Source organism: Lemur catta, chromosome 8 (genome assembly GCF_020740605.2).
Source record: "Lemur catta isolate mLemCat1 chromosome 8, mLemCat1.pri, whole genome shotgun sequence".
Taxonomy (NCBI): Eukaryota; Metazoa; Chordata; class Mammalia; order Primates; family Lemuridae; genus Lemur; species Lemur catta.
This window is the reverse complement of record NC_059135.1, coordinates 66,258,621-66,402,799: the sequence shown is the minus strand read 5'-3', so window position 1 is coordinate 66,402,799 and position 144,179 is coordinate 66,258,621. Positions and strand designations below refer to the sequence as shown.

General features: G+C 37.4%; 3 protein-coding genes across 3 annotated transcripts; 1 reads left to right on the top strand and 2 right to left on the bottom strand.

The window, feature by feature from the left end:
• Nucleotides 1-62,487: 62,487 nt before the first annotated feature.
• Nucleotides 62,488-63,465, bottom strand: LOC123643296 (mesoderm-specific transcript homolog protein-like). The gene is given in 1 exon segment (XM_045558757.1): nucleotides 62,488-63,465. A coding segment is annotated over 1 exon segment (978 nt).
• A 17,449-nt stretch (nucleotides 63,466-80,914) lies between these two features.
• GALNT5 (polypeptide N-acetylgalactosaminyltransferase 5) lies at nucleotides 80,915-127,388 on the top strand. Its single transcript, XM_045560310.1, has 10 exons — nucleotides 80,915-82,891; nucleotides 98,276-98,442; nucleotides 100,079-100,198; nucleotides 111,601-111,736; nucleotides 113,072-113,191; nucleotides 115,227-115,344; nucleotides 116,264-116,587; nucleotides 121,377-121,457; nucleotides 124,163-124,324; nucleotides 127,195-127,388. The coding sequence occupies exons 1-10, from the start codon at nucleotides 81,438-81,440 to the stop codon at nucleotides 127,333-127,335; spliced, it is 2,823 nt and encodes a 940-aa protein (XP_045416266.1). The 5' UTR covers nucleotides 80,915-81,437; the 3' UTR covers nucleotides 127,336-127,388.
• Nucleotides 127,389-134,912: 7,524 nt separating this feature from the next.
• On the bottom strand, nucleotides 134,913-141,966 carry ERMN (ermin). Its single transcript, XM_045560309.1, has 3 exons — nucleotides 140,997-141,966; nucleotides 140,245-140,337; nucleotides 134,913-136,703 (listed from the first exon to the last, which is right to left on the bottom strand). The coding sequence occupies exons 1-3, from the start codon at nucleotides 141,235-141,237 to the stop codon at nucleotides 136,177-136,179; spliced, it is 861 nt and encodes a 286-aa protein (XP_045416265.1). The 5' UTR covers nucleotides 141,238-141,966; the 3' UTR covers nucleotides 134,913-136,176.
• Between the last annotated feature and the right edge of the window lie 2,213 nt (nucleotides 141,967-144,179).

Below are 144,179 nucleotides of genomic sequence, written 5' to 3'. Positions count from 1 at the left end.
CATCATTTCACTGATAATATCATCAGTGACCTTCTGGCCAAAACCAAAAACTAGTAGATACTTTTAATTCTTTTCCCATTTTATCTCCATTTTTTAAAAAAGCCAAATTCTCTTTTCCCATAATGTCACGTTCTCTTAGTTTTTCTTATGCTTCTTTGGTTCCTCTGTCTTTGCATCCTCTCTAGACTCTTCTCTCCCCTCTTCGCTCCTGCTCCTTCTCCTTCTCCCTCCCTACAGGTGGATGGTTTTCCTCCAGGGCTCCAGGACCATGGCTCCAAGTCCTGTTGGGCAGCCCCTCCCATAGTGGCACCATCCTCCACCAGGAAGACCCACTGTGGCTTAACTTCCACTAAGTAGACTCGTGTCTTGGGCTCTGTTCCATCACCTCCTAGTTTTATCCTTCCAGCTCTGTAGAGGCAGCAGCTTTCTGGTGTGGCCAATCTCTAGGTTACCTCCCCTCTGTCCTCAACTTGCCTTTTGCATATGTAACTGATTCCTTGTATTAAAATTTTTTTCCATTTAAAATACCTAGGGTAGTTTCTGATTTTCTAATTGCTTTATAACTGAAAAAAAGGATAAATCAATTTGAGTAACACTGATGGATTAGTGGAAACAGATTACATTAAAAGAAGTAGTAGTTTCAGTGTTCTGCAGTAAACAAACCACACCTAGATCCTTTAGTTCATTTTAAGGGTGATATTTTAAAATAATGTTCAGAGTAGGATTGACTATGATGACCCTGGGTATGAAAATTTCACTACATGATGCAAAATAAAAGGATTTGGGCCTGTAGCTATAAGATTCATCTTGACTATTGAAAGTGCAGTCACACTGAAGAAGAAATAGACACATTTTGTGTGGGTCTATCGTGAATGATGAGGAGGGTCACATTATGAATGAACACAAAAGAAGAATCATCCAACAAACAAGAATGACTAGACTATATCATGAAGTTTGAGTTGTCATCCACTGAAAATGGCCAAGCAAAGGCTACAGGTTCATTTTCAAGGGAGTTCTGTACTAGGATGAAGGTGGAAGGGATGATATATAAAATCTTTTCCAAATTGAGAAGTGCATGGCTTACCAAGGAAGGTCTCTGCAACCAGACCAGCTGTAGGAGCAGAATGAGAATACAGTATTCCTTAATCAGGAAGTTCTAAAATTTTCCCAATTTAAAGATACTTATGTAAGCCAAAAAACTCCAGGCCATCCACCCGTTTCCAAAGTGCCTCAGAGTTGGCAATTTACATTTACAAGAAGACTAAGATATGGTTCATTTTATGTCATGTTCCTTTCGAAAAAGGCTCTGTTGATTTGTAGTATGTTATTTGAATGGAAGTGATCAAGAAGGCTGCTATTTCAATAGGACTGATACTTGCCCATCTGGGTAGATCCATATCACAACAGTTCTCTGATAGACATATTTTGATGTAAAACCTAAATGTTGTTTTACCTCTACAGATTTTTTTTCACCTCGCTTTCTCCTTGATTTTATCCCAAGTATTTTGAAAATGTTCCAATTTTGACATCAATCCAATTGCTGAGAACTCTAGCATAAAATGAAGAAAGACACATGAAAAGAACATCATTAACCATATAAGCACATTCATGACACATTTATAAGGCAATCAGAGAAAACAGGCATATGTACCCAAGATATACAATCTTACACATGTAACAATCTATCTGATAAAGGAATAAATCTTTCATGGGTCAATGCTGGTCAACTAATTGAATACACAAATATTTTTTAATGGTAACTAGAATTCAGATGCCATCTAATTGCTATGTTTTCCATGATTGAAACTTTAAAAAAATTCCTTATGTATCAATTGCAATGAACATAGCTATTTACAACTATTTTTCTTTCTCCTTTCTAAATGTCTTTCTTCTTTGGCCCCAGTAAAAATATTTCTCTCTACTGCATGATAATGCTGCACCATAAAACTACCCCAAAATTTGATGTCTCAAAACAGTAAGCTTTTATTCAGTTTACAAGCCTTCAAATCAGAAAATCAGGTTAAAATCTGCTGGCCTAGTCTTAGGTGTGTTCACTTGCATATCTCATGGTTAGCTGGCTATAGTCACAGCAGTGACTAGGTCATGTGTCTCTCATCGTTCAACAAGCTAGCTTAAGTATGTTCTCATGGCAAAAGTTAAAAAGAGAAAATTAAACCTACAACTGTTTTCTCAAGAGAGATCACATAAATTGTTGAAGACCACTATGCTAATAAGTGGTAGAACCGACATTTTTAAACTGAACAGCTGAAGTCCCAAGTGTGCACATAAAACCTTTTGTTCTATGCTGCTTCCCAGGGCAAGAATAGAAGAGAGTTTATTTGTCTTGGAAGGAGCGTCCAGAGGTCAGAGAAGAATAATTTGGAAAATATATCCATTTTGTTAGGAGATAACAAATAAAGCTCAAACTTCAGTCAAACCACAAATGTTTATTTCTCCTTCTGTCATATGTTGGTTATGAGTTGTCCAGGCACTCACTTCCCTGCGAGTGAGCTCATGAAGCAGCCACGATGTGGAATATTGCTCACCAATGTTACAGAGGATCAATTTGTACTTGCAATGAATTATTTGTCCCCAGAACTGATACACGCCACTTCTCATATCTCATTGGTCATAAACAGTCATGTGGCCAACAGCAAAGGGATCAGGAAGTGGAAACATGCTATGTACCATGCTACTGGTCAAAGCAAGTCACATGGCCAATTGCAGAGACAGTGAAGGGTAAAACCAAAGGACATGGGTACAGCATGCCTGGATAAATTGGGCCCATTCATGCCACATGAAGCAAATAAAGAAAACACCCCTAAGTACATAAGTTAATGCAATTAAACATGTATAATAACCTAGTAAAGGGATAAATCCTGTTGTCTGTGCTGATCACTAGGCTAAATGATTTTATTTAGCAATAAATTAAAAGCTTAGATGCCACCTCTTTACAATATTTTCCTTGATTGAAACTTTAAAATATTCCATATTTATCATTTGCTGATGAACTTAGTTTTTTATGTTTACTCTACTTGATTTCTTTATGGTAAGAGTCTTTTCACGTTCAGCCCAATGAATAAATAAAAGTGCAAACCCCTTCCTGGTATGCTGTTGGTTTTGCTAGAGAGTTTCTGTTCTTGAATCAAGGTGCTGACTGTTTATTTCCATGAGTGAAAAAAGCAAAATTTAAACATACCAAATTGCCTAGTGTCCATGGTTGGATCTTTGACAAACATAATGCAGCAATTTAAACATGGCTGTGGAAATGATTATGGCTGATTGCACACAGAGACTTATTCATTATCACCTCATGCTTCTGGTTCTTTCTTCACCTTCCACCCCTTGGAAATGAGAGCTCACCATTATGTGGCCATATCTAAAAGAATTAGTAGTCACAAACTTCACCCTCTTTACCAAATAAGTTTTATTTAAGTAAGTTTGAAGAATAATTTTTTTTAATTTAAGAATAAACAGTCCAAACATCTTTTTTCTATCAAACCATAATTTTATTTAAGGTTTACCTAATCCTGTGCTTCCTCAAACTTTTGAAACAATTGAATAGGTTATATTACTGAAAGTAAGTAAATGTTATTAAAGTTGTTTTTCCTTCATAGAGGCTCTTTAGAGAAGATGCTATCTTAGTAGATATAAACCAAAAGACTATTTTATATGATATTTCACTTTATTTATTTTTTTACTTTTATTTTACTGGATTCCAAAAGATACATGTACATTGGCATGAATGTGACTTGTCTCATTATAAATACATATCCGAGCAAAATGAGCACAACTTAAAACAACAAAAAGTGTATAAAACTTCAGTCTTCTGGAAAATGCTTTAAAGATATGATGGATTTTTCCATTTATAGCAGCCTTATTAACATTGTCCTTTCCACATCTGCTATTCATTTGCACTACCTCCCGACAATTCAGTGAACAAAGGTGCCAGAATGTTGCTACTAGTAATTGTCAAGTATCTTCCTCCTTTGCTTCTAAGTAAAAGATATTTAATATATAAAAAGGGTTCTGAGTTTCAAGTGGAGCCATATTCAGATTCTCAGCCATAGGTCCTTGGTTTTGGTGAACCTATTTTGTGAAACCACAGTGCACTGATAGCTAGAGGAATTGACGTGTAGGAGGAATATGGCATAGTGTTTAGTTTGTACTCTAGGATCAGCTAAACCGAGGAAACCAGGATCAGTTCAACTTGGGCCTCACAGAGACTGCTGTGAAAACTTGGCAACTTCTCTAAGCCCTAGTTTTCTCATCTGTTTATAATTCTTTATAACTACAGCTATGACATAAATGTCCCAGGGAAGCCTACTTACTGAAAAAAAAAAAAAAGTAGAAAATCATTCTATAAAGAACAGTATTCTGTGACATAAATTCCCAATCTCTTTTTATAAATATAGAGTGTTGCACTTTGAATTTCCCTAAAACGAGGCACACCTATATTTCTAGAATAAACAACCACAGAACTTCCTTAGTTCAGGGGCGGAAAATATAAAGGTAATGGTGTTTTTGTCCCACTGGCACAGATGCTTTAAGCTTTAAAACAACCTCCTACTTCTTAATCCCTCTCTCCATATTCTTGCCAAGCTCTCTGGAAATCTGCGTTTTGGACCCCCTCCAATACCACATCTCATCCATATGCCTGCCACAGAGGAAGATATTCCGCAGGCTCTTTCCTTCACTCTATGAATGATTCATGTGTTAAGATCTTAAATACTCACTGAACGAAGGACCTAATGGCTTGAAAACCTGATCTGACGTCAAGGAAATGTGCTGTTTTAGGGACACGTTTCTAAGGCTGGTTGTTTATCCTTGCTCAATCCAGAATCAGAAAGCCCTCTATTAAGCAAGCAGACAACATGACGGTATCCCCTTTCTGAGAATCTTTTCTCAGACTCACATTTCTAAAGAGCACTTCAGCTCCGGTGTCAAAATGGGGAAATAGGCTTTTGTTGACAACAGTATATTTTAAGTCTGTAGCAGGAAAAATAAGTGGAAGGTTAATTTTATTTTTTTTCCCAAGAAAAATAAGCCATATTAAAAAAAAAAAATAGCTTTCACCACCTATAGCAGGATCACAAAACAAATGGCTAAAATTAGTGGGAACAGTCAAGCCAGAGAGTATAGGTCCAGTCTAAAAGGGTACAGGCCTTCCTTAGCTACAGTTCAATGATTTGCAAGTAAGCACATGGAACCAAAATTGCCAGAACTTCCAGAAATTCAATAGAAGCCATAAACCTTCATTCTTATGTGAAACCTCTCAATTTTAAACATTGGCATTTAATTCAGAAAAATGTAAACATTTTATAAACCAAACACATCTGTAGGCCAGATCGGCCTATACTGCCAAATCTGCAACTTTTGGCCCATAGTTCTACTTCCAATTATCTCATTTGAAAGTTTTTTACATACTTTGGAGTAAAGTCAAATGAAGCTCAGATCCCCTAAAAAGTCAGTAAAACCCTGTCACAAGACTATAAAATGTCAAGAAAGTGATATCAGTTTATGAAACAGGGTAAGAGTAGAAACAGACAGTTATGAGTTAAAGTCGTGGCTCAACCATTTCCTAGCTGTGGGAACTAGAAGATGTTACCTGAATTCTCTGAACTTTAGTTTGTGAAATGGTGACAATAATATTGCCTTCATGTGGTTGTATTTAGGAAGATAATATGCAGTTTAAATGATTTACATAATTGTAAGAACTTAAATGGTGAATATTTATAATAGTATAATTTTCAGGATCATTTTAATAATAAACCTATATAGATTATTGAGGAAACTAGTAATATTAACTTATATTTATTGAGTCCTTATTATAAAACACACACAGTTCCTGTTCTAATACTTTTAATCATTAAAACAGTCCTATGAAGTAGGTTCTGTTATCATATTAACACCACTTTGTTACATATATGGAAACTGAGGCCCAGTATGGCTGAGTACTTAGTCAAGATTACACAAATAATAACAGATGGGGAGAGACCAGGAAGGATTTAAACAAAGGCTTTCTAACTACAGCATCTGACCTGTTTACCGTTACACCAAATCAAAAAGTATGTTTTATTCAAATTAATCTTTGAGTGTATTCCAAGCTGTAAAGGTCTGGAGATTAATAAAGGCATTTCAACAAAGGAAATGTACTCCCTTTTGACTGCAAAAGACCACCCCAAGAAATTTAGGATAAACGTTTCTTTTTTTAAATTGGAAGAAAAATCCAGATTTACTCTGAATACTGCATGGTAATCTTTGGAAGGTGGATAAATATCCCTTCTTTTTGTGTGTTTATATGACTTTAAATCTCTTAACTTGATGTAAATTGAATCACTCTTTTTATGAGTAATTTGTAATTAATTAATAATAATTATTTGATAATACTTATGCATAATTAGTTCTATTTAGAAAAACACACAGGTCTGCAAAAAGCATAGATTATATGTTTACTGAAGGCAGATAAAAAATGTCTCCTTCACTTAGAAAACCACATAATTTATCATTCAGAAAGATTTGGGCAGACTAGCTAGCTTCCATTTTCTCTTTCTTTCTACCAGAAGCTCAATTTTGTTCAGCTTCCCACCCTTTCCTATTATGATAGGAAAGACGAGTTCATCCCCAGTTGCAGAGACGGGTCCTGGTTCATCCACAGATGGAGCGCTCCTGGTGTCTCCTACTGGCTTAGGGACAGATGTGCCGCCTGAGTCAGCCCAATCTGACTAAACGGAAAGACTTGCGTTCTGTGGTTCCGTGCTCGACATAAAAGATTTATCTCTCTGGCTTCTGCTGGCTCTGAACAAGAAGACCTGCCTACTTGACATGAGGAGCCACATCCCCTTGTAACACCAAAGCCAGACTCAGGATAAGGCCAATACTTAAGACTGCAGGGCGGAAGTTCAGAAAGAACAGAGGTTTTGTCATGAAAGTGTTGAATCACTTAGAGTCTAGCGAACATCGTGGTTGTTAGTTTTGTGAGATGGTAAACCCCCATATTATCATCAGGACTTTTTGTTACTTGTAGTCAAAACCACTCTACCTCATAAATTGTAGTTATCACATACTACATGGTTGCTAAATATTTGTAGAATTTAAAATCATGCAGTGTATTTGTTTGTTCTCTCTGCCTATAGGAAAACAAAGCACTCAGATCCTATGGCTATAGTCCAGCTACCACTACCTTCTTTGAGATCAGATATAGTTGTAGTATCTAAAGAGAGCCTAAATAGCCTTTGCAAAGTTATCCTACTAATTTCAACCTTAGCCAGTGAAGGAACGTTTCCCACCATTAAAACTGATATACCAGAATTATAGCTGATATCTCCTTGTCCTTGGAGGAAAAAATATTTATTTCCATTAATTAGTAAATTCCATGGGGTCAGAAATCATTTTTGCAAATATTTGTCAAATGCAATTAATGCTTTCTCTCTCCCCTTCAATTGAGAACAGAAACCAGGTAAATTTTCTTAATCACATGCAAAATAAAGGAAAGAGATATCAAACTAGAATTGTATTATTGATTATATTTTAGTTTAATCAGTGGCTGTCAGTCCTAGCAGAACAACAGAATTACCTGCAGAGCTTTTAAAGAATTTCTATACCTCATCCCCATCGCTAGAAATTTATTTTTCATTGGTCTGAGATGGGACTGAGATATAAGTAGCTGATTAAAGTTTTCAGGTGATGTTAATTGCAGCCCATACTATGACACAGTAGTATAAACTAAGTAAAGAGAAACTTCAAAGCTAAATTATTCTTATCCTTTAGACAAACCATCAGCAGTGTTTCCATGTCAGCATAACACATTTCTACTCTCTGCGTATATTTTTCAAAAGCCTCAAATAGTTCTTGGCATAACAGGATCACTTCCAAACAATTAGTTATACCATCAGAGATACTGAGTGGTTATTTAAACATCAATTTTTTTTTTCAAATTTGATAGCGTAGAAAAAAATGCAGAGCAGATTTCATGAAGAGTTTTCTTGTCTACAACTATGTGAGTCATTAAAAGAAATGCTTTGCTCAGATTCCTGACGAGAGCTTAAGAAAACACTTTCAGTGCAAATAAATTACTCAAGAAAGTTGAAGTCCAGATTGGCTTTAGAGATCATCTTCTCCAATATTTCTCAAAGTGGGGTCTTCAGCCCATCTATATTAGGTGCTAATTAAAATTAAGATTCCTGGGCACACCCCTGATCTACTAAATCAGAACCTCTGGGATGCAGCCCAAGAATAACATTTCAAACAAGACCACAGATGGTTCTAATGTACACTAATGAACTCTGACTAAACATTGAGAATCACAAAAAAGTTCCATCCAGATTCCCTATTCAAAAAATTCTTAAAATTTTCCGTTTTTTTTTTTAATTTTACATTCTCCCTTTTGACCCATTGAGATGCTTACACCTGATTAATTTTTTAAAATCCCTAGTCTTCCCATAATCTCTGATGCTAGTTTGGCAGGGGTTTGGATCACTTACTCTTTGGGATATCCTCCGTGTTTAATCACATTTACTATATTGGGACAGTAATGCACAAATATTTTTGGATTAGTCCCTCAGGAAGGCAGCTATTTCAAGAAAAGAAGACACGCAAAAATTCAGACCTTAAAGGTCTACAGTTGTTTCTTTGAAATATAAAATATACACACAGGCTTTCAAAAAGCATTAAAAACTTGTCAAAGTCCTTACCATGTTAAGATATACTCTTCCAAAATGATCACTAGCCTTGACACTCTTTGATTTATAAAGCATTAATTAAAGCATTCCATAACACCCAAGAAGTAGATGTTAGTTTTCGATTGGTGACACGACTTTCTCCAAATCACATAGCCTGTGTGTAGCAGAGGTGGGGATCCAGACGTTTATGCTCCCTAAGGGCTACTCCACTTAAAAGTATTTTCCCTCTAATCTTTTGTCCCGCTGCCAAGGGATTCATTCTGTTTCCACTCTGAAAGCCTTTCCCTCCCCTCAGTACCGTATAAATGACTCTATGGAGATTTATTACTTTTCATCAAAGGGTGCTTGTTACAACAGGGATGTTTCCTGAATAGCAAAGATAAGGGCGCATCTCTGGACCCAGCAGATCACTGGTGGCCCCCTTAAGACTCACTCTTTTCTGTCACTGTTGCCCCTTCACCAGAGACCAGCTTTTGAACCCTATTGTCAGGAACTCCACCCCCATATAATTGTGTGGTTCAGCCATTGTGCCCCATATAAGGCACCAGCCAAGAGGGCACCAGAGTAGCGTGAAATCTGGGTCAGTCTCCTCTCAGCCATCCTTGAGTCAACCTAGATGCAGACGCCTTTTCATAGTTGGTATGCCCAGTACAGGGCACCTTTTCAGAATTTGTCCCCTTGGAGAAAGCATTTTCCCTAATTTGTATTAAGGCACTGTAGATGCCTGCCAAGGTCCTGCCTATAAGCATACCAGGAGGGAAAAAAAAAAAATCCTAGTTCTTTGCAAGATTAAGTTTTGTTTTGTTTTTCCAGGGATAATTCTATAGTTTTTGCAGAACTGGAAGTCTGCAAAGTAACATCCACTTCTTTATTGCCCAGTCCAAGCTTATGATACAATTGCTCCTTCATTCACTAGATCTCATAAAAACAATAATGGAATCAGCCTTCACCCAACTTCAGGCAGCCACAAAACTCTGGGATTTGCAGCTATCGCTGCAAGTCAGTGAGTGTTGAAAGAGCCTTGGATGAGAACAAGGAGTAAAGAATTTACATAAGAATAGGAAACTCCGGGGGGCTGTGTTTCTCAGACCTTAGTGTTGCATAAAACTCACCTGGGCGGCTTGCAGAAAATGCTGATTCCTGGTCCCACCCCAGATACTCTGATTTGGATCTGAGGAGGGCCAGCTTCATCTTGAGAATTCTATGTAGGGTAGGGCTGAGGGGAGGCCATCTGGTTGGAAGAGGAAGCTGGGAGGTTTGCCATGAGGCTATGTTTGCAAAGCAAGCACACTCTTTTTAACTTGGTTGTGTATGTTACAGATCAATATCAATATTAAAGTTTCCTAAACTTTTATTCACACTTTATATAAAAATGATTAAATTGGCCATATTAAAAGTGATGTTTTTATTTGGGAATGGAGGGAGCTGATGGAGATCGGTGTGGCTACTCCCCTTGGCACCACCACTGAGTAGAACCTGGTCATCTGCTGTTTTAGCCATCACCATAGAAAAGCTTAGTAGTTTACTTACTCAGCCATTCAACAAAATACTTACTGAGTTACCAGTATGTGCCAGCATTGTTCTAAGTACGTTCTTGGGATAGAGTAATAACAATAATAATAACAGGCAAAAATCATTCCCCAAGGATTGTATATATTCTAGTCAGGGGAAGCAGGCAATAAAAAATAAATATAATATATAAGAAAATTATAAAATGTTAAAAGTTGCTTTTCATAAAATATGATCTTGGGAAACAACACATGCCCTAATGAGACACCTCCATGATATATATTTAGATTGTTACCAGGGCATTTCCCTAGGAGGCCAACTCACTAGAGCTGAGACGAGCCAGACGTGCCTCTCTCTAGACTTAAAAATGACAAATGCCATGCTTGTGAGGGTTTCGAGGGAGAAATGTGTATGTGTGCATATAGGTTTCAGTTTAAACACCTTGTGGACTACTGTAAGATCTTACATATAATATGGCTTTAGACTCTAAATCCTATATTTTTTACACCTGCAGTCCCCAACCCCTAGTCTGCAGACCGCTACTGATCCACAGCCTGTTAGGGACCAGGCCACAGAGTTCCACTGCCACCCGCACCCTCCACCCCTATCAGTGGAAAAATTATTTTCCACGAAACTGGTACCTGGTGCCAAAAACGCTGGGGACTGCTGCTTTACACCATACAATGCTGCCTTTCCCAGTAGTTAAACAAGCCTATTGGAATCTATGAAGGGACAATTGTGAATTGAAGCAGTTCCGTGCCTAAATGTTTATACAGTCAACAAACACATATATAAATAAATATAAGTATAAAAATAGCTCGATAATTCCTTTCTTATACATAGGAAGATGTACTATTCATTTAGAAAAGTAAGCAGAGATGAAATGTCTTTATACTAATTCCCTTAATTTAATCACACCAAATGTCAGGACAATGTCATTTAAAATCTTTTAATGATTTTAAAACAAATGGTCTCTGTAGCAGGAAAATAGTTGAACTAACATTGCTAACATTAATTTAATTTCTTTGGAATTGAAATATTAAATGAACCCATTCTATCCCATTTCCTTTTCAAATAGTGTTAGGAAATACCTGAGGACCTCTCAGCAAAAATCTAATAGGAGCTTTCAGTTAGTTCATCAGTTCAGAAGAACTATAATTGTATGTGAATTTAGTCTTTGGTAAATGCTATTTGATACATAGAAGAGAGTCTATTATCGCTATGTGTGTTTCTCTACAACCTTCCTTTGTGAAGATTCCAGGCCCAATTTATCAACACCAGAAACTTACTTAGCATGGTTGCGTATTCTATATATATTTTTTCCAACGTTAATGTGAGTCATCATAGCATATCTCCTTAACCATATGTGCTAGAGCTAAGGACAGACAGTTATTTTAATATTCCTGGCCTAGAATCCTTCCCACAACAAACACATTTGATGCTCATACATGGTCCCTCTCTTGCCGACACTCACGCCTGTCAAAATGGCACGGTGCCTACTCAACATATGGACTGCTAGCTTTTCTCACTGGGGCACAGTTGCCAAAGAAAGATGGGTTAAGCTGGGCACCCTGCGTAGCAAAGCAGGTGACAGCTCTCCCGTCCTCCATCATGTGGCTGTAAATCCTCTAGCCACATGCCACTCTCTACCCTATCTTTTGCAGGAAAAGGAAAAGGAGAGAGATCTTTAACAGTATTCCTTCTACTTTCAGACAGTTTCTACTTAGTGCCTTTGCTCTCACTAGCTTTTATTCATGGTAAGGAAATCTATCCTCTGCCAAAAACACACTAAAATTTAAAAATCACTTGGAAGCACACAGTTGAAAGAAAAGTTGATAGCCAGCAAAGGCATTAAGTATATGTGCGTGCATGCACGTAGGTGCACACACATTCACACACGCACACACACACACACGAAATACGTGTTGTTTCCACTCTAGCTTCTCATTTTCCACCTAGAATAGACCAGAGCTGGGCAGCTACAGCAGCACTAAGTGTTGAAGATAGAACTTAGTGATTGTTTTAAGTTTTGCACAAATAGAGCTGTTTCATTACGTTAATCCAGTGAATCATTTCCTTTCTAACCAGGCTACATCCTGTTTGGCTTGCAATTTTTATTTTAAAATTTCCCAATCAATTTTTATTTGTTCAAATGAGTTTGCTTTGGCAATAACAGAAAAGTATCAAGTTTTCCCAAACAAAGGCTTTGCCTTCATGTTTTTGTGTCTTCGTCATTCTACAGGAAACCCAAATAAGGTGTTTGGTCTGAGTCTGACTTCTGAGTCCAGAGACTACAGGGATTCTGCCACTAACTTTACCAAACAAATCCATCTGAACTAAAATACATCAAATTTAAATTGTGCCCTGGGATCAGAGGCCATGGATTAGCCAATTATTAATTACTGATGCCTATTCTGTGCCAGGCACTTTCAGAGCAATTCTTTCACTGCATTATGACCACACCTCTGCAATGTAGGACTTGGCATTATTTTCATTTTAGAGATGTTATAGAAATCTCATCTATAATTTCTACATGGAAGCTAGTTGGCACTGTCCTTTATAATAAAAGTAGCTAACATTCATTGAAATCTTACCATGCACTGTTCTACAAACCTTACTCATATCAGCTCATTTGCAAAGTCATGAAGGAATCCCTATTAATACCCATAAATTAAAGATGTAGAAAAGGAGGCACTGAGAAGGTAACTGATTTATCCAAGGTCACAACTGGTACATGGTGATAACCAGAATTCAAACCTCGATAGTCTTTCTCTAAAGCTCTTGTCCACTGCTCTGGCTATGTTAGGTAATCCTTACATACATTCTCCATCAATACTTTAATCCTGTGCCTTATTAATATCTTAAGGGCTAAGATCAGTGCTTGATTTCTTTAAATCTCTACCTTCATCATGCTGTTGCTCTGATTGGAGTCTTCTATAGCTCCCCATTTCCAAAAGAATAAAATAAGATTCTCATCTGGCATTGGAGACTCAATATATTCTGGCCTCTATCAAATCTTCCTACATGACTCTTCCAATTTGGTCATGTATACTCTACTCTTGACTGTGTTTACACATTTACTCATGTATTAATATTGTGTTTTGTTTTGTTCCTAGTCCAAGATGTCCCTGCTATTTCTCCCTATCCATGCAAAGCCTACCCTTCAAGCCCACCTCAGGTTCCACTTCTACCCTGAGTATCTCTTCTGTCTGCTTCATCCCACAGCAATTTCTCCAACCACCAAATGTCTAGAGTACTTGCTCATGTGCCACTTGTTCAGAATGCAATACTGTCATTGCAATGCTTGTTCAGAATGTTGAGCACATGCCATATACTGTTTTCAGATGTACATTTGTAATCTTCCTAATTAGCACAAGAACTGTTTGAAAAGATGGATCATGTCTTGTATTTTCATGGTATGTCATAGTATCCACCATATTTGTTGAATGAGCCCTGTCTTGATCAGTCCCCAATTATTTCTTTTTTTCTATCACTATATCTCTATGTTTTGTACTCCTTGTGAATGACTCTTCTTAAGAGATCGGGTTCCATAACGCCCCAGTTACAAAGTTGGATGTGATCGCTTTACAAAAGGTTGCCTTCTAACTAGTACCAACTATTTTCATCATTCTGAAAGGTCAGTATCAATGTGAAGAAAAAAGAATTTCATTTCAATAATAGACCTCTCAAAGATGAATTCTTACCAAATGTCATGTTTTACAAAAGAGTGAAGGTTGTTTTAATTTCTTAATAGTTTTAGTTACGTATGCCAGGAAATGGAAGGCCATTATTAAAACATATTTCATTTTTTAAGCATCATAGTATCTATTTGCATGAATAAATGTTACCAAAAATGGAAACTTGTATTATCCTAAGCAGACAAGGTTGTAGATTTGATGTTCAATTTTTAATAGTCAATTGTTACTTATAATTAATCTAAAAGTTCATTTAGCCACATATATGAGCAAATGTTAGTGATATTACCAGAATAGTTTTTCTGCAATCCTGCCAAGAGTCAAAAAAATTGACTAGTTGGCTTCTCAAGGCTGTTTCAACTCTTTGATTCTAGGAATCCAGGATTCTTTGCCTGTCTACCCCCTCTGGTTAAAGGCAACCACTTTGGTCTCCTTCTCTCTCATGCATTTTGGAAGGTCTCCAAGTGTAAAATGGTACAACATATGTAGCCTGCAAGCAGGGCAGGCATAAGAAACACCATAAGGATACACTAAAGCAAACTTCAAGCTGTGGAATGCTGGGACACAATCATAGGCAACACACCAACTTGGCATCAAACAATCAGAGAATGAGGTGGCTCTTTTCGAGCAAAAGCATCATACTGGCTAAGGCAAAGAAGACCACAGAGATAGAAATATTGTACCCAGCAGTTAATGCCGCTAGCCAAGAATGATCTTCAGAGTTACTCAGTACAGAAAGGACTGATGGTCATGCTGTCTTCCCATTTGTATTCACGTTCCAGAAACTATTGCCTCCAAAGCAGCCTCTTTGACTGTAACTACATATCCACACATGCTAAATGAAACCTGTTGTCTCGTTCCAACCCTTTTCAGCCCTAGTCAATACCTACTCATCCTTAAGAATGCATTTCAAAGCTCAACCCCTCAGCAAAGCCTTGCCTGACTACCCCTAGGAAGAGTTAACAGCTTCTTCTTCTGCACCCTCTCAGTATTTTACGGCATTTATATCATCTGTTATATTTATTTACTTATGGGCCTATTGTCCTGGATATACTACTATAAGCTCTTCAGAGCAGAGACCATGTCATTTTTATTCACTATCGTATCCCAAGTGATCACTACAGTAAACTACACTTAGAAGGTACTGCATAAATGTTTGTTGAGTGAATAAATGAAACTACCTATTTCCATCATTCATTTATTCATTTAATAACAATTTATCCAGTGCCTCCTTATGTACCTTGTTTTAGACACTTGAGATTCAGCAGCAAACAGCAGACAATCACTCTTTCATCATAGAATTACATTATATTATGAAGATACAGAAAATAAACATGAAAAATAAAGTATTCTTGATATTCCATCATGATAAATGGTAAGGAGAAAAATAAAGCAAAGAAAGGGGATAGGTAATCTTTGAGGAAAGTTATAATCTTAAATAGGGTGGTTCAAGGTGGCCTCACAGTGAATATGTCATTTAGGTAAAAATCTGAGGAGATGAGGGAGGACCATAAAAATATCAGAGAAAAGAAGAGTGCAGAGAAAAGCACAAGTGCAAAGGCCCTGGGGCAGGAAAGTGTTTGAAGGCATTCAATGTCTACAAATAGTTCCCAATATTTTGCCCAGAATGTGGAAAAACAATATACAATGATTTGATATAGGAGACTGAATAAAACAAGTAAAACATTGGAGTAATTTACAATAAAGGCTCAAGGAATTTTGAAATTGACTGTAAATATATAAAGTAATATAATTCCAAAGCATTCTCTATCAACTCAGTAAAATCCAAATTCTATATTGTCCTGGTAAAAGTTACGATTTCTGTCCGGGCTGATATTTTCATTCATAACTGGGGAAATTCCTTTAGACTCAGTCAGACCAAATCAAGAAATCCTTGTTTTCTTTTCAAATTGCCCTACGTTTTGGACCAGCCTTTCATATGGTTTTGCAAATAAGTCTTTTCTAGTTCATGGGCTTTTCCTAATTCCTGATTCATGAAGGAATTTCCCTTCCTCTTTCCCAACCGCGATAACTCTTTGACCTCATTCTCATGTGCCCTATTTTTGACCCCAACACGCAAATCTTAGGGCCTGCCTATTTCTCTACCACCATGGCCAGTGCTCTTGACAGACAGCCAGAGGTGCCTGAGAAATCAATCCCATGGTTTTGGAAATTCTCTGCTGCTCTCACTGACCCAGCCATCCCCAAAGACTGAAGCAGTCAGTCAGTCATAGTAGGGGACGATTGCCCCTTCTTAAACTTTCCTCCTTACTGTTTCCATATTCTACTCTTTTAAGCTGCTATCTCTGAGGCACATCTACAATTTCATCTATAAAGTTCACAGGAAGATAGTAAATTTCACTTTACAAAAAATAATTTTCCTATGAATTGAGGGGTGTGAAAGGAGATTTTTGTTTTGGTTTGGTTTGGGGTTGTTTGTTTGGTTGGTTTTTTTGCTCACTGCAGCCTCAAACTCCTGGGCTCAAGGGATCCTCCCACCTCAGCCTCCCAAATTGCTAGGACTACATGAGCACCACCACACCTGGCTAATTTTTCTATCTTTTGTAGAAATGGGGTCTTGCTTATGTTACCCAGGCTTGGTCTTGAACTCCTGGCCTCAAGTGATCCTCTTGCCTCAACCTCCCAAATTGTTGGGATTATAGGCATGAGCCACCATGCCCAACCAGAATTTTTTTTTAATACTATAATCATACGAGGGCAAGGGGCTTAACCTAGTGTCATTCTGTAAATATGTACATTTTCCCTGGGAGAGAAGCCATAGTTTTTATCAAATTTTCAAGAGAATCAACTATATTTGTAAAAAATATTTAAAAGAAAAAAGGTTTCTTAAAAACATTAATTTGTATGGCAAAAATAAAAAAAACTTTTGAAATAATATTTGGGCATGGAAGGCAATGTATACCTGAACAAAGTGTAGGTAATATTCAAAAAGTGATCATCATCAACATTATCTTAACAGGTTGGTCATTGTTCTGTGTCAATTAAAATGTCTGAAAATGCCAACTGGAGAAATAAATACACATTCTCATTCTTGAATATGTATTTCTTAGTGAAAGATTATCTAAAGAAGACAATTTGGGGCATATGAAATTCACATGGAAGGCTACAACTAATGACAAATAGTAATCTTACCATATTATTAAAAAATGCCTATACACATGCACAGGGATGAAAGTATATACTTCAATTGTGGAAATCATAAATACTGAAAGTACAAAAGTAGTACCAAAGGAATTGTTCCAGAGCACTGAGGCTTGTGGACCTATTTTCTCTTCCTACTTTTGCCTTAGGCTCTTTCCATGATACTTAGGAAGATGTGTTAGTCTATCTCCATTTTTTCCCCATAAAGTCACAGTTAACCACTTGTGTATGCTATTTACTTTTTAGTCTATTCAGAGAAAATTTTTAATCTCATGCCAATTTTTCATTACTAGTCAAGATATTCTGTTCACTACCAAACAAGTACCCTCTAGGAGATGCAAATTATTTTCAATATTATCTCAAGGACTTCCAAGTGAAGTCAAAAAATCATTCAGCAAGTCATATATGTTCTAAAGACAGATACAAAATAATTTATATTTTTGTCGTGGTAACAATTTCATTAATGTTCTCTGCTAGAATATGGCAGCAGTTGGCAAAGGTGGTACATGAACCCCAGGTGTTGTACAAGATAGCCAATTAGGTTTGCAAAGAAAATAATCAGCCTTGTATTTATATTTACATTGACTTTGTTACAGCATGCTCTTTGTTTACTATACTTTGTATCTATGTCACAATGTAATATAAACTATACTATTTTATAATATATTAGATACTAGTTTGCACTGGTCTACATAAATACACTAGTTTTTAATATACTGTATTATTATTACTACTACTATACTATTACTACATTGTTAACATACTATATACTATATTTATAACATGAAATATACAGAATAGTTTTATTGCATGTAGTCTATTAAATATTAATAGTTTGAAGGGTAAATCCATGCTCAAAAGATCCATTACCAATGGGGTTTATGATTAAAATCAGTTTGGAGACCACTTGTGCTGTAGTGTGATGCTTAAGGATTCATTCAACATGACACAAGTAAAATTCAAAATGTAAAGAAGCACATTGGGTAAGGAAAGTGGTTGTTGCATTCACTGTTGACACCTATGAAGTGGAATTTTAACATAGTATGTTGGAAGGTGGTTAACAGAGAGGATTTTGCTGGCTAGCATATGGGTGGAGGATATTTCTGTAAGAAGAATATGGAACACTTGAAAGAGTGTCGAGAGAGGAGAAATAGCAGGGATCTGTGCACATTTCCAAAGCACCTTGTTGGGCTGGCTGTCTTCGGAAGTGTGCAATTAAAAGCTACAAGTTTCCAGTGATCAATGTAAACTAGATTTTGATTTGGGTTGAGAAAGCAAGCATAAAGAAATTATGCATATCAAAAAGAGTACATAGGTCACAGTGCCCATAGTTCTTAAAGATAAGGGAGCAACAACAACAAAAAACCACCACATTAGCACACCAGTGATATCTCCACGAAACTCCATTTGCCATACACTGACCATGAAATCAAGAACTGAAAGGCCAGACACAGTGGCTCATGCCTGTAATCCTAGCACTCTGGGAGGCCAAGGCAGGAAGATTGCCTGAGGTCAGGAGTTTGAGATCAGCCTGAGCAAGAGCAAGACCTTGTCTCTACAAAAAATAGAAAAATTGGCCGGGCATGGTGGTGCCTGTAGTCCCAGTTCTTCCAGAGGCTGAGGCAGGAGGACGGCTTGAGCCCAAGAGTTTGAGGTTGCAATGAACTGTGACGATGCCATTGTGCTGTAGCTCTGGCAGGCCCTGAAAGGCTTTGTACCTTGCCTGCCTCCTTTTCAGGTCTGTTCAGAAAATAAATAAGAGCAACGATTTAAAAAAAAAAAAAAGTGATGAAACTGCAAATATGATTAAATTATTCTTGAGTTGAAATAGAATGAAAGTTCCAGCTTCTGTGAGAATGGACAGTGAGGTTAGTTCAGACAAGTTTTAGCTGCAGAAGGTAATCTATCCTGTAGGCATGTGAAATATTTAGGAAACAATATAACAACTAACTATTAATACTTTCAGAGTTGTCCTATTCTCCGCAGAACATGACAGAGGAAGAAAGCATTTAGGAAGGACCTGGAGTTCCAAGGAAGACAGGTACTGCTTGAATCCTAGCACTACATGACCGTGTTCCTGTTACGCTATAATGTTCAAAAAGTACGGTATTCCAAACGGGGGCAGGATAATAATGCTCGTGAACTATCTGGAATACAAATATGGCTCAATTTTTAGAAAACATCAGATGTGGGATTTAAGAGTTCTTTAGCTTTCTTCATGTTCCTGGGATTTTTTTAAACTCTGCATTGTTGCTGAATGAGTCAGTCCACATACTCCTTGTCACCCCCCCCCACCCCCACACTCCCGCGGATGCTGGCCATGCCGCTGATGCACACTGACGCCCCCGTAGCGGTTTCCTGCTCGCCTTCACGTTTTTCCTCTCTCCTTCAGCTGTCATTCCTTCTCAGTTTATCATCATCATCGATAAAGCCTAGAGGTAGCTTGTCTGCCGTAAATACTTATCTGATAAAGAAGGGAAAAAGCCTTGTGGAACATGACTAGGTGGCCTGTCTTGTCCTATATTTGCCTGGGGAAATGTGAGAATTTGAAATCCCTATTGCTGGGGATTTCTGGTCATTTTGAAGCACCATTAAAATGATTATCAAAGCTTTAAATTCAGCAATGAAACACATGATTCTCTTAATGACAAGGTCAACTTAATTGGGTGTCTGTCCTAAGTGAAATATTGCTTATAACTTGCATCCCCCAATGTAGTTTAACATAAAAAATATAAGTTGGAAATTTTTTTAAGAAAGGTAGTGTATAGAAAATGAAACAGAGTAATATACCTTCAGATCTGAGTTTTCTAGCAGAGATTACAAGAAAATATAGCTATTCAACAATCTTTATCAATTAAACATATTTTAATTAATCCTGTGCTAGTCGGCAAATCTAATTCCTATCAGACCCAGTCCCATCTTTTAAGAAAAACTTGTTTAAAATGTGTTAACCTGATTTCTCATTTATTTTCATTATTAGTAAGGTGTTACAATCTTCCACTTCCTTTACTCACTCCCCTTGTCCTTGCTTAAAAAGAATCACAGATAATTTAAGTCTTGTGATTATGTTTACTGGTAAGAATGTTCATATGTTACCAAAGTCTCAGTCCAATGTAGGTAATACTAATTTGCAAATTTGTAATACATTTTCACTTAGTGCTAATTATTTTTTATCCTAATTATTATTTTAAATAGGAATTTTTAAAACTGACTAATGTAGAATCACATTTTCACTTATGCTTTTTCCAAAAATTGTAAATACATGACACAGCAGAAGTCCTCCCTCCTTGACCTCAGGGAAACTGAATTAAATAACACTTGGCACCAAGCTTTCAACCTGTATAATCATTATGGTAGGCCCTGTGCCAATCCCGTTTATGAACAACCCGCAGTATGCCGTATTAAGGAACAACAAGGATGGCAAGCATCCCATTGAAGAATTAATTAGCAGGCCGCCTGGACTCATCAGAATGGTAAATAATTATCCTCTGACAAACTTAGTCAGATGTTATAAGAAATTGCTGTTGGAATTGATGTCAGTGGCCACAATTCATTATTTAAAAGCTACCAGTGGCTAGATTTGAAAGATGCCCCAGTCATCAATATCAATCTTTCCTGCTGGTAGTCATTCCCAGCTGTCCTGCCCCCATACCTACCCTCTGACCCAAATTCCTGGGAAAGCCTTCCCATTCCTTCAAACTGAATCCTGGCACCAGACTTATGTGCCCAAGTAATGGCGTGATTCACGAGATTCACCTGCCTTGTTCAGCACGATTTTCATCCTGTGTATGACATCAAAACACAAGGACAGCTTTTTACCATCTATTCTAATTCTTGGCAAGGGGAGAGATTTCTTAGGCGTTGGTTGTCTTCCTCCTTTGACACTATTAACTTTGATTAGGTTAAAAATATTTGAAAACTAAATGACTACTAATTAGTTAATCTAGCAAAGTTAGCATTGGGTAAGAATTACCTGGAAATGCTCCCTCCTCCATGCTTTAAAATAGACAAGAAATGCAATTCAATACTTTGCACACAGTAGGCATCCTTAAGTTATGCAAACCATGAAATGGGTCACTTTAAATAACTTGAGAGAGGAAGGAAAAAGGTAGGTATAGTCATGAGATAGACTTCCATTTTAGAAAAAGCATTGAAAATCCAACTATGTCAGGTACTTTCTTAGCTCAGGGTCACACTGGAGCCTCATAAAGCTTAGGCATGTAACACTACTCACAATCACTCTCTCATCCTCACATCAAAACATATGATCATGAAGAGAGGAATGCAGTATACTTTCTCATGAAAATATGTCATCGCATTCATCAAAATGTATTGAACAATGTGACAGATACTCCCTTCTCAATTATGACAGGACAACGAGCATAGAAGATTTGAGAGAGAAGAGTCACCTGAATTATTTTTACCTCAGAAATATGTGCCACATAGTCCCTTTTGTCCACCCAAGCAACTAAGGATGAGGGCATTCTTCTCACTGACATGTAGCCCTAAGAAGTTTGTGCACTTTAGGCGTTACTAACCTCAGGTAGACGCAGATCACGTCAAAGTTTCCTTTATGAACTCCTCCCTAAATCATTCCTTTGTCATAGATACTTTAGTACTAGTCCCAGTCCCACAATCCACAGGAGGGCTCTCACTGTTGAACCTTCTCTTTAAAGAATTCAAGAAATAATGACACTCAAAATGATGGCAATCACACCAAAGTTAACTTAATCCTTAAGTTTGGAATTGTAGCTCTATGTTCTCCTCCACTTTTAGCTTACCAAGGGTTCCATGGTATACTACACAAGAACCACATGAGTTGATACAATTTTAATATATGACACAGTAAAACCTAACTCAACTTTCCACTCTTGGGAACAGGAAAATCAGTTGCTTAGTAGAGGTGGTCTTTAATAAAAGGTCAAACAAAATTGTTCTGAAGACCTTGGGAGGCTTTAAGTAGCTGCTTTAGACAGGGAGCTACTTATAGAAGGTGAATTTGTTGTAAAGGAGCCGCTTGCTGCCTCCACGGAAATTGGGTGACCCCACACCCAACTCGTTTGCCTTCTGCTTGACTCCCCTTTTCAGTCCAGACCCTCATTCAAACACAAAGGCTTGAAAGAAAGCTAGATGTCCAAGAATTTATCAATTTTGTGAAAACTGTAGTTTCAAAATGTAAAATAATGATTCTGCTTAAGTGGAAATAAAAAGACTATGCTTCACATAAACAGCATTCGTTCTCATGTGCTACCACTGAGAGATATCAGGCAAAAACTGTTTGGGTGAAACAAGAAACTTCTAAATGGTTTGAGGTTGAAACTTCAAGTTAGATGAAAGCATATGTAGTCCTTCCTGGGTAAAAACTCCGAATTGTTTTGTAATGGTAACTACTTTCCTGAAAGCTTCATGAACAATGTTGGGATACAATGTCTCCAAAAACTGTGTAAGGGAGGTAGATAATTATTCTTCTTTTAAACACAATTTCCCTCTGGCTTACATTTTGAAAGCAAGAGATAGTGAAACTATTAGACATTTGATACTCATGAAACTCTTTTAAGGTAATACAGTCTTAAAAAGAATTAGCAAATTAAAAAAAAAAAAAAAAGCTCTCCAATCTTTTCAATTACAGAGCCTTTGAGAAAAAGGGGGGGAAAAGCCAGCATAGAAAGGTTCTTGTTGATGAGACAAGAGTTGGATGATCCAGAGATAGTATACAAAGAACGCCTTCTTTGGCTAAGAGGTTAAATGAAAGATACTTACAGGCTCTTCAACTCCCAGATCTTAAGACTCCATGAAATCTCAGTATGGCACAAACCAAGCAGTCTTTTCAGAATGAACAGTAAAAGAATGAAATAATGGCATACATGCAAAAGAAAATAAGTAATCTTCAATATGAAACACAACACTTCTATTTTTAAAGGACTCTTTTTTTTTTCACCTTCTCTTCACTTTTAGGCCTAACTGCATTAAGAGAATTTACTGTGACTAACATTTCACTAGTTCCAGTTTTGCAGTCCTAATAAATATGATCGTATGTTGGGAATTATATAGTGACGTGCAGATGTTGGTTACTTGGAGGGACTTTCCTCAGTTATGAATAGAAATAACACTCTGACTGCCACAACCCAACCTAAAAACAGATCAAATGAATTGTACCTATGGAGTAAAAAAATGCTTTTAATTTTCACCTTCATATTAACATTTCTTACCCAAGGGTGTAGTGGGGAATGTTTTTTGAAAATGATAACAAGCGCTTTGAACTCTAATGATTCTTTTAAATTAAAGTCTTTTGTCAACCATTTTAAAGATATTTTCCACTGTCTCAATAGATATACAGAGTGCAAAAGCACCATCTTGTGGCTAAAAGAAGATAGTACTTCAGCGCAAGCCCTCATGGATCACAACTTTTTTTTTACATGTAGTTTTTATGAAATATTTGTCAAGTTTAATTCTAAGCCGTTTGTATCTTTCTCCAAAAAAAAATGACTAACTGACTTAATAAAATTTGGAATTGAATATATTTTAATACATTTATATACATCTAATTCCAAGTTAAAAGGCCAGTACACAATAATTATATCAGATTGAAATTTCTTAATCAAATTTGTAATTAAACCAGAATTTAGTTTTGATAAATATAAAATTTAGTTTTTGTGTTTTATAAGTGAAACATTGCCTATTGATCATTTTATTTTTTTCATTTATAAATTTATTTATTCAATAGAAATCTGTTCTATACTGGGCACTGTTATTTTATATCTGAAATATTTCTGGAAACATTGATTCATTTCAGGCCTGCACAGCCTTTATTTTACAGTATTGCCTTGTAATTCATCTTCTTCCATGTTTTTAATTTTTTGTTCTATGAGTATTTCAAATATTTAAAGGGTACAAGTGTTTTAGTTTACATGGATCACTTTTGTAATGCCTGAGCCTGGGCAATAAGCGTGCCCATCACCCAAATCGTGTTCATACTACTCATTAGGCAGGTTTTTACCCCTCCCATCAGCCCCTCTCCCCCTAGGTTGATTTCCACTGAGTTTTACTTCCCTCTGTGCACGTGTGTGATCATGAGTTAGTTCCAACTTAATAGTGAGTGCATGTGATGTTTATTGTTCCATTCTTGCGATACCTCACTTAGGAGAATGGTCTCCAGTTCCATACAGATTGTTGCAAAAGGTATTAATTCATCTTTTTTTATGGCTGAGTAGTACTCTATGGTATGCATATGCCACATTTTATTAATCCACTCATGAATTGATGGGCATTTGGGTTGATTCCACATCTTTGCAATTGTGAATTGTGCTGCAGATGTCTTTTTGATGAAAAGTTCTCTTTTCCTTCAGGTAAATACCCAATACTGGGATTGCTGGATCAAATGGTAGGTCTACTTTTAGTTCTTTGAGGAATCTCCATACTATTTTCCATAGAGGTTACACTCATTTGCAGTCCCACCAACAGTCAATAAGCATTCCTTTCTCTCTGCATCCACACCAGCATCAATTGTTTTGGGATTTTTTAATAAAAACCATTCTGACGGGGATAAGGTGATGTCTCATTGTGGTTTTGATTTGCATTTCCCTGATGATTAGTGATGTTGAGCATTTTTTTTGGTATTTATTGGTCTTTTGTCTGTCTTCTTTTGAGAAGCTTCTGTTGATGATTTTGCCCACTTTTTAATAGATTTTTTTTCTTGCTGATTTGCTTGAGTTCTTTATAAATTCTGGTTATCAGCTCCTCATCGGATGTGTAGCTTGTGAATATTTTCTCTCATTCTGTAGGTTGTCTGTTTGCTTTGTTGATTGTTTCCTTAGCTGTGTAGAAGCTTTTTAGTTTAATCAAATCCCATTTGTTAATTTTTGTTGTTGCCATGATTGCTATTAGGGTCTTAGTCATAAATTCTTGGCCTATGCTGCTATCCAGGAGAATTTTCCTACATTTTCTTCTAGAATTTAATGTTTTCATGCCTTAGATCTAAGTCTTTTATCCATCTTGAATTATTTTTTGTGAGTGGTGAGAGGTAGGGGTCCTGTTTCATTCTTTTGCATGTGCGTATCCCATTTTCCCGGCACCATTTACTGAATAGGTCTTCTTTTCCCCAGGGTACACTGTTTTCTATTAATACTTTGTCAAAGATAAGTTGGCTGTAGGTAGATGATTTTATATCTGGGTTCTTTGTTCTGTTCCATTGTTCTATGTCTATTTGTGTATCAATACCATGCTGTTTTGGTTACTATAGTCTGGTAGTATAGTTTGAAGTCTGGTAACATGATGCCTCTAGATTTGTTCTTTTTGCTTAAGATTGCTTTGGCTATTTGGGTTATTTTCTGTTTCCAAACAAAGCATAGTATAATTTTTTTTAGATCTGTGAAGTTTGACTTTGGCGATTTGATGGGGATTGCACTGAATTTATAAATCACTTTGAGTAGTATGGATATTATAACTCACTTTAGGTAGTATGGGCGTTAGAACTCATGATTCTGCCTATCTATAAGCATTATGCATGTTTCCCTTTATTTGTATCCTCTGTGATTTTTTTCCTCAGAGTTTCATAGTTCTTGTTGTAGAGATCTTTTACCTCCTTGGTTAAATATATTCCGAGGTATTTTATTTTCTTTGTAGTTCTTGTGAATGGTATTGAGTCTTTGATTTGATTCTCAGCTTGACTGTTATTATTATATAGAAATGCTACTGATTTATGTATTAATACATGGATTTTTGTATCCTAAGACTTTGCTAAATTTATTTATCAATTCCAGTAGTCTCATGGCAGAATCTTTGGGGTTTTCTAGATATAAGATCATATCATCAGAGAACAGTGACAGTTTAACCTCCTTTTTCCCAGTTTGGATACACTTAATATTCTTCTCTTGTCTAATTGCTCTGGCTAGGACTTCTAGCACTATGTTGAACTGAAGTGGTGACAGTGGGCATCCTTGTCTTGTTCTAGTTCTTAGGGGGAATGTTTTCAACTTTTCCCCATTCAGTCTGACGTTGGCTGTGGGTTTCTTTCTATGCCTAGTTTTTTGAGGGTATCACGAAATTGTGCTGGGTTTTGTTGAATGCTTTTTATGTATCTATTGAGATGATCATATGGTCTTTGTTTTTGCTTTTGTTTATGTGGTGAATCACATTTATTGATTTACGTGTGTTGAACCATACTTGCCTCTCTGGGATGAAGCCCACTTGGTCCTAGTGGATTATTTTTTTGGTATGCCATTGAATTAGGTTTGTTAGCATTTTATTGAGGAATTACATCTATATTTATAAGGGATATTGATCTTTAATTTTGTTTTTTGTTGTGTCCTTTCCTGGCTTTGGTATGAAGGTGGTACTGGCTTCAGAGAATAAGTTGGGGAGGATTCTCTACTTCTCAATATTATGAAATAGTTTCTGTATTATGGGTTACAGGTCTTCTTTGTAGGTCTGGTAGAATTTAGCTATGAATCCATCTGGTCCAGGGCTTCCTTTTTTTGTTGGGAGATTTTTTATTACTGTTTCTATTTCACTGTTCATTATTGGTCTGCTCAGGTGTTCTATTTCTTAATAGTTGAGTCTTGGGGGGTTGTGTGTTTCCAGGAAACACACACTATTTCCTCTATGTTCTCTAGTTTATGCATAGAGATTTATGTCACATTCATGGATGATGTTTTGTATTTCTGTGGTATCAGTTGTAATGTCATGTTTTTCATTTCTGATTGAGCTTATTGGGTCTTTTTTCTTCTGTTCTTGGTTAATCTAGCAAGAGGTCTGGTCAATTTTGTCTTTTCAAAGAACCAACTTTTTGTTTTCATAATCCTTTGTAATTTTTGTTTGTTTGTTTTTGTTTTCCAAATCATTTAGTTCTGCTCTGAACTTCATTATTTCTTTTCTTCTGCTGGCTTTAGGGTTCGTTTGTTCTTCCATTTCTAGTTCCTTGAAGTGTGACATTAGGTTGTTAATTTGTGATCTTTCTGTCTTTTTGATGTAGGCATTTAAGGCTATGAATTTTCTCCTGAGGAATACTTTTGCTGTGTCCCATAGATTTTGATAGTTTGTGTCCCCTTTGTCATTCAGTTCAAATAATTTTTTTATTTCCATTTTAATTTCACTCTTGACCCAATAATCGTTCAGAAGCAGTTGTTTAATTTCCATGACTTTGTGTAGGTTTTAGTGTTTCTCTTGTGATTGCTTTCTAGTTTTATTCCACTGTTGTCTGAGAAGGTACATGGTATGATTTTTATTTTTTTAATTTTTTGAGACCTGTTTTGTGGCCTAAAATATGATCAGTCTTAGAGAGTGTCCCATATGCTGCTGAGAAGAACATGTATTCTGCAGTTTTTGTGTAGAATGCTCTCTAAATGTCTGTTAGGTCCATTCGGTTTAGAGTTTGGTTTGAGTCCATTATTTCCTTATTTATTTTCTGTTTTGATGATTTGTTGAGCTCTGACAGTGGGCTGTTGAGGTCCCTGGCTATTACCATGGTGCTATTTATTTCTTTGTCTACCTCTAGTAAAATTTGCTTTGTGTATCTAGGAGCTCCTGTGTTGAACACATATACATTTAGGATTGTTATGTCTCCATGACAATTGAATTGTTCTCTTTACCATTATATAATGACCCTCTTTATCTTTTTTTTTTAACCTTTGTTGGTTTAATGTCAATTTTATCTGATATAATGGCTACACCTGCTCTCTTTTGATTTCCATTTGCGTAGAATGTTTTTTCCATTTTTTCATGTTGGGTCTGTATGTCTGTTGTGGTTTAAATATGTTACCTGTAGACAGCAGATACTTGGGTGATGTTTTCTCATCCATTCAGCCAGCCTATGTCTTTTTAGACAAGCATTCAATCCATTAACATTAATTGGCAATATTGGTATGTGAAATATTGGTCTGTTAATCCTGTTGGATGACCCCTTATTGCTTTGTTTTACCTCTTATTCTATTATTTTATAAGAGTTGTGAGTCTGAGGGGTTTATTAGGTGAATTTACACTGGTGGGTATCTGTTATGCTGATTTTTGCACGTGCTGTACTGAATATTTTGTGCAGGGGAGATCTGGTCATGGCAAATTCCGTCAGTGTTTGCTTGTCTGGAAAAGACTTAATTTCTTTATCAATTGTGAACTTAGTTTTGCAGGACACAAAATTCTAGGCTGGTAGTTGCTTTGTTTAAGATGATCAAAGGTATAAGGTTTCCGCTGAGAAGTCTGCAGTTAACCTGATGAGTTTTCCTTTGTAGGTTATTTGATGCTTTTGTTTTGCTGCTTGCAGAATTTTCTCCTTCATTTTGCCTTTAGCCAGGTTAGAGATGATCTATTTGCTATGAATCTTCCCAGTGTTTGAATCTTCCATCTTGTATCTGTATGTTGAATTTCTAGCAATACCAGGAAAAGTTTTCCTCAATAATGTCCTCAAATAGGTTTTCCATGCTTTTGGCTCTCTCTTCTTCTCCCTCAGGGATACCTATAATTAGCATGTTAGTTTGTTTCACAAAGTCCCATATCTCTCTCAGTGATTGTGTGGACTTTCTTTATACTCTTCCCTGCCTCCTTGAATGACTGTGTCATCTCTAGAGCCTTGTCTTCAAACTCTCAGATTCTTCCTTCACCTTGGTTTAGCCTGTTATTAAAGCTTTCTGCTGTATTTTGAAATTCCCTAAATAACTCATTCCTCTAAGTTCTATTATATCCATTTTTATGTTGTCTAGCTCTCCAGTGACTTTTTCATTTTTTTCATTGATTTCCTGAAATATTTTTTGGCTTCTTTTTGTTGGTTTCCAACTTTCTATTCAACTCCTTTAATCTTATTTGCAATCCATATTCTGAATTCCATTTCTGTCTAAATTAACAATTTTCTTGTAGGTGGAGTCCACTACTATAGCTCCATTGTATTCTCTTGGGGGTGTCGAACTATTTTGTTTTTTCATATTGTCAGGGTGCTTTTGCTGGTTTCTTCTTATCTGGCTCCTCTTTTCTCTGCTCTGGGTTATGAGGAGTGCAGAGCACCTGTTCTCCTTTGCTGGGAATTCTCTCAAACCAAGTCTAGGGGTGATGGCTGCTCAGGGCTAGGGGTGCCTGAGTGAAATGCTGGACCTCAGGGATGTTCTACCAGTCCAGCAGTAGTGGTTCAGACTCATTAGTGCAGTCTTAGGGTCCAGAAACAACTCCAGAGTCTTGGGAGTGGAGTTGCAGGCCTGGCAGGGGCCCTGGAGCTATGAAGGCACAGACTCAGACTTGGGCACAGCAAGAGCTTCAGAGCTAGCTCTGGGGATTTTGGGTGCAGAGCTTCCCATATGCGGGGATGTTCCACCAGTGTGGGGATGGCTGATATCCAGTCGCACAGGCAGAGGTTTGTCTCAGTGGCCCAGGGTCCATGTATGTGGGCCAGAGCTACTGGTTAGCCAACGAGGGCCCACTGAAGCAGTTGCCCCAGGATTCCCAAGTGTTCCCTCTGGTGTCTGGGGCTCCTCATCTGTTCAGCTCCCATGCCAGGGAGGTGGATTGTTTGACCCCCAGGCACAGGGCATGACATAGAGGAGTATCTGTTCCCTCCCTGGCCCAGCAGGGGTGATGTACAGGCTACTGCTGGAAGGCTGGGTCCTGAGCATACCTGGCTCTATGTACCAGAGCAATCAGGATGGCATTGGTTGCAGAAACCTTGGATTGGCAGGCACCAGATCTCTGCTGCACCTGCTCTCCTGTGGGATGTCTCTTCACAGACTCTGAGGTCTACAGTGGAGGAGGGAGACCCCACACAGATCAAGGTGCCTGTGACTTTTGTTTCTCTCCTAAAAAGCAGTGTCCCCACAACTTGCTTCTATCCTGCTATCTTCACTTCTTCCCAGAAGTGTGAATTGTATTGGGACCACCAGCTTCATTTCCACGATGGTGAGTGAGGCTTGTCAGAATCAGCCATGCCCTGTTTGATTGAGTTGGTAAATGCTGTGATGAGCTATAGAGTCGTTCTTCCTGTTAGCAGTTGACGCTTACAGGAAAGAGCCAATTGCAGAGATGCTCTTTTGTGCCTGTGATGAGCTCTAGTATCTCGGGTGGAGCACTTGAATGCCCCAGGCTTTGGGAGGGGCTCTGTAGTCCCCAGGGGATTGCCTGATCTCCAGCACAGCCCAGGTGGGTGAAGGGGCAAGGCTGGGCATGGTTAAGTTGTGTGAGCCTGGAGGGCTTTGCGAAGTCTCAGTAGGACTCAGAGGTCATTTTCCTGACCACTAGGTGGAGCCTCTGGGAGGAGGGTCAAGGCAGGCTTCCAGACCAAGGTTGTTGTTGGTGAGGGAGGGGCTGCAATTCCCCAACTAGCTGTCAGTAGTGAGCTCTGCCCCTCTTGCTTTAACCCTGCCCTCCGGTGTCTAGGTGCAAATAAGAATGCCTTAACGCATCGTACTTGGTTGCTATGGTGCCATGGGCTGGGATATTCCCTACCAGGGCACCCTCCCTAATCTGACAGTGTGGTTTTGAGCCTTAATAGGGCTCCGAGATCATTTTCTCAGACACTAGGGAAAGCCACTAGGAGGAGGGTCAAGGCAGGCTCTCCAGACTGGGAAGGCTATTCATGGGGAAGGGGCTGCAAGTCCCTGACTGGCTTTTGAGAGTTAGCTATGCCCCTCTTGCATTACCCCTGCCCTCTGGTGTCTGGTTGTAAATGGGTGTGCCTGAATGTGCCGCACTCAGTTGCTATGGTGCTGCAGGCTGGGATCTTCGCCGCTGGAGGACCCACCCTTGTTTGACAGTGTGGCTTTCCTGGGGGAGGGATGGGCACCTACCCAGATTGCTGCATCTCCCACCCCCACAGTATTTCCCATCAGTTCCTCCCATGTGGGCTTCCTCACCTCCCAAGTCCAACTCCCAAACTTTCCCACTATGTCCCCCAGCAACCTGCTGAAGTCTAGGGGGCGTGGAATTCAACCCGCATGTCTGACCTGCTGGCATGCATCTCAGAGAAATGCCAGTGGGCAGGAATTTCCCACATTGGGCACCCCAGGTCCACTACAGGTCCTCAAGGGGAAAGGAGTGGGCTCCATTCTCTGTGGAAACCTCAGACTGGAGGATATGCCAGCTGGGAAGAGGGGACTGCTCGCCAAATTCTTGGCTCAAACTGCTCTCCCAGTTACAGTGGGTGGGGAAGCAGTGGGGAGGGACAAGAATCTGAATGGAAGAAAGCCATCTATCCAGCCTCTTGGGTCACTCTCTTTGGAGGGGAACTCTGCACAGATGTCCAAGCTCTGGGATCACACAAGTTCTCCCCACCATTCTGTGGTCGCTGCAATGCTTGGGCTCATGGGGGTGGAAAAGCTTCCAAGTAACTTGGTAGCACACTGATCACCGAAGGAGTGTGGGAGGTAGAAAGGGATCCTCCCTACCCCTTCATTTGGCTTCGAGCCTCTCAGGCTTTGATCCCCACCAATATCTTTTTTCCTTTATTGTCTTCATTCTGTGCTTCACAATTTTTCTCTGTGAGATCCCTAGCAGGGTCTGGCATTTTCTCTCTGACCTACACCTGAGCTACCTCCCTTCTTCTCTCTCCTTTATCTGAAATCCTTCCTTCCTTCTGGGACGGTCCAGCAAATGATATCTCCAGTCAGCTATCTTGCCCCTAAAATCCCTATTGATCATTTTAGATTAGAAATGTAGTCAGTTATTTGTCCAGTAGGAAGTAATAATTTATCTTACAGAATTAACACAAATAAAATTAAGTTTTTAAGACGTCTGTTTGTATATGACCAATTTCATTCACAGGGGAATAAGGAGAGAGAATGAGGGAAGAATTATTCAAGTATTAACAGATGTGCCAACAGAATTTGAAAAAAAATTGAATATGTTATATATTAATAAAACCATAGGTTTTTTCTCTTTTTCATAATACTGAATATCATCTGTCTTTTTATATATTGCAATTTCATTATCATGTAATCATTGCTCCTGCTTTATAGATGGGATAACCAAAGTATAAAAAGAAAAAGTAACTTGACCAAGTTCACAGAACTGGGAAAAAGCTGAGCAGAATTTGACTAAGAGCTTGGGGACCTCTATTTTTTTTTAGTGGTTTCCAAATTCTAGTATAGGCATAGCTGGTCTTGCTGCACCAGGATTACTAGAACTACATTTTAAATCCCAAGACATTCTGATTTAGTAGATTGATTCTGAAGTCTGATAATCTGTATGTTTAAAAATCTGCCTGTGATTCTAGTGAAAGCCTATTTAAGCTAAAGATAATGGGCAAGATAATTCAAAAAGGAAAGACAAAATTGAACATCAGTGAATTCTCTTCATTTTAGCTTTCAGTCTTAGATTATCTCAATTCATAATCCCACTCCTTCAAAATCTACTACAAAACACACCTACTTTAAAAACATTTCCTTGTAAATCGAAATCTACTTTCCAATTTCTCCTTCACTACACATACTTAAAAGTAACAACCATGACCATCTATGTAGCAGAAATTATGCTGTATGCTCTAGATATTTTATTATGTTTAAATAATAACAAAATAACAGTATCCTTTATTCTTAATTCCACATAATCAACTAATTTTTATAGAATGCTTTTATTGACTTTTATCTCTCTCTTGTATCCATAGCCAAACTATGCAATTGAGAAGTGAGTGTAGTTTGAACATAAATGGAAGTTGATCTTTTCTTTAGATTAATAAGTAAGATAAAAGTGGAAAAAAAGAAGACACATGGTGAATGCTGCTACACTACCTGCCTCCCTAACCTGCTTGTACAATATCAATGTTCTCTTAGTTATAGCTTTATAACTAAGTTATAGCTTAAAATATCTTTCAACATAGTTATGTGTGAAGTTTCATTCTTCTCATGTAACTTGAATTTTGTATCCTGTTTCCTCTAAAATCCCCATAACATCTGATTTATTTTTAAGCATAAGTAAATTCTCAAAATTTGCCTGTGAAAAAGAAATTAAATTAAAATAAAGCACTTTTCTAAGTACTGGAGGCTCAGTGTAGATGACTCCAAGAGTTAAAAACTTTAAGAGGATCTAGTCATAGGGAGATCCAACATTTTTGTAAATTTTATCTGTAGAAGCTCAGATCTACATAAAGAAAGGGAGGGCATCAGAGAATGAATAAGTGAAGGTAAAATAAAAACTTTTATTTTATCATCTAACTTATAACAGCTTGTTTAAAATAATAGCAACCATGTATTTAATTTGCATACTTATGTATGTATATATACTTATGTATGCTTATGTATAAGTGAAATGAATGACAGCAATGATATAAGGAACAGTGGAGAAATTAGGAATATTTTATTATTATAAAGTCCTTGAATTGCCAATATATCAGTGCTATTTGAAAGTGGATTTGGGTTGGTTGTAAAAAGATATTGCAGGCAAATTCCATGGCAACTACTTAAAAAAGTAAAACAAAAAATTTAATATAATTGATATGTTGAGAAACGAGATAAAATGAAGTCATATAAATGCTCAATTAAAAACACAAAAGGCATAAAAAAGTGTAGAAGACAAAAATACAAACAAAGAACAAGGGCAACAAATAGACAACAGTTACAAATATGGTAGATACTACTCCAGCTATATCAATAAACACTTTAAATGTCAATGGGCTAAACACACCAATTAAAATATATAGATTGTCAGACCAGATAAAAAACAAGATCCAACTATATGTCGTTTTTAAGAAACCCACCTTAAATATAAAAACATAATAGATTAAAAGTAAAGGGGTGGAGAAAGATATACCGTGCTAGTACAAATCAAAAGAAAGTGGGAATAGCTGTATTAATTTCAGACTGGACAGACTTTGGAGCAAGGAAATTTTTCAGGGATAAAAAGAAGCATTAAAAATGATAAAGAACTCGATATTCCAAGAAGTTATAATAGTTCTTAATGTGTTTTCACCTAACAAGAGAGGGTCAAAACACATGAGGCAAAAACTGATAGAACTGCAAGGAGAAATAAATGAATCTACTATTATAGTTGGAGAATTCAACACCCTCTATCAGAAATGGGCAGATTCAGCAGGCAGAAAATCAGTGAGGACATAGTTGAACCCAATAACACCATATATCAACTGAATATAATTAACATCTATAGGTTACTTCATCCTACAACAACATATTACACATTTTTCTTAAGCTCATGTGGAACATTCACCAAGATAGACTACATTCTAGGTCATAAAATATATCTTAAAATTTCTTTAAATAGAAATCATATTATGTCTGCTTTCAGACCACAGTGGAATTAAACTAAAAATCAATATCAGAAAGATAGCTAGAAAATCCCTAAATATTTGGAGATTAAACAACAAACTTCTATTTTTTTCTTTTTTTTTATTTCAGAATATTACAGGGGTGCAAATATTTAGGTCACATATATTGCCTTTTCCCTGCCCATGTCATAGCTACAAGCATGTCCATCCCCCAGATAGTGTGCACTAGACCCATTAGAAGTGAATATACTCATCTCCCCCCCCCCACCTGCTTGACTCCTGATGAATGAGGCCAGGGATTGTGTGCACGTAAGTGTTGATAAGTTAGTACCAATTTGATGGTGAGTACATGTGGTACTTGCTTTTCCCATTCTAGTGATACTTCACTTAGTAGAATGAGCTGCAGCTTTGCCCAGGATAATATAAGAGGTGCTAGTTCGCCATTGTTTTTTATGGCTGAGTAGTACTCCATGGTACACATATACTACATTTTATTAATCTACTCATGTATTAATGGGCACTTGGGTTGTTTCCACATCTTTGCAATTGTGAATTGTGCTGCTATAAACATTTGAGTGCAAATGTTCTTTTTATATAATGTCTTTTTTTCCTTTGGGTAGATGCCCAGTAATGGGATTGCTGAATCAAATGGTAGTTCTACTTTCAGCTCTTTGAGGTATCTCCATGTTACTTTCCATAGAGGTTGTACTAGTTTGCAGTCCCACCAACAGTGTATGAACATTCCTATCTCTCCACATCCATGCCAACATTTGTTGTTTGGGGACTTTTTGATAAAAGCCATTCTTACTGGAGTTATTAACTCATTGTGGTTTTGATTTGCATTTCCCTGATGATTAGAGATGTTAAGCATTTTTTCATATGTTTTTTGGCCATTATTCTGTCTTCTTTTGAAAAGTCTCTGTTCATGTCTTTTGCCCACTTTTTAATAGGGTTGTTTTATTTTTTTCTTGTTGATTTGCCTGAGTTCTATATAGATTCTAGTTATCAGCCCTTTATCGGATGTGTAGCATGCGAATATTTTCTCTAATTCTGTAGGCTGTGTATTTGCTCTCATCATAGTATCCTTGGCTGCACAGAATCTTTTTAATTTTATCAGGTCCCATTTATTTATTTTTGTTGTGCTGTGATTGCCTTTGGTGACTTCTTCACATATTCTTTCCCTAGGCCGATGTCTATAAGAGTTTTTCCAACATTTTCTTCTATAATTCTAATAGTATCATGCCTTAGGTTTAAGTCAGTTATCCACTGTGAGTTGATTTTTATGAAAGGTGAGAGGTGCAGATCCTGTTTTTCTTCTATATGTGGCTATCCAATTTTCCCAGCATCATTTATTGAATAAGGATTCAACATCATACTGAAAGTTCTTGCTAATGCAATAAGAGAAAAAGTAATGAGATATAGAACTCAAGAAGGAAGAAACAAAATGGTCTTTGACATGATCATCTATGTAGAAAATCCAAAAGTATGAACAAAAAAAATCTAGAACTCATAAGCAATTAAAGCACACCTGCAGAAGACAAGGTTAATATACAATAATCAATCATTTTCCCATATGCCAGCAATGAAAAAGTATAATTTGAAATTAAGAACTTATTACCATTTATATCAGCACTCAAAAATATTTAGCTATAAATCTAGCAAAATATGTATAAGATTTATATGAGGGAAACTATAAAACTCTGATGAAAGAAGTCAAAGAACTAAATAAATGTGAAGATATTCTATGCTCATGGATAGGAAGACTCAATATCATCAAGTGGTCGGTTCTTCCCAACTTGATCTATAGATTCAACATAATCTCATTCAAAATCCCAGCAACTAATTTTGTGAATACTGATGAACTGATAGTAAAGTTTAAAGGAAGAGAACGTGGGATAGTCAACGCAATGTTGAAGGAGAAGGACAAAGTTCAAGGATTGACACCACCTGACCTCAAAACTTACTATAAAGCTACAGTAAGCAAAACAATGTGGTATTGGTAAAATTGATCATGGAACAGAACAGAGTGCCCAGAAATACCCACATGAATCTAATCAAATGATCTTTGACAAAGGAGCAAAGACAATACAATGGAACAAAGATAGTTTTTTCAATAAATGGTGAAGGAATAAATAGATACCCAAATGCAAAAAAGAAAAAATGAACTTAGACATGAACCTTATACCCTTCACAAAAAAATCACTCAAAATGGATCATACACCTAAATGTAAATTACAAAACCATAACTCTTCTAGAAGGTAACACAGGAGAAAACCTACATGACCTTGGGTATAGCAATGACTTTTTAGATACAACAGCAAAGGTGAAATTTATGAAATAAATAATTGATAAACTAGACTTCATAAAAATTAAATATTTATGCTTTGTGAAGGACAATGTCAGGATAATGAGAAGATAAGCCACAGACCAGGGGAAAATATTTGCAAAAGACAGATCTGAGAAAGGGCTGTTATCCAAAATATACACACTCTGAAAATTCAACAGAGAGAAAAGAAACAACCTGTTTAACATATGGACAAAAAGACCTGAATAGACACTTTACCAAAGAAGATAGATACATGGCAAGTGAGCATATGAAATTATGTTCAACATCACATGTTGCCTTAGTTCATTTTGTGTGGCTATAACAATAACTGAATCTGGATAATGTATAAAAAACTGAAATTTATTTTCTTACAAGTCCTGGAAGCTCACGAGATCAAGGTACTGGCATTTGGTGTTTGGTGAAGGCTTTCTTGCTACATCCTCACGTGACAGAAGGCAGAGGGGCAATTTAGCTGAATGCCCTATGAAGCCTTTTTTATAAGGGCCTTTATCCTATTAAAGAAGAAGCCCTCATGGCCTAATCACCTCTTAAATGCCCCACTTCTCAATACTGTCCCATTGGCAATGCCTGAATTTTGGAAGGAACACATTCAAACCATAGGACATGTTATTAGGGAACTGCAAATTAAAACAAAATGCCACTACACACCTATTAGAATGGCCAAAATCCAAACTACGGCAAACACCAAATACTGGCAAGAATGTGAAGCAATTGGAACTCTCATTCATTGCTGGTGGAAATGCAAAATGGTACAGTCATTTTGGAAGACAGCTTGGAAGTTTTTTACACAATTAAACATATTCTTACCATACAGTTCAACAGTCACACTTTGTTATTTACCCAAATGAATTGAAATTTATTTCTACACAAAAATCTGCACATGGAAGTTTACAGCAGCTTGATTCATAATTGCTAAAACTTTGAAGCATCCAAGAGTTCCTTGAATAGGTGAATGAATAAATAAACTGTGGTACATCCAGACAATGGAATACTATTCAGTGCTAAAAAGAAATGAGCTATCAGGCCATGAAAAGACATGGAGAAACCTTAAGTGCATATTAATAAATGAAAGAAGCCAATTTTAAAAGGTTATATACTATATGATTTCAACTATATGACTTTCGGAAAGAGCAAGACTATGGAGATAGCTAAAGATCAGTGGTTGACAGGGGTTTGGTTGAAGGGAGGTTTGAATAGGTAGAGCACAGAGGAATTTTAGGACTGTAAAACTATTCTGCATGATACTACAGTGGTGGATACATGTCATTATACAGTTATACAAACCCATAGAATGTACCACACCAACAGTGAACCCTAATGTAAACTGTGGACTTTGGGCGGTACAGGTTCATCAATTGTAAAAAATGTAGCACTCTCATGGGCAGGATGATGATAGGTGGGGAGACTATGTGGGGGGAAAGGGCTACACGGCAACTCTCTGTACTTTTTACTTAATTTTGCTGTGAACCTAAAACTTCTCTAAAAGATAAAGTTTATTAATTTTTTTAAAAAGTTACATATGAAAAAGAAAAAAATAAAAACCTCTTTATATCAACTATCTGGTTACTCTTAGTTAGAGTTCGTAAGACAAAGTCAAGATAAATGTGTTCTTTCCTGTTATTTACCAGTTGTTAGAATAATAAAATTTTTCTCTTATGCCCTCCAAAGCTTCCCTGATCTTCTTTAAATATTAACTTAAAAGATAATACTAAAAAGATATAATAAATATAGCTCATGTCCTTTCTTTGCAACCAGGCACACAAATTTTTTTAAACTCATGATCATCTTTTATTATTATATTTTTAGAGCAACTTGTCATGTGTACACAAAGCTATTGATAGGAATAGAACATTGTCGTGACACCTATATTCAAAATGCTAGTGGCACTAGCTGGTCAGGTAACTTTGAGATTGTATCTTAACCTCTCTTTATTTCACTTTCTCCATCTGTAAAATGGGCCTAACAATACCTTTTATATTACAAATAGTAGCCATATTGTATCTAAAATGTTTGGTAGTTGACAAAATATTATGTCATCAAAGAAGACTTTCCTTTATATACAAAATCATATGACAATCTACTTCATTTTCCCTGTCTTTGGAACTACAGTAATTTTTAGAACAACCTAAAGAAGGAAATGTCTATCAAATGCTTACTGATAGTTAAGAATGTTTAAATAACTTTTCCTGTTAACTCTGTTCAAGTTAAATAGCTCTTAATTGGCAAGAAATATTCTTTTGTTGTAGGCCAAATCTCACACACTTACGCTTTAAAGACAAGTAAATGATCAGAGACTGTAGATAAGGTTTTTCAACTTTGGCATTTCATTATTGGCATTTGGGACTTGATACTTCTCTGCTGTGTATGTGAGGAGGTGTCCTGTGCATTGTACAATCTTTAGCAGCACCTCAGGCCTCTACACGCTAGATATCAGTAGCAAATTGCCCACTCACACAGTTGTGATAACCAAAAATGTTCTTCAGACATTGCCAAATGTCCCTGAAGAGAGGAGAGGGGGACAAAAATCACACCCAGCTGTAAAGTAATAGTGACCTTCAGAAGTATTTAACAAATAGTGAGGTCACCTCAACTTTCTTTTTTTCAGAATAACGGTCCTCAATACTTTGAACTTTTCTTGATAGGCTTTTTATTCCTACTACAGTTATTAAGCTTTATTGTTCTGTTTTTTATTGGTACAAATGTACGGGGTACATGTGCAATTTTGTTACACATATAGAAGTCAGGGCTTTTAGGGTGCCCATCACCTAAATAACACACACTGTACCATTAACTAACTTCTCACCATCCTTCCCCCACCACCTCTTCACCCTTTCATGTCTCCATCCTATTAATATTATTCCACTCTCTGCATCCATGTGTACACATTTTTCAGCACCCACTTATGAGTGAGAACATGAGATATTTGTCTTTCTGTACCTGGCTTGTTTCATCTAAGATAATGTCCTCCAGTTCCATCCATGTTACTGCAAAAGACATAATTTCATTTTTTTATGGCTGAATGGTATTCCATTGTGTATATATACCATATTTTCTTTATCTACTCATCCACTGACGAACACTTAGGTTTGATTCCATATCTTTGCTATTGTGAATAGTACTGTGATAAACAATATGAGTACATGTATCTTTTTGATATATTGATTTCTTTTCCTTTGGGTAGATAACCAGTAGTGGGATTGCTGGATCATATGATAGCTCTATTTTTAGTTCTTTGAGAAATCTTCATACTGTTTGCCACAGAGGCTGTACTAATTTACATTCCCACCAACAGTATATGAGTTCCCTTTTTCCCACATCCTCGCCAACATCTGTTATTTTTTGTTTTATTAATAGTAGCCATTCTAACTAGGGTAAGATGGTATCTCTGGGTGGTTTTGATTTGCATTTCTCTGATGATCAGAGGTGTTGAACATTTTTTCATAAATCCGTTGGCAATTTGTACGTCTTCTTTTGAGAAATGTCTATTTGTGTCCTTTGCCCACATTTAATGGGATTGCTAGGGATTTTGTGTTGTTATTGAGTTATTTGAGTTTCTTGTATATTCTGCATATTAGTACCTCCTGACAGGCTTTTTTGGCCAGAACTGAGTTTGTGGTCTTTCTACAAAATTTCCAGTTTTCAATTATCGGAAACTACAAGTGATAAAAACCTAGGTTTAAGTTCTTTTGAACTGTTATATTCACATCTAGTTTTTTCCTTCTTCTACTATTAGTGATTTGTTGCAGTAGTAATAATAGTATGTAGAATATATAAGTTCCAATCTAATTCTTTCAGTAAACATTGAATATAATCATTAAAATTAGATTACAGTGCAAAGATCTTTCAAATAATCATTTTAAGTAGCAAATCATAAAATTTCCATGTTATATTTTGAGAAGATATCAAGGAATAATTTGAAGATCACAAAATCAATCAGTTCCCCATAATTCCCCATCAGTTCATCATAAATACGAGGAGAGTTCTCAAACAAGAGCCTTCTAGGAGCCCTAAGAATAAACACACCTTCTTTTGGTCTAGCACCTCACCTCTAAGACCCCATGAAGGTCACCGTCTATTTTCACCTCGCATGCCAAGAGTGACAAGCTTGGTCTGAATAAAAACTTGTTTTGATTAAACTTGTAGCAAGCTGTTCACCAGAATTCCTAACAAATAAGTCCTTCTGTTCACTTGTTAGAGTCGTGATCAACAAGAAGCCAAAATAAAAATGCTGTTAGTCCATTAGGTTCTTTAGTCAGTGTGTTTACCAATGGCTTAAGATGGGCACGTGACAAAAAATAAGAAGTATTTCTCCTCTAGAAGCCAATCTCTAATTTTAGGATGTGGTTATATATTTCAATGTTCATGTCAAAGATAAACCTATATGCTGTTATTCAAGGCTTTGTCATTACAAAGTGGCCATGCCCTCCCAAAAATGACTATAAGTAAAAGGAAGAAAAAGTACAGTACTAAATTCTAATATAAATTTTCTGAAGCCCAGAGATAAGACTGGAGGGGAGAAAGGAGTAACTCATGGAGAATACCATAGTCACCAGCGGCTTTGTCTGCTCCTTGGTTCCAGCTCCATTAGAATGCCCCCACATCCTTGCTCCCAGATTCGAGGTTCTGGTGACCACAGCCCCTCCTGTTGTCTCTCCAGGCCATAGGGCAGTGGCAGTTTCTTAATGTTGCCAATTTCTGGGCTGCCTTTTTAGTTTCTTAGCTTTTATTGTCACCTGCATAACCAATCCTCTGAATTAAATGCTATGTGTTGAAAAACCTTCTGTGATTTTGTTTATCTGACTGTGCCCGAACTGATAAAAATAACTGCTGTATCTTCTGCCTATAAGTTCTATAAGAGCAGAAGCGGCTGGTACATCCCAGCTGCTTAGTGGGCACGCAATAAATGTTTCTCTTGGATGAATGAAAAGAGCCTTATAATTTACTGACAAAATGGAGGCAACTTCCTTGCCAAAAATAATTCTCTATTCATATTTAAATCTTCTATTTTAGCCAGTCATTTTTTTAAACATTGCCCTTCCCTTCCCTACTATTTTTTCAAACTTCTTACTGTAAAATAAATCATAGAGAGAGAAACTCAAATAAGTGAATCTCCAAGGCAAATCCCATTGTAACTACCACCCAGGACAGGCAATCAAATTTTTCCAGCCATCGCAAAAGGCCTTCCATGTGTACCATCCCAATCATAGACTACTCCCTGCCTCCAAAGGTAACAAGTATCCCGATTTTTATAGTACTCACTTTGTTGTATTTTTATGGTTTTATTCTTGAAAGTCTGTATCTATAGAAATGATAATTTTATCTTGCTCATTTAAAAAATAAGTCTGTTCAGTCTCTTCTAATCTACAGGTCTCTTCTATCCTTTTCTTTTCCTTATAGCATAATCAGCTGAATAATCTGGCTCATTGACCTCTAGAGTTTCCCACACTTTGGATTTTGCTTATATTATACTCATGATGTATTTTAACACATCCTTCTGCAATCTGAATTTCCTTCAAATTAACCCCCAGATCCAGAAACTTGATCAGACTCAGCTCACCGCCTTTGGCAAGACCATATGTGGTGCTGTGTTCTTTAATCAGGAGATGTGTCATGTCTGGTCTTCACCTTTCTGTGATATTAACACCTGTTACTGCTCAATGCCCAGATCTACTGATTCATACCAGTTGCAACAAGTATCTACTATCTATTATAATTTTATCATTGAGGTTTCATTGATTAGCTATAATAATTTTATACAGATATTTTCCCCTTTGTCTACTATTTTGTTACCTAGTGATACAGTTTCTATAGGAAGACAGAGTAAAGATTTGAGTCTTCCTTTTTTTTTTTACCCTTGAATCTTTTTAAATTTGAAAATAAATTGGTTTACAGAAAGTAAATTTTTTATATATAACATCACTGTGAACTCATGAATTTAACATATTTTGTAGATTTCAGTCTGTTGTAACTCTTTTTCTTACTGAACTTCAAATTGCTACCTCTTCGGCCAGGGGAAGCCTCTTCACATGGGCTCCTGAGTCATTTCAGTAGCTTCTTTGCTGCATGTCATGGTGTCCCAGCCTCAAGTTGTACATTTCCTGCCCTATCCCTGGAACCAGCCAATTCTCCGAGAAGCTCTGGTTTCTTGTAATGGGAAGCAATATCTCAAGACTACAATTTGGGCATTCGGTATGCTAATGCTACTAAATTCATCATTGTTTTTTGGGACTTTCAGTTGCTAGAGCTAGAAATATAAAGAGATTTTTAAAATAAAATAAATGGCTCATAATTACATACTGATATTTCTAATTCAAATATGCACATTAAGACTACTTACCCTCATCTATATTACCTCTGAATCCTCTTTCTCAAGGATAGTAAGAATGATAGAATTAGAATGTTTCATAATTCCCTGTTTGTTTTACCCTACATTGTATACATAACAATGTGTATATTGTCTCAGAATAGCAATGCTATCATCAATTTTGATAACTAAACACCATGGCAAATATGTTTGTAAATACTCTACCCCCATTATTCCTCCATGTTGTTATGGTTATACCAAATCTATACCGTAGGATCCCATAGCCAATACATTCTGTACTCTATACTCTTATCAGTTTTGAGCCTTATTTAATATGAGTTCTACAAATAACTATATATTTAATTTTTACCACCACTTCCTATGTTAATGTATCTCTAGTCATATTGGTTGTCTAAAGCTTAATTTCTAGGGGAGTCCATAGGAAGGAATCACGGGTATAATATTACCTGAGTTCTTGCATATTGATAAGAGGTTGTATGTTCTATAATTGACTGACTAATCACTAATTGGCCCACATATTATTTACTTGAGTATTTTAAATATAATTATTTCATTTTCTTCTGGGACAAAGGACTGTTATCAAAAAATCTTATAATCTGATAACAGTCTGGTTTTCCTTCCCTTATGAATTATGTACTTTTTTGGCCTAAATATAAAAATATTGATAATTTTTTTAGAGTCTAATAATTTTACTAGAACTGATGTTGGCCATTTGAGGTTGCTATCGTCAGCTACACAGTATGTTTTCCAGTGAGTAAGGACTGACTCTTTTGGGTCTCCTTTCTCAAATGTGTTGATTCCCAGTTACCTGTGTTTCTTTCTCCTGTGCATTGAATAGCCTGATGGATTTATGGTCCATGTTCATCCACATGTAGTTTGATACCTTATCATCAAGTTTTGTGGCAAATATTGCTCACAGGTTTTTGGTTTTGATATTTAGTTGCTCTATTGTTTTACAAGCAAAATCAGAAAGATAAAAAAGCTATGCTGCCACTGCTGCCTTTGTTTTCCCCAAATTATCTGCAATTTTATTTTTAAAAACAAAACATTTTTGTTAAAGACAGATCAGTTTAAGAATAATTTAAATAAAACAAAAGTCACCCACTTTAAGTATACAGTTTAAGTATGTAGTAATATATGCAGTCATATAATCAACGTTACAATTAGCATAGAAAACATTCCTATTTGTCCTAAGAGTTTTCTAGGGTCCTTTTGCAGTTAATCCCCTCCTACCACCAGTAGTTCCTGGCAACCCCTTTCCGGAATGTGATACACATGGAATTATAAAATATGTATCATTTTGTGTCTTGCTTTTTTACTTAACATAATGCTGTTAGATTTTTTATTAATGGATTAACGGTGTTGCATTCATCAGCAATTTGTTCCTTGGGCTGCTGAATAGTATTCCATTGTATAGACATACCACAATTTATTAATCTATTCACCAACTGATGAATACTGATTTATTTCCAAGTTTGGGCTATGATGAATGAAACTGCTATGTTCACAGGCATATCTTTGCAGAGATATATGTTTGTATTTCTCTTAGTTCTTCATTTTATTCTTCTAGGCACACAATTTCTGGGTTATATGACAAATGTATGTTAACTTTATAAAAAAACTACCAAACTGTTTTCCAAAATGGCCAAATCATTTTGCATTAGCTCTGGATTCTCACCAGTTCCCCATCTTGCCAATACTTGTTATTTCCCTTGTAATTTTAGCCAAGTTAATAGGTACATAGCTGTATCTTACTTTCATTTTAATTTGCGTTTTCCTAATGAGTAATAATCTTCAGCCCCGTTCCGTGTGTTTATTTGCCAGTTGTATATTTTCTTTGATGAACTATCAAGTCTTTGCTTTTTTATGAGTTGTATGTCATATTATTGACTTGTAAGATTTTATTATGTATTCTGGATACAAGTCTTTCAAAAAATGTGTTTTGCAAATATTTTTCTTAGTCTATAGCATGAATTTTCACTCCTTAAATAGTATCTTTCAAAGAACAAATGTTTTAATTTTGAACAGTCGTACTTATCAATTTGTTTACTTTTGTGATTCATGGTTTTGTGTGTGTATGTCTTATCTAGGAAACCTCTGATGAACTTAACATAGAAAAGATCTCTTATATTTTCTTATGGAGGTTTTGGGGGTTTTTTAAAATTGGTTTGTTAGTTTTAGATCTTGCCCTTAGGCTTATAATCTATTTCAAGTTCATTTTCTTAATATGGTGTGAGATAGGTGTTGAATCTCATTTTTGGCATCTAGATTCCAGTTATTTCAATCCATATGATAAAAAGACTTTTCATTTTCCATTAAATTACTTTGGCACCTTTATCAAAAATAAGTTAACATAGATGTGTGGATCTGTTTCTTGACTCAGTTCTGTTCCATTTCTCAATATGCCTGTCCATAAATCAATACTACCCTGTTTTGTTTAGGGTATCTTTATAGTAAGTTTTGAAATCCTATAGTATGAGACTTCTAAATTTTTGTATATTTAAAATGATTTTGGTAATTTATATATTTTGAAATAAGCTTGTCAATTTCTATCAAAAAAAAAAAAACCCCACAAAAGCCTGCTGGAAGTTTGATAGATATATTAGGAGAGAATTGGCATTTTATCAATGTTGAGTCTTTTTTGATCCATAAACATAGCATTTCCCTTGTTATTTATGTCTTTATTTTTCTGGGTAATGCTTTGTGATTTTCAGTGTAATGGCCTTGCATGTATATATTTTTTATTTTATTCTTAAGTATTTGATTAGTTTTTATGCTATTATAAGTGGTATTTTTCTTATTTCAATTTCCAGTTGCTGGTTGCTATTACTAGAAATATAATTTATTTTTGTATGTTGATGTTGTATTCTTTCTACACTCATCAGCACAACATTATGTCTATTTCCTCTTTTAGTCTTTTAATATATTAAAATAACATCAATTGCTGTTTAAATCTTCAACCAAGCTTGTATTCCTTGGATAAACCTAGATTAGTAATTATATACTACTCTTTTTCTATATTGCTAGATTTGATTTACTAATACTTTGTTAAGCATTTTTGTGTATGTTTATAAGAAATATTGGTCTGTATTATTCTTATCTTGTGATGTCTTTGCATAATTTTTGTCTCAAGATATTAAGTAATATTAACTTGATAAAATGAGTTGGGAAGTCTATTCACTCTTGTTTTTCTGAAAGAGTTTGCATAAAGTTTATATTATTTTTTCCTTAAATGTTTAGTAGAACTAATCAGTGAATCAGGCAGGCCCAGAACTTTCCTTGTTGAACGGTTTCTAATTACAAACCCTATGTTTTAATAGATACAGGACTCTTAAGGTCTATCTATTTCTTCTTGAATGAAATTGGTAGTATTTTTAAGGAATTTTTTCCTTTTTATCTATTTTTTCCCTTTGTAAAATTTATGACTATAAAATTGTTCATAATATCCCCTCATTGTCTTTGTCATATCTGTAGCATCTGTAGTAATGTAACCTCTTTCGTTTCTGACGTTGGCAATTTCTACCTTCTCTTTTTTTTCTTAGTCAGTCTCACTAAAGGCCAATCAATATTACCTTTTCAAAGAACCAGGTGGTTTTGATTTCATTAATTGGTTTTCTTTTTTTCTATTTTATTGATTTTGGTCTTATTTTTATTATTTCCTTCCTTGTGTTTATTTATTTTTAATTTACTCTTGTCTTTATAGACTCTTCAATGGAAGCTTTGATTGTTAGTTTTAGCCTGTTTTTACAAATCTTTTGTAATATAAGCATTTGATAATATATATTTGCAATTAAGCAGCTCTTCTGTTTCTTCCCCCTAAATTTAAAATGTATTTTCATTTTCATTCAGTTCAAAGTATTTTCTAATTTCCCTGTGATTTCTTGTTGACATGTGAGATATTTAAAACTATATTATTTAATTTCTAAATGTTTAGGGATTTTCCAGTTATCTTTCTGCTATTAAATTCTACTATGATTTTATTTTGGCCTAAAAATGTGTTTTGTAGGATTTCAATTCTTTAACATTTGCAGCATTTTTAATGGCACAAAATAGTCTATCTTAATTAGTGCTAACTACACTAATAAGTTCCATGTGCGTTTAAAAAGATGTGTTTTACTAGTGTTGGAAAATATTCCCTAATTACTAATGAGGCAAAAATGGTTTATAGTACTTTCTAAGTCTTCTATTTTTTTTTCTATCCACATGTGTCATGCACATTTAGGATTGCTATGTTTTCTGAAATAAATAACGCCTTTATTATTATTTAATGGCTGTTTATGTCTCTTGTAATCTTTCTTGTTTTGAAGTCTTTTTTACCTAATGCTAATATACCTACTTCAGCTTCATTTGACTAGTGTTTACATGGTACATATTTATTCATTCTTTTACTTTGAATAGATAAAAAGATATAGATATGTATCTATATCTTCATATAGTTGGATTTTGCTCTTGTTAATCCATTTGACAACAGCTAGCTCTTAATTGACGTGTTTACACAATTTACATTTTATATAGTTACCAATATGGTTGACTTTAAATCTAACTATTTGTTTTCTAAACGTGCCGTATCTTCTTTGTTCTTTTTTTTCCTGCCATCCTTTTGGGTTAAAAAAAAATTATGGTTCAATTTTATCTCCAGTATTGGCCTGTTAGATATAGCTTCTGTTTTCTTTTTTAGTGTTTTCTCTAGGTGTTACGATATACATCTTTAACTTCTTGCAATCTACATTTAAAAGTATATTATTTTGATATGTTGTTAGAACCACACGTCATTTCCTTCCACAAATTCCTTGTGCTATTGTTTTCATATGTTTTACTCTTATTTGTGTTATAATCCCCCAATGCAGTGTTACTATTTTTGCTTTAGACACTCAATTATCTTTTAAAATTATTTTTTAAAAGAAAAAGTTTCTTTTCTATTTGCCCATTTTATCATTCACAACATTCTTCAGTCTTTTGTATGGATATTTATCTTATATCACACTCCTCCCTGAAAAACTTTCTTTAACATTTCCTGTAATGAAATTAATTTCTTTCCAATGAATTTTCTCATCTTTTGTATGCTGAACAAGTCTTCTATTGTATTTTCATTATTAAAAGACTTGCTTGGTGTAAAATTACGAGTTAATAAATTTTCTTTTTCTTTCAGTATTTTAAAGATATTGATCCATTACTTTCTGCCTTTTTTAGTCTCTGATGAGAAGCCTGCTATCATTCTTATCTTTGATCTTTTATAACATATACAATATTTCTTTTTTACTCTGGATGCTTTCAAGATTTTCTCTTTATATTTGGTTTTTAGGAATTTAGCTTTGATGTGTCTAAGTGTTGTTTTTTTGAGTTTCTCCTGTTTGAAATTCTCCAGCTTCTTTGACCTGCTGTTTGTTCTCTTTCATTTAGAGTATTATTGGTAATTATCTTTTTGAGTATTTATTCTGTGCCATAATTTCTTTCTTCTCCTCATGAAACTTTAGTTATATGTATATATGCTAAATTGTTTGATATTATCCCATAGTTACTGGATACTCTATTCTGCTGCTATTGTTTCTTCACTTTTTCTCTTTATTTTTTCCAATTTGGATAATCTATATTTTCCAGTTTGGATAATCTATATCTAACTTAAAGTTTACCAATTGTTTTCACAGCTATATCGAGGCTGTTAACAAGCCATTCAGCAGAGAATTTATCAAATAAATTCTTCTTCTCCATTAACATGCTTTTTCAATTTCTAGCATTCTCATTTGATTCTTTTTTTAATCTCTATCTGCCTGCTGAAATTTTCCATCTGTTCATATATGTGTTCACCTGTTCCACTACATCCTTTATCATATTCAACATAGTTATTTAAAAGTATTTAATCTAATGTACTATGATCTGAAACACATCTTGGTTTGATTCTGTTGACTGTTTTATCTCTTGATAATGGGTCATTTTTTGTTGTCACTTTTTTATGTATTGTATAATACTAGATTGAATGCAGACGTTGTGGGTGAAAAAATATAGAGTGAAATAAATTTATAACAGGAAATGGCAACACTTCTTATGTCAGTCCATTAATGTGGAGGTTGGATCAGTCTAAGCAGTAGTTGAACTCAGTTGGATGTGGGTGTTGCTCTAATTATCTTTAGTTCACCAGAGACTTCAAATTCCTCCAGTGGTAGACTGCTACTACCTTGTGCTTAGTGTGAGGCCTAGAGTGCTGGAGAATTTTTATCAGTATTTCTGCTCCACTCTCCCCTTTCAGCAGACTCTGTATCCCCATGCCAGAAACAGGGTTCTTCTCCAGCATCTTTCCCCTTCTTCAGAGATAGAACATCTGCTTTAGCTTGTTTCTAAGTGCAAGGTTTTTGTAAGTGCCAAGAGATCTCCAGTCTCTTGCTTTAGACTTCTCAGCAAGCCTTTCTCTCTCATCATGACAGCCCAAATCTCCTTTGTTTTTCATCAGTGCAAGATCTTAGGCTTAAGTAAGTTTGCTATTCCATTCACAGTGGCAGATAGTTTTTTTCTTCTACTCATACGCCAATGGCAGTCAAACTTGTATGAAGGGTAGAGACTACTGAGGTTGCCTACCTCTCTCTTAGTGGCAACACCTTTTTTTTTTATGTGAGAAAAGGATTCAAGACAAGGCTGGACATCACACTCTTCTCTCAACAGCAACCAAACACATTGACAAGCCTGCATCACCAAAGAGTGTCCCTAGGTCTCCTATCCTGCCTCTAATCATACTCACAAGCACCTGGCTAGGGCCCATGGACAAGCGCTGGTGAGTGCTTGTAGACTTCTTTTGTATGGGGCTTCTAAGTGGTCTAAACTATCATGTTGGCTCATATTTGGCCTTTATGTCTTAAATTTTCAGTTTGCATTAGTCAGCATTCTCCAAAGAAACAAAACCAATAGGATGTGATTTATCATTAAAAATTGGCATATGTGATTATGGAAGCTGAGAAGTCCAGACCCAGGAGAGCCTATAGTATTGATCCAGACTGAGTCTGAAAGCGTGAGAAGCAGGATAGCCAATGGTATAAGTACCAGTCCAAGAAAAGGCAAGAAAAGATTGATGTCCCAGTTTGAACACAGTCAGACAGAGAGAAAGAATTCTTTCTTAGTCAGTACTTTATTCTATTTAGCCCTTTACAGATTGGATGAGACCCACTCTCACTGAGGAGGGCAATCCATTTTACTCAGTCTCCTGATTCAAATGTTAATCTCACCCAGAAACACCCTCACAAACACACAGAGAATAATGTTTAACCAAATATCTAGGCACCTCTTGGATTGGTCAATTTGACACATAAAATTAACCATTTCATAGTTGTTTTCCTTTTATCTGACTTTATAACTGCCACCTCTCTCTATTGTGCTCTGCCAAAGGCAAGTTTAGTGGGATCCGCTTCTTTTTCGAAGGGCTTGTCATCCTTTGGAATTCAGTGATACTAGTTGCTTTGCAACCTCTAAGGTATAATTTTCTAGATTATCCCTTTTTCTTGTTGTTAGAGTAGGAGCTTTCTATATCCAAAGTCGAAGCAACTTTTCCAAATAGCCTTAACATTCAGGGTAGAAAGCTTTTGAGTCAAGACATGTTCATTGAACACTTGTCAGTTTGTTTGATTTTTTTCAATGACCTCAAAGATGAGTAATGGTGTAATGTCTCTACTCTTAAGTCATTACAAATCTAATGCATGGGATAGGATGGGGTGTGTAATAAGTAATACTAACAGTTTAGTGAGAATATGTTAATAATAATTTTTTTAATACTAAGAGCTTAGGCACGTTATAATGTACAAAAGTAATTATGCTGACTTCAAATTTTTCTGAGAACCAATTCTGTCTTGCTCAATATTAAAAATAGTAGTACCACTGGGCTGATTACTCAGTTTATGATATATTTTTATCTCTAGATTTTTCACATGCATAGTCTTTGTAATGGCATTTTATCTTATACTTTTATTATTTTTAAGAATAAAATTAAGCATTTTTTATTTTTTGAAAGCATTCTTGACTCCTTTGAATTTCATTCCTAAATTCTAATGAGTTAGCATCATACTTAAAATCTTCTTTTCTTTCATGAAGAGTATTAGAGTTGAGAAGTAATATGTGATGGGCTTAAACAAGTGGTAAAAATGTACATTGTTTTCTTTGTTGAATAAAAGCATGGACATAGGAAGGTAGCTTGACAGGGATTGACTACATTTTTATACTAAAGTTTTCCTCATAGTAAACATCAAAAGTGGACCCACTTCCCACAATAAATCTTATTTATATATTACTATGTAAGAGTTTAATAAATAGCAATTGATTATTATTTAAAATTATGTTATAGATATGTAAAAATGTATTACTTTCAATTTTTTATTTTTATATTACAGAACTAATTTTTTAAAAGTTCAGGACACAAACATTTCTGTGGGATCTTGAAATATTTAAACATTTAAACATTCTTGGTACAGTGCTTATAGATGAATTATAAATAAAATGATCTTACTCCTAGCTTATTTCCCAAGCCCAAGAGTGATAGTAAAGGCAGGAAAGGTAACATAGATCAAACCACCAGTGGCAGCAGCTCCATAGTTCCTGAATCAAACAATTTATAAACTAACACTAGCAGAAAGAACCTCATTGTATGTCCTAGTAGGGGAGAGGGTAGCTGGCTGTGTCAATAATGGACCATACATGTTTATGGTTATTATTTAGATTCATATGGGTAAACAGATGATCACCCAAGGCTCAGTGGTAATATCTTTGATAAAATAGATGAAAACTGCATCATTAGAAATTTTTATGTACTGGTAGCCTAACCCTCTATTTCTGTGACAGAGTTCAAAAATGTATCCTGAAAAGCAAATATAGAAAAAACATTCCTGTGAGAAGGGACAATAAATTGTTCTAAACCTTTATACACCTCAGCATGTATATGCCATGTAATACCTCAAATTTGGAGAATTCCATTAACCAATTCCAAATATCATCAGATTTTCCCCCAATATATATGAGCCATGTTTCTTTCAAAATCTCCATGTTTCTTCAAAATTTTTGACTGTTTTTTGTCCATGCTGTGGGTGAGAGTTCCTAACTGAAATCTATAAGAATTAACCACGGCTAAGTACCTTACAAATTGAGTTCCTCTCACCCATACCCAGCAACATAGCCAGAATATACTAGCATTACAATTATTACAATTTCGATGGCTTGGAATTTTCTGGAATCTCACTAAAAAGGAAACTGTTTTATGAAATTGCTATTTCAAAAATCCAATTTCCTCTCTGAAAATCATTCACTAGGAAGCAACAACATCAAGGAAATTTTGTGGGCAGTAGCCAATTTCTCTTATCCCTCTGTTTTCCCTGTAACAGGGAGTGGAAAGATGTCAGTGCAGTTGGCCATTCCCTAACAGTAAAATTTCCCTCTCATTCTAAACAGTTCAGTAGATTCTCAGTACAGAATAAACTAATGGTTATGGGTCAGAGGCCACAGTTCTTTGCTCTTTGTCTTATCATTTTTTAAAAAAATATATGTGGTGATAATTCCCGGAATTTCAATTCCTTGAAAACAATATGACAAATTTATTTTAACTATTCTGATATAGAAAGCTAATTAAATGAGCTGGTTCAGCAACTGATCATGTTTCACTTATTTCAACCATCTGCCTCAACATTTGTTCCTATGTGTACCAGCTTTCATAGCTTCTTTCCTTTAATAGCAATTAATGAAACTGTTAATAAGCTACATATATCATACAATGTTGTAACAATTTACAAAAGGGTAGCATTATGAGACAAATTATATTTAACAATTGTAGAAAAATGACTCTGATTATCAAATGTTGTTCAACATCAACTAGGTTTTTTTTAACTTATGCTTCTCAATTAATTCTCTAATTAATTTTAGTGCACATTCTATGTATAATTTGTAATTTTAAATCCCTGGTCAGATTTTGCCACCTATTTTTACATTCTGACTGCTTACATGAGACATATATTAATGACACACAACCTCTGCGCAAATTACTGAGCCTTGCTTTTATTTTCATTCACATTCTGAAGTTCACTGTGCTTTTTCAGAACTTTTTTCAATAATTGTGCAATGAATAAAAAGACAAACTATATCACTATCCAGTCTTTGTGCTATATTCCAAGACTGTTACATGCACAAACACACATATATATATCATGATTTTAATTATGAGTTCAATTTGTAAATACCTTGAATAAAACAGTATATCAAAAAAAAATAAATGTCTTTGAAAAAATAAGTCTTATCTAATTAATTTAATCCTCTACAATAGCATTATGGATCTGGTTACTTCCATACAAATGAAAAATATAAAATATCATTTGACTTTGCCAAGAAATTGAGGTTTATTTTCCTGGTAGTTCAGAATTAAACAATAAGGAAAAATATATGAACACCTATTCAAAATATTTTAATAAATACTCAGTATTGATGAGTAAGTGCTAAAAGCCCTCATCAATACTGAGCAGCCCTCTATTTAGCCACTACTCCTTCCCAGTGCATGTGAACACACACACACTCACACATATTCAAAATCATACTATTCTCTATGGTGACCACCACGTTTTGCTTCCATATCCACAATTAAAATATTATTATAGAGGGAAAAAAATTTGGATAGCATGACATGTCTAAGATATCTTTAAAAAGCTGCAAAATGTAGATGATCCTATACATATCTTCTCCAATAAGCTGTGTGGATAACACAGACATAAGCCAGGGATTTTCAAAATGTTTTTCACTGATTTATAGTGAATGATATGTACAAGAAGACAAGTAACAGTAAAAATATATATCAAGTTTCCAAAGGAATTGAGCAAAAAGGCAATTTTGGGTCTTAATGAATCATAGAGGAGGTACATTTGTAGTTGTACTCCCATCCTACACTAAGCCATGTTAGCCCTATGACTTGGTGTATCAAGACTGGACATGATTGACGGACTGATGAAAGTCTTCTTTGGGTAGACTCACTGAAAGTCTGTTTATAAGAAAGACATATGAACCTTTTGAGAAGTAACTCATTCTAAGGGAGGGAGAAAGAACATTATTTTTGTTCAAGTTCAAAAGCTCAGCACCAGTGAAGCCAAACACAGTGGGGAATCTGCTACTCAGGTTATCTCTAGTTCATTTTCATGAATATGTGTTTTATTTTATTTCATTTCTGAAGAGATTGAAATTTAAAGAATTGTGGCAAACATCAAAGTATGACCCTTAAATTCTACAGCTCCTTGACTAGAGACATAGCTAGAGCTGCCTGTACCCAGCTCAACAAATGTCCATCAATTCTTCCTTATTCCTCACACAACTTGCAGAATATAATCATCCTTCTCTACTCCCCAAATTTAAAGCCAAACTATTAAGAACACCTATACATACATCTCATGAAATAATTGCTTTTTAGATTGTTTGACATTATCATTTATAGAGATAAACAAGTACGTATAGGTATAGTTGAGTTAGGAGCAAGAGTTCAAGAAGCACAATGTGAGGCTAAGCCATCTCAGTTTCCTTGTGTTTTGCATATTTTGCATTTTTTTAATATAACTTAGCAATTTCTATTGAAACTATTACTATGTTACTATTAGCATAGAGAGAGAATTGTGATAACCCAGAGAATAACAATAAAAACAATTCAAAAGATAAGAACCAGATTTTTGGAAGAATGATGAAAAAGGAATTAGGAGCCATAATAAAAAAAAGTTAAGCACAAAATGATACAATAGTTTAACCCCTTAAAACATACCCCAATTTTATTGTGTAAATATCTGTTATTTCAACAATGGGTACTAAATGTCTTAATTTAAATAATCAGGTTGAAAATCCCTTAAAGCAAAGAGGCAGTAGAACTGAGAAACGTTGCCTTCTTCAAGTCATAGGAGAATGATTCCACCCAGCTGTCTTAGTCTGTTTTGCTGTTGCTAAAACAGAATACCACAGACTGGGTAATTTATAAACAATGTAAGTTTATTTGGCTCATGATTCTGGAAGCTGGGAAGCCCAAGATCGAGGGGCCCATCTGGTGAGGGCCTTCTTGCTGCATTATCCCATGGTGGAAGGGCAAAAGGATGGAAGGAAACAAAAGCATGCATGCAGCAGAGAGCCAAACTCATTTTTGTAAAAAACCCACTCTCTAGAGAACTCCCCCGATAATATTAATACACTTATGAGGGCAGAGCCCTTGTGACCTAATCACCCCTTGTTGGCCCCCATCTCCCCAACACTGTTGCATTGGGGATTAAGTTTCCAACACATAAACTTCAGGGGACACATTCAAACCATAGCACCAGCCTAGGATTCACTGAAATTACTTCATCAGCAAATCACTTCAGCAGTTGTGTCCATATTAATTTCACTTATTTTTTTAAAAAATCCATAATTTATATTTTGTATATCATCCTCTAAACAACATTTACTCTTAAATCTAGTCCCTACAATACAATAAACAAAACACAAAATAATCACAATTCTGAAAGTTCTCAGTAACCAAATTCCAGAACTAAAATTATATGCCATGCCCCCATTGAAAAAAACTGTACATGAGCCAAGACAAATTCTCTTTCTTATTTAGGAAGGAAGGAGGGAAGGAAGGGAGGGAGGGAATGTGGGGGCTATGTCATGACTACATATTATGCAAGAATCATACCCGAAGCCAAAAATCTAGTTAATCTTCATTTTACTAGAGACTCTGTCAATGACGAATGGGTGAGAGAACAAGTGTGCCCAGTTCAGGGCAACATCACTGTAGACAATCCACAGTGAAGTGAATGGATTGAAAGTTACAACCCAGGACAATTTGTGTTTAAATGGGCTCAGCCCAATTGCCTTTTGAGATTTATTAGAACACATACAAGTTTTAAGTTTCAAGTCCCATTCTCTAACGTTGTTCACAATCACAATCCCTCCATTGTATGAAATAATCCACTCTTTTCTCCATTCGTGTTCTTTTGGTGTTTTTCTACCTTTTCTTCCCCCTTTCTTTCTCCTCCAAGGAGCCTATGGAGTGCTTCAAGTTAATCTTCCATCAAATTTTACTATAAAAGACATACATTAAAAGACTAAGAATTAACCCAATGAGACCACAATAAAAGGAAAAAACTAAGCAATTTTGCACAACCTGAAATAGTTAAAATAAAAAGAATGTGGCAAAAAATGGCTGCAACATATGAAAACCAAGTTTAGCTGTACAAATTTGCCCTTGCAGCCAAAAAAGGGCAAAAAGAAGAAAATGAAAATATTGGCTTCTACTGCTCTATGTCTTTAGAATCCTGAGACTAGTCCCTCCTGTGGTGAGAAGTCCAATACAAGCAGCACCAATAGTCACCACAGAGGGCCCCAAATTAGCTACCCCTCTAGGGAGAACTGATACATTCTGACTCCATTCCCCTTACCTAAAATAACCTCTCAACCTCAACCTCCATAGCCTTGGCAGTGGATGAAGATGAAGACACACACCACAAACACAAGTACCACTCACTGATTGGTAACAGGAAATCTGGTCATAAAGATTTTGTAGATAAGTGATCTAACTCTGTAGGCTTCCAATGAGTGAATGCCACAGACCGAATGCCACAGACCCTGCCCTTTCGCCGACCACCACTGCAAACATGGCCACTCAGCAGCCATATTTCTTTGTAAGGGTGGAACAGAAAAGTTCTAAGTCAGTGACTTTGCTCATTAGTAGTACACCAGTCATTTTCCAACCAAGCCTTAAAAAATTCAAATGTATTATCTTGACTACAAGGAACAAAAACTAATGTCTAGCATTATCAGGAAAATCAACTGTTTAGTATGGATTTTCTTTTCCCACATAGCTGAAGCAACTTCTTTTATTAATAACAATGTCCCTTTTTGAAAACCATCTTTTTAAGAAAGTTATTTAACCTTGAATTATGTAACCTATAATGAAAACTTCAGGATTATCATTTAGATTATTAATTACTGAGCTGTTTATGATAAAATAATTCCCTAAGAACTCACAAAGCATGTAGAGCTGCTGCTTCTGATACATTTTCCCTAATATGCTTCTCCTTTGTATAAGGAGTCTTCTGTCTTTCCTCTAAATCAACTTTTATTTCTCACTGTTGTTAATATGTTACTGCTTCTCATCTGTTCATTTACTCCATATACAGTTGTCTGGGTAAGGTTTTGAAAGTGTGCCAACCTCTTCTATGGAGTAAGCTCTGGACTGTCATTTATCATTTAGAGGGCTTTTTCATTTACTCCCTGGTTCACAATTTGGTTTTAGACTGTGGACTAAAATCTTCCTTCTGGACCCATTGAGTTTTTCCATATTGTATATGTTATTGTTGTTTTCCCAGAGTGCATCATATGCTTAAAACAGATTGACTTGCGTTACCATAAATAAGAAATAAGAACTTGCCCGGGAGTTTAATATATAGCCTAATGGCCTTGGAGAAATCCAAGCAGCCTTGAAGTGGCATTCGCATAGGCATCTTAGGTTTCCACCATAAAATGACATCTAAATAAGAAAAAAACATATCTATTTCCATCATGATTAGCTCTGGCTTTTTAAATCAGGACAACTCAAATGCATACACATACCATGGATCCTTAAAGCAGGATTTAAATATCCACCAGGATTTATGGCATTTATTATAAACCTCTTCTCATTTATTCCCAATCTAGTTCCTCATTTCATTTCTACTGAGCCCCAGTCTTCTGGATCTGTGACTCCTGACTTTATTTCTGCTTCTGTCTGGTATTTGAGCTTCAGCTTTGCCAGTAAATCTGGCTTGGCTGCTCTTCGGGTTTTTGACTCCATGGGTTACATCTGGTAGAAATCCCCCACTACAGCTCCAGGAAAATAAAAAAGCAAATGCAAACCTAGTCACAGGAGCCCACATAGTCACCCTTTACTCTCTGGAGAGTGTTTAGACTTCCAATCTCAAGGTCATTGTGTGTTAAAGAAAGTTCAACTCAAACTGATCGTTTGCATCAATAGGAGGCAAGTTATCCTATATTTTCTGGCAAAGCGAAGGACATGTGGAATGGGGAAATGGAAAAAACTTTTTTCTATTTCGCATGCATTTAACCACTTCACAGAATTAAATGTGCAGAAACTTAATCGGAAACATGTGAATAGAAAGTTAGTAATTACTTAATAAGAACATTTAACTTTTTCAAAACCATGAAAATCGCCAGCCACAATTTTCAACAACCTGCTGACTACCGCTTAAGGTAAAGCACCAGCATGTTGAGGGGGTCTTGTCCTATTGCCTTGGAAATTCTGCTGAAGTTTCAATAGTGAAAATAGTAGGCAATAAGTACATTCAACTTCTGGAAAAAGAAATACTAGATTTTCCTATGCTAGACTTAACAAAAAAGTGATAAAAAACTATCTAATGATTTTACCAGTCACAATGACCCATTTTCTGCCTATAGCAGAGTAGGTAACAAATTAGAAAGGAGGATTGACATGGATCATCAAGATAGAGAGTACTGTCCCATGCATCTCCGTTCCCCAACCTGTAAAGAAGAGAAAGGAACTGCTCCCCACCTACCAGCAAAGAAAGATTGGAGTGCCTGCCAATCAGACAGGCGTTTAACTTTCCAGCTGAAAATTTGCTAAGCTCTGGCAGTCTTCGGGAAGTTGAGCTAAGTGAGGTGATGAGATGTTTGGAGGTTTTGTACTGTGTCCCAGGGAGATTGGGAACGCATGAACAAAGAGATTGACATCTGCTTCCTGATTGGAAAAATTTGAAAGCAGCAACCTGGGTGGAGTGTCAGAGGTGGGCAGGGTGAGGAGACAGTTCAGCTGTGAGGTCAGCCTGTCCTCTCAGCAGTTGGTGTGATTAGAAAGCCCAAGTCTTTGTAGACCAAATGATTACAATTTACAGCAGCTGGGCTCAAAGCAAGTCGATGGGACTGTTTCTGAGATGGCTGCCATCTGGGTCGAGGGGCGCCAGTATAAGTGACTGAGTGGGGTTCCTCCCACCCTGAGTCAGAAAGCAAAGGGTGTCAGGCAGAGCTCATTGCTGTGTCAGAAAATGTGGGCAGGCTCTGAACAAACGGAGAGTTTGCCATATTATGACCCTAATCTCTGAGCAAAATCATCATCTGCAAGAGGCAGATGACTATTAGCCAAAGGGCTAATAAAAATTCCCAATGTTTAGCATGAATTCATGGTGGATCATGAATGATGCTAAAATTTAAGTCTTGAAAAAAAAAATCCCCGATGAACTGTGCTGCAGAAACAGGTTTATGCTTAAAATAGCACAAAATATCATGTGTTGGAGCATTCTAGCACATTTTGTACTATCAATATTCTATGCCTGATACTGCTCTAAAGGCTGAGCAGTGGAAAGGAAGGAAAATGTAAGTAAGTTCTAAGTCGTTTTTAACAATGAAATTGAAACTTGGTTTAACGTTAATAAATAGAGATATTTCAAGTAATGACTTGGCCTTTTGAAAACAGACATTGAGGGGGACTCCTAGATAGTAGTATGGTAATCTTGGAAATACTCCCAAATTGATGGACTCTTACAACTAAATGATAAAGACCCAACAGAAGTGGCCGTCCCCACCTAGCCACTGACAGCACAAAGCTTGGGATTTATGCCGTTCTCAGCGGAAATGCTACAGCTGATTGCTAAATGTGAATTTTTCCCCTCCTTTCTAAAAATAGCCCTCCTGATTTAATACAGTGAATCCACTGAATAAATACAAAGACAACCTAAATATGACATTTTTGAACAAAAATTGAAAGTAATACTCCTGAAGCTAAAGTCATATTTAGTTTCGGATATGAAAACAGGAAGATGGAGATCAAAATGTGCATTGTTTAGAAGAGGCGGATAGATTTTGAATTTAAACAAGTGATGTAATCGTGTGGTGAAATCTTTCTTTATAAACCACATGCCTTCCAATACTTTCAAAATCCACTGTTCCTTTTCTACACACAGTTCTGCCAAGTTTAGATCCTACTCAAATGTCACAATTTTGATTTCTGAAATGATCTTGTTTACATATAGCAAGTCACATCTTGTTTTCAAAATCTTTTAAGTTTGTTCAAGCTACTATGAATGACCTTTTAAAAGCAATACTTGGAATATCTAGCTGAGAAATCAACAAATAATCTTGAAATTCACCTTAGACCCAACAATTTAAAAAAAATTAAGGGGGAATAACATAGATTACATATTTTGGGTTTTTATTTTTGTTTAATTCTGGATTTAACTGAATTCAGGATCTTTTTAAAACCCCAAATATAGAGAGCTTTCTGTTCTTCATCCTGGTAAGAGAAGAGATTTTTAAAAAGAAACTCGGTATTATATAATCATATTCTCATTTTCTTTTCTTATATTTTTCATGTCTACTAAACCTATAGAGGGTTTCTATAGCATGCTTACATTTTCTGAGTCCTAGAAATCAGTTTTAAAATATTTCAATGTTAGAGAAAAATAATATCAATCACATTTTTAATACAGGAGTCAAATGCTACGTTTATATATCTAGATTCCACTCGGGCTTTTCTGGCCTTCCTGTCCTTTTAGGCTAGTAGGTATGTATGGGAGGTGAGCATGGCTCAGCTCCAGGAACAGGACAAGGCATGAGTGGACTAAAATGAGCTGCAGAATGGAAGGCTTATATGGTTTCTTTTCTCATGATCTGGCAGGGTACATTGGACAGGACTGGGGTTGGGGGTGGCTGGGTCACCCTTGGTAACTAAGGGATGGCTGTTTTTCTACTATCATGTCCAAATGACAAAGGAAAAATCAGAAAAATAAAAAAATTGCGTCTGTGAGTTACCACCTACACCTGCCTACAGATCTTCATGATGCAAATTGAGAACAAAATGCGTATGTTACTAGGCGGAGGGGGCTGTGGTTCCTAGCACAAATTCCATTGGCAGGGATGTATTTTAGTGGGTTGAATTACACCTGTCTGATAAACAACATTTGGGTTCACCACAGGGAGGACTTGGAAAGAGAGAGGCTGCTCACGAGGGATGCTGACACTTGGGAAGAAAGCACTGAGGAAACATGGCAGAACAAAATCCCGCTTAACTGTTGAGAATGGCTTCTCCAGCATGAGGTTTTGCTGGTCACTGCTGTTTTGGAAGAATTTACTCATATATTGATATTCCCAAACCAAAAAATAGACTCATTTTTTCAAATAACTATCACTATAACTGTAGTAATCTCCTTTTAAAAGACTATAAAAAACTAACTTTAGAAAATTTTAAAGCTATTTGGAACAAAATCCTCCCACAGATTCAGGCTGAAAAGTAATTTCACTTCTGAGTCTGTCTAAAATTTTGGATTAGGGTAGGTGAGTTAGTTAACACTTATCTTTTTTTTTTTTTGTCACAGTTCATTTTATTAATAGAAAATAAACACTTATTCCAGTTTAAAAGTTGTTATACTTGAAGATGCTAATAAAAATGAATTTAAAATAATCACTTAATCCTGCTTTAAACTAAGACAATGAAATGTGACTTAAAAAAAAGTATTCAGCACCACTGCTCATAGGTCTTTCAGAATTTGTTCTTAAAGCTTCCAGAACTTTCCGGTCTGTAAGGTACAGGAATTGCTGAGCTACATGAGAAGGCCTCTCTGGGACAGCCAATGGGGAGTTAAGCAATCATCATGAAAGAAATCGATGTACGTTCAGCATGGTAACTTAGACTACACAATGATTTCTCTCCCCTCAATTTAGCTCAGGAGAGACGACATGCTTCTAAAAACCGAGGTTTGAGGAGTCAGAATGTTGTGTGATTTTAGAATTGGTCTTTCCAACTGACAACAATCTCTGGCACAGATGCTATTGGTCCTTAATGTCCTGTGATTTTAGGAAATTGTGTAAATAGTTTGGATTTAGTTCAATTCAAAAATTAAACAAGTTTAATAAGGTTCACTACTTTGGCAGAATAAGGGTCTAGGTTTAGTATCCTTATAAGGTTTAGTATCCTTATAAAATACATATGTGTAGGTAAATCATAGTCTTAAAGTATACTTAGAATACTGTATTATTTAAACCAATATCTATTTTAACAAATATCTATAATTAGAAGCAGCTGATGAAACTAAATCCAAAATTATGACAAAGGAGACTCACTCTCACTTGATGCTGTGTTGCTTAGAGAACTTTTAAAAAGTTTGTGCCCTTAAAGCCATTCAAGGAGAGGGGTAAGAAGGTCCCCTCTCACTTTTTACTTGAGGATTCCAATTGGGGATGGGCCAGAAATTAGCACTTCTAAATGTTTGAGAAAAGTCCAAAGAAGTGTTAAAAAAGTCTTCTATGCAAAAGAATGTCTTTCTGCATCAGTGAGTAGCAGTGCTCATCAGAATTTCCTAATAACACAAAGACAAAAATCAAATCCATCCACTTCTGATCAGACATCAAAGGAATGGGAGGCAGACTATTATGTCAACCCCTAGTCGGAGCTCCTGCTGGCCTTTTCCTATATACCGTCCACCAATGTGAGTAAAGTGGACTTCTTTGAGAGAACAGTGTTTGATGGCCAGGACCTCTTTGGGGCATTTCTTCCTAAGTGGAATACACAACAGATAAGGGAGTAGGGGAGGGAATACAGGGCAGCTACTCTTTCCAGCTCAGAAGGAGTTGGGGAAGCCCATATATGCATTCAAGAAGCCCATGGGATCCTCTAGCTGTGGATAGTGGCTAATGTGGTCATCCAGAATCCACTCTGTGGACCGCGGCAGCGTTTTCCTGTATAGCTCCAAAAACTCTGGATAGGGATTAACAGGATCCAATGGCCTATAGATAAAATGAATGGAAATAGTTACAGAGCTAAGAGCTCCCACCCAGCGTCTTCTGAACTTCTTCCGCAGATTGATGTACTATAAGAGGCTGTGGATGACTAAGTTCCCGTCATTGTTGTGGATCGCTGCCCACATGTCCCACAGTTCGCTCTCAGAGGGCCGAGTGTACGGCCCAAAGACTGGGGTGAGAGCTCTAGAGAATACAAAGACGTTCACCAGCCGTGTGAGGATGGGTGACAGCATGCCTCCATCTTTGAGTAGCTTTTGGAGAAGGAGAGGATGGTGAGTGTCAGGAAAAACACCTCCATTTGACAGACACAGACTCATGGTAAGCCGCCCAGATCGAGTCTGCTTGTCCCTATAGAGCAGCTCCTGAGCAACACTATCTCCATAATCATGAGACAAAAGATTGATCCTACGGTTCTGGAGCCCCAGATGCCACAAAAGCGCTTCCACGATGCTGGCTTGCTCAAATATGGAGTAGTGATGTGGTCTCGGTTTGTCACTGAAGCCAAAGCCTAAGAAATCAAGGGCAATCACTCGATGAAACCTCAAGGTCAGACCTTCACAAATCTTGTACCAATCATAGCTGGATGTTGGAAAGCCGTGTAAAAGCACAACTATCTCCGGGCTTCCAACCACACCTGCAGAGTCTTGGTAGAAGATGCGCAGTCCCTTGTAGGTGAAAAATTTGCCTGAAGCCTTCCATGCGTGAAGGGCAGGGGAAAGCTGAGGGGGCGGGATGTGCAGGTATGCAGCAAGCAGGGGCACAGCCAACAGCCCCACCTGAACCCACCACTCTCGCATCCTGATTCAGGTAAGATCTGGGCTACAAGACTCGATGTTGGGGGGGAACCGGCTGCCAACACTTATCTTTGAAGTTTATTTCAGCCCCTACTGTGTATAATACATTTGAATGCAATTTATATTTTTTCAATTGACCACAATCTTGCTAAATTAACTTATAAATTATAATAACTCACCTATAGATCCCTCAGGATTTATTACATATGCAATCATATCTTCTGAAATACAATGACAATTGTATTTCTTCCTTCCCCATTCATATAGCTCCCTTTACTTGGCTGACCACATGGACACCATTAGACTCTTCAAGACAATGTTGAAATTAAGCAGTAAATTTTCAGCCACATTGTTCCATTCCCCAAATCAAAAAGCTTTCAGCATTCCCCATTAAGTATGATATTTCTGATATTTTCATATATACCCTTTATCAAATTAAGACTTTTCTTCCACTGATAGTTTGCTAAGACTTTTGATCATGAATGGAAATTGAATTCTAACCAAGCTTTTTCTGCATCTATTGAGATAACCATATGATTGGTCTCCTTTGTTAATTTATGAAACCCACTGATTTTTTAAATGATAAACCAATTTTGCATTCCTAAAATAAACCTAGTTTAATCATGATGTACCGTCTTTTTTGTATATTGCTATGTTGGGTTTGCTAATACTTTGTTTAGGGTTTTTATATCTATGTTCATGAGTTAAGATTGGCCTGTAAATTTCCTTTTTCATAAAGTCCTTATGAGGTGGTTTTAGTAGTTGCCTCCCGAAACAAGTTGAGAAATGTTGCCTCTTTATTTTCTGGTAGAATTCATCTAAATTGATGTATTCTTAAAATATTTGACAGAATTAATCAAAGATGACAAATGGCTTGGAAGTATTCTTTGTGCAAAAACTAGATTTTGTTTGTTTATTTGGTTTAGTTTGGGTTTGTTTCTTTACCTTTTGATTTCAGAATTCAATAATTTAGTAGTCAAAGACATTGATAATTCATACTCTTATTTCATATTTATATTCTTATTTATTATCTCCCTTCATATTTCTTATTTCTTCTTACATCAGTTTTGGTAATTTTTGATTTTTAAGAAATTTGTCAGTTTCATCTAAATTTAAAAATTATTTCTGTTCATAATATTCTCTAGATGCTATTTATTTCTGAAAGGTCTATAATAATATCACTTTCCATTTATTGCATTGGTTTTCTGTGCCATTTTATTTTTTTCTTGATCATTCTTATGAAATGTTTACATATTTTATTAGCTTTTTGAGTTAATTTGCCTATTAGACTTTTGGCTTGTCAATCTCTATTTTATAAGCCTTTTCTATTACATTATTTTCTGCTTCTATTTTACTATTTATTGCTTTCTACTCTCATTTGGATTAATTTTCTGTCTTTAATTTTTTGAGGGTGATGTTTACTTCATTGATTTTCAGCCATTCTTTTTTGATATATCAATTTCAAACTACAAATTTCTCTCTAAGCATGGCTTTAGCTACAGCTCACAGGTTTTGATGTGTAGTATTTATTTTATATCTCCTGTTTTTGATTATGAGTTTTATTTGACCCATAGATTACTTGGAAGTATGCTTCTTAATTTCCAAATATATGGGAGTTTTCTGGTTGTTGTTCTATGACTGGTTTCTTGCTCAAATGCATTGTAGTCTGATAACATATTCTATGTTTTCATCTTTTGAAATATTTGAAAGCTAAATTACCATTTTGGAAATTAAGAAGCAGCAAAATTGAGTGGAAAGTACAGAGTTCCCGTATATTCCTTGCACCCAAATATACACAACTGCCCCTTCTAGCAACATCCTGCACCAGGGTAGCACGTTGACTCCTCATCTTTCAATAATCATAAAATGTCATCATCTTCTCCACGGAACTTGTGAGTTCTGGTTCCAGTTCCCTGAAAACTAGTTAAAGCATGTGGAAATGCTCATATACTCAACATGTAAGATGGATCCAAATAGCCCATTCTCAGGCATTTTAGAAAAATCAAAATCACACCTGACACTTGCTGAATGTGCTTTATGCATCTGAGCTTATCTAGGCACTTGACTTGCGTAAAGTTCTTGAATCTTCAGAAGAAATGCTGAAAAATGGGTGAGTATACGTATTTTAATAAACTGTAAGATGTCTCCCTCCTCTCCATGGAATTTGTGGCATCCAGAACACACAGGTTACATGTGCCAGAGGTTCATCAACAAATGTATCCATGAAAGGCAGGGAAAAGTTTAACACTTCTCAACATTTATTCACAGAAAAATTCAATAATCACGTCATGGTGAAATCAGATGGTTCAGTCCACATTTTGCATATCTACTTGTGTTTCCCTCCAAGTGAGCCGGTCAAATGTGAAAGGGAAATTATTTAAACAGATGGGACAAAATCAATTGGAAATATTGTTCATCATACCAAAGCACACACTATTATGAAGAATCTTGACTCTGTTTTCATAAAATAAATTAAAAATCAAAAGTAAACAAATTAATGTTAGGGGTTTTTTTTTCCTAAAAGCAATTTCCATGGCATTGCAATGTTTTAACAGATTCCATTTAATCAAATGTGCCTTTTAGAACAGAATGATCATTAAAGTCTGTGAATATGACCTTGGAATGCGGCAAAATCTTGAAATGCCTTCTGCGTCAATCTGTAAAAAGATAAAATAACATTCAGTATCAGTGTAGGATTAAGAATGGTCTGTTATATGAATCACAACCTTTTCAATCTTTTCTTTAATTTCTTAAATTAAAGAAAAAAATTTTCAAAATTCCATAGTCCCCCACATATTGTAAATGTATTGGTCGTATTCACTTATTGGGCAAATACATGTGACAAAACTCCAAGGACTTAGATTTTATTATTACAACTGCATCTCTGTGTGTGGGGGTGTATGTATGTGCATTAGGAAAATGGTTGCGTATGCAGTCATGCATCACTTAATGACAGGGATACATTTTGAGAATTGTGCCTTTAGGTGATTTTGTCATTGTGCGAACATCAAAGAGTGTACTTACAGAAACCTAGATGGCGTAACCTACTACACACCGAGGCTGTATGATGTGGCCTATGGCTCCTAGGCTACAAGCCTATACAGTATGTTATTGTACTGAATACTGTAGGCAATTGTAACACAACAGTAAGTATTTGTGTATCTAAATATAGAAAAGTGCAGTAAAAATATGGTATAAAACGTTTAAAAAAAGGTACACTTGTGTAGGGCACTTACCATGAATGGAGCTCGCAGAGCTAGAATTTGCTCTGGGTGAGTCAGTGAATGACCGGTGAGTGAATGTGAGGCCCTGGGATGCCGCCGTGCACTACTGTAGACTTTAGAAACACTGTATACTGATGCTACACAAAATCTTTAAAACAATATTTTTTCTTAACCTTAATTTACTGCAACCTTTTTACTTTATAAACTTTTAAATTTTTTGATGTTTTGACACTTGTAATAACACTTAGCTTAAAACACACATTGTCCAGCTGTACAAAAATATTTTCTTTCCTCAAAATGTCCATATGTGGTGAATGACTGTGTATTTGCATATGTGAGAGGAGGAGAAAGAGAGCAAGATAGATTAATTTTATCCTGCCAATGCTTAGTGCACCAGTGTGTTCTTGGTGATATCATAGCAGCTTCACAACTTCCTGGGGTCCACACTTTTGTAAGTACTGGTTCATTATATTCTAGTTTCTTAAAAACCAGTTAAAACATATAGACATTTTCATATATTTAACACATAATATGAATTTAAGTAGCCCATTCCCAGCCATTTTAGAAAAATTAAAATCGTAGCTGACTTGTGTTGAATATGTTGTATGCGTCTGTGCTTCTCTAAGCACTTGACTTATATTAATTCATTTAATCCTCACAACAACATTGTGAGGTTAGTGCTCTTATTACCCTCCATTTTATGGATAAGAAAAAAAAAAAGCCCCAAAAGGTTAAAATACTTGTCCAAGATCACAAAGCTAAAAATGGCAGAACCAGGATCGAAACCCAGATAGCCTATGTCCGTAGCCTTCACCTGGAGCTCCTCAGCGGGTCCCTGCTGTCATTTCGGTGGTATGATACTTGATTGAATGGGACTGACCTGCACATTGCAGGACATCGTTCATTGCTTCCCTTCTCCCATTAAGTGCCAGTAGCAGCACCTAGGCATTGTGACAACCAAAAGTGGTTCCTAACTACAGCATTTTGAAACATCCACTTGGGAAAGGAGTCAGCCAGGTTAAAAATGCTGCAACTCTTATTCCCCAGGTGATATCACAGCTCACTGAGGGGTCACACACACACACACACACACACACACACGCACTTTAGTACACATATACATATTCACATGCTCATATGCCAACAAGATTCGAAGTGAAAATAAAAGTTAATTGAGTTAGTTTAACATTTTTTCCTCCTCACTCTTTTTTTTCTTCTTCCTTATTGCTTTCTTGACAAACCTTACTTTCACTCCATCCTTTATGTCTAGAAGGCACTAGCCAGGTGAAGAAAAGAAAAGGAAAAGAGAACAGAAAACACAAAAATTAAAGGCAAGGGAAAGAAGTGGGGAGAATAGAAATCAAATTGAAGGCAAAAAAAGAATTGTTATTTATAGGAATTGTTGATATAGGCGTTATCTGCTCCTAAGTCATTGAATGAAATGAAAAGGCAGCCGGAAAACCAAAACCATTATCTGACTTGCCTTGCCTCAAAACCTGCTTCTGTATTTTAGAGAGCCATTGAATTGCAGGATGGAGGTGGCCCAGCTAATGCTGTAGTCCAAACCTCCACCGAATGTTAGAATGCCCCTGACAACTTTTGTGACAGATGGCCATTCAGCCCCTGCCACATGTCATTTCCAAGAACAGGCAGATCATTAACTACTTTTAGAAGAAATCCATGTGTCTTCTGTTTAGTACTAATTGTTAGAAAATCATTCTCATTTAGAACAGAAATCTGCTATGCCTCCGTCTCCTTCTTCCCTCTGGAACCACATGGAATGAGTTAAATCCTTCTTCCACATGATATTCCTCTAAAATTTTGAAGCAGTTATTATGTTGCTCCTAAGTCTCCTCTTACCCAAAATAAGCATATGCAAAACATATGATCTGCCCTCTGAAAAGCAGTATACCTGCTAGTGTGGCCAATGTCCTCAAAAGGCCTATTTCATTTCTTCCTCAGTAGTAATTTTTTCCTTACAGAGCTCAAAGTCTGCACATCTGGTGTGCATTTGTGTGGGTGTGCTCTGTGAACTCTGCATGCACATATGTGTGTAAATATGAACTTGAACACACAAACATAAACCACACATGGAGTTGTGTGTTTATATATAAATACATAGACACATTTGTGTGCACATGTGTGAAGTATACACATTGCTCATCTTTCCTTCTCTCCCAAGTGCTCCCTCTTTGCAGGGCTCCAGTCCAGCTCCAATACATGCAAGAATTCTCCTGTTTTCAGGCTTATTTCAGCCCTCTGGAAATAAGGTGGTTGCTTTCGGTCTACTTACGTTTCTGAGCTCATTCCCGTGTCCTGTGTGCCCAGGCCTGGGTGATCAATCCTCAGCTCCCAAGGGTAAGGAAAACACTCGGGCACTCCACAACTGGAGACCGGAATATCTCTGAAAGTGTGTGATAATACAGATAAAACTGAGATCCTATGATAACTGCAAGCCTGACATTAATCTGAACCCATTTTGCTTTGCCTCTCTTAGTTTCATTTCCAATTAGGAATGGCTTCTACCTTTTCTCAGTTAGTTTATCACTTGCCCACTTCGTATCCTGCTTTCAGAGGGAAGAAACAGAAACCTTTCTTTGATATTGAGGGAAATGTCCAAAGGGTCCTGAGTTCAAGTCTTTCATTTCTCTCACTATAATTTAAGTTTCACGGTTCAGTACTTTAGCAAGCCTCTAATGGAAGGGTTGTTTCCAGGTTATGAAATGTTATTGGATCCAAAGTCATTGTCATCACTTCATCCCACAGAAAGTTATTTTGAACTTTCTCCTGGGGGCAGAAATTGAGTTGGTGGGAGGCAGGGCAGGGGGAGATATGAAACAGCATCTAGCTCGTTTTAAAAGACTTTCATTTCATCCCACTTCCTCACGGCACATGAAAAGAGCCCTCACATGCCCTCCTGGAGCCTCCGTCTGCTCCCCCCACCACACTGCTTTGTCTACTCCTTCTCGCCTCTTCCCCCCCTTTTCTTTGCTAAAATGAAAATCATAAAGAGAATGGGACATCTCCATGGTAGGAGGGATGAGAAGAGAGAGGAGAGTCAGGACAGCCCAGTATGACCTGCTCTGAGGACGGTATTGGTACAGCACCTGGGACCTGGGACACCACAGGGCAGCAGCAAATTGGCAGGAGGAGCTCCTGGAGTCGGGGCTGGGGAGTGTCAGGGTGAGGGCTGGGCACCAAGCACTCGTGTCATTCTACATGACAACTTTGTTCAGGTCAAGCCCTAAAGAGACTCACCCAGGTCTTTATTTTCTTAACTCAATCCTTGCACGTGAATCATTGAAACTTTTAAATGAATGATGTCAGAGAGCAGCTGAAGATTAATCCAGTTTCTGCAAAAAGAGACAGAGGAAAGATTTTTACATCATTGCTAATAGATTTTCAAAGAGCAAAGTCCTAACATGCCTGCAGCCATCAAAGAATTTCTCTTTCCACCAATAAAACAAAGTAGTGGTACCTTCTTCCTGCTCTAGCCGATAGAATTTCTGCTAATGCTTCAAGATATGGCAATTCCACTTTCTCCATGACATCCCCTCACCCCCCATGGTGGTCAGAAATCATTACTCTATATCTGCTTCCCCATCAACTTCTGTCACTCTGCCTTAGGAATGCTGTGGGAGTGTCCATACACCTACTTTGTTCTATTGTCACTCAGTGTGTTCTCCGCTGGATTAGAGGCGTTGGTTACAATGCCAGCAGGACTCCAAAGCTCTCTGACAGTCCTTCCTCTTGTTCCCAGTTAGCAGCATTTCTTTCTCTTCATAACGGCTGATTCCAAACTTTACCAATTATATCAACCCCCTGCCCACTGTTAAATAAAATTTATAGAAGGCCATTGATTTGGACTGAGCTCCTGAAGTAGGCCCCAACAAATCAAACCAAAATGAAGTCACTCATGCAAAAATTCCAGGCACCAAACTGAAGCTAAGTTGTTTATCTGAACTTGCAAGAAATTAGGAGAGAGACAGAGATTAGCCAAATTTCCAAACAGGTTGGTTTTAGCTTCAACGTAAGAAGTCTCCTCTGTTTTAACCCCACAAGGAAGGTAACCAGAAGTAAGCTGATGCTACCCTATCTGCTTTTTGTATTATGCTGTTTCTCTGTTCCTGCTCAAGCTACCTTATAAAAACCAACTGTTCTGTCATGCCCATCGGAGCACCTTTTCTAAATTTTTGGAGGAGATGCTGCCCCAATTCATGAATTGCTATTAGATCTTTAAATTTACTATGATTTTGTCTTTTGACACCACCCTTCCTCAGCTTTTCACTGTTTGTGATTGATCTACATTGTACTTCTCTAAGAAAATTAGAAGCCATCAGACCCAAACTCTGAACTTTCTTTTCTTCCATCTCTACTCATTCTTATCTGCCATGGAACAGGTACAATTTCAAAAAACAAACAAACAAACAAACAAAAAAACCAGTGCCCCTAGTCTTCTTCTACAATGAAATAAGTAATCTGCCTATGCTTACAAACCCATTTCCTGTCTCCTCTAGGACCTCACTCCTATCTGACAAGGCCTTATCCACCCTCTGTCTTCAATCTTACTATTATACTGCCATGCCTTGGTCTTGAAAAACATTCAGGTCCTCTCCATTCTCAAATAAAAGGCAACCTCCACAAGCTACTGACATCTCTTTTATTTCTCTGCAAAGAAGGAGCACTTGGGGGAGAAGGAAAGATGAGCAATGTGTATACTTTACACATGTGCACACAAATGTGTCTATGTATTTATATATAAACACACAACTCCATGTGTGGTTTATGTTTGTGTGTACAAGTTTGTAAGAATATTTTACAATAAATAAAAGTCTTTGCTTATGAAAAACGTTATTTATAAGAAAAAATATTCATTTATTGGTAAGATTTATTTATTAAAAAGTTGTACTACTAAAATTCTATATTTATTGAAGGCATTAGAATGTAGTGCATGCATTTTTCCCAACAAGGTGATGTTACCCTCAAGGGGGCAAAAATTGGTTTTGGGGGGCTATGAAAGTTATCAGTATCAAATGAGTCACTAATGTCAAACTCTGACAAAATGCAGCCAGGAGGCCAGGAAGGTAGAAACAACCCCATGTCCATCAACAGATGAACAGATAAATTGTGGTATACACATACACTGGAATATTATTCGGCCAAAAAAGAAACCAAGGTACAAATACATTCTACAAAGTAAATGAGTCTTGAAAACATGCTATGTGAAAGCAGCCAGACACAGAAGGTCATGTATCGTATGATTCTATTTATATTAAATATCCAGAATAGGCAAATCCATAGAGATGGAAAGCAGATTGGATTGTCAGGGGTGGGAGGAAGAGAGCATGGGGAGTAATTGCTTAACGAGTACAGGGTTTCTTGGGGTGAGGAAAATTTTTAGAACTAGATAGGGGTGTTTATTGCACAACATTATGAATATATTAAATGGCACCAAATTATTCACTTTAAAATAACTACTTTTATGCTGTATAAATTTTACCTCAATTAAAAAGGCTGCCAATGAAATCTTAGCTGGCAAATCTAAGAACTATTTTTAGAATATATTTTACTTAACTTCCTAGAAACATCTGATCTTATTGACCATCTTCCACCCTCTCCTGCCTGGAATTTTATGATGTTACTATCTTTGTCTTCCTTCTCTCTCTAATTGCTCTTTCTCCTTCTCATGCTTTTCATACACTTTCTCTACCCCCTTCACATGAGTTTCCCAGGGTTTTTCTCAGCCATTTTCTTGTGCCTTATGGACACATAGACTACCTGAGTAATCTTATGTGTACAATATCAAATAGATGCTCATTACTCCACAAGGCACTTGAGTTCTGGCTTCTTTCCTATCCAAGCCAACTTCTTATGACAATGGATATTTCTAATCAAATATTCCATTGACACCTCAAACTCAAGATGACCATAATCAAAATCATCATCATCCCCCCACCCCCACAGACTTATTTTTTATCTAGGCTTTCCTATCTCATCAAAAAACCAGTGTTTCTCAAAGTGTGGTCCCCAGATTAGTACCATCAGCCCAATGAGAGAGCTTATAAAGGCAAATTTTGCTCTTCATTCAGAAACTCAATCATCCAGAAGTATCTGGGTGATTCTGGTGCATAATGAAATTGGAGAAATATTTGGATAGAACATAGTATGCACCGTCACCCAAGCAGAAATATTGAGTTTGTTTTGGACTCCCTGACTCCCTGATCAAGAAATTCTGATTCACCAACTGCTCCAAAGCATTGAGTTTTTCTCCCTCTCTCCATGCTCATTCTTCTTATACTACCAAAGCCCTCACCATCATTCTTAGAAAGAGGTCCTCACACAGTCTCGCCCCTGAGCCTATGTTACGGTCTGAGACGTGAGAAATGACCACCTAAAGACCAAATTGAGCCAAACCAGGAGTCTTTATTAGCTGGCCAGCGACTACTCTCTGCACCGCCCAAAGGCGGCACAGAAAGCACCAGTCAGCCTTTGAAACAGAAAGTTTTTGTATTGCAAGTTTGTGGGTGGAAAATTATTAAGATTGAGCAAGCACGTGTACAAAAAGCCTTGAGTAAGCATTATATCATTTTCTTATCTTTGGTGTAACAGGATCTGGGCAGTTTGAGCTCTGGGCCGTATCTTGTTCACGCAAAACATGAGTGTTGTAATAGCTTCACGCAAAATGTGGGGGCTGTAATCATTTTACGCAGAACATGGGTGTTGTAGTCACTTAGGAATTTCTGTGTTGGGGTTCGCAAGCAGGAGCAAGCAGGTTTTACAGAAGCAGAATGGCAGATTACTGATTTTTTGGCACGAAACTCAGACTGTAACACCTAGAGCCTTGAGTCCCCTCCCCAACTTTGTCCCATGAGTGTCATGTTTTACAAATGTTTTCTTCAGAGAAGACTGTAATTGAAGCCTACAGGTCTTTGTTACAAATGTCATGCAGCTAAATTATAAGACAACAATTGAATTTAGAGATAATGTTATAGCTGAACTCTAAGTTTGTGATTGGCTTCTATTTAAATGTTTTAAAAGAACTGGTGAGTACTTTGTGCCTGGGCACAAAGAGGCAGAAGAGCACCCGGCTGAAGCTGTGCATGGAAGCCCACGATGTCCTGCTCACTCAGACAGCCCAAGGCAACAACTACACCAACCAGAAATTCTGCACTGGCCTTGCTGAGGCCCACTGGTAGAACTGCAGTTCCTTCTTAGGACCAAAGAAGAAGGGACATTTTCTGGAGATCTACAAAGATCTACAAGCTATAATAACGGCTTCATCTACTTTTTTCCTTCTTGGAGTGAAAAAAAACTGTAACACTGAACACATTTTCTTGTCTAGGAATTGTCTTTCATTTTTTTCTTATGCTTTTATAAAAACAGCTTTATTGAGGTTATACATACATATATATATTCACACACACAATGAACTGCACATTTTTAAGGCATACAATTTAATAAATTTTGACCCTCCATATGTACCTATGAAACCATTACCACAATCAAGATAATAACAGCTATCATCCCTAAAAGTTTCTTTTGCCCCAAATGATAAGAAAACAAATCCTTTAATAAATAGGCCAAAAATTTGAACAGATCCTTCACTAAAGAATGAAGATGGATGGCAATAAGCATGTAAAAAATCCACTCAAAATCATCAGTCATTAGGGAAATGTGAATTAAAATCACAAATAAATACTACTATATACTACAAGAATGACTAAAATTAAAAAGCCAAGTGGTGAAAATGGGGAGAACTAGAACCCTCACACACTGTTGGTGGGACTATCAAATAATGCAAGTACTTTGGAAACATTTCGGCAATTTCTTAAAAGTTAAACACACCTTGGGCTTATAAAGAGAAGAGGTAGCATTTATATTTGTGCTTTATGTGTACCCTAAGAGACTGTGTCTTTAATGAAGGCTCACTTTTTTAGTAGGAAATGATTCTACTTCTAGTCTTTCAACTTAACATAGAAAAATATCTCTTAAATAGACTAACATGTACAACTAAAGCTTAGATTTTATTCCATTTGTGATTAGACTGATTGAAAGTAGGGCAACGATTAGGTAGCATTCATCCTAATTGGTCTCCCAGCCTGCATCTTGCCTACTGCCAATCCACTCTTCATACAGCCACTCACTCTCCATAGAAGAACCTGAGAGAATCACACTCCAACTTTAAAAAGCTTCTATCCATTGAAAAATAAAAGTCCAAAGTCTTGATCTATGGCCTATCACAACCCAGGCCCAGCCAGCAATCTCTGCCTCATTGCTGCCCAATCCACTGTAAAATCTAGTCAAATCAAACAAATCACTGTTATTCATCCATGTTATCCTCATGTCTTCCTCCCACAACACTTTTAGCTTCTTGACACTGGCCTGAGCAATGATTTTTTAGATATGACCCCAAAAGCACAGGCCACAAATGCAGAAATAAGCAAATGAGATTGCAGCAAACTAAAAAGCTTCTGCACAGCCAGTAAAACAAACAACAGAGTGAAGAGACAACTTATGAAATGAAAGGAAATATTTGCAAACTATACATCTGAGAAGGAGTTAATATCCAAAATGTATAACCATGTTTATTGAGTTTCTACTTATTAGCAAGGAACTCAAACAGCTCAATACCAAGAAAACAGCCCAATTAAAAAATGGAAAAAGCACTTAAATAGAAATTTCTCAAAAGAAAACATACAAATGGCCAACAGGTATATGTAATATAAAACAAAAATGCTCAATATCACTAATCACCAAGGTAATGCAAATCAAAACCACAGTGAGATATAACCTCATACCTTTTAGAATGGCTATTATCAAAAAGACAAACAATAACAAGTGTTGGCAAAGATGTAGAGAAAAGGGAACTCTTGTACACCTATGGTGGGAATATAAATTAGCACAGCCATTATGGAAAACAATATGGAGATTCCTCAAAAAACAAAAATAGAATTATCATATAATCCAGCAATCATGCTTCTGGGCATATATTCAAAAGGAATGAAATCAGTATCATGAAGAGATATCTTCACTCTCATGTTCATTGCAGCACTATTCACAATAGCCCAGATATGGAATCAACGTGAGTGTCCATCAATAGATGAATGGTAAAGAAAATGCAGCACATATTATATGCAATGGAATAATATTCAGCCTTAAAAATGAAGTAAACCCTGTCATTTGTGACAATATGGATGAACCTGGAGGACATTATGCTAACTGAAATAACCCAGGCACAGAAAGACAAGTACTACATGATCTCACTCATATGTGGAATCTAAAAAAGTCACATTTGTAGAAACAGAGAATGGAATGGTGATTGATAAGGGCTGGGAGATGGGAAAATAGGGAGATATTGGCCAAAGAGTACAAAGTTTTAGTTATTCACTATCAGTAAGTTCCAGAGAGTTAATGTACAGCAAAGACTAAATAATACTGTGTTGTATACTTGAAACTTGCTAAGCATAGATCTTAAATGTTCTCACCACCTCCTAACCACACATAAAAATGTAACTATGTGAGGTGATAGATATGTCAGTTACCTTCATTGAGATAATTATTTCACAATGTATCTCAAAAATCATGTCAAACACTTTACATATATACAATTTTTATTAGTCAATTATATAAATAGCTTAGTAAAGCCAGGAAAAAAGAAATTCAGTGTGCACCTATAAACCATCATCATTCTCTATAAAATACATGTTCAAATATATTCTCCCTTTCACACCTTTCTTTATATTAAATAATTAGATGTGAGCAGTTGAGTAAATATCAGGAAAGACAACAGATATTAGTTACTCAGAATATGCTCACATAGTCAGAAAACTTTCAAATACCCTGAGAAAGTAACTCTCGATGCAAACCCGGAGAACTGGAACCAGGACTTCTAAGATTCCATATTTCCATGAGGGAGGTTTAAGGCAAGAAACAAAACCATGTTTATTCAGCTCCTACTGATTAACAATGAGGATGATGCAAAGATTTCCCATGGAGATAGAACAAGGATGCAGATTCCACCCTAATTGTATGCAGAGCTGTCCTGCTAAACAGTTTATGATCTAGTCTGGGAAAATTAAATGTTGAGGGTTAAATGAGATAATATCAAGTGACTAATCTAGTGGCAGGCACTCTGTAAATTCTCACTAAATGGTTGCTATTAATATTGTCCTGACAACAACCAAGTAGAGGGCAGATCCTCCTGCTAGTATAACTATTTTACAGAAGAAAAAAATTAATATATATTTTTAGATTTTCACTACACAGCTGGAGTCAGATTGATAAGTGAAATAACCCCCCCCAAAAGTCTCCCAAGGATGATTTCATAACTTCAAATTTTCAGACTGATGTCTTTTCCAACTAAGTATGTGCATATTCCTCTGAAACTTCACCAGCTAAAGCTACCTGCATTTCACCATCTGGAATGATAAGCCAGGCACTCTGATTGTGGAATACCTGAAATAATCAACCCACTTATATATTTAGTTTCTGGCTGGTAGCATAGAATAAATACAACTAAAATTTAAAGACAGCACCATTTACCTATATACAAAGGTCACCTGTTGGGCAATGTGTGTATTGATTTCTATTATACTAAAGGTAGAATCTCTTAAGTTTCTTGTTTTCTATTTCTTTTTATCCATACTATGTTATTGGTCTGAGACATGAAACATTAAATTTATCCAGAAAGATATGAAAAGGAGAAGAGATATATAGCTGTGGGTGACACCAGAAATTGTTACTGAGTCCCTGAAGCTCCATAGTGTTGAGTCTGTAGTTCTGCTTATAACCAACTTCTGCCATCATCACAGATTCTCATAAATTCACCAGGAGAAAAGACTGGGAGGGGGCTGGGAAGAGAAACCTACAGGAGCTCTTTCATATGAGACTTATCCATAGTCATATGGTTATTAATGGCCAAGTCAGCACTTTACACCAGGTCTAAGGAGCAATCCACTCCTCCTCTTCTGGGGATTTTGTCAATGTTTCTTTACTCTCTTTTGTACAATTCACGTCTTATTCTGAATCGTATGTCAGATAGACTGAAGACTAAGCCAGAGTTAATAAGTTGCTTTACCCATGGTAGATAAGCCAAGACTCCCCTTGAATTTTCTTAACATTGTCTCTCCTGTTGAAAGTAATTTATGTTTTGATTAGTAAGGACAAACCAAAGAGAGAGAAAGAAATCATTGTTCTTTAATTAAATGAATATGGAGGACTGAGGTTATATTTCAAGCAGTGTTTTAAAGCTGTCAAGCGTAGGATGTGGCAAATGTTGATTTTTCTAACAGGCATTTGAGTAATTCCAGCTGCCATTTGGGGTAGGAATGTGATTGGACAAAACTTGAATCTTGTAGAGTAAAATATTTTCAAAGCATTCTATTTTCATGGTTAAAACAATATTGTAATGCAAACTATCCATGATACTAAAAAAATTCTTACTTTATTTTGGAATGTGCATCATAAATAGTTGCATCATGTTTTATGCTGATGGTATTCTATTGAGGGAAGTTCTAAAATTGTTGGGGCAGAGACAACATCACCCACTTCATGTTTTAGGTATATAGTGAGCTGTACATGTACAATTATCATTGATCGAATCCATAATTAAAGGAAATAAGAGTGGCAAGAATAAAATAAAATACTCAGATATACTTCTCCCCCCATTGCCAGAACCATGTTAGTCACCAGTCTTCTATTAATATTTGCTTTTTGAGAAGAGCTGGTACATTGCCTCCCACATGCACCCCACACTCCTATCACAGCAAAGTATTAGCAATAATATTAATTGCAGTGGCTATCATTTATAGGGTACTTTCAATAAAATAAGAACTTTAAATCATTTTCTCTACTTTTCAAATTAACCTGCAGGCCGGAATATATATTTGCTCAGTAACCACATAAAATTAACCAAACCAACCGACAAGGTCATATAGCTAGCAAAGCAGTATTGTGTGACATGATATTTAAGCACATGGACTTAGTGTCACACAGTCATGTGTTCGAGGCCCACCTCCTCCAACCTTTACAGGAAGTTGCTTTATCTCTCTAAGTTTTCATTTCCTGACTACAAAAAGAGTATTGTAATTTTATCTTTCCAATCAGATTGTTGTGAAAACTGAGCAAGATATTCAATGAAAATAGCTTAGCAAAGTACTTGAGACATATTGGATGTATAGACACACACATATACGTATACACACACACACACACACACACACACACACACACTGAATAACACTAAAGCCTGTGTTTCCAGTCATTGTGATTCTCAAAAACTTGTGATTCCCCTAGGGTACCATACTTTGTCTTCACTTCTATGGTTTTGCTAATTTATCTGCCTTACATCATCCAACTAAGATTTTTTTTTCTCAGACCACAATATGAGCAAAGATAATTATTTTCTTATTCATCCTTCAAGTCTAAGAATAGCTTCCTCAAAAACCATCCATGCCTTCCAAAACAGCTATGCCCCCATAGAATCCAGGACATTATTTCTCCCATATTATTTATTATGTATTGTAACACATAGTGTGTGCCTATCTGTCTGCATCCACCAATAAACTGTGAGGTCCTCAAGGACAAGAACTATGTCCTTTTACTTAGTATCACTCAACACCCAACACATGGCCTGAGTCATGGAGCATAGTCAACGATATTGGAAGGACAGATAAATCAAGGGAGGGATGCATGAAGGCAATAGCTGAGCTACAATGCCACCATCCATGTGGAGACTCCAATCCCAGTGAGCAGGCACTGAACAGAAAGGAGAATCAGGGAATTAAGAGATGTGTTACCACAGCTGAATTTATCTGGGTTCCCTCCCTTGTGGCAAAGTACAAACTTAAAGGCCAAATGCCGTAGAAGGTAATGTATAAGTATAAAGAATTCAGAATCTCTCCTTACCCTCTCTGGCTTGAGAACCAGGGAAGCTGACAGTGTAACTCTGAGTCTGAGATGGAAGGTCTGAGAACCTGGGGCCATTAGTACAAGTCTCAGAGTCCAGAAGCCAGAGAACCTATAAGTTTTGATGTTTAGGGGCAGGAGAAGAAAGATGTCTCATCTTTAAAAGACAGAGAGAAAATTTGCCTTTCTTCTGCCTTTTCTATCTGGACCCTCCACCAATTGGATGATGCCTGACTACACTGGGTGAGGGAGGGTCTTCCCCACTCAATCCACTGATTCAAATGCCAATTTCTTCTGGAGACACCTTCACAGATGTAAAGCTTTACCAGCTCCCTGGGTATCCCTTAGCTCCGTCAAGTTGACATCTGAAATTTATCACTACATGAACAGTGTTCAAAAAAGAAAAAAAATATATATATATAAGCATTTTATTCTAAACCAGTGTTTCTCAATTTTGGCTACACATTAGAAAGACCTGGGAAGTTTATAAAAAATATAATACCAGATCAACTATCATTCCTCCTTCTTCCCCATAAATTATCCAGAATTTGGGGGAGCTTCTTCCAAGGAATTCTAATGGAAAGCCCCTGTGGGAACCACTGTTCTACCAGTCTACCAGCATCAGTCAAAATCTGGTCCAAGTCCTGATGCACTCCTCAAATTGTTACTGGTCCCTGACAAGATAAGCACTAAAACTGAGAGTATATCTTAGTCTATTGGGTTGCTATAACAAAATACCATAGACTGAATGACTTATACACAGCAGAATTTATTTCTCAAGGCTCTAGAGGCTGGGAAACCCAATATTAAGGCACCAGCAGATTCAGTGTCTGGTGAGGACCTTTTTCCTGGTTCGCAGATAGTGTCTAACTGCTATATTCTCACATGGTGCAGGGGGCCAGGGCAGCTCTCTGGGGCCTCTTTTATAAGGGCACTAATCCCATTTATGAGGGCTCCACTCTCACAATTTAATCACTTTTAAAGACCCCAAATACCTCCTAATACCATCATGTTTATGATTAGGTTTCAACATGAATTTTGGGGCAGACACAAACAAAAATTGAGGGCAAACCATAATAAAGTGTTTAGAAACTTTTACAAAGAAATATGTTGATACCCCCTCAAGGAAGGCTTGATAAGAAGGATATGCCTGGCCGCTTCTTTAAGCTGTCGTGTCATAAAGCTGAAACCTTAGGGTCGATGACAGACAGATCACTGGGCGCACCTGGGTCCAACAGGGTTAATGAGCAGGAGTGGGGTAGGTGGGGTTACAAACCAGGAACACATGCCCGCCAAGTTAGATAGCTTTCTTTCTCTTTAATTGCCCTTAAAACACACACGCTCTCACATAACACGGAAGGTGAGAGCTGAATGAAGTTTTCCGGGTGATGGCTTGAAATGTTTTCCTTATGAGAAGTGGTGTTGAGTTACAGCGTGTGCAGACGGAGAACTGGGAGGAGAGAAACAGCAGCCCCGACCCGGCCCCCACCTTTTCTGGGGCTTGTAGGAAGGGGGACATGGGCTCCCAGAGACAAGACAAGTGATATGCTGAACTGTCCAGTGGCTGGAATCGACTGCTCCTGGAACGAACGACAGCCAGTGTTTGCAGGGCTTCTCCAGGGCCAGCCAAGCAGGCACCGATGCTCTGCTGTGAAATGCCACGCAGGCAGAGACTGACAAGCCGTAGGAGCTGAGCTCTCCCCTTGGGCTGCTGTTTCCTGCTGTGTTCGGGGAGGGGGCACTTTCTGGCCACTCTGCCGCTGCTGGCGCTGCTGCTCAGCTCCCTCTCCACGCAAGGTAAGCAGGCTCGAAGGGAGGGCAGGCTGCAAGGGAAGGCTTTGTACCATGAACAGGATCCGAAAGTTTTTCCGAGGAAGTGGGCGAGTCTTGGCATTTATATTTGCAGCTTCTGTCATCTGGCTGCTCTTTGACATGGCAGCTCTCCGCCTCTCATTCAGTGAGATCAACACTCGGGTCCTCAAGGAAGACATCGTCAGGAGGGAGCAGGTAGGGTTCAGAGTTCAGCCTGAACAAGTGAAGATTTTTTACAGCAGCGTAAAAGAGATGAAGCCTCCCCTGAGGGGACATGGGAAGGGGGCATGGGGCAAAGAGAACTTTAGAAAGACTGAGGAGAGTGCGGGCAAGGTTGGGGATGACTTGGACCAAATCCAGAGGGAAAGAAAAATGCAGAACACCCCGGGAAGGGGCAAGGTTGTGCCTCTGTGGCATCCTGCACATCTGCAGACTCTCCCAGTGACTCGTACCAAGCCGAAGACAGAAGGGAGAGGCATCAAACCTGAAGCCTCCTCTCACCAGGTGACACCAAAGCAAACAACAGTTCAGGGGGCTCAGGAAATCCCATTCATACCAGCGAGAGGAACTCCCTTGGTCAAAAAATTGGTACACACAGGACCTGTCAGTATAAAACAGGAGGCCCTGAAGAGTCATAGGCTCAGCAGTGACACGTCAAAACAAGCAGCTGTAAAGGACCTACACGTAACCATTGGTCTTAGTACTAGCAGATCAAAGCAGCACTCACAGGCAGTAGCAAAGCAGAGAACACACCCTGCCAGCCCACCAGTGCCAAAATCTGGGGAAGACACAGCCTTAAATAAAACTGAGACTTGGAGCAAAGAACTAAATGCAAATAAACACAAAGCCAATAAGGGTCATCCTTTTGCCAAGTTCATTGTCAATTCAAATAGTTTAAAGAAGCAATCTATTAATGAGACACAGTTGGCAGGCTTGCCAATGGATGATGGAGCTGCAGGGACTCATGGGAAGAAACTCAGTTTCTCCGAAAGCCATGTTGTGATTATAACCAAGGAGGAGGAGCTAAAGACAGTCCCCAAAGAGGACCCCAATTCTAAAACCAAAACTATGTTTCCCAAAGTATTGGGTGAAAGCCAAGGTAAACATGTTTCCAGGAATAGAAGCCAGTCATCTTTCTCTTCACTTGCTCTACAGAGAGTAACAGTGTCTCAAACCAACCAATCTTTAGCTGGGGGGCTAGAGGCAGCAAGAACTCACCTAACTGCCAGGGGCCAGCCTGCAGAATACAATCAAAGTCACATAAAAGCCCTTTTATCTGAAGACCAAGGCATGCACCATGTGTTAAAAATGGATGTGACACTTTCTCCAAGGGACCCCAAAGCTCCAGGGCAGTTTGGACGTCCTGTAGTTGTACCCCCTGGAAAGGAGAAGGAGGCAGAAAGAAGATGGAAAGAGGGAAATTTCAATGTCTACCTTAGTGACTTGATCCCAGTGGACAGAGCCATTGAAGACACAAGGCCTGCTGGGTAAGATCCATTTCTCTTCTCTTGCCTCAACTCCAAGTATTTTGGCTCAAATGTAGAGAGGTTTTATTTCTAGATAATTTTGTGTGATTTTGAACCACCTACAAAATTAATGCAACATTATTCATTAGATGCCATTCAAATATTCTACCATCCACGCAGAGAAAAATTCTGATATCAGCAACACACTATGTTTCTTCCTATACTTATGTCTGTAAGACTTTGGACCTCAACCCTATTAGCTCATGCTCCATTTCCTTCCTTCTGTTGAAAACCTTTTAGAATGATTAGATGAGTACAATTTATAATAAAGTATATATGAGTGGTAGGACTTAAAGTTTAATTCCCTTATAACAGTAATGATGAAGTAAATTCCCAATTTTGGAACTTTTCACTATTAGCAAGTTTGTCAGGAATATATTTTGGAAAGAAGCACAGAAAAAGGATCTTCTAGGCCTCTCTGGAATCATTTCTTAACCAGTAAAATTCTGCCTAATATGAGTAATCATGACCATAGTAGCCAGGGAAGACATGGCTTTGCTCCCTAAAATTTAATGTTCTTTGTAGGTGAAGATGGTAGACATTTCAGGAGTTCAGTTACACAGGAATAATGTGGGGAAAAGTCAATCTGTCAATAACTAGCAAACACCTGCAGGAGGTAAAAGAGCATCATAATAATAATCACTTATGTATGTAGAGTTGCACCATTTACAGAGAGCCAGCATGCAAGTAGATGAACTTCGTAAGAGCACTGGAAAGGTGGCAGACCTTATGGTTCAAATTAACAAACAGATGAGGACACTCAGAAGTTATGTCACTTTCCCAAGGTACTGCAGCTCTAAATCTGCCCAGTGTGCCTTCATGAACCAGTTCTTTGAAGAATTAAATTCCTATAACTACATCACCAGAAAAAGCATCAAATCACAGATATTTGATCTGATTCAAATACAGTTGGGTTCGTGGCTCCTTTTGGTCCACTCATAAGTGAGGGTATTTTGTAGGCCTATGTTCACTATCCACTAATTGATAATGCAGCTCAAGTCTGCCTTGACATTCAACTCCCTGAAAGGAGCAATGTTTGCCTGGAAGTTGGAATTACGGAATATCAAGATTGAGACTTAGTACATGTGTTATGTAAACAATGGCCTTGTTTGGCTTCTGTAGAAAACTCTTCTGGTGATGTAGGAGCTCAGTGTTACCAGGAGGAAGGCAGATACAGATAAACCTTTATTCATAATTGTAAAAGGAGACTCTTCATTGTGACGTTGGCTGCAATGAGGCTGTTTTCAATCTCTTAGCCCTTGGCAAATAGCAACCAGCCATATGCTAACTGCCTGCTTAGACCAACCACCGTGTCACTCATGTTCCTCATCCTGGTGACACATCCTTGAGCAGAATGCAAAAATACTCAAAGATGAGAAAGCTGAGGCCCTGGGAAGTTAAAGTGTCTGTGACCATAGAGCTAATGATTGTAGAAAAATGATTCAAATTCATGCTCAAAATTATGTTGTGCTAGCTCCCATCTCTTACCAATTACCCCCCCCCCACCAAAAAAGGATCCTAAAAATTACATTAGACCAGCTCTAATCTGAAATCCTGGATATTATAGAATCACATATGCCAGCTTGGAACACAAAACACAGGGGAATGTGATAGTCATCAAAGCAGCTTCATTTTAACATGCCCTTAGTGACCCAGCAGACGGCTAGGCATCTGGGGAGGAATCAGACCCTGCACAGAAGCACAAGCTCTAGTTCCAACCAGAGAAAGGGCAAGTGTGTGGGGTCCAAAAGGGAGTAATAACGATGTTATCATCTGTGTGATTTATGGAAGGCTCGATGGCTCCCAGCACTTGTTAGTTTCTATACTTTGGTCTGTGGAAGTTAAGTGCTGCAGCCCAGGCAAGTTACAGTCGGGCTCTGGCTTCTGAAGGAGGTTGTCCCAACTGTAGCAGAAACTGACACGTGTGCTTGAGAGGATGAGTCAGAAAGCCTGTGGCCAAGCCCCTCCCTCTTATCACACAACCCACCTTGGCTAAATAAAGGTGCACTCTCGGCAAGCTGCCTGGTCCAGGCCCTGCTCTGCCATCAGGGTGGAAGAGACAATCTAGCCACTAGGAAGCCCATAGGTGGGGCCTCCCAAAGTGTTTACAGCCCTTTGGCGTCACTCTCCCTTGAAAGAGGACAAATCACTTTTTTTCTTGTACCCAAACACTCTGACTATAAATATATGCAAATTATGTATTCATATGGATAAAGGTTAGAAGAAAATACAAATGAAGAACAATTGATTCAGAAGGTTGGCAAGATTTGAAGTGAAGTTTTTTTACTTTGATTTTATTTATTTTTCAGCCTTGCTCAAAAAGTGTTTGAGATGGCTCACAAGAATACACAATAAGATTGCTAAAGATAATGAATTTTAGAAGTCAGCATAAGGGGAAAATTGTCATAAAATATAATGAGAAAATGTGTGTGTGAAAAAGAGAAAGCACACATGCTATAAGAATGCACGAGAATTGGCTAGAGTGGCAGCCAACTGCAACCTTTAAATTTCAAGTTTGAGAGAGTCTCTCCCTTACTGCCCTTGACATTCCCCAAATATCCACCATTAGAGATGAACTCACACAGTAACTGGCATATCATAACTGCTCATTTAATATAGATTGAACAAAAAAAGGATAAAAAAACATAGATTTGCTATATTCATTTAAATTCAATTCCCTCCAGTAAAGATAACTAGTCGAAAGTTAATTATCTTCTTAAGGATGGGTTAACTGGTGTACTAGGGGGAAGTTAGCATTAAGAAGCAGAGAGGACAGGCAGGATTCCCGGACAACTTCCTCTACTCCAGTTCTAAAATCAGACGCCCTTTTCCAAACCTGCTCATCCCTCCCTTCCCTCCTGAGTGCCCAGGAACCACTTCTAACATGTCGATATGCAATCGCATGGCCTTTTGTCCTTTCTGTCACCAGCATTACACTGTCCTTTGCAGTGCTGCCTGTTTCTCCCCCTTGAGGTATGACAGTAGCCCCCCCACACATGACGTTTTCTCCAAGCTGGGCCCTCAACATAAGGAAAGATAGTCTCACCCTTTTCTACACATTATGGTCATTATCATCCATTGATGTTTTTATTAGCCGGTCCCTTCCCACTGCCTCCCTCCCTCATCACCTTGCACGGCCCTCACCATTTTCTCCCAGACATTCCAATCCAATTTCTCCAAATCCAATTCTAGCCTACCTCCACCTGGGCCATGACATGGCTGTGACCTCTAAATTCCAATGACCCTTAATGTGTGCAGCACCCCTTGTTACTAAAACACTCTTTGTTGTATGTTCTTCGCTAACTGGAGCTGTGAGTGTCTGTTTTGCCTTCTTAGTGAAATTATAAGCTTCTAAAGGAAGCTCTGTCTTTAGCTTGATTTTGCACTCAGAAGTGATCACAGTGCCGTGCACTCAAAAGATACAAGTTTGCCTAATATGGATTTAAAAGGTATGTTTCTCTGAAATAATTTTCAAAAACTGATACTACTTTAAAAAATAACTGAGAGGTAGCAATTCAAATGAAACTCATAATAAGTCTTTTTATAAATGAAAAATGAGTCTCCTAATGTTTCATTTTGAATATATTAGAGTCTGGTTTAGGTGAATACATCCTGTTTAACACTATGATCTATTTATTAATCATGTTGATTCCTTATATTTTTATAGTTTTGGTTTTGAATGTTAATGTTTTGACTTTCAAGGGAGGAAAATTGCTTTGCTTACAAGAATGTTTTATGTAAGTAAAATAACTTCATTCATGCCTAGAATTTTTGCCTATAAAATGTGCTTGAAGTAAAATGCTTTTTTGACAGTCATTTTAAAGTTCCATATTTCATCTTTTTTAATAAAAAGCTAATCCTTACAGCTCTTGCTCTTAATTATTAAATTTTGTTTCCATCAGCAATAATCAACACACATACACATGCATGTGTGCACACACACACACACACACATACGCACACACACACAGGCTTTGCTAAACTATGGTCCTATCTACAGAAAATGCAGGGCAATTCTACTTGGAGAAGTCTGTCTTTTGGCCTGCAGCTAGTTAAGATGGAACTACAAAAATGAACTTATTTTAAGAGTGCACTTCCTGAATCTGAATTTAGAGAAAAATGACTCAAAGGAATTTTTGCTGCCAGCATTTAGTTTTTAAAGTGGAATGTGAATTCTGGCATGCTCATCTACCACTGCTGTGTCGTCATAATGTTACTCGATTACTTAATTTAATGCCTTTCCTTTCCTACAGAACACTGGCAAGCCCCTCAATAAAGCAATTAAAATGGGTCTTTATTCTTTTTAACCCAGAGCCAGGACTGTCAACCAACCATTTGATTCCTTCCGACACAGCTAAAGAGAGGTTTTTCTTGGCACATATAAAAAACAAAAGATAGCAGAGTGCGTTTGCCACAAACCACTCCTTATTTGAAGGGAAAGGAAAACTTTTTCAAACCTTAATTTTGGCTATAGGGGCGTCAAAAACCATAACTAATGAGTTACCAGAGGAGGAAGAAAAAGGGAAGGAGGAGGAGGAAAAACCAGAAGAGAGAAAATAAACTGATCAGGTATCCTCCCAAACTTCAAGCTTTTAAAACTTTATCAGGCTAGGGGAAATGAGAAACTTTAAAATTGAATTAAATTCAGATTTTTTGATTTTTACATGGGATGAATATTTTAATTGATGCAGTGAGAGTGCCTTTGTGACTAATAGTGACTGGAGAACATTACCTAAAATTAACTGGAGATGCTATGAGATCTCCCTGAGAAACTACCTAATCGTGGGCAGGAAAAAAAATTCTCACAAAAGGGATTTAAAGGGGTTTGCTACCCAGAAGCTGGAAAAAAAAAAAAAGTAAAAATTAAAAAATAAAATAAAAAGGTTATTTCCCGCTTTCACTCAAAAGGCAGTGGTGCCTTTTTTTTTTTTTTTTTTTTTGAGACAAGGTCTCCCTCTGTCACCCAGGCTGGAGTACAGTGGCGCTGTCATCATAGCTTATAGGAGCCTCAAACTCCTGGGCTCAAGTGATCCTCCTGGCTCAGCCTTTTAAGTAGCTCAGACTTCTGGCACGCCATCATGCCTAGCTAATTTTTAAATTTTTTGTAGAAGTAGGATCTTGGGATTTCACTATGTTATCCAAGCTGGTCTCAGACTCCTGGGCTCGAGCAGTCCTCCCACCTCAGTCTCCCAAAATGCTGGGATTACAGGCATGAGGCACCACAGCCAGCTAGTGGTGCTTTTGGAATAGTATGTGTGTGTTCATTCGTGTGCATATGTGCATGCTTTTGTGAGCTTATCTGTGGTTTATGTTAGGGCACAGTGCTCTATTTCATTGGCAAGTCATGTAAAGGAGCAGGAAATAAAAGGGAAATTTTGTTTAAAAGGTGTAGGCTAGACTGTAACATAAAAAAGATTAACTGGCCAAGAAACAATTACTGAGCCTTTGGATACTTTTATCACAATCACCCCATAACTAGGGAATAATAAACACAAAGATGATCAGAGAAGAGAGTAAAACACAACTCTGCTACTAATTCAAAGAAAACAGTTACACAGTGCCTAATTAATGTAAAACTGCGAAATGTTAAAGCAAATCAGTCACTTTTCCTCCTAAATACCGTCAAAGACCTAGAAATGCTCCTGGGAGAGAGTAATTAATCAATGTAGGAATTTAAACCTATTTATACCGCCTTTTCACACATCTAACTAACCCAGGGCCTGATTTAACCCGCAGCCTAATTTTATCAAATTTTTGCTGTAATATTGCCCTGGGTACTCTTATCCCAGAAAATAGCTTCCTGCTGGGCATTCCTGGCTGATCCATTCAGAGCAGAGCCTCTCAAGAGGGGAACTCTTGAGAGTTCTTTTTGCTCAAGGATCAGAAAAATTCAGGGCAAATGGCAATGTTTAGAAGCTCTGTTTTGTTGTTTGCTTTCAAAATAAAAGGAGTTTTTTTTTTTTTGAGAGTCCTCTGGGAAAACATCTATATTATTCCAAACTCAAGTACCTTCTAAATTGGCCCTGCTTCTAAAATGCTGGTCTCTGGAACGTGTGAGAAGTAGCAACGGGAAGAAACCGAGTGTTTACAAAGGCTTTTACTACTTGCCTTCTCGTTGGACCCCTAAAACCATTCCTCAAGGTAGATACTATTATCCCAGCTTTACCTATAAAATACATTGAGATTTACAGAGGACCCTGAGGTTTCAGATTATGGTAGATAATTCGGAGAGTCGCACCTCATTTCGTTGCAGGTAATATTTGCTCCTAGCCTGCAGGGAGCCAGCACACCACGCCAGGAGGCTGGGGCCTTTCACCCTTCACGTGCACCCTGTCATTCCATCCTCAGGACAGCCACGCCAGGCTGATAAAGAGTTACACCTCCTTATTCACAGATGGAAAAAACACAGGGACACGCAAAGTAACACAAGGGCTCACGGTTCACAAGTATCAGCATAGGGACCCAGCCCTCAGTCTTCTGATTAATAACTTCCCCCACGTTGAGCAACCTCACCCCCACTTCCCCGTGGCTTGCCAAGGCTCTCCGAGGGAGGGAATTCCTCCCTTTCTGAGCCTCACAAAAACAGTGCTGGTTTTGTTTCAGTCAGTGATGTGTAAGCATGTATGTTTGTATGTAGATTTTTTGTAGGGCTGTGTGTGTGTGTTTTTGTTCTAACCAATCCTCACAGCAATACTATGAAAGAGATACTATCTCTCAAATGTTTTACAGATGAGAAAAGTGAGGCTGTAAAAGAATATATGGTGTACCTTCTGTCCTGCCAAGCTAATAGCAGATTTGGGATACCAAACAAAAAAATTTCCCAACTTTTAATTCCAGTGCTGTTTGCATGGGCTACACCTCCTCCTTCCTTTGTTTCATTATGATAACATGACTCGGGCAGACATTAAATCACCTCTCTTCCTTATACATACATCAGAGGTACAGGAGGGGAATTAGTTTTGCATGACATCTACCTAGTCAGAGAAAAAAAAAATTGATAGGAAATTATTTTCTATATAACATTAAGCAAAAGTGATTCTTTAAAAGTGCACCACAAACACAGTGAACGCCACACCCACAGGGAGCAAATCTCTCTGAGCTGCTGCTATGCAGGATAGCGTCAGGGCACGGTCCCTGCCCTTGAGGCACGTAGAGCAAACATTGTGCAGAAGCACAGGGTCCTACTGGAGCGAGGACGAGGAAGGCCTAGCCCAGCCTGGGAGGCAGCAGAAATGTTTGAGCTGTAACCTGAAAGGGGAGAGACTTGGAGAAGTGGGGAAAGGAGGGAAAAAGAATGATCCACTGAGAAACTGGGTTGGGTGATGAGGATGTAAGTGAGGCCACAGAGGTAAGCAGAGTCCAGATCACTCAGGACCTTGTTAAGGTCCTTCTAAAGGCCAGTGGGAAACTATGGAAGGATTTAAAGCCATAGAAAGAACAATTCCATTTGCTTTTTCTCAGGCGCCTCTTGACCCAGAGGAAAGCATTTAAGGTTAAATGTAACCTAAGTTGCAGAGAAAATCGCAGAGTGGTAATCACTAGATTAAGACTCAAAAGAGATCTAATCTAGTCCCTTATATCCCAGAGAAGCTCCCAGGAGGAAAGTGCCTTGCCCAAGGTCAAGGTCACACACAGCAGACGAGACAGAGCTACCCGTGTGCATGGTGCCCTCACCTCTAGCCAGCACTATTGCTGCCACATCACACCACCTCCTGCTCTTCTCCCTGCCATCCCAATTTCACTGTGACAGCTGCCTGCTCAAAATAGACTATTGTCGAAGTGTCGAATGTTGATGCCGGTGGTTTATATTTCCAAGCCTGAGTCCTGTGGCTTTGATGGCGATAGCCACCTCAGCAGCCACAGCTTCAGTTGGCTAAGGCCTTGGGAGTAGAGGGGATGAGTGTGACTTAAATTTCCTAAATTAGTAGCCAGGTGATTCTGACTGAATGTCAGGGACAGTCTACCCTAGAAGGAACAAAACAGGAAAGGAAAATTTTTATATCACCATACCCTCTTATCAGTGAGAGGAAAAGAAGTCCCATTCATTCTAAGGTCTGGGAGAAAAGAATGTGCTGAAACTCCAGGCCCAGCTCCTCAGCTCCATGCTCCATTCTCCTCCCGATGCTCCCGAAGATACCAGAGCTTGGGGAGGGAAGGCCCCTGCAGGCTCCCACCAAGGCCCTAGTTGAATTGCAAATAGAAGTTGAGAAAATATTCTCCTTGACCTTCTGTTCAAATCTGTGAAGACTGGAGACTTGACCCACATAGTACATTTTGACTGTCTTGGCATAAAATGAAAAATTCATAGAAGTGAGAGAATGTTATCATTCCGTCTATCTTCTGATTTGAAACCTCCTTTATTTGATAGGCTACATTCAAATCAGGTTAGTGGCTGAGCCTTCAGCACACAGAAGCCAAGAGGGTAGAACACATCCCTTTCTGAGTCTCTTGATAAATGACTGAGCACTTGATAGACTCAGATTAAACGACTGCCTCAGAAAAGAACAGTGTGGCCAGTCAAAATGTGTGTATTTGCATTAGGTTCTCACATGGGTTTTTCACCATGAAGCATACGAAGTATTTTTATGTCCATTATCTCATCAAATCTGCACAGACATTCTGTGACCAGGGCATTGTAGTCTTCATCCTACAAGTGAGGAAACTGAGGATATGGAAGGTTAATGACTTGCCTTATTGGTCTGTGGCCAGTAAGTGCTAGAAAGAACTCATCATCTTTCTCACGTGCAGAGTCTCTCTGCCCTACCACAGTAGTGCGTCAGCTCTGTGCAGGGTGATGAAACACCCGCATTAGAGGCCCCGTTCGCCTGTAGAACTTGGGTTGGCTATAGTAACCTAATGGGTTAATTTTTAAGTATACCATGGGGCCTATCGACTCTAAATACCTAATTTGTGTATTGAATAGACATACATAAATATGACTTTTTAGCCTCAAAAAAAGTTACAAATCCAGAAATATCTTACATTTAATTTAGACTTTAGCTGCATTTCCTCCTCCCTCAATAGAGCAGAAATCAAGGTTTCCAATGGAAAAATTGGATCAAAAGGAATTTGCTTCAATTGGGTCAGTGTAGGATAATTTGAAATGGTTTTTACAACCTATGGAAACTGGATAACTGTCAGTATGCAAGACTGGTGTAAGATCTAATAATGCTAAAAGCCTTTCTGATGTGCCCCACTGTGCCTTTGAACAAAACAAGCATACTGGTTTTGTCACACACCTGGAAACGTGCTTAATCTGCTTAGTGGTGCAGGAGAACAGGCCCCTCTAAATGTTAGAGCAGCCTGACATCTCAGTCACCTAAACCAAGGCACTTTCGGAAACTTTGTATTGGAAACCTCTGGCATCTCTTTCAATGCCCCTCCTCCCCATCCTTTAATATTGCCTTTTACCAGACACCAATATGATCTGTACCTTATAATCTTCAGTGGGTTCTTCTTCAATGTTATTCCTTAAATACTTCTAAAATATATGCTTGTCAGCAATTTGCAGAGATACTTCTTATTTGCTGGTATGTTAGCATCTAGTGGGGTTCTTCATGATCCGCCCCTAGAGGTTTCTAATGGTGAAATTAAGGCACTGTGACACATTGGGGAAAATTTGAGAGCCTTTCCCAAATCCCTCAAATCCCTGAGAGCTTTTCCTACCTGTAATTTCAAACTGGCTAGCACTTTAGAAGTTCCTTCTAAAACAGGCCAAAAATCTACTGATTTATAATATAGGAAGAGTCGTTGGTATGAGCCTGCTTGAAACTCTTCCCAGTGAATTTTCATCGGTCACTGGATGTTTCTAAAGCCAAGCAAATTTGAACCGTAAACAACTCTCAGGACTTCACAGCTAGATTTGCTGGTTCCTGCAGAATTTGTGCAGCTGGTCTTTGCTTTTCAGAACTGATTTCTTTTTTTTCAGCACCAAATATTATAAAGAATACTTGGGGTACAATGTGCATTTCCCATTAATTTACGTGATAAAATTAGGGATGAGAAAGTCACTGTTTTCTTCCGTACCCTCCCTTTCACTCAGGCTACTAACTTCTCTTAGCTTTACTTCTTTCTCAACCCAGAGCCCAAGATGAAACATTTAACCACTTTACACCCGTCCCTTCAAAATCTTCTACCATACTTCTTTCTACCTCATTTGCTCTGATGACCCCTAGACTTGTATTAATCCAACGATTTGCTTTATCTCCTACATTCAGGCTGCCAGGCACTGGTGGAGCAAATCACACACTTGTATTCTGTCAAAATTTGGCATCTCCAACTTCAAGAAAGTGCTCAATGTCCCTCAGAAACCCCTTTACATATAACTGGCTGACACTCTTTCCCAGAAACTGCCCATACTGCCTGTCAGAAATAGTCTCCATTCTCCTCAAGCCCTACCTTATTACCTTAGCAAATAACCTTTCCTCCAGTATAAGCTACAATTTTTCAACTTCTCATCCCATATGCATAAACTTATATATGATATCATTTTTTTCCTATCTCAAGGAGAAATATCTCTTTTACTATTTAAGCTTTAAATTTAAGCTCCATTCTATTGCCATTCATTCAATACACATTTATCAAATATTTATTATGTGCAACTGTGCTTTAAGCTTGTGGTACCGTAAGCAAGGCAGATTTGCCCTGCCCTCAGGAAATTCTGGATGCAGAAGATAAGGAAATAAAATTGTTAAATGAATGCTGTGACAGAAATACAGATGACTGTAGTAAAGAATAATAGAAGAATAGCTAAATTTTGAAAGAGTGGTCAGAGAAGGAACTGAGAGAAGGCCAAGGTGGCCAGGTGGAGTGAGGTGGGACAGTGGAATGACAGACAGTTGGAAAGATGGGTAGGTATCCGTTAGGTTATAGTAAAGAATCTGGACATTTTTTTCTTTGTCCCATAGGAATTGACTGAAGGATTTTAAACAGGAGAGTGGTGTGGATATGAGAAAGAGTGGAAATAGAGACTGTCAGGAGACTTCAGCAATGACTCTACAGAAAGAGAGTGAAGCTCAAGAACTAGGTGTGGCAACGGCAGGGTGTAAAAAATTTGGAGTTGCAATAAATGTGGGCATTACATTGAACAGAAGTTGACAGATTGGTTTTATTTACAGTCAGGAAGAGGGTGAAGTCTAGAATGGCAAGGTGGGTGGTGATGCTGTTAAGAGGGGCAATGCAGAGGAACTGGTTGGGTTGAGTGGAGTGAAAGCAAGATTTCTGTGTCAGACGTGTTATGTGTGAGATACCTGAGAGACATGCAGGGGAGATGTCAAGTAGTTGGTTGGACATAGCATGAGTCTGGAATTCAGAGGAGCCATCTGACCAGGAGATAAGTTTGGAAGGTATTATCACACAAAGCTGTGGGCATGAATGGGATCATATGGTGACATAGTACAGAGAAGAAAACAAAGCCCAGGACCCAGCTCTGACAGCTTTCTGCTTAGAGATTAAGAAGAGAAGGGAAGAGCTGAGAAGGAAACTAAAGGGGGAAAGGCAGTGAGTGATGGGGGAGAATATATTGTCTCATACAACAAACAAATTAAAAATGGAGAGTGACTTAAGGAAGCTAGACCTGTCAGTTCCATCAACTGCCACTGTAAGGTTGATTATGAAAAGAGGAGACTTTGTTTCATCAATAGTCCTATGAATCGCTGATTTTTTCAACTCTCAACTCTATCTGCAACTTCCCTGAAGCCCATAAATAAGATTCTGTCCCTTTCTACTCAGGAGAGGGAGGGAGAACAGAGTTGACAAATCTACCCTGCATCCTACCATCTACCCTCTTATCTCTTTCTTCTCTAGCTTTTCTCCCAAAAGAGTCAGCAAAATACTCTCCTCTCCCTCATCTACCTTTTCTCTTTAATTCATTGCACTCCAGCCCCATCCATTCTCTCCTTGGCAAACTTCAGTCTCATCACTCTGGTCTTTGATGTTCATCACCAGAGATTCTGAGAATTGGAGTCTGATTTTTTTGTTTGTTTTTTTTTGTTGTTTGTTTGTTTGTTTTGGTTTTTGGTTTTTTTTGGCTTTGTGAAAGAAATTTCAGAGTTTTAAGGTGTGTCTGGTTCCAAAATTGTCCTTTACTTGTTGGAATTATTGGTAATTATGCCACCAAATAAAACAATTTTTATTTAATGCTAGGAAATCCCTCAATTCATATTCTTTCCTCTCTTTTTCTGATTATCTTTATTTTCTAAAATTGAGTTTCAATATTATAATTCATAATTTGATATCACCAGTTAACCCTTTCATGGACTTCAATGTGTAAATTGAGATTAAGTGATGCAGCCACAAGTTAAGGGAGCTGGAAGAGGCGAAGAATAGAATCTCCCCTGGAGCCTCTGGAAGGAATGTGACCCTGTTGGCATCTTGATTTTAGACTTCAGGCCTCCAGAAGTGTTAGAGAATGTTTCTGTTGTTTTGAGCCACCAAGTTTGTGGTCATTTTTTATAGCTGCCACAGGAAACTAATATCGATTTTGGTATCAGGAAATGAAGGGCTGCTGAAACATACCTAAAAATATGGAAATATTATCCAAGGAATATCCAAGGAATTAGATAATGGGTAGACTCCGGAAAGATTTTGAGACACATCATAGAAAAAGCTTAGACTGCCTTGAAGAGCCTGTTGGTGGAAACAGGGATGTTGAAGATGCAGCTGGTGCAGGCTCAGAAGGAAATAAGGAGCACAGTGGAGGAAGCTTCTATCATCTTTGAGAATACATGTGTTGCTCAGACAGAATTTTGGCAAAAATATGAGCATTATAAGTGCGTCTTGTGAGGGCTGAGAAGGAAATGTAGAGCATTTTATCTTTATGGGGATTTGGAGGAAAGGTGATCATGTTATATAGTGGCAGCAAGCTTGGCCAAATTGTGACCTACAGTCACATGAAAATTAGCAGAACTTGCAAATGATGAACTTGGATATTTAGCTGAGGAAAATACCAAGCAAAGTGTTGAAGGTGTGGCCTGGTATCTTCTTTCGGTTCACAGTAAAATGTAAAAGAAAAGAGATAAATTGAGGAAGGAACTATAAAGCAGAATTTTTGGTAATTTGTTATGGCAGCCACGGGAGACTAATAAAGCCGTTAAGTGAAGTCAGGAATATCTCATATTATTCTGAAATGCATGGATCCTTTGTGTAGAATAAGATTATTTTAGTTTAGACAGTCTGCTATTTTATGTTAACATTAGATATATGATCACTACATGATATCTAACTGAAATGTGTGATATTGATTTAATGTTGACAGTTCAGGACATGCACCTATCTCTCCCCTGTTTTTTTTTTTTTTTAAGATTAGCAACAAATAATAAGGATAAATTAACTTTGCCTTAGAGCTCAACTTCCCAAACTGGCATATCAATGATTTGTAAGTGTCATTCTTTTGTTTGTTGGTTGGTTTCTTTTGTTTGTTTGTTTTATTTGATTTAGAAACAAATTCTCAGGCCCTATGCAAACATTCTGGATTGATTTTCTGGGGCTGAGGATTGGATTTGTGTGTTTTTCTAAGGCTTTATCAATTACTATGATAACCAACCATTTTAGGGAACCATTAAAATTACAGAGCATAGCTGGATTTGCCTACCATTTCTTCAGTACCTGCTATGTGTCAGATATATACTAGGTGAGTTTATATATTTGTATTTAATCTTACAACAAGTGGATTTTTAATCTTTGCTCTGTAGCTGGCAAATTGAGGTTCAAAGAAGTTATATAACTTTTCCAAGCTAGTAATTAAAAGAACTGAGATTTGAGCCCATATTCATCTGATTCCAAAATCCAGGCTCTTAGTACAGAAAAACCAGCAGTGGAATGAAAACTGTTTTTGTTCACATTGCCATATACATTTTTTCTAGGTGAATGATCTTGGGTAAGTCATTTAACTTCTCAAGCTTCATTTTGCTCTATTTGAAGAAGTATATAATAATATGCATCTCAAGCAGTTGTTATGAAGACTGACTTAAATTATGTACAAAATGGCACTTTGGCAACTATACATAAAGTGCCATGCAAACATGGTTTGTTTTACTATTACTTATACTCTTATCTATTTCTTACTTATGGAATAAGTAAAATGTCACCATGTTATGTGGCAGAAGTACCAGCTCCCACTAAATGCCACGTGTACTGCCAGCTGCTTCTATTCTTGTGGACTTAAGACTTCCTGAATGATGACTTCTGGAGCCTGGCTGGACCAGAGGTTGAGTCCCAGCTCTGCCATTTACTAGCAGTAGGATCATGGGCTAGTCTCTCCATGATTTTGATTATTCATCAATGAAAAGGGAAAGAGATGCTGGTAGTTTGATGTTTAAATTAAAATAATGCAGAGTGCTTATAGTATTTATTCATCAACATCCTCATCATTAATGATTACATTACTGACAGTAACTGTGTTAGAGGGATGGCAAATAAACTTTGTGAGGTTCCACGGGGCACCTGTGAAGAGCAACTCAGGAAGGAGGTGGAAGGATGCCAGCGGTGAGGCGGTGTGATCTGCCAGGCATGGAAAACCCAGGCCAGCTGCAACCCATCTGAATACCAGTTCCCACTGTAGCCTGGTTCTTAGTTCTGTGCCAGCAAAATGATTTCAACTCTGTAGCAGACTCTCAGCAGGAACCCCCAGATAGATAGGGAAGCTGAAAATAGTTTATTTGGCCCATATATAGTGCCATAAATACATTCATATGCAGAGTGGGAGAAAGAATATATCTTTGGCACTTGGCAGATGGCTGGCTGGAAGGGCAGTCATAACTACTTGGTAATGTTAAATAAGTCAGAATGCTCTCTTCTGGCATATAATCTAATAATGATAACAATAACTACCATTTAGTGAATGCCTATACCAAGAACCATGGTAGACTTTTGAGGTACATTATCACTAGGATATAAAACTCTGTTGAATAAGAACCATTAATTCCCTCATTAGGCAGATGAGGAAACTGAGACATAGAAAGATTAAGGAAGGTGATACTGGTTAAAGATCTGAGAAATATTGGTAATAAGATTCACAATGGTGTCTAATCACCTGTAAAGCCCATATCCTTTCCACTGCAGCATGATGCCTCCACAGGAAGTTCTCATGTCTTGCATTGCTAGTCCTTTTATAGCATCTGTTGTTACTGGTTATTCTTCTGCTCTTTCATTTTGCATGTACCCCTCCCCAAGAAAAGGCACATTACAAAATGATAAAATCATTATTAATATACAAAAATCGATGATAAAAGAGAGAAGATAGAGTGAGTGTGTGTGTAGATGCACACAATCACACTCTGTGACTTTTAAAACCATCTGTGGATCTCGTTAGCACATCTCTTGTGCTTTGCTTGTATTCCGGCCCAGGTGTGCAGAACAGCTAGTTCACAATAACCTCCCAACCACGAGTGTCATCATGTGTTTTGTGGATGAGGTGTGGTCCACTCTCCTGAGGTCTGTTCACAGTGTCCTCAACCGCTCTCCTCCACACCTCATCAAGGAGATTCTGCTGGTAGATGACTTCAGCACGAAAGGTAAGAAAACCACTGAGGCTCTCTCTTGAAAAGTCAAGTTTGATATGAACCAATAGCAGTTTGGATGACAAAGTTATAGGGTAAGTTGATGAAGCATAAACATTTTACAAATGCTAAATCATTGTTTCATGCAGAGACGTAGAGGCATAAGTCTCAGTATCTATGGGACATTAAAAGTCATCCAGGGCTCTGTTCAGCTAGATATTTCAGGCTTCCTCTCAGCTGTGACTCCTCTACCATGTGGGACTGATTTTCTAATTACAATTCCTTGGAGATGGGCACTTTGAAATGTCCAGAGTCCAAATGCATAAATGCCTGATTATGAAATCTAATAAGCAAATGCCCCACAGTTTATGGGATGCCCTTCCTACTGATCATAGCTTAGAATCTATGGAAAGCAAAGAAATAGAAGTCCTACGACTTCCTCCGCAAGAGTAAGACATATTATATGTTCAGTTAAGTGTTGAGAAGACAGATTATCAATGGGACCAGAGAGATGTTGTCCCAACAGAGTTCAAAAACAGAATCCACTATGGTCTTTAAGTTTGTTTTTGTTTTATCATAATGAAGAATCTTATCCTTTGAGTTTGTCAAATAACTTGCCTGTGTAGGTGGTCTCATAGGGCCCATGACAGCCATATTACGAATTCCCTAAATGCAACCCATTTCAGAAAAGTTTAGTAGTTAGCAAAGAGATGGCAGTGTTAGTAGAACAGCTTAGCCTTGGGCTGTGACCACAGCGATGTGGGCAGTTTCTTTAGCCTCAGAGTTCCTATCATGATCATGCTGAGCTCAAGAAGCAGTGAGACACCCTAGGAAAACTGTCCGAAAATCTTAAGAAGTGAGCTTGAAAGTATAAACCCAGTTACTAAGTTAATAAAAGTCCCTATGTGAGGGCCAGGTCCAGATTCTGTGGGACCTCAAGCTTATACAGTTTTCAGGGTCCTCTTTAAGAAAACGGACACAAACGTAGTAAGAAAGTGAGCTGCCAAAATATTCCTGGAAGCCATTCCTACCTGGGATAGCTGTCAATAGCTTAATTACACAGCTCAATGACCACAAGCCACATAAATATACCCCACAAAACCCTCCAAAATGTTCCTCTAGCTGGATCCCTCCACGGTCATCCAATAAGAGAGGAAAGATATAATGGAGGGGAGGTCTGAGTAGGAAATGGTGGTGGTCTTAACAACCTACTGTTGCACTAGCTTTCTTTTGCAAATTATACAATCTGCACACGATTGCTTAGCCTCTTCCCTGGATCTTGGAAGGGGCCTTTGCAAGGGATGGGGTGGTGAAAGAGTTGCACAGAAGCCTGAGTTTCATTTATTTTGAGGAAAATCTTCCCCTGCCTTGACAAATACTCAGAAAAAGTAAGCCCTCCACTGTGTAATTTTGCAATACTGAAAAGAAGGATTTGGGGTTGAGAAATCAGACAGCTTAGAATATTGAACTCAGACAAAATTCTTCTAAGAAAATGATATCAGGATATAAAATTATGGCTCAAGGAACAAACATTTAGTGATGATAATAATGTCCTAGATTTTGGAATTTGACATTTAGGAGGTATTACTTCTGAGACTATTCAGACCTAGTTAATTCCAGTGTTATCTTGTTTATCCTTACTCTGATACAGACTACTTAAAAGATAATTTGGATAAATACATGTCTCAGTTTCCAAAAGTCCGGATTCTTCGCCTCAAAGAGAGACATGGCTTAATAAGAGCCAGGCTGGCAGGTGCACAAAATGCAACAGGTAAGAAGCTATTCATTTTTTGTTTTGATTATATTTTTGTCTTAATTTAAAATGTTTTTCAAACATAACAGCAAATTTAAAAACAAAGCACAATGATACCTATATATCCATCACTTAATTCCACCAATTTGTAAACTTCTGCAGTATGTATTTCATCACACACATACACAGACACATGGTTATATCTACATACTTTTTTCTGAACCTTTGAAAAGGAATTTGCAGATATTTTGACACTGTACCCCTAAGAACTTTAATAGGCATTTCTGAAGAATAAGAATATTCTCCTATATAAGCATAATTTTCATACTTAAATATCACCTAATATATGCTTTTTAAAAATTCTCTCATTGTTCTCAAAATGTTTTTTTTTTTTTTAAAGAAAATTCAGGGTCTAATTTCATGCCTCCAATCTGGTTGTTTGGTCCCCTTACTCTCTCAATCTAGAATAGTCAACTCCACCCATTTCATTTACATACTATTGTGTTGGTTAAAGAAAAATCCAGGCCATTTATTTGGTACAGTTGACCACATTCTGAAATTTTCTGTTTCTTCATGTTACTTATAGGGTAAATAATTTTTGGCATAAATTTTATATAGAATTCTTCTAAAATCTTATAAAGATTTGCAACTATTATGTACTCATAATAATTAAAAATAAAAAATAAAAAGAATTTTACTACATAGGTGATAAGAATTGTGTACTTATTGCTTCATACCAAGAGGTACATAATGTCAGGTCATCCCACTATTGGTGATACTAACTTTGAGAACTTGGTTAAGATGTGGACAGCTAGATCTTTCCTTTGGGAGTAAGAAGTAATTTGTGGTGTAATACTTTGATCCATGAGAATATTCTGTTTCCTCACATTTTAGCCAGTGGTATAACATTTGTTGATGATCATTGCTTGAATCAATCATTACACTAAGGACTGCAAAATTGTTTTTCTATCATTTCTTTCCTTTTTTTTTTTTAAGCTGAGATTCATTTGTAATGAAGAAATCTCTCTCCTTACCCATTCCCCCTCTTTCTCCCTTCCCCTGTCATCCCTAATCACTATGGATTTATGGCTTTAAAAAATTCAGTGTGAATATTATCACCACTATTCTTTTTGGTGCCCAAATTGTCCCAAATTTGACCACTAGGAGCCCATTCAAGCCTATGCCTTTTTGACCTGACCCCATCACTATTTGAGGACTTTAGAATCTTTTCATTCTTGAATCCTCACCTCTCTCTTCTTGGACCTTTGACTGTTCTTTCTATAGCAATTTCTGTCTTCCTAAAAAGCAATATGCTGCCTTTTCCTCTCTTTTTAGTGTGTGTGTGTTGGTGAGTGAATGGGAGGAGATGAACCTCTTCTGTCTATGAGTATTCTAAAAATAACATCAAACATTTGGGTTTATTATTATATCTTTCTGTGGAAGTATCTGTGCTCTGTAATAATAGCTGACTTTATATAGCAGGTACCATTCTAAACACTTTCTGGTATCATTCTAAATGCTTTCTGTGCTGATTGAATCCTCACAATAACTCTATGAGATAGGTACAATCATTTCCTCATTTTATAGACAAGAATATAGAGAGGCAAAGTGAGGTTGTGACCTACTCAACTTCCCCCAACTCGTCAGTGGTAAACCAGCATTGGCACCAAACTCCTGGCTCCAAAGCCTGTCCTCTTATTTACTGTACTTTGCTGCCTCTAGACATTTAACTGCCACTCTGTCCCTGTAAGCCCTAGCATTGTGGACCTCCACCAGTTTATATTCAAGCATGTTCAGATGGGGAATAATCTGCTCCCCTATGTTTCACTTCCTTGACTCCAAATTTGGAGCTCTCCTTATCCCATTGGTTTACTAAGAAATTTCTTCTCTTTGTAATGAAAATTTTGTTTTTTTATTTCAGAATATTATGGGGGTACAAACGTTTAGGTTACATATATTGCCTTTGCACTGCCCAAGTCAGAGCTACATGCATGCCCATCCCCCATACAATGCATATCTTTACCCATTAGGTGTGAATATACCCATCCACTCCTCCCTTTCCCACCTGCGTGATACATGATGAATGTTACTTTCATATGTGCACATAAGTGTTGATCAGTTAGTGCCAATTTGGTGGTGAGTATATGTGGTGCTCGTTTTTCCATTCCTGTGATACTTCAGAGAATAGATTCCAGCTCTATCCAGGGTAATACAAGAGGTATTAGTTCACCATTGTTTTTTGTGGCTGAGTAGTATGTCGTGGTATACATATACCACATTTTATTAATCCAATCACGTAGTGATGGACACTTCGGTTGTTTTCACATCTTTGCAATTATAAATCGTGCTGCTATAAACATTCGAGTGCAGCAGTCTTTTTTACATAACGTCTTTTTTGCCTTCAGGTAGATGCCCAGTGGTGGGATTGCTGGATCAAATGGTAGTTCTACTTTTAGTTCTTTGAGGTATCTTCATATTACTTTCCACAGAGGTTGTACTAGTTTACATCACACCAAAACTGGCATTGCAGTAACAGTTAAGATTCTTAATGAGAGAGACTGAATTCAGAAAAATTAAGTAGCATTCCACACTTAATTTTCTTTGGAAAGTAATTATCTATGAATAATGTAAAAATTGGATAGTCAAGAAATAGTTCAAGTAGTTAACTTTTGAGCTGAGATCTGGGTAAAGGATATTCCCAGGCAAATGGAATAAGAAGGGAAAATTTTCTAATGCAAAGATGAGTGTGGCATATTCAAGGTAAAGAAAGAAGTTCATTATGGCTGATGGGTGCTGATCATAGGGAAGAGTGGTAGGAGATTCATTTGAAAAGAAGGGCAAAAGCAGGCTTTTGTAAAGTTTTATGCATCCATTAAGGAATATCGAGATTACATTAATGATATGATGTGAAGCAATAAAGGACATTGAACAGGAAAGTAAAATTGTCTGATTTACATTTTGAAAGCTCAATCTGGCCACCATGCAGAAAATGGATATTAGGGAGGTGGGAAAGGAAGTAGGGAGGCCAGTTAGAAGGCTATTATAATTGTCCAAGTACCAGGGAGGTTCCAGTGTAGATGGAGGAAATGATCAGATTCAAAATATACTGTGGATATGGAGCCCACAGGACTTACCATCAAATAAGATATGATGAAAGTAGAATGAGAGGAATCAACAACCCTAGGGAGTCTTCAAAATGGCTGATTAGAGACATCTGGTACTCACCTCCTCCACAAAGAAGAACCAACAGAGTAAGTAGATAATCACACTTTGAATAGATCATCTAAAAGAGAACACTGGACTCCAACAGAGAAGGACAGAAGAGGCTCCCTAATGCAGGAAAAGGATAAGTGAGTAACCCCTGTAGTGGTCCACATTCGCACTGTAGACTCCTGCATTCTAGCCACAGGAAAGCCCTGATTACATGCCCCAAGACTAACATACTGAGGTGTCTAGAGACTGCATGGAGACATTGCTCCAAAGAGGGAGCTCACACTGGGTCCCACATATCCCTAGACCCCTGAACAGCTACAGTAAGGGGCCATATTGAGAGCCCAGCCCCCACCAGACTGCATCCTGCATGGAGGCCCAACAGAATTATATCTCCACATCTCTGGAGCCCCACTGACATTCTCTGCCCACAGCCACTGAAGCATGAGCCATTGGCAAAAATCCCCACTGCCCTTGCAGGGAAGCCACTGTGCATTTTCACATATCCTGAAGACAAATTCTCCCACCTGCAGCAGTTAACCCAACTATAAGCTGCCTACAAGAAACTCATCTCACCTGTAAAGACACATATAGACTGAAAGTAAAAGGAAGGAAACAAATATCCCATGCAAATGCAAACTAAAAATGAGCAGAAATAGCTGTACTTATATCATATAAAACAGATTTTTAAGTTGAAAACAGTAAAAAGAGACCTATAAGGTCATTACATAATGATAAAGGAATCAATTTAGCAAGAGGATATGAAAGTTCTAAACATATATGCACCAAACACCAAAGCACCCAGATATATAAAGCAAATATTGTTAGATCTAAAGGGAGAGATAGACTCCAATACAATAATAGTTGAGGACTTAAGCACCCCATCTCAGCATTAGACAGACCATCTAGACAGAAAACTAACAAGGAAATATTGGATTTAAACTATATATTAAGCCAAATAGACCTGACAGATATTTAAAGAACATTTCATCTAACAGCCATAGAACACACAATCTTCTCATCACCACATAGAACATTCTCCAGGATAGACCATATGTTAGGACACAAAACAAATTTCAACAAATTTTTAAAAATTGAAATCATATCAAATGTCTTCTCAGACCACAGTGGAATAAAACTAGAAATCAATAACAATAAAAACTTGGGAAACTGTACAAATATATGGAAATTAAACAACATGCTCTTGAATGACCATTCAGTTAGGGAAGAAATTAATGCAAAAATAAAAAGAATTTTTTGAAACAAATGAAAATTAAAACACAATGTACCACAATCTACAGAATAGAGCTAAAGCAGTGCTAATATGGAAGTTTATAGCAATAAACACCTACATCAAAAAAAGTACAAAGATTCCAAATAAACAATCTAATAGTATACCTCAAGGAACTAGAAAAGCAAGAACAAACTAAAACCAAAATTAGCAGAAGGAAATAAATAATAAAAGTCATAGCTAAATGAAATAGAGACTAAAAAAATACACACAATAACTATTTATGTGTGTGTGTGTCTATGTGCATCACCATATGATACCTTCCACCATGTTATGATGCATAGTGGACAGAATATGCACCAGATGTGGCCCCTTGATCTTGGACTTCCCAGCCTCCAGAACCATGAGCCAAATAAATTTCTCTTTATTATAAATTCAAAAGAAATACAAAGGATCAACCAAATGAAAAGTTGGGTTTTTTAAAAACATAAACAAAATTGATAAACCACTAGCTAGACTAAGCAAGAAAAAAAGAAGACCCAAATATATAAATTCATAAATGAAAAGGGGGACATTACAACTGAGACCACAGAAACACAAAAGACCATCAGAGCCATAAAAAAGAATAGAATCATGTCATTTGCAGTAACATGGATGGAACTAGAGGTCATTACATTAAGTGAAATAAGGCAGGCAAATAAGACAATGTCACATGTTCTTACTCATATGTGGGAACTAAAAAAAAATAAATAAATAAGTTGATCTTATGGTGGTAGGTAATAGAAGGATAGTTACCAGAGGATGGGAAGGATAGTAGGGGGATGAAGAGAGGGTTGTTAATGGGTACGAAACATACAGTTAGATAAAGGAATACATTCTAATGCTTAATGGTAGAGTAAGGTGACTATAGTTAACAATAATGTATTGTATATTTCAAAATAGCTAGAAGAGAGAACTTAAAATGTTCTGAACACATTGGGAATAATAAATATTCCAGGTGATGAACAACCCAAATAACCTGAGTTGATCATGAAACAGTCCATGCATGTAACAAAATATCAAATGTATCCCTTAAATATGTATGAATATTTGTATCAATAAATAAATTTTTTTAAAGACTCTAGGATTAGAATTTGAACAACTTGGGGAATGGTCAGGCCATAACCACAGGAGCAGGTTTGGATAGCTGTTGAGTTCTGACTTTGTCCACGTAAGTCTGAGATGAAAATTAGACATCTATGTGGAGAAAGTTGATGAATAAAGGACCAAAAATATGTTGCTTATAAAAAAAGTTCTCTCTGCACAGTGCACAAGTTGTGCTAGTAATGACCTCCCAAACAGTCCAAACTGTTAGACAATGTGGAGGGGCTGTCTTCAGATTGGGTGTTATAATTTAGATTAAAAGCAGTTGCAACTGCTTGCTCAAGTGTTTTCAGTTACAATTCATAAAATAATTTCTTTGATATTAGCAAATTCAAACATAAATTTGTTTCTCAGTCATTCATTAACACCCTTAACATTAGCTCAGTTTTGGTGTAGAACTTTCAAATCATTTTGACAATGACTCATGTTAAAAAATAAATTTTACATCACAACTCGGTATATGTGTAATCACACATATAACCACAGTAGACATCTCATCAAATAACATGTGCAATGGATTCTAATATCTTCTTTTCTATGTTATTCATTTTTTACATTTGGCAAATTCCACTAAATTGATTTAATTATTCATTACGGGGTTACAATTTAGTCTGAAAAACCTCAGCTATGTGTATCTTAATGATTTGCCACTACCTAGTGGAGAAATGCTTCCCAAACTATCTGAAAATAAGTTGTTTTCTAATTTCCCATATTTTGTGGACCTACCCCTTTGTAAATAAGTTACCTAAAAAAGAAGTGAAAAAAATAGATGTATAAAGTACAAGCCCATTTTTATTTATACACACACACTCACACACACACACACACACACACACGCCTGATAATTTGGAAAGAAGAAATGAATGTCTCAGTGGGGTTAATAACAGCCTTGCCTAAAGATACATGCAACTGCTCTGAAGTGCATCTGACCCCAATAAGGACTTCAAGGGAATTCAGGATCAGCTTTAGCCAAGGATGTAATTCAGAGACTGGCATTGAGCAGGGCTGGCTGAGTCCTCGCAAACTCGTCCTCGCAAACCCTCTCTAGTAGAGATAGGCTGGAGACGGCTCAGGGCCTGAAGAGTCTGTGTAAATCAGAGATCAGCAAAGACACCAAGCAGAAATTTTCTCTGGAATGCTTTCACCAAACAAAGAGATTAAAGATAAGAATCTGAGTCCAGAATCTGACAGACCTTGACAGCTATTGTTCCCTAAAGATCTCTACTCTTTAGGATTCAAAGAGGAGGGCAGCAACAGGCAAGGATGAGACCCAGAGATATAAAGACATGCAGAAAGAGAAGTCAAATAGCTCATTTTTGTCCCAGGGTATTATCAGGCTCTCTGAAAGTCTAAAAGAGTCATCTACAAAATAATAAGGGACAAACCAGCAATGTCTCTTACCCTTAGCAATGTCTGCTATGCACTCAGGTTCCAGGACATGTCAAGCTCTTCATCTGTATCCAATTCAGGCAAGGAGATTGGGTCCAAACAGTTGCTTTCTGTGAATGAGGAGGTTGAGAGGCCCAAGTAGGATTTCAAAATTTGATAGGCAGTCCAGAGGCAATGGATCCCTATGAATGATTCACTATATGAAGGCAATAGAAAAAAAAAAAAGATGTAGTAAGTGCAGCAGAAGGGAATAAGGGATCTGTAACTAGTGTTGAACAGAACAAATGAGATACTGCCCTACCAAGAGAAGCCTGCAGTCAGGTGGGTTCATTACTGAAAGTCAAGGGTTCATTACTGAAAGTCAGCTTTTCATTTCCTCCATGAGATAGCATTTAACAAAATTATTGACATTTCTTATGAGCATTCCAAAGAATCAGTTGGCTAACGTTAAGTAACTGGACAATAAGTGACATCTAACTCCTGGCCAACTCCAAGGTCTCCTGAAAAGCAACAGGGGGCATCCTTCTGTAAGCTTCTACAACTTGTTGCTGCTTCAGGTAAAACAGGTGGTTTTTGTAGCATTCCTTATAAGTTATTTTGTGAAATTAGATGGCAAGCCGGGCCCACGTCCCTTGAGGAACCCTAAACATAATACTCCAGCACTAATTAGTGCTGGCAGCAATATCCTATGCTGAACAACTGAATATAAGTGGGGGAGTCCATGCTCAACAAAGAACCAAATCTGTTTGGTACATTGAGCACCTTTATATTGTTCCCCAAATTTTTTCTTAAAGTTCAATGAAATTCATCTGCAAACAATTCAATATTACTGGGACCTACTCCTAGGAAACAGAAAATACTGCCAGGTAACAATCAAACATAGGCTGAAATTTTATATCCTTTGACCAATCTCTCCCTATACCCTCTCCCCCAGCCTTTTCCCAGCACTAGTGTTCTTTAGCACTATAGTTAACAATAATGTATCATATATTAATATTTTCAAATAACTAGAAAAGAGGCTTTTGAATGTTCCAAGGACAGAGAAGTGATAAATGTTGGAGGTGAGGAATGTGCTAATTACCCTGATTTGATCACTACACATTGCATGTATCACTAAGTATCCCATAAATATGTATAATTATTATGTGTCAATCAAAAAGTTTTTTAAAGGTTGAGCTGATTATTCTGAGTTTGAGCTTAAACATTTATTGAAAAACAGTAAAAAATACTAGCCATGTTTTAAGAATTTAAGTATTAGGTAGATCTTACACATGCCCCTGCAAGAGAAAGCTAAAGGAAGCTAAGTAACTTACCCAATGTGGCTAGGGAAAGCAGAGCTGGGATTAAAGGCAGTTGTGTGTAACTTCAGTCCTATGCTCATTTCACCATGCCTCTCAGGATCAGGAACAATATGTACAATGTCCATAGACAAAGCACCACATTTAGAAATTCCACCAAGAGTCAACTACACAGAGAGCTCCCTATTTTCTTACCTAACACAGTTCTGAGTTCTTATTTTAAAATAAAATGTCTGAAAGTAGAGCAATGGCATGCACGCATAGGAGGATTCTCCTTTTCCCCAAAATAAAACAATATAAAATTCCAGACTACGTTTAGAGCAGATGCTGCTTCCCTCAGGTCCTGGCAACAAATGAATGAGAATTTTTGTAGGGATCTGGGCCAGGTGGGAAGTGAATGCAGGTTTGGGGACCCATCCTGCTGCTACTGGGGATTTGGGAAGTTATTTATGGCCCCTTTGACCCTATAAGCCTGCTGTTGGGATAGGGACAGATGGTGTAGTAAAGACTACTCTTTAAACTCTGGGTCTGAATGAACCACAAGTAGGAGTGGTGAGAGAAAGGAAACTGTCTTTGGCACATTCTATTCCACTGTCCAGGTGGACCTTAGCAGGCCATTCACACATGCCCCATACACCTAGGTGACCCTATGAGCCTTCCCATGATGGGAGACGGCTGTGCAAGAGGACACCATTAGGGGATGTCTTACTCCATTTGGGCTGCTATAATGAAATACCTTAGACTGGGTAATTTATAAACAGCATGCATTTATTGCTCACAGCTTTGGAAGCTGGGAAGTCCAAGATTAAGGCACTAGAAGATTCTGTGTGCCTAATGAAGACTCCCTCTCCACTACAAAGATGGTACTTTGTTGCTGTGCCTTCACCCCACATGGCTGAAGGGCAAAAGGGGCTCATAAGCTCCCACCTGCCTCTTTTATAAGGGCATTAATCTCATTTATGAGGGCTCTGCCCCCATAATGGTCTAATCACCTCCCAAATATTCTACCTCTTAATACTATCACCTTGGGAGTTAGGTTTCAGCATATGAATTTTGGGTTGACATATACATTCAGACCATAGCAGAGAATGATAACCTTTCATTATCTAACAAGCTATAATGCCCCGAAAATAGGTTCCCCCACAGCATGATCTGGAGATGCAGCCGCTATCTCCAAGAGCAGGAGACTACAGGGGGCTTCTGCCTAGCACAGATGGTTCTGTTAAAGAGACTTCTCAAGAACCTGCACCCTCATGCAAAAATCTCACTGTTGACCAGGTGATTGGGACAATGCTGAATTGTATTGATTGAAAGGTAGCTTACAGATTTCAGTGATTATCCAGATCAACTATTCTCATCTTGTTCTTTAAACCCTCCCACACTCAATGCTCTGCCTCTTTTGGCATTTTTTTTTTAAGGGACATAATCTTTGGAATAAGGTACCTGCTTTCTATATCATACTGCCACGTAATAGCTGTGCAACATTACAAAAGTTACTTAAGTTCTTTGTTCCTCAGTTTCCTTGCCTCTTTAATGGGATTAAAAAATTAGTCCTATACTGCAGGTTTGTTGTAAGGACTAAATAAAACATTCATGTAGAATGCTTAGGACACAGTCTATCATAGAATGAGCATTTAATAGATGAGAACTGATGTTATAGGTTTGTCAAGAGCCAAGCTGAGCAGCCAGGGATTAGTGTAGTGAATTATAACAATAAGCCAAAATGAAAGTCATAGTCAAGGTTTAATCATTTACTGCAGCAATATCAGTAAGAGGCTGAAGAGGAAAAAGTGCTGGCTCCTTCAGTGTTCCATTTTTTTCCCCATAGAATGTCACTGGGTGGTGGATGAGAGCAGAGTAGACAGGAGGATCATCTCCTGGCCTGCCCAAGGAGCCAGAACAAAAGGCTCCTTCATTTTTGTGGCCCCAGGACCCAGAGTGTGGGGAGGGAAGGGCTAGGAGTGAGAAATCCAATAAGGTGGTCTTAGCAGGGGCCTTGGCCTGAGAGAGGTTTCTGAATGGAGGTACTTTGGCTAGGAATGCAGATGCAGATGCACATAAGAGCAAGACTGGCTGGTGGAGGGGAGGAAGGGCCTGAGTCCTTGACTGCAACACACTGGCTGGGCACCATGTCTGGGTAGGAGGGCAGCTTTCCCTGAAGAGGCCTGCCAGGTAAAGCCTTTGTAATGTGGCTTGGGCCTGAAAGATTACACACAGGATTTGGGCCAGGGCTGATTCCTCACAATATTAGTAATCAATCTCTCTCTTCCTCTCTCTCTCTGTCTCTGTCTCTCTCTGTCTCTCACACACACACACACACACACACACATTCCATTTGTATAAGATGACCTGGGGCATATAGATGCTACTGAGGTACCACTGGGGAGAAAGCACGTTACTTCACACAACTAACAGGAAAAAAAGAGGACTTAATAAATACTTATGGCCTCCAAGTTTCTTTTTCTTTCTTTTCTCCTGTAACTTTTTTTGTCGACATATTGTAAACACATATACAATTTGCCATCTTAACCATTTTTTAAATGTACACTTCAGCAGAAAGTACATTCACATTTCTGTGCAATCTCCAGAACTGTCTTCATCTTGCAAAAAACTCTGTACCCATTAAATAACATCTCCTCATTCCCTACTCCCCTCTCCAGTAAGTTTTTTAACAGTACCTCTTAGTCTTGCTGGTTATTCTAATTTCCTTTCACTTCTATTATGTGATTTTCCCTCTTCATCATTCCTAAGGTCAAATTTATAATCTCAAAGCCTCTCTGTTCTTTTGAAACACAAAATCCCACATCCTGCACCCCCAGATTTATATTAAAACTTACCCTCTTAGAAGGGACTTCAGCAGCTGCCTTTGATACTAAGTATTCCCTTTGGATTCTTGTTACCCATGCTAAGAGGCTTATCAAGTTTTTCCAAACATAAATTATGCTTCCCCCACAAAACTCCTAGCAACAAAGTTTCTTCCATTTCATTATGTAATGAAATTATAGGGACCAGAAATCCACAGATTAAAAAAAGTCTACTGCCTTTACAGCGCATTTCTAGAGCAATCCTCAACATCTCTGAACATGAAGTACACACCTCCAATATATTGTATTTTCACATGTTTTTTTTTTTTCTTTTTGGCTCTCTAGGAGATGTGCTGACGTTTTTAGACTCTCACGTGGAATGTAATGTTGGTTGGTTGGAACCTCTACTTGAAAGAGTTTACTTAAGTAGAAAGAAGGTAGCCTGTCCAGTAATCGAAGTCATCAATGATAAAGATATGAGGTAATATTACTACATCCCACAAGATACTTCTAAGTACCTTTAACCACAAGCAGCACAAAGTGCTAGTTAAACTCCAAATATGTGCATTTTTGAAAATTTTTAAAATATAGTTATCCACTTAAATCAATGGCAATACATTATAAATATCTTTGGATCATAGCCTGTCAACCCAATAGTCTATTTGGTCACCACAAATTCTTAACTCTAAATATCAATAAATCCTCATTCTCATTATCTAGTTTTCCCTTTTTATATTTAGCTGAACCCCAAAATATGTATTTTCCTCAAATTTAATTCTTTTTTCTATGGGAAACGTATATGCGGTCCTAAGTTGTTGTATCCTTTCCTCAAAAATGGCCAGGACATTATTAAAAGAAATGAATAAGTTAAATGTGAGCAATCCAGCCAATTAGTCACTAATGCAAATTGTATTCATAAACTGTGGGGAGTTAGCTATGCTCCCAGCAAAAATCAGGTTCCTTTGGCAGGGGTCGTCACAAGGGATAAGGAAATATAGAAATAGAAAATAGAGAATATAGCAATAAAAGAACACACAGAGATGAAAGTATAGCTTTTATAAGGATGGGGAGCCAGGGGTCCTTCAGCATTCCGGTGAGCTCTGAGGCCACAGGTGAAGTCCCTCATCAGTATTTATTGGTACAGTGATCAGTTGCCAGGGGTAACAGATTTACATAATAACAAGTAGTTTGTTTAGATTAAAAGTCTCCCCAAAAGTTTCTGGAGATCCCTTAATTAACTCTGTCTATGTGAACAAATGGTTACAAAATATTTCTAAGACAAACTTCTAAGTTTTAAGATAAAATTATCACTAAACAGAAATATAGTGGCTCTATATTTCTTTAGTGTTTTGTTGATTGAGACAGGTAGTCAGGAGTGAAGCAGGAACTGTCCCTTAGGCTAACTGTCTCTAGCAGCAGGCATCTGTCAGGTGGGCGCTCTTTGATCAGTTCTTAACCTGTGGCCCCATACCAAGCTTTGCCATACAAAAGCGTCAGGTGCAAGCCAACAGGTCTAAGACAGCGTTGCCGTGGAAAGCCCTACTGGTCGGTGAGATGCCCTCCTGAGAGGCAGCTTTTGATGTGTGAACTAACACATTCACGTATTCCTTCAGGGCAAAGCCCTGCAAAACTCCTGAAATCCTATATGTCTCTATAGGACAACAATAAACTTTTTGAACTGTTATTAAAAGGTGATGATCTAAAATCATCTGCTTAAGCACTTGTTTAATTCATTTAAATACATCATGGAGCCAACGTGATGAAATATATAAAGATGTGCACAATCTCAAGCAGTATTTTTTCTTTCCTGGATTAGTTACATGACAGTGGACAACTTTCAAAGAGGCATCTTTGTGTGGCCCATGAACTTTGGTTGGAGATCAATTCCTCCAGATGTTGTTGCAAAAAACAAAATTAAAGAAACTGATATAATAAGGTAAGTATGTGAAATTTAAGACTAGAAAGCAGTCATGTGTCTTTTGTAAAGGTGTAAAAAAAGTTCTACAAAACAACTGTCATTCTATATCCTGTCATTCTATAGAAAATCAAGAATTACAGTTCTAGCCAAAAGATTACAAAAGCAAACAGTTTTCCTGAGAAATTAGTTTCCCACTACCAAAACTTATTATTAAATGTCCAGGTGCACCCTGTTCAGCCCTGATCCCTGAGAAATTTACTAATGCCATACTGTTTCCTGGGATTTATAACCTAAGAAACACAAACTAGTTGAATGTCCTGCATAAATGCAATATAAATACACACAATATTAAAGCAAACATAAGTAAATATTAAAAGCAAATAATAATAATAATAATAACTAGGGTTAGGATTTTCTTTTACAGTCTAATCCTACCCCCTCCATGGGAAAGGTGCCAAATTCTATGAATTAAGAAATAGACATAGAACCTGGATGTGAATTAAAATTTGGGCTTTGTTACTGGAGAAACTGGATTGAAGAACACAGCTTCTACCTGAAGCCAAAATGGCAGCTTCCTATTCCTTCCCCAGAATCGGGGGCTACAGGACAGACATTCAGCCAGCCACAGGCAGAGCAGCAGGAGTCCTGTTGGAGGGAAAACTTGAGCAGACACAAGCAAACAAGTCCCAAGGGAAAGCCAAGGCCAGGCTGCACATTGCACCTTGTTTTCTCTGAACTTTTCCCTCAGTAAATCATACCTCTCCCTTGCCAGATGTCATGCCTTCAGAAATGATACCCCTAGGGAGTGAAGTGGGAGTTCTCCCACTTATTAAGCACTGTGTGCCAGGCATGTAACTCTCTCCATAACCCCAGAAGGGAGGTGGTAGTATTAACCTTATGGAGATGAGGAAATTGAGATTTAAAAGAGTTAAGTAATTTTCCCAGGGAGACACAGCTAGTGATGGAAGAATTTGAGATCCAAACCCAGATCTGCCTGAATTTAACACTCCTGTTCTAATCTACACCTAAAGAACCTCTTTGCATTTTTCAGACTTTCATTTTGACGGTCAATATAGTGATTAGTTCAGACTGTATTGAACATAATATTAGGAAAAGAATACATTCTGGATGGTCTGGTGAGGATAACTGGGATACAGAAAGGGCATGGACATAAATGGTGGAGGAAGGGAGAGAGGAATTACCCTTGAGATTGCCATATAACCAAAACACAAAGCAGGCTCTCCACAGACACCGCTTTCGGCTGGCTCACCATGCCTTGCCTAACTGCTGACTAAAATACAGTTTCTATCATCCATGATCAGTAGTAGCAGTGAAGGCTCTGGAGTCAGATTTGAATCTCAGCTCTACTACTTACTAGCAGTATGAACTTGAAAAGTTTGCTTAACCACTTTGAGTCTCTGTTTCCTTATTTTTACATGAAGACTAATAGAAGTAGCTACCACGTAGACTGTTTTGAGAATTTAATCGGGTAGTACAAATGAAGTGCTTTAAAAGTGCCTGCCACATAAAAAGCTGTCAGTAAAGTTTGTGTGTGGTTGAGAGACCATCTAGTGAATGAGAGAGCATAGAGGCAAGCCACATTGCCCAGTGTGAACCCAAGACATATGGCATACTGGTCTGTTGGCCTTGGGAAAGTTTCTTACCTTCTCCATGTTGCCGATTTTTAACAATGGTACAAACTCACAAGATTTTTGTGAAGTCTAGAATAATACCTTTATAATACTTACAACGATGCCTGGTACTCCCTTAGTCCTGAATGAGTATTGTTAAAAATAACAACCCTGAAGAGTTTGTGTTAGTGTACTAAGGACAAATAAGAATACTAGTTCCAGGCTGCATCTTTGCTGACCCTAATCAAGCTCTGCCACCATAAACCAGGAAACTTGTCATTTACACACTCTTATCTCCAGACCTCCTTACACATACGTTTCTGAAACACCTCCTACCTTCAACACAAATGTATAGAGGACCAACTCTAAAAGTTGAGCTTTCATGAGACGTAAGTTTTAAAAACAAACTTTTCTCTTTGTAGGTGCCCTGTCATGGCTGGTGGGTTATTTTCTATTGATAAAAATTACTTTTTTGAACTTGGAACATACGACCCTGGCCTTGATGTTTGGGGTGGAGAAAATATGGAGCTTTCATTCAAGGTATTATCAAGGGTTTCTCAAATTTTCTCTGCCATTAAAAGTTTATCATTTTTAAATTTTTTCATTTTACTAGTACAATCATATATGTGAGTAAATTTCACAGACATTTTAGGGTCTCTGGATTAATTTTTTCATATCCCAGCTTGAATGCAGAAGAATAAATTGCTGTCATGACATTTATTGGAGTTCCCTAATATTTCCCAACACCATTTCTGCTTTTAAATATGGGGGTAATGACTTTCTGTCATTCAGTGTAAATGCCGTGGAATTCATACTTGATACAAAATAACTCCCCTGGAATATCTCTCTAATATGTTGGAAGGAATGGAAGCATTCCACGATGGATCGTCTTGGAAAACATGAAAGACAGAAGTACAAAACAGTACTTCTAGAGCAGGCCACCAAGAGGCCCATAGTATAGTTTCTTTGGAAACTTTATACAATCATGTATATAATCTTTGATTAACATCTAAGAAAACCTTAGCAACAGCAACAGTAGAGAGCATCAAAAAAGCAACTGCTTTCCTATGGGGTTGGGTGGTTTCTATTAAAAGGGGTGTAACTTTGGAGGTTCTGATCAAGAAGAATGGTTTTTAAGTTGTGCACCACAAGCCTTTTGGATGTCCCCAAGATGAGTGAAAGGGCAGGTGAACAAATGGACATCTGTACTTTTTTTCACTGTTTAACCAAAGGAGGAACTCACATATTTTACACATTGAGATTCTGTGAAGATTTCTTTAGGGAAAAAAAAATTTATACTGAAGGGTAGCTAAGGAAAACATTATGTTTTACTATTCTTAAAATGGTCCTACTTCAAGCAGTGGGAATAAAGTTACCAGGTGGTTTTTTGTCATTGTTAATTGCCCATGATTTGTGGACAATCACTTGATAATTGATGCTTATCATTAAATTGTTTCAGGTGTGGATGTGTGGTGGTGAGATTGAGATCATTCCCTGTTCCCGAGTGGGCCACATATTCAGAAATGACAATCCGTATTCCTTCCCCAAAGACCGGATGAAGACAGTGGAACGGAACTTGGTGCGGGTTGCTGAGGTCTGGCTGGATGAATACAAGGAGCTGTTCTATGGCCACGGGGACCACCTCATAGACCAGGGCTTAGATGTCGGCAACCTCACTCAGCAAAGGGAACTACGGAAGAAACTGAAATGCAAAAGTTTCAAGTGGTACTTGGAGAATGTTTTTCCAGACTTGAAGGCTCCCATAGTGAGAGCCAGTGGTGTGGTAAGTTCAAGTGGCAATTTAAAAATCTTACTCCATGAAAACAAAAACTCTTTCAAAAACATGTAGAAAAGGATGAATTGTTACATTATAAATAAATGCCAAGTATGAAAGCCAATGGGACAAAGCATGGCTGAGAATTAAATATAGGTAAACTTGAGAAAGACTACTTGGCGGTCATGTTCATTGATTAATTCAACAAATACTTACTGAGTATCAATAGACCAGGCAGTATTTCAGATTTGGATCAGGGTGATGAATAAATTAGACTTGATTCCTTCATTATGGAGCTTAAAGTTAAGTAGGGAAGAAAGAAAATAAACAAATAAGCAATTAAAGGGTAACTACAAAATATAATACCTCTCATTTAGGGAACAGGTCACAATGATGAATCCTCAGAGTGGTCAAGAAATCCTCTCTGAGGAGGAGACTTTGCAATTCAGGCCTGAAACACTAAGTGTTAGCCAAGCGCTAAAGAAGAGAGCACTAGACAGAGTGTGCAGGTGATACAAAACTCTGAGACAGGTGAAAGTTTAAGGCATTCAAGAACTGGAAAGATAAAGGTTGTTGTCAGGGAGTGACAGATGGAGGAATGGTCTAGATTGGGGGTCCCCAACCTATGGTGAGTTGTGTAATTATTTCATTATATATTACAATGTAATAATAATAGAAATAAAATACACAATAAATGTAATGCACTTGAATCATCCTGAAGCCATCCCCCCACTTCCTGATCCATGGAAAAAATTGTCTTCCATGAAAACAGTCCCTGGTGCCAAAAAGGTTGGGGACCGCTGGTCTAGATGAAGGTGGAGAGGAAACAGGAGTCAGATCCCACAGGTCCTTGTAGGCAAAGTAAGGATTATCTTTCCTTCCTTCCTTCCTTCCTTCCTTCCTTCCTTCCTTCCTTCCTTCCTTCCTTCCTTCTTCTGAATGTAATAAGAAGTGATTGAATGTTAAGCAAGGGAATGACAAGATTAAATTTGGGTTTGTAAAGACTTCAAAGAGGGGTTTAAAAACAACACAAATTGTTGGAGAATAGCAAATAAAATTTCAGGGCATGAGGGAAGGTACTAAAAGGGAAGAAGCTAAGCCATATAGGTTGGATGACTACAAGGCTAAGAAAAAAATCAAGGAAGAGGAGATGCTGGAGGACGCCATTTTGAACCCACTGTAGGAATGAAGCTTCACAGGAAAAGGGTGGTAAGACATGAGACATTACCACAGAATGGGTTTAAGGATGGTTTGTCAAGTCCTTGCCTGGAGCTCCTCTCCATCGTGTTTATTTCTAATCTCTTTTATTTCTAATTTAATTTTTACTGATAAATATTCCTAGTGTTCTTTGTTTTCTTTCAGTGTTTCCTATTTCTTTATTCAAGATGTTCTCAAACTTGGCCATTAGTAGGCCTGCCCTTTTGGGCCAAGTTTTTTCAGTTCTTCCCAGGAAGTGGATTATACAAACCAACCACTCTCTCTGTGTGGCAAATCTCCTGAAAACAGGGACTTAGAAAAAACCATCCCCTTGACAGTATTAGGGAAGTCCAGGAAGGGTGTGAAAGAGAGGAAATCAGCCTAAAAATCTGTTTTGTTTTTATAAAATTCAACTGATAAATAAGTATATGTGACCTGTTTATTATGTAACATAATGTATTATAAAATTGCCTTGTTTATAGGTCCAAAGAGAAGAGCAGCTACTCAGGTGGCTCAACCTGATACTTTATCAAACATCTTGGATTTATATACACTGTTCAAATAATAAAACATTGAATATATCTGTAAAACAAATTTATATTTTTTAATTCAAACTCCTGAGCAGGAAAAAAAAAGAAATTCAAAGAATTCTCATTAGTAATTTTTTCCCATCCTAACATGACGGAATCTCAGTTAAGAGCATTACTAAACTTTAACCACCAGAGGGAACCAAAAAACTACCTTTTGGTTCCACTGTGACGCTAATTTATATAAAAGAGTTCCCACGAAATTTCTGAAACACTTTCCAGATGAAACAGCCTTTTGCTGATGCCTGAACTATAATATATCGAAATATACCAAGTATTTTTAAATGATGTTAACAAATTAATTCCTTCTATTTTCCTCACTATTTGTTGCCTTCCTTGGACAAATTTGAATAAAGATCTATTTGTTCCTTTCTGAAGCCACCAGTAGGGAGCATTATTACCATTTTTAAAACATTAGGACCTTTCTCCAAGTAATTCAGAATAGCACACCATTATTTTGGATAGACAACCTTGAAAATTTCCAAGAAAGTAAATTCCATAATTTCTTTTAGTTACTTGTTTCGTTTCCCTTCTTTCAACCTTTTGAATTTATTTAGGAATTTAAATCCAATGAAAATTGTTCTGTTTTTTTCAATGAGAACAATTTCTTACTGAGCCAAAATATTTGAAACTAATAAAAAAAAACCTCCCCAAAAATGTATTTTTACATTGAATTAAACTATTAGTGAACAGTGTATAGCTTAATGTTTAACAATTCCATGGTAAACTGAGGAATTCCCACCTTCTAAATTGGAAAATGAAATAATTCAACAAGGATAATTTAACATGCATATACTATCTGATTTTTTAAAAGATTGAAATGGTTTATAAACCATTATAAATATGAGCACAATTTTTTAAAATAAAAGTGAAAAATTTTAAAAACCACTCATAATAAAATGAAGAATAACAATTCCTTAGCACTCCATAGACCATTTCTGTTTAAAGAAAAGTAGTTTCCCCAGTAATTTCTGATGAAGTGAAGCATCTTCAGATGAAGTGGCAGAGGGAGACATAAGGGACAGAAAATTTTCTCTTTCCTCCCAATGCTTTTTGGTCCTTGGAGGAAGGGATTGTACAAAATAAACACAAAGAAATCAGTTAAACCAGGGGTTTCCAAACACCATTCTGAGCAGTGTTAGTTGTGCTGCCATAGGGTTCCATGCTCAAGTAAATTTGGGAAGCACTCGAGTTACATTCTGAGCAGCAGCTGAACATTAACACTCTGAAGGGTCTGGGAAGTTCTGGGGCCGGCCCACCTACTCAGCTATGTTGAAAACCACAGTGCTTCAAACTTGTTTGAAGACAGAATATTTTCTGTGTGATCCACAAATACAGGAGCTTATATTGATCTCTGCTAAGATCAAGAGAACAATTGGGGCACAATTTCTTTCTTTAAACTCTATTCTACCTTCATGCATTTCACTCTCCTCTCTGAAGTTCACGGTGGTTGAACTCTTCTGTGCATTGTGATGTTCACATTTACTAAGGATGAATTGTCTCCTTCCATATTTGTCATTTTTAATTGTGAATAGAGCTTTCTTTGGGGTTTTTTGATGGAGATTCCCTCCTAGAATTGCTTTGTGGTTTTCTTTGCCAGGAACCTCAAGAGTTACCAATCTGGTACTATTTTTAATGTTTGTTTCTGTGCCTTGAAAGTCTTTGAGGAATTCCTATCTAATGCAAGTAGTATTAACATAAATTTTCTCCTCACACTTTCAGATTCCCAGGGAGACTGTAGCTGCTCTGTGTCTCTCTGTGCTAATGAGGAATTATTTTTCCTAATACACGGTTCCACTGAGGGTCTAACTCTTTAGTTTTCCACCTTTATATGGAAGAGCTCAATTCCAACTCTCCAGCTCATCTAGGCCCACATTTTTCTCCCGTCTTTATGAGTGGACAAGTCCCTTTCTTACCAACATTTGTAGTTTCCCTTCTCACTTTTAGTTTTGTCTGTATTTTCTGGTCCCTGAAGATGGCCTTGAGTTTCTTGCAAGCTAAGCTACGATGTAAAAGTGAGAACCAACCCACTGAGCACCCGGTTATGAAGTCTGGCAACTCTGTGAGCTACACAGCCTGCATCAGTGCAGCATCCCAGAGTTAGCAGAGTTAGAGCTCTCTGTTAGGCACCATAGAACAGGAAGTTGCAGAAATAGTATCCCTGGCAACAAAGACCTCATTACCTCCCAGCTCCAGAAGCTTTCCTGGGATATGTAATATAGATTCAGCTCTACATAGCTTGTCTAGAAATCTGAAAGGCCTGAATTGCACTATTAACCCACCGTCTCATTAGCTCTGCACAGAATGTCAAAGGAGACAAGGAAATGAACATTTTTCTGTATTAAATGGTGACTTATAGAAAGTTCCCTCCATATTTGACCCTGTAAATCCATTAAAAACCTGGGGGCCTGCCAGAAAGTACCTTTAAGCTTGGCTCTTTATTAGCTTTCATGACTTTCCCATAATGAATTGTAGCTTGCTTGAGACATGAGGAAGATTCTGACAGGGAATCAGCTGGAATCTGCTATTCTTTGAAGGACTCAATCTATCCATGATTCAGTGCCTAAGCACTCAAAGAGCTTGAAGGGGTCAGCCAGGGAACAGAGCCCATAACTCTTGTTTTGATTAAATTGCGAGTATTTGCATTGACTTTTAATATATGCATCAGATAAACTTAAGACAAGAAAATAACTACTTTTTATGCCACCTTTTGCTCATTCGTTATTCAGCATTCCTGGCAAGGGTTAATTAAAAGCTTCTGTTTGTTGGAGCTGTGGCTGAATCACAGGCCTAAATTGACAGATTGAAGCTGTACTTTAGCAAGATTACATTATGTCTCTGTTAGAGATGGCAACCAATAAAATCGTACAGTGCTAAGTAAGGCTAAGCTATTAACTTAACTATCCTTTAACCTTATGATAATTTTATATTCTGTGTTTTCTAAATGTGTCTGCATGTCTTGTTCTACTTGAAAAAATGTTTTTGTGATTTATATTTTATATTTTGCTTCCTAGCTTATTAATGTGGCCTTGGGTAAATGTATTTCCATTGAAAACACTACAGCCATTCTGGAAGACTGCGATGGGAGCAGCAAGGTATGGTAAACCGGGGTTTCCTATCTCATGGTAGTTGATAGGTGCAGGGTATGACATGTTCATTGCTCAATTGAGAAAGTCATCTTTTCCCAGTAGAAATAGATACTTAATCTCTCAGTTTCTATATAATCATAAGGCCAGTAATAACAGAATCCACCACCAAGTGCAAAGATAGGGACTGAAGGAGTAAAGGTGTGGATCTTGGAGTCCACCCGCTGGATCCATACTGGCTCCATCATTTGCAAAAGTGTGCTAATTTTGCAAATTTCTTAACCTTTGGGTAAATGGTAGTGATAATAGTGCCTGCCTCTAGAACTGGTGTGAGGTTGGGATTAGGTGATATGTATGAAGCACATAGAACAATACCTAAAGCTTAGTGCTCCATAAGTGTTGGCTGCAATAATAATAAGACAAAATGGGGGAAATATGTAACATATAAAGAAAAGAAAAAGAGAACATATTTCTAAATAATAGTTCTAATGGGGCAATTTTATTCTCTGATTTCATCCCCTTTTCGTCCCATTCTCCTGCATCTTAAAGGAGTAATAGAAATCACATAATCCATGATCCATGGCAGAAATCCCTACATCAAAACTCCTGCAACCTCTAAGCACAATAGTTAGGAGAGGGAGTCAGGCCAGGGAGCACAGAACAGGGATTCCTTCCGCCATCCTGGAGAGGAGCTCTGAGTAACCACACTTCCCTCTCCAGCATATGTTTCCTAACAGTTCTATGTTCTGTGGAAACAGTCATCTGGTTTGAGTGTCAGATAGGACTCATAGAAACATTGATTAGTAAGTAGAAATTAGCCCTCCAAAGTTGCAGAACACTCTTTGGTAGAGAAATGATTTTGCCATGATAATCTAGGCTTGACAAGTCTTACTTCTTTGTTTTGACTTAGAGATATTGCTTACATTTTTGAGTACATACCATCTCTACCTCTTAATTAACAGCTGCTACTAGAAGAAAAAGTATTTCTGTTGCTATAATTCAGCTATGGATTGTAAACCTTAAGCCAAGGGAACTCTTTCTTAATTAGGAAAGAGAGGAGACAGAGGGAAATGAAAAGTGTCAAAAAAATCAATTGCCAGAAATAACTTTCACTTATTAACAATTCAAAGAGGAAATAAAGTCCTAAATTGTAAAACAAAACCACAATTAGTCCAAATTATATGAAAAAAAGTATTAAGTGCTGCAATCTTTCAGGACTCATCATTGTCAGAACTTTTTGTGCCTGAGTAATAAGTATTTCGTTTGAAAACCCAAGTTTTGTTCTTGGTAACCATTGAGTCTCTCTAGGGGATGCTAAGAGTAAAAGTATGAATTATACAGCCTCTGCCTTCCACAAAGCCCTATCTCTTTTTTATCTCATTGCTCATTTTTAGTTTCTGCCTCTTTTGGTTTGGTTTTGGCAGAATTAATGAGCCTTCATACTAAGCCAGTGACTGTAGCGTTCATCCAAAAAAGCACAAAAGGAATAAAACTTTAGATTGAACCATCAAGCCCTATCCTTTACCTTACCTAAAATGTCCCCTTAATTTTCAACTTTTAAGCCAGTAGAGATGTCATTTTGCAAGGTAATATCTAACTTCCCTTAGTAGCACGTAAGCTCCTTATAATATGCCATACATTCGTGCTTATGAAATTTTAATGTGGGAGTTTGTTACAATGCAGATTCTGAATCGGTAGGTCCATGATGTGGCTGAGACTCAGCATTTCTAACTAGTTCCCAGGTGATGCTCATGTTGATCCAGGGACTACCTTTTGAGTGTCAAGGTCTAACACAATGACTTTAATTTAATCTGACAATCAAAATTAAACCTTACATTACAAATGATTTGTTAGGTAAGGGAAGTTAGTTAGATTTTACCAACAATCTATTTTTTTCCCAAATATGTTCATATTAGTACAAAAAAGCCAAATTCCCACGGACCTAGAGCCTTAAATTGATCACGCAGGTAATACTAGGTTTTAAATAAGTAAAGAAAATATTTTTAAGGATTGAAAACATACTTTCAATACCTGAATGAGTATTTGTTTTAGATACTGGCAACTTTCTAAAACTGGATGTCTTCAAGAGCAGTTCTACAAACTGGAGGACGCTAACCTGGAGGCAACATGATGATTCCTTGTGCTATTAGCAAAGAAAGATATTGATCTTTCCTACAATAGAACAAAGTCTCTAGGAGTACAATTGTCTAGATAGTGTTAATCAAGGAAGGATAATAATTTCCACCAAAAAAAATTAGGGCTGTGATTGGGATTTCCCTGTAGCTACCCCTGGCTTGGAACTTTAATCACGAGGTCGTTTGAACATTCCAATACTTTAAGCACCAGGGTTGTCTTTAGAACACCTGAAATGACATCCATATACAGATATGTACTAATTATATACTAAATAATTTTTATTATTGCAACTAGCATTTCTTAAGGGCTTACAGTGTACTAAGCACTTGACAGTCATTACCCCAACCCTCTGAGATAGGTACAATTGCTATCCACCTTAAAATAAGAAAAATGAGATTTGACAGGGTAAATAATATGCCCATCCTATCAGAATTAAAAGTGATAGTACCAGGACTTGAATATAAAATGTCAGATTAGAAGGCCTATGTTATTAACCATTACTATCAAAAATGTTTGACAAAGCCCCTGCCTGTGTTTGTTGCCTGAAATGACCTTCTTTTTATTCATTTCCCCCACAGCTTCAACAATTTAATTACACCTGGTTAAGACTTATTAAACATGAAGAATGGTGCTTGGCCCCCATCCCTGATAAAGGAGCCCTAAAGCTGCACCCTTGCGATAGCAGAAACAAAGGGCTGAAATGGCTGCATAAATCAGCATCCGTCTTTCAACCAGAACTGGTAAGCAAAATATTTATACCTCTTCTTTACCACAGATTCCAGTTTCAATCAAATGGCACATGAAACCCTCATTGTCATATTCACCAATCGGAAGTTTTAAATGTGTCTGTGACTGTAGAGGTAATGTAAAAGTTCACCTGGAGAAATAAACAGATTATTTTTGCAAATTGTCAAGTCCTTTTTGTTTTTTTCAAAATGTAATTCAAATGAGTTAAGTTAAATAGAAGTCACCAGGTTCTTATGGTTATATTGCTATCACCTGCTTCGGTCAATCAACAATGCCAAGAGTAAGGCTTACAGGCTAGAATTGGTTCTCAGTGGTTACCGGAAAGGTTTATATAAGGAGAGTGTATGGAGAAAGCAAGAAGCAGCGTGCTTCCTACAAGCCTTGCAGTTTAAAATAAACCTGGTTTCTCATTATTCCTTTTTTCCATACAAGGAAACTTTTTCTCCTTCCTTGTGGTTCCCAGAGACCTGGGCTCTCAATTCGGCTGGAGCCAGCTCTCACCAGCTTACCGGAGTTGATTGAGTGCATTTCTTGCCAACTTTGCATGCAGTGATACAAGGGTAGCTTGAAACCAGCCATAATGGGAGTGTTTACACCCAAGAAATCAACAGATGCTACTGGATCAGGTGATAGTTTTCCAGAAGTCCAGTTATTAATATGTACTGGAATACCCCTGTTCTACCATATTCATTCTCAAAGTCCTCTCAGTTTGTCCCAATTATATTTTAACAGGATACAAACTCATAAGCTTTTGGTGTAGGATCTTGGGGTGGCAGGAATAATCTCAGAACTTCAGTCTTCAATTTTCTACCATCTCAGTAGCAGGTAGCCACCAAATCCACTGAATGTATTGGGTATGTGGAGACCATCCTTTTGCCCGGGGATGGCCCCACAGTGGGCACTCTCTTTTCCTTGAGGTGCCTCCATTCCTTTTGATGTCACAGCCAGTGACTATTCTCTTCACAGTATTTTCCTTCCTGCTCAGAGCTAAAGTCAGGCCCTGAGCAATGCATTCTCCAATCTTCCTCCCATTAGATATTCTCTCTTATATTTCAATTCCTTCTGGACAATTCTTTTTTTCTTTAATGATAATGGTTATTATTGAATTATTCAGAAAAATTAGGAATTACTAGCATATAAACTGCTTATTTTATTTTACATAGTGTTGGGGAGATCCATAAACATCTATTAAATAAAATACATTTTACTTTCTCCTTCCTGAACCCTGTGCAGAAGGAGGAAAGGGAAGGAGGGAGGAAGAGAAGCAGAGAAAGACAGAAAGAGACAGAGAAAGAGGGAGAGAATGAGAACTAAACATATTTTTCATCTTCAGTAGTGAATCGTGGAAAAGGTTTCAGGCTGATGAGAAAATATTTAGGAGCAGATTCCCCTAGGCAGTAAGCTGATTTGGTAAGGAAGGTAGTTGAATTACATGGCAACAATTAGAAAGCCTTTTTCCTACCTTGTTTGTACCTATGACTTTGTGACATGTTACATAGTTGCCTTCTGCCTTGGGTTCCCGATTGGATGTTACTTGGTGTCATGGGGATGAGTCGTGTGGTGGTCAGCTTTCTTCTTTTTCCAGTTTTTTGATAGTTTTCATGCTAAACTTTTTAAGTCCCCCAAGACATATAAGTTGTAATCAACAAGAGAAGTAGAGAATGAAACTTTGGATAACAGGAGCAAGTCTCTCCTTTTAGAAAGAATTAGGGGGTTAGAAGCTTTATGGAGGGAGGAAGCATAATAGTGAGTTAGATCCTTGGATACCAATGAGTTGTTAAAATTATATATATACTTCTAAATGTGCATTTAAAAGGTGCTGTCTAGGTCAGCCCTCCCCAAATGCTCTGGATTTTGGCCAGCTGAAGGGAAAGAGTCTCACAGGTGGCTTCTAGACTTGGGGGCACAGAATGCTCCTCCACCAACTGGTTCCCACATTAAGTGCCTTTAGGTTGGAGCCAAGTTATTTAGTTACCTCTTTACAATCCACTGGCAGGACATTATAGAAAACCCAGAATGATTTTTCCTCAAGGCATGCTCCTTTACAAGTCCTTGAGCATACTCAAACATATTTCCAAAGTCCCAGCAGGGTGATAATAGTTTGGGAGGAGAATCTTTACAATAAGTTATTATGAAAATCACCCTGGTTTGATAAATTTCTTAAATATTTCAAAATGACATGTACAATTAAGATTATCTTTGTCACAGTCATGAGTAATTGAGAGAATTTATAGATGAAAAAGTGTATAAAGCCATAAGTTTTATGTAGGTTATCTAGCATTTCCAGGATATCCAATAAATATTAATCAATAATAGAACTTTCTTTAATACCATTGACTTTTTCCTAATTACATCTGGATTCGTGACATCAGGCATTATGTACATTATGTACTATCAGAGATTAGCATAAGGAGCTCTTAAATAAAATATGTCGTTTCTAGAATTTTGGAATTCAAACTGCATTCTAAGACATGGACTTGAGAAATTAACTCACTTTTTTTCATAGTATATGTTTTTTTCTTTGCCATCAATAAAGTAGCCATCATTCATCAAATATAATGAATGTCATCTGCAATTTTTTCTCTTTAAATAATATAGTTATCAGCCATATCATCAGAACATTCTTTTTTTTTTTTTTTTTTTGGCTTCTTGAGAAATTACAAGTCTTATAGATTATAGAAGTATGATAACTTAGTTTAAGAGACAAATTTGATACTTTCCAAAGTCAGGGTTTATATTATTAATTTAGTCCAGAAGAACTCAAAAAATATAATTGCCTATTTTTTTTATTGGTTTTCATTTCTTTGTATCTCAGTTGTCAAATTCATTCTGTGGCTCATTCCCAGATCTTCTCTCTTTCCAGGTGAATCACATTGTTTTTGAAAACTATCATCAGTTGTTATGCTTGGAAGGAAATTTTTCTCAGAAGACCCTGAAAGTAGCTGCTTGTGACCCAATGAAACCATATCAAAAGTGGAAATTTGAAAAATATTATGAAGCCTGAAGTGGAACTGATTTTTTTTCCTAGTAAATCCATTAAATACTGTGAAAATAACAGTGACTTGGTGACTGTATTTCTCAGTGTAGTAGTTTAAATTTTCAATTTTAATAGCATTTGGATGGAAGATTTTTATAAACCACAATATTTGGAATACTGAACAATAACTCAGGGAAACAGTCCAACATTGGACTGGAGTCCTTCTTCAGCACAGTGTGGCCTTTGGAATTGCCTGCTTCCCTCTCCGTGCTAGAACTCATCCTGCAAGCTTCCCACGCAAGCTGACAGGTAACCAGGAACGAACACAGAAGCACTTGGGGAAACACAATGGTACTCCTGGTGCCTGGGCTTGGTAATGACAAGCTCTTTTGGCCCAGAAGTAGGTATGATCCTTGAGAACCTGGTCCCTTATTTGCTGTTTTTTTTTTCATTAAACAAAAACTGCTTGAGTTCTTATCACTAGAAGAGTACAGACGTCCACAGCTATTACCTTGGTGAAACCCCTTCAGACTGCATGCATGTTTATGTAGCAGTTTGAAATAGTATTGATCTACAATTGATGGCCTTCCTTGATGGCAGCATTTCCATCTAGATTGCTGTACAGTGTTTTTTCCCAGTTTCAGTCAGTGGAGAAAATTTTAAGTGAGCAAGAACAGGCCTTCAAGTGCTTATTCAGTTCTAGGTATGGCCATTATTTCAGCCCATTTTGTGTTTTTAAAAGTACACTTTGAAAATTTGATCATACTGATAGCTTCCTAGACTTAAGCGAATATTATAAAAAAAAAAAAAAAAAAAACAAAGATAGCAAAACCAAGGCTGGCTCACACCACACTGTATGAATCAAAAGTACATTTAAACATTGAACTCACTCTAATGCAAGGCCAAGTAAGAGGAGTTAAAACAAGTAAAGCAGAAATGGAGCTGAAAGCTTCTTTTATATGAAAATAATAAAATACTACTTTAGATTTAGCAGCATGCACAGGAATGAAGTCTGGTAAAAATGGGCTCTAAAAGATTTCAAAGTAAAAATAAAGTGAAGGAAACATAATGAAAGGGAAGAGAATGTGGTAAACAACTCTTAGGAAGACAGTTAAGAAAAAATTGCCCTAAATTTGGCCAAAGAAGAATGGGAATCTGGTATCTTTATGGGGCAAAAAAGAATAAAGTGGGTCCCTCAATGTGGACCCAGTGATAATACTGTCAAATTTGGGGAAAAGTTAAATATTTCTTTGATCCAAATGGAGCCTCTAATCTTAAATATACTAAAACTTAGGTATACCAGGAAAAATCTTAGAAATCAGTACATCCTTTACATTCATTTTGATAAGAAAATTGATGCCCAGAAGATAAATTACCTGTCTAAAAATCCCAAGCCAGTTAGTGAAAGAATCAAGGTTAGAACTGGCTTCTCCAGAGACAGGGATCATTCTACTGCCTCAGGCCACTGGCCCAAGCAGAACTGCTCCAGGGTATTCCTTAGAAAGAGATACACAAATCTCTTTGCTGGGGTTGGGTGCTATGCTGTAGTCTTGTTGATATTTAAAAAAAAAAAAAAAACTTTGTTCAATTGAGATCATGATGAAACCGGATATCTTTTGTTCTGGCTTCCTGTTTAACATTTAATTTTATGTCCCAACTAATTATACAAAAGTAAAGCTATAACTAAGAATGATAAAGGGAAACATTTCTGTACATTTGTGACATATTTAAGATGATTTATTCGAATAACCTGAAAATTGCAGATGAGACAAGAGAATGACTAGAAAGTGAAATACAGACATGCACCATACAACGATGTTTTGGTCAACAATGAACCACATACAGGATGGTGGTCCCATAAGATTATAATACAGTATTTTCACGGTACCTTTTCTATGTTTCCACACGTTTAGATACAAATACTTACCATTATTACAATTGCCTACAATATTCAATTCAGTAACATGCTGTACAGGTTTGCAGTCTAGGAGCTATAGGCCATACCATACAGCCTAGGCTGTACCATCTTAGGTTTGTGTAAGTATATTCTGATGTTCACACGATGATGAAATCACCTAATGATACATTTCTCAGAATGTATCCTCATCATTAAAAGATACATGACTATAATTCTTTTCAAAATAGAGCCATATGGGGGAAAACCACAAGTCAGTTGCCAAAAAACTGAGTTACTGACCAAACTGAATATGCTGAGTGCCTCATGCAATTCCTCCGATAACTGAAAAATGTGGAAAAGTTTCTCCCCCAGTCAATAGACTTTCGTTTTATCCAAAAAAGAAAAAAGTAGTTTCCACAAAGAAGTCAGCTCTGTTCAGAAAAAGATGAATTATGTGTTGGATACACGCACCTGTGGATTTACCAGCTAAAGAAAGTTGAATGTTTCTCTCAACAGATCCTTCTACAGTCCGCTCAGTGTATGTTCTTCCTGACTTTACCTTGACATACTTATTATATAAAGCTATATTTAAATTGATATTGTAGATATAACAAAGGCTTGTTTTTGAACATCACATATTTGTTCTTGAGTGGAATTTTTTAAACTGCTTTCACCATATATTTGTTCATTTCCTCTAAGAAGCAAGAAAATAATCACTTGTTGGGAGTCTGTATGGACCTAACCTTGAGTGTATTAACTTATTGTAAAATCTACTACCAGCATTTTTTAAAGCATTGTCCTCTAAATTTTATTCTTAGAAGACTAGAATAAAGGTATAAATGCTACTAGGTCTTCTGGTATATCTAATGATAAACCTTTGGATGAGACACATTAGGGTCTTAATCAGCCCTGAATTCTTTAACTGGGGGCTGTGTTCTCAGGGGCTTCAGATTTTTCCCTGGATTGGCTTAGGATACTGCCTTTTCTTAGAAAAATGTCTATGCATCTTATTTCCTTGAACACGAGGCATCTTATTTCCTTGAACACAAGGGTGGTCTTGATAATATTTGACAGGACTTATTTGATCAAAAAACTAAGTTACCAAACCATCTAAGTGCTTCTGATCCTTTCAGCTTGCACAATTCCATTCTCTTTTTCAACAGTTACCCAGAGCTTTCACCCTGCTGTCCTATAGGATGACACTGCTGCTCTTGGTACAACCTTGTTTCATCACCAGCATCAAATTTGCTCAATTCTGCTTGCTGACATTTAACTGGCTATCATTCACAGGGCTCCAAAACACCATGTGCCATGATCATAATGTTTTGTTAGCTTGACCACACTAATTTGGAAACACTCTCTTAGATATTAAAACTCCTTGTTTCCAGCATCACCTTAGGAATTGTAGAGGTATAGAAGATACCATGCATAGTGTATGGAAATTCAATATTCCTAGTCAACCTTGATCTCATGAATGGCTTAGAATGAGTTTCAAGAGGCTCTTATGCAAGAGAATGGGCTTGAGGTACACCAGTTAATACCATCTTTATTTGTTTTAATATCTATAATTTAAGTTTTATATCTAGAACACAGGGGAAAAATTATAACTCAGAAGAAAGCCTCAACATCTTGGATAAAAACAAAGAAATTACAAGAGGTGACGGGAAAAGAGAGAGATACTTATTATCATTCAGTTCTCACTATGTACGTGTACCCCCGTCCCACAGATGTGCATGACTCACCCAGGTGGCTCTCATTCAACCAATGAAGAGGATGACTCCCCACTGTCCTGATGAGAGATTTGGTAAATTGTCCAAGGTCATTGCACTACTAAGAGATAAACCCAGTTTTCATTCTAAAAGAAAAAAGAAAAAAGTTTCTTTCACTACACCATACTGCTATAATTCTCATTTTCTTTTTTAAAATAGGGCAATCAACTCGGGCAAGCTTATTTAAAATCTCTTCATTGCAGATTACTGATGCCACTGTAATGGCATGAGAATGAGTCAAACCTCTTTGATCCCTCTTGGTTGTCATATAGACAGGAAATACAAGCTGGGCCTCTCTCTGTTAAACAACTGATGAGTAGGTATCAGTAAGGCTATCCCCACATGTTTTGCCAGGATTGATCTGACTTCATGCGGGACCCATTCTTATCCACCTTCTGGACCAAATATGAGAAGGAGAAACGGACATGTAGACAATTGTTTCTCCGTGAATAATATTAACAACTTTTTCTCTCCCAACCTTTAAACAAAGCTGACAAATTGATCAATTTGAACAGAAATGCAAAGTAAAAAAAATTGAAGAATTCTTTTTAAGATGCAAACCATGACTTTTAACTTCCACTCATTGTGTAAATTGTCTCTACCATGCTTTTGCATGGATTGTTCAACAATTGCTATAAGCCAAAATGCCTTGAAATTAGAGAAGAAACACTAACCAAAGCTATCGTACAAAGTATTTATTTCTTTTAACAAAAAACCATTCCATGGACAGGTTTGAATAAGCCATATAAAGTATTATATACCCTTGATGAGGCTTAGCGGATGATATTTCAGGTGTTGGTGGTGCCTGTGTCTAAAAGAAAGAAAAAGTACCATAATACTAAGCAGATTTAATACATCCATTTTCAACTTAATGGGCCAACTAATAGTTACCAGTTCAATTAGGGTCCCTTTGCAAGTTTATGTGAATCTTTGCTCTTTGCAAAACACATGTAGAAATTCTCATTTTCCAGCAAATAGACCAACTTCTAATATACTGAGTTCCTAATGATGACAGTTGCCATCAAATAAGTAACAAATAATTTTGTTGAAAGTGGAGGTTTTCTATTTTATTATCGATTGATAGATATTTGTCAGCTTAAGGATATTGGTCATAAATATCTATATAAATAAAGCCTTTATATTAGATGTTGAAATTATTTTTTATAACATTAATCTTTACCTGACCATTCAAAAACATATCGATTTTTATAAATATACTGTATATATGTGTGCATATATATTTGATCCTTTGAATTGGGAGAAATACCAGAAGTTTTCACTTGCAACATAAAGAAAATTATAAATACTTTTGGATATTTTTAATGCTCTTTTAAGTGCATAGCTTTGTTTGCATCCAGTTTTCTACACAAAAGTATCTCAAGTGGACTTTCACTCTGGATACAGTTTTCCAGACTTAAAGGGGTTTTACTCAAACTCTAAATTATCAGGGTGCTTGTTATTCAGTTTAGGATTGTGCACATCTTAATCTTCGTCAAATACCTGCCCAAATATGCTAGTTTTATACATATGAGCTTAAAAACAAGAGAAAGCAAAGATCAAGTTAGTGGATTTTGTTACTGATTATCTGAAAACATTTGTTAATGGGAGAACAAGATTAAAACTACAGTGCATAAAGGATTTTGGAGTTAAACATTTTTAAGTACACATTTTTTCTACTTCTGAACAACTGAAGTTATTATAAAGAAGGAATCAAATATGTAACTTTAAAGTTCTAGGTAAAAATGTAAATTACTTTGCAAATTCATTTCCAAAATTCCCCTGAGCTGGCAGTTAGTTACTAGATATGATCATTTGATTTTGTCGTCTGCCACGTATCTGGGTGAGTTTAGCAGCTTATTGCTACCTGTGTCATTGTGTTCGTGTTGATTGTGTGGCTCAGTCATCTCGTGTTCTTCATGAACTGTGTATACATTTTGGTCTTTATATTTATTGCATTATGTTACTGTCTGATATTTTAATATTGGCAAATATAATTTTGGCATTACTTTTTTATAATCCTCTTGTTTTTATAGAGCAATGAAAGTTCAGGCTTTAAAAGAAGTTGTTGCTTTTCTCATATGGTTAAACATATTTCTTCTTTATGATACTCTGGTATTTCATCCTTTTCCATAATTCTCTATTATTACTTATTTTAAATGTTTTCCCTATTACTTTGAAAACTTAAATGTCCATTCTCCATTTGTAAATATGCCAAAAGAACTACCCCATATAAATATGGCAATTACTGCAAAACTGTTAGCATAGTTTAAATGTATTACCTTAATGACTACAAAGATTTTTTTTCAAGTTGTTGGTGTTTAGATGCATCTAAAACAATATTTCAGTTCCTTTAAAAATGATAGAAATTTTCCATGTACATTATATATCTACCTACCAGAAATTCTTTTTGTACTTTTATATACAATCATTTAAGACCTTTTTGAAATAAATCATGCAAATGAATTAAAATAAGATGTTCTCTTGATTTCTGAAGAGGCAGTTATTGATGGTCTTAGTAGCTGCTGACATACAAGAGTTCTTTCTAAATTTTAAAAGGCAGCTGAAAAAAAAATGAAGTCTAGAAACCAGAAATAAAGACACAAACTTTTATTGACAGAAAAGCAAACACAGCAATTCTTTATTTAAATCGTAGATAGATAGATAGAAAGACAGAAAAATTTGGCAAAATCTGTGTTTTCAAATATAGCATTATATGAAAGGTAAATTTTATATTGGCAGAGCAATAGAGCCATTATTAATTCCTGTTCAGCAACAAAAGAAAACAAAAAGTCATGTAACAAATATCTGCATTTGTGTAATAAATTATTTCTTCTTCCTACCAGGTACCAGAGTCCTCACCACTCCTGAACCTTGAATCACAAAAATTCAGATAAACCTTTGTGTGCAGTTACCAGTTTTTGTTCTTAATCATGTTCCATATAAGTTTTAAATATGTTAAATATCTCCCATACAATCTGAATCAGACCCTTGTCTTGCCTAGCTTACAAAGACCCAAACGATTAACCATCACTAGCATATTACTTAAGGTCACTTAACTCTGTGGCCTTGGTGAAAGATGGCAGTAGAGGACAATGGACACCAATGCCAAAGAATCGTTTCAGTGCTCTTTCGGAACTGCATTGCCTCATCCATGAACATGAAGCATTTACCAATTTAACATACCCTAAAATAGTCTCTGTTGACAAAATCTTTCATAGTTAATTGTCTGATGAGAGCACAAAATTAAATAGAACAGGGTTACTATATATATTAGAGCCCTTGTAAGAGACCGTTGCTTTACCATGTTACATAGCCGCAGGCCACTCACCCCACTCAAGTTCTACAGGAATTCATTACCTTTGTTGGAGTAACTCAAAGTACAAGCTCTTTTGAAGGTAGGTAAATAATATGGTCCTGTTACATGACAGATAACACAATACTGGGCTTTGAAGTTAAGTAGAAAATTGCAGGGGTCATCAGTAAGCCAGAAAAGAAAATATGTTGTCCAGGTGAGAAGATTCACAGGCTCTAAATTAAACAGGAAACTTTCCTAGTGCCTCAATCTTCTACCTAACTTTCCCAATGAAGACCTGATTTCCCTCGCTTTATTCTGAAAACTCACATTGTCACAAATGAAATCTGTAGGTTCTATCGATGAAGCGTGACAGGACTTTTATATGGCCAGGCTATAAAGTATTTTTTTGAAAGCATAAAAGGAACACTTCAATTCTGAATTCAAAACTAAATCTTGTAAATACTAAATAATAGTATATGATATTGTGGAAATATATGACCAGGAAGAATTAAAGAAGTTGTTATTAGAATGTGTGGGATTTGTTACACATAAATAAGCAATAATCTAAGAAGGACTAACCCAGGATTTTTCACAAAATGAAAAAGAAATAAACAAAGGGTTGAGTAGTACAATGAAGACTGTATTACATTCAGACAATAAGGAATTGTCTTTTTATTTGCAGGGCCAAAAAAAATCTTTGTGGTGACAGAAAGTTCAGGGTAATATATACGGAAGCATGAAATGAAAAATTGTGGAACAAACTATCTAAGAATATAAATATAGACTCTTTTCATAAATATTCAATACATTATTTGACACATTGGTTTGAGTGAAGCTCCACAAGTACAATTTTAAGCATCTTGATTTGGGCTGAGGTCCAGTAAATTATATATTCCCAACAACTATCAGAGCTTTCTCACTAAAAATACATGCTCACGCTCTACTTTGAAAATATTCTAAGATAATTATTTCCATTTTCATAGTAACTAGTACAGTTATGACTAGCGTTGTCTCAGGTTTCTAAGGAAAGAAAATTATTCTGAGATACTGTTAATAAGAGAAAGTGTGGTAATAAAGAGGGGCATTTTCTTAAAATTGTGCTAAAGCTGTCATTTTTATTTTTAATGACTTTTACTGTGCTAGACAAGATTTTATTTTCAGTCACAGAAATAAAACTATCCAATAAAACTCTTTAGTCTATTGCCCACCAATCTTCTAGCCCCTCCCTGTATCAACCTCACAATGGGTTTAATTCAGTTTGAAAGCATAAAGCCAATGTTTAGCAAACAGAATTCTCCTGACTGACAATTGCTCAGCCCCCTCTGGAGAGAAGATTCTGTGAGTGGTCGTAGCTAGGAAGAAGCCCGATAGAATTTTCACTCTGTAGATGCCAAAGAAAACTACTTAAAATCTTTTTTGATGATAATAGGAAAGGTAAAGAATTTTGGAAGGTTTACTGCCAGAGTCTGTAAAAATCATGTTTAAAAGTAGGATAGGTTTAATCCCATACTCTCCATCACCCCAGTGTACAGGAAGAAAGACACCACAAATCATTTCATTGTCACCTCTTTTATGTGATGACTACGTTTCCCAGCAATGCTACTTTTAAAGCCAAATCATGCCAGGTTACCCAGTGAGACTGACTGCTCCGTGCTTATCACACAAAGCTATATTAGTGAAATTTTTAAAAGCAAATGCCCAAGAAGGAATCTAAAGCTTTTTGATTTGACGTTACAAGACAAAATTTTTGTCTAGGGTTATTTCCTCCGTATTCTACAGTAAAAAAGAGAGTAAGCTTCCACATCTTTCAAGGGGGTCACTCAAATAAGGCATAGAAATATGCATATCAGGACAATAGAATTAGCTTCTGCTTTAGTGGGAGTGAGAATTTCTCAGTTCCAGTTAGTTTATAAATGCATCATAGACTCGAATTCATCGATTCTTTGCTTGGTGTTCCCCTTCCTGATTTTCCGGTAGGATATCGTGTTGTACCGTGAATAAGCATTCCTGGAGATATCGCTCTTCTTTCCCAAGGTTGGCTGCTCATCGGGGGTCAGCTGGGAACTGGCGCTGCTCAGTGGGGAGTCCTCGCTTGCCTCATCTTCCTCTTTAAATTGAGAACCCTCTTCATGTTTTTTCTTAAATTCTATCACTCGAACTTCATCTTCATCATCATGGCAATCATCATCATCATCATCATCGTTATTCATTTCTTTATCCCAAACCTCTTGCTCCTCCTCCTGTTTAGAGTGCAGCATGCCCACTTGGCTAGGTTTCCGAAACCCCAGCCATTCAATTTCAGTTGCCTGGTAAGCTTCGTTCTTCCTGTCTTCTTCTTCTTCTCTCTCTTCTAGGGGTTGTTCCGCAATCCTTTGCTTCTGTCTGCTTGTTTCCTGGTTGCTGCTGCTCAGAGGAATCTTCTCCCACTGATGCCCTGTAGCGAAATCAATTGGTGGTTGAGATGTAGAAAGGTTCAAACATACCTAGCTGTAGTTCTGTTATTCTCCAAATTACTTTTCCTGACAATCACTGCCTAATATGTGTTTTATGGGGTATAATTGTGTGGGTAACTACTATGTTTTGCACAATCAAATGGACTACACAAATGAGTTTGGAAGATGCTGCATTAAATGCAGTTAGATAAGCTTCTTCAGAATTTATCCAAGACTTTAAAATGCTAATAATGGTGGCTCACGCCTGTAATCCTAGGACTCTGGGAGGCCGAGGCAGGAGGATCTCTCAAGATCAGGAGTTCGAGACCAGCCTGAGCAAGAGCAAGACCCCGTCTCTAATAAAAATAGAAAGAAATTATATGGACAGCTAAAAATATATACAGAAAAAAAATTAGCCGGGCATGGTGGCACATGCCTGTAGTCCCAGCTACTCGGGAGGCTGAGGCAGGAGGATCGCTTAAGCCCAGGAGTTTGAGGTTGCTGTGAGCTAGGCTGACGCCATGGTACTCTAGCCAGGGCAACAGAGTGAGACTCTGTCTCAAAAAAAAAAAAAAAAATGCTAATAATGCTGGAAATCTCCAGGAAAGTCAGCAACCTAAGACACACTTTTTAAAATCCTGTCACAACTAGATATGTGAATATGTAAAATGAAATGTTTGAACCTATTTCACACATATACACACACACACACACACACACACACATACACCTCAAGGAAAATTAGAAAAATACCTCAGGGTGAAAAAAAGCTTTCTTCCAATAGTAAAAACGGTGACTGCCCATGTCTGGTCACACTCAGAGTAGCATACTGGACACTTGATTCTCAGGATTGCCCTAAAGTAACCAGATAGAGCAGAGGCACAGGGGCCCACAGATGGTCAGGACTCATGCGCTGGCCTAACTAAGCCCACCAAATCACGCACAATGTGGTCTAATATCTGCCATTGATTTCTAAAAAGCCAAGATTTAAAAATTCTGTTGTGATCGTACCTACATAATGCTCAGTTAGCCTGTTTTTTACATTAGACATGTTCCTAATGTTGATTAGACAGGTTCCTAATGACAACTAATTGACTCAAGTTATTTGGTACCATGTAGTGACTTTTAAAAGGCTTAATTCACTGCCATGATCACTTTTCAAACAGCTAGATCATACAAATGTACCTTCAACAATATTTATTGAGCATGCTAAGAATTAACCATACGGGATAAGAGGCTGTTCTCTGAGCTTTCACCCCTAAAGGGGTTCTGTGGGAGGTTTCATTGTCCAGTGTGCATGACTCAGAAATGTCTCGGCCGGGCGCAGTGGCTCACGCCTATAATCCTAGCACTCTGGGAGGCCGAGGCGGGCAGATTGCTCAAGGTCAGGGGTTCAAGACCAGCCTGAGCAAGAGTGAGACCCCCGTCTCTACTAAAAAAAATAGGAAGAAATTATCTGGACAAAACTAAAAATATATAGAAAAAATTAGCCGGGCATAGTGGCGCATGCCTGTAGTCCCAGCTACTCGGGAGGCTGAGGCAGTAGGATCGCTTAAGCCCAGGAATTTGAGGTTGCTGTGAGCAAGGCTGATGCCACGGCACTCACTCTAGCCTGGGCAACAGAGTGAGACTCTGTCTCAAAAAAAAAAAAAAAAAAGAAAGAAATGTTGTCTGGGTTATGTCCCTTGGCAGACCCGGGTTCACTGTTTTCTTTTGACAGCATAAGGGTCTATAAATAAGGTGAGAGGCAATGTTCCTCTCTCCTCTTTGTTCTTCCTCTCCACAGTGTTCTACTCTCTCTGGAAGATGTTCACAAGTCCATTATCTTCCAAGATTTTTAGTTCTCTTTTCATTTTTTTATTTGTTTTGTTTTGTTTTGTTTTTTCACTCTAGGGATCAGATTGCAAACTTACAGGGAGAGATAGAAGTAAAGATGGATTATCACTCCTAACTAGTTATATACAACTGCTAGCAGGTGGTTAGTGGCCAGTCAGTGTTCTTTACATTATACATAAATACACATTATAATGCACACTTTGTAATCTTAAGCTTTGTTTTGTTTTCTACAAGAACAAAAGAAACTGATCTTTTTGTCTATATTTATGACTCAGGCAGGGGATTGTCATACATGAAATGACTCCTTGAATTTAAATTATAGTTTTTCCTCAGTATTTTTAGCATCATTTTATTTTTCAGTCTAGGAGCATTGTCTTTGAAGATCTTATAGTTATTTGCCATTGTGAAAATAAAAGACACCAAAAGCTGTGCCTGTCTATAATAGAGGAAAAACATATGCTCCATCAAACATGAAAGGATTCACTCAGGGAAAAATTAACCAGTGAGACTATCTAGTTTAAAAATATATACTGCTTTCATTCCCCATTTGATCAAAATGAAAGATACTAGAAAACCATTGTCTACAGTGGATCTCCTGATCAGAAATCTGAAGGGCCCTTTAAGAAAGATGAGATCCCTGCCTCTAAGAGCTTGTTACATTGAAAGCAGAAAGATTGGGGAAAAGAGGTTATTTAGTTCATACTGTGGGATCTTAAAGTCTTATAAATTATCTCTGATAATGTAATATCTTGACAATGGAAATTGCTTGCTATATTTTCCTTAAGTGTCTACACATTGGTCAGCAGACAGTCCTAGAGGTATCCTGGCAAAGGGAGCAAATATAGGAAATTGCCAATCACATCCATGTCCTCCTTGGCATCTACTATTTTATGTGATGTTCTAATATTTCAACCAATAGTATCTTCAGTATTTTGCCTGTTAAGGTCCTAACTAAACTAAATTGGTTAGGTCTAGCAAGAAGACTTCACTTCTGAGATAGGATGTTTATGGCTGCAAGAGAAGAAGAGGGAATGCATGATTAATTAATAGATTTTACCCTACACTTTATTTGGAAATTGCTTAAATGTAGAAGAAAAATCTAAAGGATTTTGTGTCTCTTAGTCTATTGAGTTTGTTTGAAATTATTTAACATAGTCACTTCAATGTTCTTTTTATTCTCCCATTTTCTTAAAGAACATAATTAAAATTAGCTTTACCATCCTGAGAGCTTTCTTTGACAATAAATAGTTAACCATTTTGTACTTATATCAGAGGTCTAGAATTTCCCTATAAAGTAAATCAATTTATGAGATTACTTTAAACTGTATGTTAATTGTAGACTGTTAGGATAAACCTAGTTTTGAAACATTTACATTTCATCACAAGGTGCCTCATACAGATTTAGAAACACCAAATCAAAAAGAAAGGTTGATTTAGTGGGCTAACTTATTAAGAGACAGATATCACATTGGTATGCCAATCAGCTATACCGATCCATGCAGTCTCAGTCTTGAACTGTCTGGAATGCTTTATAAGGTGGAACCCACAGATAAGTCAAGACTCTTATCTGCCTACAGCAGCTTTGAAATTTTGAAGTCGTTTCCTGGATTGCTTTTTTAATACCACACTCATACAACATCCCATGCAAAAACTGTCATCCGTATTCAGTCAGACAATTTCTATGTACAAAACTGTAGTTTCTGTTACCTTCTCTGAACGCCATTTCATCAGCTCTTGTTTCTTGGAGAGAAAGATCTGTGACAGCCTTATGAACAATAAAGAGATTCTCCTCTGGATTTTCTGGGGAAAAAATACAAGATTAGTATTTTAACATTTGAAATATATATAGTTCAAGGGTTAATATATTATCAATTTAGATTCCAAGTAGATTTCATTAATTTTAAATATGATCACTAAAAATTACTCTTTGACTCTTCAGATTCATTCTTTACTGACTCCATTTATTTACTTAATGATTACTTAATTTACTGATTGATAATCTCTCCTTTAATATATAAAGTATAGAACCATAAATTCAGACCTCTTCAGGTATATTTAGAAGGAAATCTTTAAATTCTGAATTCTTTTATTCAAATAATAGTGGGGCTGTTTGTAATAATAAATAACAGTAATTAACATTTAGCCAACACTTAGCAATCACTGTGACAATTGTACAGACGTAGGTACTATTATTCTGTCTTCTTCTGGAGAAAAAAAAACTCAGGCTTAAGGAAACAAAGCAAGCTGTGTAGGGTCACAGATGTATCAAACAGACAAGCCTGGATTTGACCAGAGGCAGAGATTTAGCCCTTATGCTTTGCAGCCCTAGTAGAAACAGAGCCACATACATTGTTTGGGTGTCCAGCTCATTCCTAAAATAACAATTTATCTATAAAAAAAAATCCTGAATGAGTTCATAAGTGAAAACAAGCAAATTAAGGAGAAGGAAAATATGTTACCTTTTAGAATCTTCTCATCCCTGGACCAGTTGCGCTTCAGGTTCCCTTGTAATTTTCCACTTTCCTTCTGATTTCCTTCTGTGGGTAAATCTTCAAGAGTAGGTGCTACCCTGTAGTGTGGTGGGATGCCATTCCCATCAGTCAGTTCCTCATTGATTTTAGTGACTGGTTGTTGACGATTTTCAGGTGGTTTATCCCCATTGCACTCAGCCTGAATAAATGTCACTGGAGCATCTGTCATGATGAACAGCTGGGTCCGAGTTGGAGGGAGCTTTGGGGAAACTGAGTGGGCAGATCCTTGATAAGATACCTTCTGTTGCCTTCACGTCCTATAGTTCTAACTCCTACTCTAAGAGTATAAGCTATTCACTTTGGTATATAATAACCAGATTCTTTTCCTAAGGTGTCCAGACAGAGCTTAGAGCAAAAGCAACAGGATTTGTCAGATTTGACAGTAGCGCATGAGCAAGAGTCCAGCCAATCACCACCTCCTTTGCTGCTTAGCAGTCCCACTTGCAGAATTAAAGGCACCCTTTTGATTTACATAAACAAACAATCTGAGGCAATCAGGCTTTTGTGTTGGCATGTAGAGAGGGACTTTCAGCTTGTCAGTCCCCCTCTGGGAACAGAGATTTTTGTCCCTTTTCATAATGGCCCATTGTAATTTTCCTTGTAACAGGAGCCACAATTGTTCCACAGCTTTAATCCAGAGAGAATGACCACCTTGAGGCATATTAGTGCTGTGTAACCAGCTTAACATTTCCAAACAGATTTTGTTCAAGTAAAACCTCAGTTATTTTGTAGGGGACAATGACATCGTTTCTTATTTATTAGAGAATAAAAACAGCTTATCAAAAACCTATAAACAGGACAACTTTACTCTAAATGGTTCTGGCAGCAGATTTCACGGTGTGCTTTCAGGAGGCAAGTGGAGGGACATAAGAAAAACAAACAAATCCTACTGACTGGCTAATACCAAAAATTTTACAACTGTAATTTATTTAGTATATAGCTTCTTATCCTCTAGTTCATTTATGTCTACTGAAGCCCAGCTGATCCTTTAAAACCCTAATATAATTTTCTCCATGAAATTTTCTCTTCTCCTGATAGAATTACTACTCTCTATGTTCCATATTGATATTATGTGATGCTGGTGAAATGACATAGCACCAACACCACCTGTCCTTGGGGAAAACGGGCAATTTATGAAACGTCTGCTACTGACCACTCCTTCCTTTTAAAATAAAGATATTAATTCTTTTTCTTCGTTGGATCCCACATAGCACAAAATGGTTCCAGAGCCTTTGCCCACACTGCTCCTTCTGTTTGGAATGCTCTTCTCTTCCTCAAGGCCAAGCCCCTGGCCTCACCAGCTCCTCTAACTTCTCAGTTTTTAAGCCAAAATATTTCTTTAATGACACTTTCTCTGGCCCACAGGATTAGGATGGGACTCTGTTACACATTGTATTTGCCTTTCAGAGTACTCTTCACAGTTGGAATTAAACAAGTAATGGCACAATTATCTGTGTAATGTCTGTTTCACCAACTAGAATCTAAGCTTCATCTGGACAGGGGTCATTTTTAACTTGCTTACATGTGTCCCCAGCATGTAGCATCTGCCTTAAACTAGGTAGTACTCAAAAAAATATTTATGTGTACATACACACACATATGAGAATAAATTTTATCCCCAAGAGAATACATTTCAGATCTTCTCTAAAGGGAAGAAGAAGAGGGGTTGGAGAGTAATTATAAATGTATCACCTTTAAAATTGTGTCTAGAGCTGAGCCCCTTAGAATCTATATCAGGGACGACAAATACATGGCACTCTGGTACCCTTCTCCCATGTCCTGGGAAGATATCTCTAATAGATCCCAAAACTCCCTCCTCGTCATCCTCGGCTCTTCTCTATCTAGCACACTAATTGTTTGTTTGTTTGTATTTAATTTCTTTAACAAATACTCATATAGCACTTCTCACACACCAGGTACTGTTGTAATTGTTTCAGAAATAATGACACATTTAATTTTCATAACAGCCCTGTGAGGCAGATGCTATTATTATCCCCATTTTACAGACTAGAAAAAATAAGCACAGTGAGATTAAGGAACGTGGTCAAGGTCACACAGCTAGTAAGCCTGCTAATCAGAGTTGGCAGTATAGATGAAGCCAAGTGGCATTCCTGGCCTGTGTGCAGATGTTTCCCTGAGCCAGAGATCCCACCGGGATCCAGAATTAATCCCCTGGGCAACAAAGATGATTGCAGCCCTGATGGGCCAGCAGAGGGCCTGAGGCAGCATCAAGGCCTTCCCTAGAGAAGAAACATGGCAGCTACTGAGCACAGGGTTAGGAGGGGGCCCTCCCAAGAAATTCAACTAGTGAGCCTACTGATGAGAAAATATTGAGTGGCATCAGATGGGAGAATGCAGAAACTAAGAACAACAGCTGCCATTCTGGTGATATAAGATCCTAAATTGAAGTCTATTAGTAGCTCATGAGTTTAGCAATTCAATGTAACAGAGTTTGAAAATTCAACTGCATCTTATAAGAAGCATGCTTTCCAACCTTGGAGGCAGAGGACAGGACTGTCTATTGCCTCTCTAAAGACAAAACCTTTCTTATACCCCATGAAAGGTATATCTCTTTGTGGTTCTAGAATCTGGAAGCTGGCCTCCCAGCAAGTTGCTACACTATTTTAAAGAAAAGTACTGGAAGAAATAGGCTGGGTAATTGGTGAAGATTAGAGGAGAGTGTGGCCCTGAACAAAGGAGCCACATGTAGGTCCCTGAGACCAAGATGGGCAGAAGCGAGGGTGGGAGGAAGACAGTTAACCAACAATTAAGAGGCCCCTTCAAATAGAGGACAAAGGTACCTTTTATTCAGTGACCCAGGTAGGACACGGTCAAGATAAGGGACTCAGCCTTCTCCTTTGTGACCTTAGGAAAGTGTACAAATCATTCCTGTTTGAGCTGCAGATTACAGAAACTCAATTCAGAGAATCATAAAATTTATAATAACAGATCATTTAACTGGTAAATCCGGAGTTGGCTTTGTACTTATTTGGATCCAAAGATTTAAACAATGTTACAGGGAATTTCCCTCTTTTGATCACACAGAAGGTGCATATTAGGAGGTAGTTGGGTGGACCTTAGGGTCCAGTCTTTTTCTGGGTCCCCTGATAC

Excerpts from the sequence above, each read along its gene's own strand:
- GALNT5 (XM_045560310.1), top strand. The coding sequence starts at position 81,438 with ATGAACAGGATCCGAAAGTTTTTCCGAGGAAGTGGGCGAGTCTTGGCA. Across the intron at positions 116,588-121,376 it reads TAGTGAGAGCCAGTGGTGTG|CTTATTAATGTGGCCTTGGG; the intron begins GTAAGTTCAAGT and ends TTTGCTTCCTAG. Across the intron at positions 121,458-124,162 it reads ACTGCGATGGGAGCAGCAAG|CTTCAACAATTTAATTACAC; the intron begins GTATGGTAAACC and ends TTTCCCCCACAG.
- ERMN (XM_045560309.1), bottom strand. The coding sequence starts at position 141,237 with ATGACAGATGCTCCAGTGACATTTATTCAGGCTGAGTGCAATGGGGAT. Across the intron at positions 140,338-140,996 it reads GGATGAGAAGATTCTAAAAG|AAAATCCAGAGGAGAATCTC; the intron begins GTAACATATTTT and ends TTTTTTCCCCAG. Across the intron at positions 136,704-140,244 it reads TGAAATGGCGTTCAGAGAAG|GGCATCAGTGGGAGAAGATT; the intron begins GTAACAGAAACT and ends ATTTCGCTACAG.